At 42.9% G+C, this 144,179-nt stretch overlaps 1 protein-coding gene across 5 annotated transcripts; it reads left to right on the forward strand.

Moving 5' to 3' along the window:
- Nucleotides 1–30,892: 30,892 nt before the first annotated feature.
- Armc3 (armadillo repeat containing 3) lies at nt 30,893–115,312 on the forward strand. 5 transcript variants are annotated; one of them, XM_059263656.1, is made up of 19 exons: nt 30,893–30,976; nt 33,575–33,623; nt 40,546–40,663; nt 42,911–43,036; nt 48,276–48,344; nt 48,848–49,023; nt 51,981–52,175; nt 56,371–56,554; nt 71,352–71,504; nt 71,598–71,703; nt 89,944–90,193; nt 93,640–93,776; nt 98,289–98,457; nt 100,719–100,816; nt 101,762–101,863; nt 102,239–102,346; nt 106,484–106,681; nt 108,812–108,974; nt 115,007–115,312. In XM_059263656.1, exons 2-19 carry the CDS (start codon nt 33,576–33,578, stop codon nt 115,214–115,216), a joined length of 2,610 nt encoding a protein of 869 aa, XP_059119639.1. In that variant the 5' UTR covers nt 30,893–30,976; nt 33,575; the 3' UTR covers nt 115,217–115,312. The 5 variants fall into 5 exon arrangements, with proteins under 5 accessions (XP_059119639.1, XP_059119640.1, XP_059119641.1 ...); XM_059263657.1 differs by having other exon boundaries at nt 102,251–102,346; XM_059263658.1 differs by lacking the exon at nt 42,911–43,036.
- Nucleotides 115,313–144,179: the final 28,867 nt, after the last annotated feature.

Here is a 144,179-nt window from a genome sequence, read left to right on the forward strand (position 1 = left end):
AAGAATTGTGTTGGAATTTTGACAGAGATTGTATTGAATCTGTAGATTACTTTTGTTAGGATATCCATTTTTACTATGTTAATTCTACTAATCCATCAACATTGGAGATCTTTCCATCTTCTGATATCTTCTTCAATTTCCCTCTTCAAAGACTTGAAGTTTTTTTTTTTTATCATACAGGTCTTTCACTTGTTTGGTTAGGGTTACCCCAAGATATTTTATATTATTTGTGGCTGTTGTGAAGGGAGTTGTTTCCCTGATTTCTTTCTCAGCTCATCTGTCATTTGTATATAGGAGGGCTATTGACTTTTTTTTTTAAGTTAATCTTGTATCCATCCACTATGCTGAATGTGTTTATTAGCTGTAGGAGTTCCCTGGTAGAATTTCTGGGGTCACTATCATATTATCTGCAAATAGCAATACTTTGACTTCTTCCTTTCCAATTTGTATCCCCTTGATCTCCTTTTGTTGTCTGTCTTATTGCTCTAGCTAGAACTTCCAGTACTATACTGAATAGATATGGAGAGAGTGGACAGCCTTGTTTTGTTCTTGATTTTAGTGGAATTGCTTTGAGTTTCTCTCTATTTAGTTTGATGTTGGCTGTCGGCTTGCTGTATATTGCCTTTATGTTTGGGTATGCCCCTTGTGTCCCTGATCTCTCCAAGATCTTTATCATGAAGGGGTGTTGGATTTTGTCAAAGACTTTTTCAGCATCTATGGAGATCAGGGAGTCCTGCGGATGATAGGAAGGAAGGATCAGAGGATCCAGAGGGGACAGAAACACCATGAGAACATGGCCCACAGAATCAACTGGCTGGCACTCATGGGAGCTCACAGAGATCAGGGAACATATAGGGGTCTGACCTAGATCCTCTACATATAAGTTATGGCTGAGTAGCTTGGTGTTTTTTTGGGGGGGTTCCTAACAGTGTGTGTGTGTTGGGGGGGTGTCGCTGACTCTTTTGCCTGCTTGTGGGATCCTTTTCCTCCTATTGGGTCACCTCTTCCAGCCTTGATATGATGGTATGTGCCTGGTCTTATTGTAGCATATTATGCCATGTTTGATTGGTATCCCTGGGAGGCCTGTTCTTTTCTGAGGGGAGACAGGGGGTGTGTAGATCTGGGGTAGATGGGAGGTGGGTGGGAGAATGTGGGGAGGGGAAACTGCAGTGGGGATATAATGTATGAAAGAAGAATTAAAACAAAAACAAACAAACAAAGAAACCAAAAATATACATGCTTGGGTTTGGGAATGTGTCTTAACTGGTAAAGTGCTTGTTGCACAGACATGGGAGCCTGAGTTCAAATCCCCAGTACTCATGTAAAAAGCAGGTGTGGCGGCCCATCTCTGTAACCCTAGGGCTCACTGATCAGTGGACCCAGCCAAATCAGTAAGCATCACATTTGCTGGAAGACTGTCTCACAAAAGAAGGTGAAAAGCAATTGAGGAAATCACTCAACATCAACCCCTGGTACCCATATGCATGTATACATGGACACACACACACACACACACACACACACACACACACACACACACTATGAGTTGATTGTAGCAATGCTTCATCTTCTGTATTTTCCAACAACTGTTTAATGTAAAGGCAGTTAGAGTCTGTTGCCTGAAAGGGCTGTTTAAGAGAGAAGGGATCCAAAGCTTCTGCAAACAGAAGTCTGTAAATTGCTGTGATTCCCACCTCCTTCTTGCATACTATTTTCTCAAATTTCCAGTGATCGATGTTTCCTGGTGACTGTCATGGAAGAAAATTGTAATTTTCCTAAGTCTACTTAAGCACTTCTAACCTTGACTGAGCTGAACGCTTTGGGGACACATTTTTATTTTTCCAGAAATAATTTATAACCAGTTTCTGGGTTTGCCAATAACTGGAATGTGCATCGAATAGTGCTTTTCTGTAATTATGTTTGCGTTAGTGTGCTATTATATGATTATCAAATTTTAAATTACTATAATATACGAGGGAGCATATATTTTATAATGTACTAATTATATGACCCACAGAATATTGTAATTTGCAAGGGAATGCTTGCCTGTGAGTGTTTTTCAAATGCGTTCAGTGGGAAGTCAGCACTTGCCGCTACTCAGCTGCAGAGCGCTTACCAAACCCAGGGTGAATTTGGGCAGTGCCAGCATGCCGCACACAGAGATGGTTGTGGTGCCAGATTCCGCTGAGAGGAGAGTGTTAGGCACAGCCTTACCATCCATCTTGAAAAGAGATCCAACTGAAAGCAGAAATATTAGATGAGGGGGAAGACTATAAACACAAGAAAGGATGGATTATAATTGAACCGAAACATTGCAGATCTGTCTATTTGGCCACTGTTCCTTTTGCTATTTTTAACCCGGAAACCATTTACACTATTCACTGTTATGAATTCACAGTTCACTGCAGTGTTGGCTATAGCTTGGATGTCAAATGTCCTCCAAAGGTCCATATGCTACAGGCTTGCTCCACAGACTGCGATACTATTGGCAGGTAGTGGAACATTTAGGGAGACAGGTCATTGGGCATGTACATTTTAAAGACATAATGTGACCTTCTTGTCGAATAATATTCCTCTACTGTGAACTCTAAGCCTGTGCTGCCAGAGATACAACACAACAGGGCTGAGATAGCATGAACCCAAAATTCTAAACCCATGAGCTAAACTAAGCCTTTCTTATAGAACAAATCATTCAGGCATTTTGTCAAAGTGGCAGGAAGCTAACATAATGTTCAATCACAAAAGATCAAATTATATATATATATATATATATATATATATATATATATATATATATATAATTTAAGTCAGAGTTACAAATCCAGAATATAAAATAGTTTGTGCAATCTCAATGGGAATTGTAAGTATTAATAGACGTGAACAATGAGGACAGGATCTACAGTAACTGACTTCATACCTGGCCTCTAGCCTCTAGGGCTGTTTTCTTCAAGAGTTGACAGTGAGAGCCACCCATGTGACTTCTAATGTCATAGTTACCATGCTCAATGAGGTGAAAAGAAATAGTTGAGATAATTGTTTTTTTATTTTTAAAATATTTTTATTTGATAATTAATTTAATTTTACATATCAGCCACGAATTCCCCTGTCCTCCCTCCCTCCACCCCCACCCTTTCCCCCCAATCCATTTCCATTCCCACCTCCTCCAAGGCAAGGTCTCCCCTGGGGAGTCAGCCCAGCCTGGTAGATTCAGTTGGGGCAGGTCCAGTCCCCTCCTCCCTGCACCAAGGCTGAGCAAAGTGTCCTAGCATATGCCCTAGGTTCCAAAAAGCCAGCTCATGCACCAAGGACAGGTCCCAGTCCCACTGCCTGGGGGCCTCCTAAACAGTTCAAGCTAATCAACTGTCTCACTTATCCAGAGGGCCTGGTCCAGTCCCATGGGGGCTCCTCAGCTATTGGTTCACAGTTCATGTGTTTCCACTAGTTTGGCTATTTGTCCCTGTGCTTTTTCCAATCATGGACTCAACACCTCTCACTCATACAGTCCCTACTCTCTCTTGCCAATTGGACTCATGGAGCTCCACCTGGGGCTTGGCTGTGGATCTCTGCATCTGCTTCCATCATTCACTAGATGAGAGTTCTATCATGACAGTTAGGGTGTTCGGCCATCCAATCACCAGAGTAGGTCAGCTCAGGCACTCTCTCAACCATTGCCAGTAGTCTATAGTGGAGATATCTTTTTTTTTAATGATGCATTTTACTTAACCCAATATACCTAACATTTATTATTTAAATGTGTGAACATAAAGTTATCAATAATGTGTCTTGCATTATGACTTAACTGGCTCATCCTTTCCACTGCATTGGCTTTCTTTGGGGCTAAGAGTATCCCAGCTAGTCTGTGTCTTTAAAATCCAATGTGTATATTATGCCATTAGCACAACTTAATATCTAGCCACATTTTTAGTACTCAAAACCCCATGTAGTGAGCGTACCATATTTGGGAAACTCAGCTCCAGGTGGATTTTCCAAAGACTAGACCACCTGCTTCTTAAAATTTTTGAAGACAAAGTATATTAATAGACTTCTTAAAGGCCTATTTGTATAGAGGAATAGAACACACAGAGAAAGGCACAGATCCCAGGTGCATTTTGATGACTTTTCACAGAGGACACAGTTGTGGGGTTGGAGACATGGTTCAATCATTTGCTGCTCTTGTAGAAGACCTAGGTTCAGTTCCCAGCACACACACGTAGGGTCATAGCAGCTTGTAACTCTGGTTCCCCCTCTTTTCGTCTCCGGGGACTCTTGCATGCATGTGTTGGACCTAAACTCATGCAGGCAGGCACATGTACACATAAAGTAAATAAATAAATAAATTTTAAAGAAATAAGCTCATAAAAAAGAACATAAATCACTAAGAGAAACTGAGTGTCACTCCTGCTCCCCTAGATTTTCTAATAAAATCACACACACTAAGATGTTTTCTTCCTTGCACCCACTTCCAAGCCACACCCACTTATGCAACCAGAAAGAAGATATTACCAGAACGTTGAAAACCAGTCTTTTCTGTGGTACAGTTTCATCTCTGGCTGTGAACTTTGATAATGAAGCCTTAGAAATATAAAAACTCCTCATGGTACCAAGCCAGAAAAGGAAGGCTAAGGAATGACATCACTGACTACTTAAAATTTGATATGCAGGAGACCTACGCACACACAAACACATCACCTTCTCTCTCTCTCTCTCTCTCTCTCTCTCTCTCTCTCTCTCTCACACACACACACACACACACACACACACACACACACACTCACAGAATACATAGCAAGACACACATATGTACATATGCTTGCATGCACACATATACACTGAGAGAGAACACACACACACACACACACACACACACACACACACGGTATCTATATTTTTCCTGGTTCTTATTCAGTTTTAAACACATGATAATGTGGACTCAAATCACTTCTTAATCTCCTTTCTTTCTTTACACTCACTAATCTATGGATGAGAAAGTTCTCAGTTATATCAACTTTCATGGGATGCTGTGAAGACTGTAAACGTTTTTAATCAGATGGGTTTCCTCTTGTAATATGATCAATATACTATTGATGCCCAGTAAACATTTTTCAAAGGTGGGAGGGTAAGAGACAGAACAAGCATCCAAGAATCTGTGTAAGTCTGCAATACTGACTAGGCCTAAGGTTTATGGATGCAATGTCTTTCTAGAATGTGATAGATGAGTCAGCCTGAAAGCAGGGAGGCAAACACTGCTAAGCCAGAGATCAAATTATCCATGCTCTGCTGTTTCCTCCAGGAGCCTTCTGTGGGGGTGTTAAGAACTTTCCTCCTCTGAGAGTGGTTCTCTGGAGCACACACTTGAACAGAATAGAAATCTCCCTTCCCGCTGTGAAGGGTGTGGCTCCCTCCCTATCTCTTTCTGGCTCATCCTCCTACTGGAGTGACTTTCTTCAGAGCTAAACGTGGCCCGGCTATTTTCAAGCACCTGAGGAATGAAAGGCATAATGAGGGATGGTCTGCCACATAGGTATTTAAGTGGTTAAAGATAGAATGGATGAAGCCCAATCTTTCCATGGCTTTGTGACATTTTGCCTCACCCAGTTCTGGAAAAGTGAAATGGTTTTACAATATTAGTGAAGGAAAAAATGAGGCTGTGTATTCTCTGTCCTTTTTCATAGACTATGACTTAACCCCTGCCATGTCTGCAGGCCTGCATGTGATGAAGTGCCTTATTATCAAGGAGCTGGAGTGAGCCCAGGGTATTAAATCTTTCCAATTCTACACAAAACTCTTGGGGGGAGGGTGTTGCTTGACTAATGACCTCTAGAAAATTCTGAGTTGAATAAGGACACTAGATTATCCAGGAATAAAGTGAGTCAATATAATCGTGATATGTATATGCAAAGGAGATTTTAAGACAAGAAAGAGCTGAATTTACTTTAACAACAACAAAAAAAAAGTTGATGAATAAAAGCGTATTATGCTGTTCTGCAGTAAGTGCTGTGAGAGCTCCAGGAGGGCGAACAGAAAGGAGAGTGCTAAAGTTATTTGCTTCTATCACGAGGAGACAGCCATCTCTGTGGAGGTGTCCAAGTGCAGGAGTTTGGGTCCAGGATAATCCTATGAAACCCAGCAACCTACACTGCAAACCAGAGGAGGAAGAAGAGAAGGAAGAGGTCTCGAGATGGTGACTGTATGCAAACACAAAAGAATCCAAAAGGAGGCTCTTCCTCTCTGGTAAAACCCTGGAGAGCAAGCAGAGGACACAGCTGAAACATCAGAGCTCTGCATTGTGTGCACTTTGCTCTAGCTGAGCTCATCACTGCGAATCCCGTACCTTCTACCAATCAGCCATTCCTAGAGCTACATATAAAGTCACACTCACAGGTACAGACAGCTGTGTGCTAAGCATTCACCCATATGGCTTCCAAATACACAAAAATCAGTTCCAGTTGAGCTGGCATATTTCCCTGACAACCTTGTCCTCTTCCAGCGACCTTGAATAATGCCATCTTGTATCTGGTTACCCAAGTGTGACATTTTAGTTATCCCTGCATCTCTCATATCAGTGGTCTAGTTTCTTCCATTCACTAATCTTGGTGCTTACAGATCCTGTGTCTCTACATCCAGCTACTCCTCTCTGTTCCTCTTGACTCTGCCGATATTATCTCAAACGAAGATTTCTTTTGCACCAGGCATATCGCTGCACCGAACGTAGGGCCTCCTCATGTATACTAACTGCTACATTTGAATAGGAAATGTCCCTCACAAGCTCATGTCACATGAATGCTTGGTCTCTAGCCCGTGATACTTTTGGGAGAGGTTGTGAAAACTTTTGCAGGGGGAACCTAGCTAGAGGAAGTAGATTTCTGGAGTCAGGCCCTGTCGCGTATCATTTCCCAGCTCCTTCCTTTCCTCTCTACACATCTAACCATGATGTGAACAATGTCTGTACCAGGCTGTGATTGCCACGACACTCTGTCTCACCATGGGTCTGGAATCAACGGGGCCAAGGACTATGGACTAAAGCTTTTATTACTGTGACCCCAAATAACTTCTTCCTCTTAAATTGTTCATGTCAGCCAATTTCTAACAGTGATGGGAAAGCTACTAACACACCAAGTAACTATGAAAAACACAAGCTGTTACATCTTAAAACTCTTCAAAGGCTTTTTGTTTCTCTAAAATCAACTCCAACAGCCCCAGCATCCTGCACCAGGCTGTGCATAAGTAGCAGATTCTACATGCTCCCCCACCTCCCAACCTGCGCATGTGCACTATTTACATTCTTCTGCCCATCCATTATAGCCCCTTTATCGTCTTCTCATGCCACAAGCCTTTGTGTGTACTGACCCATCCGCCTAGAAGGCTCTCCTGGGGAAAACTTCTCTTACTCTGAGATCTAGGGTGGGGGCCACCAGCATAGGTGTCACGGTTCAAATCTTCTCCCCGGGTTGGCAGGAATCAAGGGAACAAGGGCTTTCCAGATTACGGTATTCTGTGCTAAGTGTTTGAAGCTGGCAGAGCCTTAGAAGCCTTCTAGAGGGGACCCTCAGACTTTCTCCTCATCACTCCAGTCATCTGCCTCTTTCTCCCCCACACTGGGCCACAGAAGCTGTAACTCCTCTTCCTCCGAGCAGAGTACATAATCTAGAAAGGTCACTATCTCCCTTTCCCCCTGAAGACTCCTATTTCATTTCAGAGGGGTCTCGTGCGGGAGAGGAAGCGTTGCTGCACAGACAGGCCAGAGGGGATCTGAATCGGCAAGCCTTGGTTCACATCCTTTTATTGAATCATATGTTTATACATGTTGACTGAATAGGGATTAGAGGGATAGAGGTAGGCAGAGAAAGGAAAGAGAAGCTCCCGAAATGGTGTCTTCTTGTTCCCAGAAGACATTGAGAGGGGAAACAGCTGGAAGGCACAGATGAGTGTCTAGATAGAGCCAATAGGAGAAAGGGGAGGGCCCAGCTCTGTAAGATAACCCAAGCCAGGCTCTGTGGAGCTGACTGCTGGACTTAGGACCTCTCCCATCCCAAAGGCACAACACCGCTACTTTTACTCTCCTCTGGCTTGATCTAATATTTTCCTAAACTTTGTGATTCTTTGTTTATGCCAGGGAATGAGCTCAGAAATCCCCTAGATAAGAGCCATCATCTCCTTACAGAGTGTCTTTATAATAGCTGAGAAAAGGTATCATACCCTTCTAGCTCTATATAGTATATGGCTGACTATAAAATATGTATCCAGAAGGGAAAGTTTGCTGAAGAATAAATGAATGAATGTAATGTTTGAAAAGCCAGCCAGTCATCCCAAAAGAACTAGAAGGAGATTCCTAAGCAAAGATATAATGAATAACAGGACTCAGGCATCAACCCAGACTTACTAGAACTTGAGATTGGGGACACAGATCTACAAAATGCCACCTCTGCTCAAGACCTCTGACACTAAACACAGGTTTGTTTGTTTGTGGGGGGTGGGCTAGGGCCATCCTCACTTCAGAGAAGCTGGCTACAAATGTAAGGGTCTCCACAAACTCTTTTAGTGTTGGTATTTGCCAGGGGGAGAAATAGGGAGCTCACAATGGCACTATAATTATAATTCTAGTGGGACAACAGACACAGATCAGAACCAGTTAATGGAAAAAAAAAATCCCATAAAGTAAAACCTGGGGCTGGGAGGATCTTATAAACCCAGGATCCATGGCTTTAGGGAGATGTCACCTCCCCTGACCCATGTTGATGTATGGACACACACACACACACACACACACACACACACACACACACACACACACGTCACACACACATTTTATTTATTTTATATGTGTGTGTGTGTGTGTGTGTGTGTGTGTGTGTGTGTGTGTGTGTTGCTGACTTAAGACGCTCTCATATTGCATCTGGGGTGGAAGAATGCCTTTTGGTCCTATACTTCCCTAAGTACATAAAAGCCAAAAATTAATGAAAATAAATTGATTAGGCAGGCACTATCAATATGTTTGTTTATTGTTATTATTTTTTTGCTTACTGTAAACCTCATGGTATAATTCCTAGCAAGAATGTAAAAGGCAGAGAGGGGGCAAGAGTTAATATTGCTGACTATGAAAATAGAAGGCCATGCCACAATGACCAATGAAGCAGAATTTAATTCAGCCAAAGAATATAATAATCTTGCCTCACCTGTTCCTAAAGATTTATAGTACCCAAAGTGGTTTCAATGCCCTACCCCTTGGATTAAGCCATAGTACTAAAAAAGTATAAATAATTAAAAAAACTGAGTGGCAATTAACAGAGCCAAAAGATTATTCAATTGGTTTTATTTAAGAATTAAATTATCCTAGAATTCATTTTTTCCAGCACAGCAGAAGAATGATTTACATAAAAATTGATATGCTAATTAAGATTAATCTTGGAAATCTACTGTGATATACTTTGTTAATAAACTTCATGATATTTTCTGAATTTGAAAGTTCATAATTGAATATATAGTATATTTTTGCCCTGACTTTTCCACTTTCAAAAAAGTAAAAAGTATGGCATGGAAAATTACAGTGAAGAAACTTGTCTCATCAGAAGGATGCTGTTTTCTGGTGAAACATAGTATTTATCTATCACTGTGGTTTGAGTGTTGCCCTATGCCTCGTGTGTTGTGAGGTTGGTCCCTGCAGTGGTAGGAGACCCTGAAGAGAAGGGGCTTAGCTGAAAGTCCTGACATCATTGGAATTCCTGACCAGGAAAGGATTAAGGCATTTTCCCAGGCAAGCTGTATTGGTTACTTTTCTTTTGCTGTGATAAGATGCCGTGACCAAGAAAACTTACAGAAGAAAGTATTTAATTTCATTTATGCTTTCAGAGGGTTAGAGTCCATGATGGCAAAGTGTAGGCATGGGGGCAGGAACAGGTGAGAACTCAAACCCCAGGTGAATATCTCAAACCACAAGTAGGAGGTAGGAAACACAGAGGGAATAGTGTGAGTTATTTGAAATCCGAATGCCTGCTCCCAGTGACAGAACTCCTTCAATAAAGCCACACCGTCTAATCCTTCCCAAACAATTACATCAACTAAGGGCCAAGTATTCAAACATATGGGAGCTTCTTATTCAGACTACCACACAAGCCCTTGGTAATACTCATGAGAACACAGTTACAAAAGGAGCAAGCTGCACTCACTTTTCTCTGGGCTTCATAGTTTGAGATATGGTTTCTGTCTTCTTGTATTATGACTGCCTGCCACAGGGTCTTCATATGCTGTGTGCTATGCTGCTTGGATCTCAAGCTTCCAAAATCATGAACCTATTAAATCTTTTTAGTATAATAGTGGGGGCAAGTGAAGTGACTAAGATATTAAGAGTGTTTGCCATTGAGCCTGATGACCTAAGTTTAATCCCCAAAACCCACATAACGGAAGCAGAGAACTGACTCCTACAAGTTGTCTTCTGACCTTCATATATGCTGATTTTCTTACATATGTTCTATGTGGTTTATGTTTGTTCTTATATATGAATTGCCTGAGTTCTTCTGTTTCCTTTAAAATTCTTCTCTTTAAGCTTTTGGTTTAATTACAATGTATCTTGTTACATTGTTTCTTTGTTTCCAATACTCATTGATTTGTTAAAATTCTTAACTCTATAAATTTGTAGTTTTCATGAGATTTAAAATGCTTGAAGTTATTGTCTCTCCAAGTGTTGTTCTATTCTCCCTGTCCCCTGGGAAGCTCCAATTGTTGTGTAAATGCCTCAGTGAGTCCTAAGATCATCCACTAATCATGACATAGGCCATCTTGCTCTCCTTTCATATCAGAGCTCCTATTTCCTAGGCCTTAAGGTCACTGATATTTTCTTCAACAGAATCAAAATGGCTATTAATTCCACCTAACAATGTTTTAATTTCAGGTTTTGTGTTATTTTAGAATGAGGAACTTCTTATCTGCAGTTTGGTTTCTTTTCTCATTGTGCTCATGTATTCCTTGCGATTTTTCTCCTTGAGATGTTTTAACAGAAGTTTTGACGGTCCTTTTCTGCCATTATTGTTGTCATTCAGAGCCTATTTTAGATGAACTGATGTTTTTCTTCCATTATATTATGTACTTTTTTTTTGCATATCTAGTACCTATTTATTGGGTAATGGATGCTATCAACATTGTTATTGAGTCTGCAGAGATGAAGGAAACTTCTCTCCTGGCCTCTGCAAGCTTGGTAGTTAATCTGCTGCAATAAACTAACAATAGACAAGTAGGAAGAAAAGGCACACAGAGTTATTTTATGTACTAGGATATGGCAGGAAGTGAGTACCCGGTGATTCAACAATGTTTAGAATCTTCTAGATCCTTTCAAGAGAGGAGATGGAAGTTAAGATGTAATTATTTTTAAGAGGAAGAGTAAATTTTGAGGGGAGAGAGTGATGAATGGGTTTATAGAAAAGACAGTAGCCCAGGACAGAGTTCATCTGGTTTCTGGCCATGATGTTAATTTCGTTCATTTTTTCTGTGCGGTAGGGTTCCCTGTTTGAGGATGCCTTTTCTTCCTTCCTTCCTTCCTTCCTTCCTTCCTTCCTTCCTTCCTTCCTTCCTTCCTTCCTTCCTTCCTTCCTTTCTCTCTCTCTTTCTTCCTTTCTCTCTGCCTGCTTGTTTTCCTTTCTTCTTTCTTTTCTTTTCTTTTCTTTTTTTTTTTAAAATCTTGGTGTTGAAAGTAGAACCCATAGCCTCACACATGCTAAGTAAGTACTCTAGCCCAGTAGTTTACCCTCAGCCTTTGAGGTATCATTTTTTTCTGAACCCTAGCATGCAACTGAACTTCTCCTAAAACTTCTTTTAATGAGTGTGGGTTTGGTTATGACTAATGGCAAGGTCTTTGTGGACCAGCATGACCCTTCACCCTTGAGATGCTTATCTGCAAGAATTAGAAAGGGAGGTCTCTAGCTGCCTGTGGTCTGTGCTGCACTGTTACTAAGTTGGGGGATTTTAGATCTCTACTGAGCTTTGCAGGGTTTTACTATGGTCCCGCTACACTGGCTTTTAAAAACAACAACAAAACAAACAAACAAACAAAAAAATTGAACATCTCCCAGCCCTGTATGAATTTTGTTGATTGTTTTGTTCACAGCTCCTATACACAGCCACATAGTGTTTGGCTCTGCACAGTATTCAGCATACAGTAAAAAAACTTGATGAAGCTGTCATTGTTCAAATGTCCCCTCAGAATCTCATATGGGCAGTTGGTTTATATGCCAAAGACATTTGAAGTTTGGGGTTATGGAGATTTGATAAGGTCATTAGAGTGAGGCTCCCCATAACGGGACTAGCCACTTTATAATAGAAAGAAAGACCTAAGCTACCACATGCTTGCTCTATCTCTTCAAGGAGATCCTCTGCCACATCGTTTTATAGACCAAGGGGCACACCGGGTGCTGGCATCTTGCTCTGGGACTTCTTAGTCTCTGAAACTATGAGCTGAATAAACTTAATTCTTTATAAATGACTGCCTCTGGTATTTTGTAATAGCCACAAAAACCAGATTAATTCCAGACCCCTGTAAACTGTGGGGTTCTGGCATGCCAGTTCTGTGCAGTTTCTACTTCGTCAATTTTCTGACTTCCACGCCCCACTCACATTGTCATTTCCAAACTCCAGTTCCTGTTTCCCGAGCTCAGCTAGATCCCAGAGGTCACATCCCTATCTCTGGGCAGAAACAGTGGTGACCATCAGTTTCACCTCATTTATTGTATTTCACTTCTCTGTGATAACAGTCCTTACTGTTTCCCAATGCCAAAAATCTCCAGTTTCTAATATTGTCCAGTCTTCCAGTTATTTATGGCTACGTCAGTTCCAGGTATTTAATCATAGCTAAAAGAAGATATCTACGTTTCTCTTGGTTGCACTGTTTAGGCATTGAATCATCTCACGAAAAACAAATAATCTGAAGACTTGGAAGCATGAGCCATTTTAAGACAGTATGAGTTGGATTTTCCTGCTACGGTTCAACAAAACACATGCCCTAAGTAACACATCATACAAAGACAGACTCCATGGCTCAAAGTGAAAATGTGTCCTCACCATCCTTTATCTCCAAGTTGATCTCAGCAACACAAGCATTGCTTTAATTCAGGTTAATTGTTCTCTGCTCACAGTGGGTGCCTACATATGATTCAGATGTTGTGCCTGACATGAGGGTATATGAGTAAAATTCCTCCTCTCAGGGAACTAATTGTTTGCTAGGGGAAATTTTACCTACCATCAAAAAAAAAAAAAAAAAAAAAAAAAAAAAAAAAAAAAAGCCAATACAGTTGGTTGTGTGTTGAATTACGTTCCCTTCAAAGATATAATCAAGATCTCACTTCTTGGACCTGTGAAGGTGATTGTATTTGGAAATAGAGTTTTTGCAGAGGTAATAAAGTTAAGATAAAGCCATGCCAGATTAGGGTGAACACTAATTCAATAGCTGTTACCCTTATAAAAATAGGAAATTATGAACACAAACAAGCCATGTGAAGAACTCCATATGAAGGCAGAGACAGTAAGACAGGGAGGTGGCGCAGGAAGATAGAGGCGGAGATTGGAGTGATGCATCAGAAGCAGGGGGTGCCACAGACTGTTAGCAACCGCTGGAAGCTAGCAGAGAAAGGGTTTTCCTCTAGAATCTTCAAGGGGGTAGAGTACGCAATTTGAGTTTGGGCTTCTAGCCCTCAAAACTGTGAAAGGATTCTCTTGTCTCTGGGAAGCCAGCCTATTCATTTTGTTCTGGCAAACTTACAAAATGAATACACAGCAACAGAGGAAGTGCACAGTGAAAAAATAGCCCCAGGGAGCTCATGGAGCTTCTCCAGGCTGTGGAGCATCTATTGAAATAGAGTGGAGGATTCTCCTTCCAGATACTGGTCTAGGTACTTTGTGTCACTCGGGAAAAGCCAGAGAGGGAGGGACAGCAGCAAAAGATTGGAAGAAATAGAGCCAAAATTTTTCCAAAATTGAACAAAAGATTCTGCATCTCAAGAGTCTCAATTTTTTGAAAACCATAAGATGTTTTTCTCATGCACATCAAGCCCATTGCAACTATGGGTGACCTCCAGAACAGTTGTCATCTGGGTAACAGGTCAACAAGATCTGCGTCAGTTTACAAGCCAGTGTGCCTCCACCCCCATCTTCAGTACAAAACATTTCTCACATGTTGTCTTCACTCCAGAGTCCTGTCTTCACGGCAGACACAGCTCTGCTTTGATGAGTCTGCTGGCTCCCCTGTCCTTTTCATTTTATAATATTTGTTCCACAATAAAAAGTTAGTTTTAATTATTTTCTTAGCATATGTTTATTAATTTACTAAATAATGGGTTTCATTACAACCTTTCCATAAGTGTGGATCTTGTAACATTACCATTTCCATTCTCCTGTCTCCCATGCCCTCTTGCTGTCTCCTTATTTTCAAACAGCTCCCGTTGTACTATCAAACTTTATTTTGAAAAGTTAGATTCCATGTATGAGAGAAAACATTCAGCGTTCATTTTTTCTGAGTCTAACTCATTTTTCTTAGAGGGATGAGCTCTGGTTGCGCCCATTTTTCTGTACAAAACAAGTTTATTCTTCTTTGTGACAGAGTAAAGGTCCATGTGTCTATTACTGCACTTTGAAATTCACTTTGTTTTTGGTGGACACCAAAGCCAATTCCATAACTTGGCTCATGATAACAAGTTTATATTCTTAGTTCTTTTACCTCAACTGATTCCTGGAGGATCCAACTTTTGACTTTTCCTTTCTCACATCTCACACACACACACACACACACACACACACACACACACACACACACACAAATCTAAACGTCAATGTGAAACCAGTTGAGAAAGCTGTCATTTGAATTGAGAACATGTTTTAATGTCAACAAGTCTAGGTGAAGGCCAATGTTTATACACACAGTAACAAGTATAATTTTGTAAGGTATATTGCCTAAATCATAATCATAGGAGGAATTCAGTGTCTGTGACCTTCAGGAGAATAGGAATTCTTTCTCTTTCTTTCCAGAAACATCCACTATAACTTATCTCTGAGGAGACAGACATCTATTGGTCTTTGTGCTAGCCAGGTATTTTCATGGTGATGAAAACCCGAGAGAAGCAACTTAAAGAAGGAAATATTCTTTTGTCTATGGATTTCAGAGGTTTCAGTACAAGACTGGCAGGATCCACTGCCTTGAGTTGAAGTGAAACAGGCCATTTTAGCTGCAGGATCCGTGGTAGACAAGGAGGCTACTCATACCATGATTCTGTGTGGAAAACAGAAAGAGAGAGAGAGATAAGATGGGGGCTATGGACATGCTCTACCTTTCCAGGGCATTCCCCAGGGATACATTTGTTCTCATTAAGATCCCTGCTTTCCACTCCCCTTCAATAGCATCATCTTCTTGAGACCAAGTCTTCACTCATGAGCCTGTTGGGTACATTTAACATCCAAAGCCCAACAGCTTTGCTGAACTCCCCAAGAATCAGAGCCTCTTTGCATTCTCTCAGAGCCAGGCCAAAATTGGGCAGTGGAGGAACCCATCACCACACCAATGGGGTCTGGGTTGACAGATTTGGAAAGACCTGGAAGGGCAGAGGGTGTCACTCTTTCATGTTGAGGGATAAACAAGGTTTCCCTAAGTGACTCTGTGAAGAGGTGGCAACGGCAACATCCTCGTGGTGGTTTTCTGCGGTGTGGCTTCTTTAGAATGCTGACTAGAACATTCAAGTAGGAACGTCTTTGTTGTTTATTTTCATAAATGTTGTTTGACCTCTGTCCTAGTTCAGTGTAGATTCATCTGTCAGGAAAACCATGTGGCAATATCAAGAGAGGGGCCATCTCTGTTCCTTATTGACTGTCGCTGTCTGAGCTCTTCTATGACAGAAAGGACAACCCCTAAGGTTGATTTTTCTTTAGCCTTCCTCTCCCAAAAGAGTAACAAATGACATTTCTAGTGCAACGAGGGGGATTCTTTGTCATAGTAATGATCTTGAAGACACAAGGTTCTCCTTGCCCTTGCACATTGCCATACAAAGCCTCTTCCTGGGTAAGACAACTGGTGTACCTGCTTCTGCATCTTCTAGAGATAGATCTCCACAAAGAGCAGCATAATACTCCACTTGTACTCACCTTGCTCTTTTCAGTTATATCAATTATAGATTATCCAGAATCAATACATATGTGTCGTTTTTTTAAACATCAGAACATTATCTCATGTGAGTAAACTATTATTTACTGAATTAGTCCCTTTCTGATGAACACTTATTTTGATTTCATTCCCTCGACTGATGAACACTTACTTTGATTTCATTCCCTCCAAATTACAGATAATACTGAAGTAAATATTCTTGAACATGTGTCATTTTTACACGTGTAAGTAGGTACATTTGATATTTGCTAATAACTATTTTATAGAGATTTTATGTATTTAAAACCCCATCAGCTTAAGAAATACCTGCTTCCTCAGACTGTTGTTAACAAAGAGTGTTATCAAACTTTTAATTTTTGACATTCCAACAAAAAATACCATACTATGATAATATATTGCATTTTTCTTACATGCAGGACTGCTATGTAAGTGTGCATGTTGTGCATGGATTGAATTCAGAGCATCTCACATTCAGTGTGATGCAAACAATTCTCCCTTGAACTCTGTGATGCTGAATTGGCACAGCTAAGTGTGGTGACTCTGCCCTGTGTTAGGCTGGAGCTAAGTTAGCGTCAACGTCAACTTCCTAAGACTGAGTCTCATATACCTCTTCTTCTGTTAACGTTCTTGTCCTTTTTTCTCCCACAGATTTTTTTTTAGTTTGTAATGATTTTCATATATTATATAGGTAGTCTGAACTAGAATTTTCCTTTTGTCATAAGTCAATAATCACATTGCTGTTCACCCTTTCCTATATGTACACCATTTTACTCTGCTCATTTTCATTCCCAAGTACCCTTTCATCCTTCCTCCTTCTTCCAGTGCCCCCCCCCTCAGATTAGTCATTCTTTTTCTCTCATATATGAGAAAGATGGCCTGGAATCTGTAAACTGCTTTGGGTAATATGATCATTTTCCCAATGTTAATTCTGTTAACTCATGAACATGGTGGTGGTCTTTCTACCTTCCAGCGTCTTCTTCAATTTCTTTCAATTTTACAGTTTCCATTGTAGCCTTTTACCTCCTTCGTTAGATTTTCTCCTAGAGTTATTTTTAATGCTATTGTAAATGGGCTTATTTTCCTAATATTTACTGCATCTGTTCCCTATTGGTTTATAGAAAAATGTACTGGGTTTTACATGTTGATCTCGTATCTTGCAACTTTGTTAGGAGTGTATGTGTATATAATCCTAGCAACCAGTCAGATAAAGACACAGGACAATATCAGCACTACAGTAGTCTCTTGTATATCCCTTCCAATCAACACATTCCGAGGGCTCATCTTTATTGTGGCATAGAATGCCATGGTTGCTTGGCCTAGTTCTGAAACTTGAATAAATGGCCCCAGTGCCATACATCCTCCAGCAAGCCTGTACCATCTAAACCAACCCAAACAGAGCCACCGACTGGTACCTAAGTGTTCAAATAACTAAGACTATGGGGGACATTTCTCATCCAAACCACTATACCATCTGCAATTCTAATAACCAAAATCAGTCATTCTGCACCTTCTCCCCATTTGAAGAGGATCTCATTCATCTAGTCTAGGAGGAGCCCCTGCTCAGCTTGACTCTTTCATAGCCTCTGCTGTTCCCTTCATGCCCACTTTGTCCCCTTAGGTTTTTCTTTTTAAATTTTTTATTTATTTTTATTTTTATTTTTTTTACAGTGGCCCCTGAAGTTCAGTTAAACCCTAGGCCTCACTCATTAGCAACAGAGGTTGTAGTCTCCAAGATATTAGTATTCAGATTTTTAGGGGTGAAGGATAGGCAGCCTTCCTTTCAAAGGGTGAGTAAATAAACAAAACAGTCTGGACAACACCCTAATACTCTCTCTTTTTGATAAATATTTGCTTCTACAGAAAAAAAAGTGATTTTCTACTCGACAAAGCCCCACTTCCTGACCAGTGATTTTGAGGTACAGGTTTTTGCCTGAATTGGGTTCCCCAGAAGTGTAAGTATTTAACACACACACTAGCTCTTCTCTAGAGCTGCTGTTTTCTAAGCAAGCCCAAGGATTATATTGAACGTGATTTTAAAATAGAGGTAAGTAATGACTTTAATATCTGTTCTCCTTCTTCATCTACAAAAGCAATTCTGTTTTTTTTAAATGATATACTCAACTTATTAAATAAGTAAATCTAATCCTTGCCCCCACAAAAGAACTGTGACTGCAGTTGTCATTAAAACAACAATAAAAGCAGAAACAAAGATGTTCCTGTTCAAAATATAGATAACAGAAACAGAATGTAGAAATCTTCAAATGAAAGACTGAGGCTCCCAGCAAAAAAAACCAAGCAGGTTATCTGGTTTTATGGACAAAGATGCTTGTGGATAAAGAGAAAGGATTGGAGATATGATATGGTGTTTTTATTGCTTTTCTCCCTGTGGTCTTAAGTTAATTCCCTTTTACAGTTCCAGTAATATCAGTATTCTGGGATAGATGAGGAGGCCAGTAACCCATATTTCTTGAATTACATCCAATAAACTGGGGAAACTAAGAGGGACATGAAATTCCTACTCAGAAAATTTTAGTTTATGTATTCTCAGTACTATGCTTTGATCATCTGAAACTTGTGCCATTTTACAGTGAGTCATTTGTTTGTCCCCAAATTCTTTATACACCCTGGTGACACATAGCCTTTACTTTGATATGCTTAACAAGTTTATTCTTCATGTTCATTCATACCAGCAATACTAATAATATGGTGGCTAGTAGAGTCTGTTTTCACTCAGTCACTTAAACTTTTATTCAATGCTTCTTATTTGCTATCCAGAAATACTTGTACTGGCTATTTTCTTATGTACATAAAAAAATCTTCAAATACAAAAAACAAAATTTCTTTTGTTTCTCATGAGGTATAAGAATGTCTATAAAATCAAAATTGAATTTACATTTTAGATTTTCAATTGACTTTATGGCACAGCACAACAGAGTTCCACCACGTAGTTTCAGCCATCTAGCAATTTTCCAGTAGTCATGGTCTTGACTAGTTCACATTCCTGCCTAAATATTTGTAAATATTTGCCTGCAGTTCACTTCCAGATCCCTGATCACAAAAATGGATTCCAGCAGCCATGCTTTCAAAGTCAAATCAGTAAATGATGTCTGAATACTTTAGCAGATACAGAGAGTTTCCTTGACTTTAGACCCTAAGAAGAGTTTTATCTTAACTGATGATACTTCAGGGATCATCTTGGAGCAATCAAATTCTAAAGAGTTTATGTTGGCTTACGGTTCTCGGGGGATAAGAGTCCGTGATGACGGAGGGAGACATGAGAGCAATCAGCAGGCATTGCTGTGGGATGGTATGTCAAGTGTGTTGCTGATTGGTCAATAAATAAATCACTGATTGGCCAGTGGCCAGGCAGGAAGTATAGGCGGGACAAGGAGGAGAATAAAGCTGGGAAGTGGAAGGCTGAGTCAGGGAGACACTGCCAGCCGCCAGATGACAAACAGCATGTGAAGATGCCGGTAAGCCACGAGCCATGTGGCAAGGTATAGATTTATAGAAATGGATTAATTTAAGCTGTAAGAACAGTTAGCAAGAAGCCTGCCACGGCCATACAGTGTGTAACCAATGTAAGTCTCTGTGTTTACTTGGTCGGGTCTGAGCCGCTGTGGGACTGGCAGGTGAGAGAGATTTGTCCTGACTGTGGGCCAGGAAGGAAAACTCTAGCTACAAGGCATGGCTGCTAGAGCCAAGTGTTGAGGGCTCACATCTTGATCTGCAAACATAAGCAGAGGGAGCAAGCTGGGAGTAGGGCCAGGGCTTAAGTTCCCAAGCCTGAGCTAAGCAACATCATTTCTCCAGTAAGGGCACACCTCCTAAGCCTACCCAAGCCCCCTAAAACAAGCACCACCAGCTGGGAGCCAAGGGTCTAAATACATGAGCCTAGGGGGGACATTTTCATGCAAACCATTGCTGTGGGATAATGCCTTTGTACACTGGTTTAATAAAATGCTGATTGGCCAATAGCCAGGCAGGAAGTATAGGCGGAGCAAGCAGACAAGGAGAATCCTGGGAAGAGGAAGGGCTGGGTCAGGAGTAGTCAGCCAGACACAGAGGAAGCAAGATGACAAGGCAGAACTGAGAAAAGGTACCAAGCCAGGTGGCTAAACATAAATAAGAATTGTAGGTTAATTTAATTGTGAGAGCTAGTCACTAATAAGCCTGAGCTAATGGCCAAGCAGTTATAATTAATATAAGGTTCTGAGTGATTATTTTAGAAGCAGGCCACAGGACTGCGAGGGTGAGGGGGTGGGGAGGTGGGGGCCTGGTGGGACTGGAGGAACCTTCCGACTACAAACCATCTCAAATGATGATCATATTTGCCAGTTTGCTCCAGATGATGTCTGCTCCAGTTTGGGTAAGAAAGCCCAAGAGATTCAGCATCCCAGCTTCATTCAGTCCATGTGCTTTTGGACTTTTTCATTGTATAGCATAACAGGCTAAGAGAGGGGCTTGCAGGACCCTTCACTTACTGCCAACCCTCTGTCTGTCTTGGTGCAGCCCCACAATCACATCCTCATCACAAGTCCTTCAGGTGATTCTGATCTGGACTGCCTCAGTGCAAAGGTTCCTTCCTTAAAAGACACAGTGTTCATCTTCTGTTGAAAGACGGGTTCAATGTGCAGAGACAAACTAGAGAAATTGTTTCCCATCCAGGGGCTCTTCCTGTTGTTGATCCAGCAGCATGGGTTTCATATCCCCATGCAGAGAGAAAGTGGACAGAGAAATGATTCTCTGTCATCTGCACATAATGCGATGTCACCTCCAAGACATGTGTTGGTTCAGACACGTGTTATCACTCTTTTTGTCTGAGTGGGATGACCTCCTGTTTCCTTTTAAACTTCAACGGCTCCAGTAAGCAAGCTGATAGGCCCATGGTGCAATTACAGAAGCCAAATTCAAAGCCGAAAGAATGTAAAGTCCAGCCTAAGCACCAAATGATTGGTCCTTGTGGACTTGGTCTACTAAGTTAAGCTGATTGTAAAGGCTTGGAGTCAAGCACACAATGAGCATTGTTTACTTTGAAGTTCTACCATTCAGGCCTTTCAAATAATCTTTTTTCTGGGGTGGCTGCCTCTTCTGTGATGAGATTGTATTTTACCCCATGGATGCTTACTTAGTAGCATGACCCTTTTGAATAGCCAACAGGGCTTCCCACTGTTTCATGACCTGCACACAGTGTTAGTCTCTAGAGCCTTTAATTTTTTTTTTCCTTCCCTGGTACAAGAAGACAAATGAACTGAAATTGTGCCAAGGTTTCACTTAGACCATAGCATGAGATAAAGAGGATTTACGAGCAAAGAACTCTCTTGAACGGCTGCCAAAAAAGCAGATAACTTTTAAACAACACAGTGTGCTAGCAGAAAATGCCTGCGGCAAAACTACTGTCACGGGATGGAGGAGCTTCGCACAGAGCATGTTGGCAAACTGTGGGCCTAAGCTCGGAAAGAGCAAAAGGCTGCTCTGGAGTTGCTGGCTTTCTTCACACTAAACTGAGTGGTATAGAAGACAGGAGTCTTTGATCTTTATTATGATCTTTGACCAATATCAGTTGATGGACAGCAATCAACTAAGTGACTAGTTTAGTTTGAATGGACTTTAATTCAATACATTAAAATGGAACGTGTCCTGACTAAATTAACTAAAATACAAATGTAGTCTCTTACTTGAATCAGATGTTGGTATACCAATTGAATAGAGTAGATCATTTCTTTCTTTTCTGAAGATTGTCTTAATCCAAGTAAATAGCACAGACTGGATGTACTAGACATTTACTTTTCACAGTCTTAGAGTATGATGTTCAAGGTCAGGTTTTTTTTTTTCTTTTGGACAGATTTGGGGTCTTGTAGTCACATTCAGTGACCTGAAAGGGATTTGCTGAACATGTATCTTGGTGTAAAACAATAATTGAATATTTTTAAATTACATATTCCTAATAAGGAAAATAAAAATTAGCATCTCCTGCATGAGAATCTGTTTTTTTACAGCAGAAACCCTACAGGCCAAAAGGGAGTAGCATAATATATTCACAATCCTGAAGGAAAAAATCTTAGTAAGAATATTATATTCAACAACTCTATTTCTCGAAAATAAAGAGAAACAAAATAAAGACTTCCTCAGACATTTAGGATTGGAGAGAGTTTATCAGTATTAAACTAACCTTACCAAAAACATGACAAAGATGATCTCCAAGCTGAAGGAAGAGGATGCTAATTAGCAGTATCGAAGCATAAGAAATTACAGAACTCACTGGTGAAATTAAGTCCATTCACAAACCCCACATATGTAAAAAACTTCACATGGGCAGGGAAATGGACTCAGTCTCTAGTATCTGGTATTAAAAGAACCTAAAACTACAATGATATGATCATGGGAGTGAATTATGAAAATCTGTAAGTTACTCCAGCAAGAGTACAAGGGGAAGGTGATGAGAAGTGTAGAATCTGTGAGACAATCAAAATTGTTGTTAACTTCAAAGAGCTGGTACCAGGTATTTTCTGTGAGGTTTGGAAAAACCACAAGGAACAAATCTGTGACACCATTGCAGAAGTCACAAATCAGAAAGGGAAAAAGCTAGATAGGAAGAAAGGAAGAACAGGTCCACAAGACAAGTGGAGACAATTAGTAACGCAGCCTTAGACAGTCCTTACGTAGCAACAATTACATGGAACTGTTTACAGACAGACTTCCTAAGTCCAAAGGCATTACCTCATGGAACCAGAAACACAACAAACTAAGTCCCAGGTGAACCAAAAGAAGAAAATAAAGACCAGAACAGAAACAGATAAAATGGATTTGGATTCAGCAGAAAAGATGCATGAAACTGAAAGATGGTGTTAAAAATTATTTTCTTATTCTCTGTGTGAGAGTGTTTTGCTTGCGTGTATGTCTGTGCATCACATGCATGCAGTGTCCATGAAGGCCAAAAGATAGTGTCGATTCCCCTGGGTATGGAGTTACAGACAGTTGTGAGCTGCCCCATAGATGCTGGGGATTGAACCTGGGTCTTCTGGAAGAACAGCTAGTGTTCTTAACCACTGAGCCGTTGCCCCAGTCCCCAAAAATGACTTTTGAAAAGGAAAAAAAGTCAAACTCATTGCTAGACTGAGAAAAGAGAAGAGGAAATATTACAACTAATAACAGCAGGATATACATCGTAAGAAGGTCACATAACTTTACGTGCATGTGGACTGCACAAAGAGAACTCATGGACATAAAGGGGAGAATAAGTGGTTGCCGTAGGGGAGGAGTGTGGATGTGGAGAAAGGAAGTGGGTGTAAATAAATTCAGGTGATTACTGCAAACAGGGTGACTGATATTTTAGAATAAGCAGATGGTTCATTGTAAATGCTCTCCCAGCAAAGAAATGATAAGTATTTGCAATGATCAGTATGCTACTTAGCCTGACTTGATTATTCCACAATGCACACATAAATCCAAACATCACATTGTACCCCATAAATAAACATGGCTATTATTTATCACTTAAAAATAGAAAACGTAGCAAAAATTAAACACAGAGGGACTGGGAAGATGGTTCAGTAGGCCATGAACGTGCCATACAAAGGTAATGGTGGAGTTCAGCTCTCCAGCACATTAATATCAGGTGGGTGTGGGAGCCTCCCTGTAACTGGCCTAAGAGGACAACAAAGGGGTTCCTCAGAGCCAGCGGGCCAGCCGGACTACCTGTATAGGTGAGTTACGGGTTTATTGAGAGACCCTGCCTCAGCGAAAAAGATGGAGTGTGGTACAGGAAACCTGACAATAACCCTGGGCCTCTACACGTATGTGCACACACACACACACACACACACACACACACACACACACGCGCGCGCGCGCGCGCACATACCACACACATGTACAAAAAGGAAAACCTGAAAGACCTGTCTCAAAGAAAGGTAAAGAACTCCTGAGGAATGACATCTGAAGTTCACCTTTGGCCTCTACACATATGCATGTGGACCTCAGGTGTCCAGAGGACATAGTACTCAACTTCAAGGGACTCCCACTGGTCAAACAGGACCGCTAAAAGTCAAAAAGAATAGTGACTACAATAGACTTAGCTCTGTGTAGTATGTTGAGAGCCCATGTGTTTATACTGACATTTAAAAAGGAAACAGCCAGAAAGCATTCATTTGGAGGTGCAAGGACAATGACTCATTCTGGAAAACTTTCCTTTTTGAGGTGTACTCTATACTACTTCCTGTCTGAAGCATACGCCACAGTATTTCTTGTCTGAGGTATATTCCATACCTCCTCTCAGAGGTGTATTTCATAGCATTTCCTGTCTGAGGTGTGTTTCACAGATGCACTTCTTAGGACTGGGAGCTAACAAATTCAGAAAGAGAAAAGGAAAAGAAAAGATCAAAGGATATAAATAGATAAATAAATCTATATTGGATCAGGGGAAGCAAGACTATTTGTAGATAAAACATCCTAATAAATCCACCCACAACTTACCAGAACTATGGAGTGAGTTTAACAGGGTCACATCTTATAAGATCAATATATGAAACTCAGATTTATTTTTCTACTAGAAAATTTTGACATTGCAAAGAGTGTTCCTTGTAATGGCATAAAAAATCGACAGAATACTTAGATGGGAGCTTTAAATACAAGCATGAGACCTGTAGATGCAGAGAGAAGTCTTAAAAGGCTCAAATGGAGAGAGACATTGTGTTTGTGAATTGGAGAACTCAGTATTATTAAGTTACCAGGTCTTTCTGAATTTATCTATGGACTTCATGCAATCTTAATCAATATCCCAGCAGGTTTCTTATAGAAATTGACAAGCTATTTTTAAAATGTGTAGGAAATGTAAAAAGACGTAGGGTGGCCAAAACCACTTGAAAGAGCTTCTCAGACTTAACTGGAAAGCTAAAATAATGAAGACACTGTAGTTATTAGTAAGTGGATAGAAATATTGATCAAAAGCAGAATAAAGCTCAGAAACAGACCTGCTTACAAAGGATGGATTTATTTTGGAGAAAGGTGCCAAAGTAACTAAATACATAAAGCATGAAATTTCCTTGAAGTAATCCTGGTAATCTTTGGACATTCATACACTGATTGTGCTGCTTAAACTATTCCCAATCTTAAACATCTACAATAGTTAACAGGACATGAATCTAAACATAAGATCAAAATGGTGAGCCTTCTAAACAAAGGCAAATGAAACGGAAACCAAAGCAACAACAAACCAAATCACACCGGGGGGCGGGGGGGCGGGGGGTGTTTGGAGAGACGGCCCTGTGTTTAAGAGCACTTGCTCATCTTGAAGAAGACTTGGGTTCAGTTTCCAGCATCCACATGATGACTCAAATCTCAAATATCTGTAACTCCAGTTCTAGGGAATCCAATAACTTAAAAAAAAGAAATATATATATTTTTACCTCAGGGTAGGCAAGAACTTCTTAGATAAAAAACAGAACAAACAAGCAAACGCATCAGCAATGGAAGTAACCTATAGTGAATGAATAGGTCGCCATCTAACTTGAAAGCTTCTGGCCTTTGAAAGACACATTTAGGAAATGAAAGATAGGGGGCTGGAGAGATGGTTCAGTGGTTAAAAGCATCAACTGCTCTTCCAGAGAGTCCAGGTTCAATTCCCAGCACTTACATGGCCGTTTTTTTAGCTGGCTGTTAACTCCAGGATCTGACGCCCTCTTCTGGCCTCTTCAGGCACTGCACAACATGACGCACAGGCATACAAGCAGGCAAAATGCCTATACACATAAAAAATTAAAAATTAAAAAGGAAATGAAAAAGATAGATCATATATTGGTGAGAAATATTTCTAAATTACATTTCTGACAGATGACTGAAATACAAAAGAATTCTTACATATCCAAACAGACACTTCACTGAAGAAGATAAACACTGTGTGAGAGAAATATGCATTAAAAACCAGAAGAAGAAGGCCAGCAAAAGGGCTTAGCAGGTAAAAGAGCTTGCTGAACAAGCCTGGAGACCTGAGTTCAATCCCTAGAGCCCACACTGTAGAGGAGAGAACTGACTCCCACATGTTGCCCTTTGACCTCCACAGGAACACCATGGCACACATTTCCTCTCCTTACAAAATAAAGAAATAAAATTAAACAAAAACCCAGAAAAGACATCACTTTCCACCCACTGGAATGACTGACAATATCAAGGCCTGTAGGCACACCGCCCAACTGGAGTTCTCACCTATTTGCAGATACCGTGTAGGTGTTGGGGAAGCAATTTACCAGGTTCTCAGGACACTAAACACAGGCTTGCCTTTAGACCTAGAAATAAAATTCCACTCCTGATATTTTCCCAAGGGGGAGGAAGCGTGTTCTCCCCAAACCCTCATATAATAGCTCAGAGAAGGTGGATTACCACCAGCCCCAGATTAGAACATGCCTGGGTCAACGTTCCACAGCCATCCATGCTGTGCAACAGCACTAGTCAACAGTGAAGAGGCACCAGGGACGATGGTCTGCAGCATGGTGATCCATTAAAGGGGCCGAGACAGAAAAGGAGGCCGTGTGCTGTATGGCTTCATTTACAAGACATTCCAGAGAGAGCAAAATTATAGGGAGAGAAAGAAGGCAGTGCCTCCAGGGCGGTAGGGTGGAGAGAGAGAGAGGAGAGAGAGAGAGGAGAGAGAGAGAGAGAGAGAGAGAGACAGAGAGAGAGAGAGAGACAGAGAGACAGAGAGAGAGAGAGAGACAGAGAGAGAGAGAGAGAGAGAGAGAGAGAGAGAGAGAGAGAGAGAGAGAGAGAGAGAGAGAGAGAGGGTTGACTTTGAAGAAGCGGGAAGGACTCATGGGATGACAGAAATGTTTTGTGTTCACGGTGGCAGTAGCTCTCACAACTATAAACCCTTGCCAAAGTTCACCAACTGCATGTTTTTAAATAAACATGACCAGAAAATGAAAAAAAAAAAGGCAAACTGAGCCAAGAGGAAGTCTTGAAAAGATCAAAACAATAGTTTAAATAATTTCATAAAAATCTCTTTACGACTTGTTGTAATACCGTATTTTGAAGACCTATGTGTATGATGTGTTAGTTCAGGACCTGGCAACAGAAGTCAAGCGAACTTCAAATCTGTCTTTGCTGTTTATTAGAAAAATGACCTTACACCTATTATTTTACTCATACCTCATAAGATTAGAGTGAGACTTAATGACTCACATAACCCGGTTACTCATAACTCTCTGGCTCAGGATAAATATTCACCAAATGTCCATTTTGAAGATCATTTAGAAATGGAGTTCCCTCTCTCTCTCTCTCTCTCTCTGCTTAAAATGTCCTGTGAAAATAATGGAACTAGCACACGCATAACGTAGAGCAATGGTGTAAGATAAGAAATGTTTTCTGGTGCCTGGAGGAGCTGATGAAGACTTTCTGGAGGAAGTTATGATGATAGATATGAAAAATTAGTAAATGATGTTCAGGCCAATTAAGGGAGCGAAGGGCAGAAAATCTCACTGTGTATTTGAGAATTTTGATTGCCAATCATGTTGCATGCCATCCTGTGGTGGAGGGAGAGGGAGACACCAAAGAGAAAGAAAAATTAATTAGACTTGCATCTTCCAGGGGTGACTTTGAGCATCCTGGAAAAGAACACTGAAGCCAGGATGAGGCTCCAGGACTAGAGACATATCGAAAGGTTTGTAGATGAGCCTCGGAAAAGATGATTGTACATCCCCAGCATGGACTGTGAGAGTGAAAAGGTAAATCTGAGAAACTTAGAATCTGGTATCTGAGCACAAAGGAGAATGAGTGTCAGGCTTTATGTATGAGCAGCTAGGAGGACACTAGTGCCCCTGGACCAGTGGTTCTCAACCTTCCTAATGCTGCGACCCTTTAATACAGTTCCTTATGTTTAGTGACTCCCAACCATAAAGTTATATTCATTGCTACTTCATAACTGTAATTCCACTACTGTTAGGAATGACAATGTAAGCATCTGATATGCAGGATATCTGACCACTGGTGAAAGGGTCGTTCAACCCCCAAAGGAGTTGGGACTCTAGGTCATTGCCTTAGACAAATGGAAGAACACATTTTGTACCAGGGAAACTATGAATTTAGGTGAATCGTGTTGTTTAAGATGCCTGTAAAGGACATTTGAGCCTAGAGTTCATTATCAAAGCTGGTTGGGGAGCTGTGGAAAGGGACAGCAATTGAAGTCACAAGTAGAATTGAGATCACCCCATTGAAAGCATACACTGTGGGAGAGAGTCAGGAACATGTTACTGAAAAATAGCAACATGTATAGGGGTATAGAAAAGACCTTAAATAATGCTTTAAAACTAGAAGGATCAAGGGACAGCACCCAAAGTCTTGAGTTTCCTGAAGGGGCTGCTAAGAGTGTCATGTGCACAGCAATATCAGAAAACACAAAGATAATTAGCATCCTATGAATCTAGGCAGTATTAGTGCTGGGGAAAAGACAGACTTGAATGGAAAATTAAAAATGTGGAGTTATATAGTGCAGGCTATTTTCCTGGAGAGCCATGAACATGAGCAGAGAGATAATTGAGTGGCAAGAGACACAGGTTGCTACGGTTTTTATAAGTGTTCCCCAAAGGCCTATGGGTTAAAAACTTGGTCCCCAGGATGGCACATTATTGGAGGGTCCCATGGACCTTTTAGAGGTGGGTGCTGGTGGGACCCTATTGTTTTTAACTAAGTCTCTGTCGTTTGATTTTATCAATAAATACTCAGGAGCCAGATGCTGGGGTGAAAACCTGCTAGCTCAGAGAGGCAGAGAAAGCACCCAGCTTCTTCCTCCTCTGCCCAGCGCCCTGGAAAGAGAGCTTTCTCCTACATCTCAAACAAAAACTTCTCCAACTGGATGTCCCTCCCTTCTGCTTCCTGTGCATCTCTCTACCCTCCTGAGTTCCTCTTACGCTCTATGGTTTTTTTCCTGTCAACTGGTTGCTTGCTCTACCTCTTAACCTACGATCGATTTTATTTAATCCTGTTTACAATATTCAAGCAGAAAGCTCTTGGATTAAAGGTGTGTGCTAGGGCTGAGCCACCCCATAACTAGAAGCAGGTTTTTTTCAGTAAATAACACAATCTCAGGGTTCACAGTGTGATCAAATATCTGCAACCCTCTTCTGCCCGACTTTTGGTTCCTAGCTTGTGAGGCGAGCATCTCTATGATGTACTGCCCTAGCCAAAGGACGGCACCTCCAGAACCATGAGTCAAAACAAGTCTACCTTTTTATGTTTATTGTTTCAGGTATTTTGCTACAGTAATAATGGGAAGCTGGGTGATGAAGATGAATGAAGTTTCTAAATTTTTATTACTTATTCTCTCTCTTTCCTTCCTTCTCTCCCTCTGTGTGTGTGTTGGGGGGGAATGTCAATGCATGTATCACAGCACGTATATGGAGGTCAGATGAAAACTTTATGGGGTTGGTTCTCTCCTACATTTATGTGCATTCCAGGGATCAAACTCAGGTCTCCATGCTGGCACAGCAAGCGCCTTTACCTGTTGAGTCATTTTGCTAGACCCTGGAGGAAATCTTGATTTTGTTTTTATTTTCTTGTGAGGCACAGGAGAAATTATTATATTTATTTAATATGGGGGGCTGGAAGAAAGGAAGTTAATGAATTATATTGGGTAAGATATTAGTCAAGGTCCAACGAACATATAGAAATCACATGAGTTATTAGACCATAAATACTTTGATAGAAATAGTTGTTAAAAACGTAACAATCTGGCCGGGCAGTGGTGGCGCACGCCTTTAATCCCAGCACTCGGGAGGCAGAGCCAGGCGGATCTCTGTGAGTTCGAGGCCAGCCTGGGCTACCAAGTGAGTCCCAGGAAAGGCGCAAAGCTACACAGAGAAACCCTGTCTCGAAAAACCAAAAAAAAAAAAACAAAAAAAAAAAAAAAAAAAAAAAAACGTAACAATCTGGTTGTTAAGTGACTGAAATGGTAGGAAGAGAGTACAGAAATAAATTAGCAACTGTAAGAAGCATCCAGCATTGTTAGGGCTGAGGTAACAAGGAGGACGGTGGGAGATGGAGTCTACAAAGTGTAAGGGGTGGAGAGATCGTCTCCTAAGAGCTCTCTGGGGGTTGCCCGGGGCCAGGCTGAGTTAGGCAGAAACGAAAGAATCTCTGAGAGTTGCATCCAATCTAGCAGATGAAAGGGGCTTAGGAAAGCATTGCTGGGAAAGGAAATGAGATAGAGTGTAAAGAAGCTAGAGGAGGAAGTTTGGAGAAGCTGGGGGAAAGGAGCAGAGAGGTTGGAAACAAGGCAGCGGGAATGGCATAGAACGGGCAGCCAGGCTTCGGGTTTTTCTTGTGTTTTCGAAGAAAGCTGCAGATTATTCCAACAGTGGAGGGAAGTCCGGAACGATGATTTCTGGAGGGCCGGTACATCTGAGTGGAAGAGAAAAAGCTGAGAGGGAAAACCAGAGTCATTATCTGCAGGGCCAAACGCGATGGCCTGGTCTGTGGTGGCTGTAAACATCGGAAGGAACCAGTAAGGAAGGGAAGGCTCCAATTAATCGATGGCTTCTTTGCTGAATGTGGCTGGGGGGCAGAGGGCAAGAGAGCGGACAGGATCTTCTTTATTTGGGCCATTAGAAAGGATATCTGAAGATGAGGAAGGGAGGGAGAGGAGGAGATTTTGAGCTTTGTTAGTCTTTCCCGGCACGATTATGGTTCCTGCAGGATTGATCGCCGGGGTGCTGGACAATGGGTGCCTTGGAGCTAAGAGCCAATTCCAGGCAGAGCACGCAGGCGCAGCCTGGTGTCGCCTAGCAACCAGGAACAACACTGACCCACAGAGGCCAGTGCAGTATGTAGGGAGTCGCTGCTCCTAGGGACTCCATGCAGGTAAAGGCAGACCCGGTTGTTCACTTGCCCTAAAGGGTGGAGAGACCCAGGACTCAGCCAATTGAGGCATTCAGTGCACAGGTGGGAACCGCTGGGACAAAGGGAGGGGACACCTGAAGAGCTGTCCCAGTCAGCACCCGCAGGTACCAGCGGTACTCTGCCCTTAACGGGGCGAACCTGAGGCTCCAAGAGGGAAGTGAGGGTCTGAGATCCTGTCACTTGACTGTAAGTGTCTCTTGAAGCAGGATCCTACCTGCTCCAGCCTTCCTCTGCTCCTTTAAGTCTGCTCAAAGCTAGTTTCTGCCTATGGGAATATCTGAAGCTCAAAGACTGAGGGGGCGGCAAGGGGGGATGCAAATGACAAATGGGGTGATAATGCGGCTATGAAAGGCACGATTTTAAGCCAAATCCATTGTCATAATCAGTTTAATAAACTTAGTACCTATTCATTCCGTTATCTTCCAGCTGTATTTATATTCCTAAAGAAACTGAGAGGTGGGTGAATTTTTTTTATGTCCAAAGACATTCATTGCAGCCTTGTCCGTAATTCCAGAAAATTGGAAATGGGAGGCTAGATGAGTAACGGATTTGAAAGCATTATTTAAATGATATGCTGATCCACTGAAGATGCCAGGAAGATAAATGGAGATGGAAATGTTTTGAACTTGCCCTTTAAGGATTTCTTAAGAAAATGGTCCCAGGAAAGGAAATTGACAATAGGCAGTAGAATTCAGAAAAGATGGTAAAAATCACTATAGAAAACACACACACAGACAAAGGAACTATATCAAAATAACACAAATCCACCTGAGCTTGTCTTTGGGTGAATTTTCTTTTGTTCATTGTGCTATTCTTTGTCTCCCAAATTCTCTACAGTGAAATACCTAGTCTTTATGAGAAAAAAAATAGTGTGTGTGGCTAATAGCTCCCACCCATACCAGTGGTTTACTCCTGCCCCCCCCCCAAAGAGCTATCCCAATATAGTGATAAAAATCAGTCACCTCTGACCTCATGGTGTTGCCCAGGACCCTTTCCATGATTGCAATGCTCTGTGTCTTTATCCTTCTCACTGTTCATTATTGTATTGTTCAAAACACCACCCTGGAATAGGAGACATTAGTATGAGGTCAACTGAGATAACTTCAAACAACTTTGTGTGTGTGTATAACTTAATTGTTTCCTGAATGATTGTCAGAAGGAATTATTATAATTCTATACATAGCAGGTCCTGCTATGTCTTAGAATTGCTTATGAACTTATCTTGACCTATGAACTTACCCTATGATAGCTTCTTTGTGTTTCAGAATGCTTTCTATGTTCTGGATGAAACAGGCCCAAAGTCAAGGGCCTATGCACTTTTCAAGCATACATGAATATCTGTGATTTGAGAAAAATGCTAGCTCTATATATGGAAAGAAAATTGAAAACTGATATTTTAGTGTTTTATTTATCTTCTATCTCCATACATTTGAAGACAGATTTCCCACTTTGTAAGAATTTTCAAATATCCACACTAGTTGCTGAGTAGTTCAAAAAGCAAATCCTGATGGAAATTTGGAGGCTGGAGAGATGGCTCAGTGGTTAAGAGCATTTGTTGTTCTTCTAGAGGACCATGCTTGGGTCTCATCACCCACATTGTGGCTTACAAGTCTGTAACTCCAGTTTCAGGGGATGCAACACCCTCTTCTGGTTTCCTGGGGAGCTGGCATGCACATAGTGCACATACATGAAAGCAAAAATACCCCCCATAAAATAAATCAATCTAAAATATATTTATATAAAATTGTATTTAATGGAGAATGTGGGTATTATTTTTTTAACATTTTAGTATACTTGATAAGGCATAAGGTACCCCAGGATAGGATAAGCCTGCCAAGTTCTTCATAGGCTTTACAATTCATGTTATTCACATGGAATGGGTGTCTTTCAAAGCCTCTGAGTTACTGTGATTTTGCAGCCTTTTAATACATTCAATGCATTCTGCCCAGTGTCTCTAAGAGCAGGAGCAGCTTTTGACTCCTGACAAGCAATTTGAACTAACCCTGATACTGAAGGCCCTCTCCAGGGATTTTCTACATCCGGAGACTTCTCTCGAGACTTTGGTAACTTGCTCTTCCTTTCACCAAAGCATTACTCACAGGAAAAATAGAACTAATGACTTTCATACTACTGAATTCATATCACGTGCTAGATACCTGCAGATACAGAACATTGTTGCATACAAAAAAGGACACGCGTGCCTGTTTTGTGGGATGTCATGTGGGTCTCAAAGACTTCATCTCAAGCCCAACATAGGTGGCCTGTAAATGTGCTGTGCTCATTTAGTCAGAAGTTAGGTCACCAATGCACTCACCTTTCTAAACTGAACAAAACGCCAGTACCAATCTTATCAATAAGTTCTTTGAAAATCAGTGCTTCCAACAGGGACACATGAAACAGTTTGTGCCCTTGCAGGAATTCCTTCATGAATTGCATGCTTTAATTGGTAAACATGTGACGAAGAAACGACCCTTCTCCCAAGGGCATGGATGACTGAGAGATGGAGGATGGACAAATTTATTAGTGCAGATCACATTTTTTTGCATCTTTCTTTTCTAGGATGGGTAAAAAGATAAAGAAGGAAGTCGAACCTCCCCCTAAGGATGTGGTAAGTTTCTGGTGCAAATACCAGCAAGAGTTTAACCACCAGTTTTAAAAATAAATTGTTCTGACAGTTTGGCATGTCCCACGGTGTACATGAATGCATGGTGGCAGAAGTCCAAAGTCTGACTAATGATAATATTAGTCAGAGAAACCTAACAGAATATAAACAAACATTTACAACATTGTCATTATATAATTAGCACAATTAAACAGCGATTACTAGCTTTTCTAGTATGTAGATAGCATGTTTGCAGTCTAGTTAACGGATAAATAGTTTTATTGTGTTCTTTTAAGCACTTTAACTTTATGTTCACTAGCCTCTCATTAACATGAATTATCCAAGGGAATTTTTAAAAATAAGGAGAAGTTATGCTACAGTGCTTACATACTTCTGTATGGCATCTGCTGATGGTCTTGGATATGAGATGTCCCATTTTTTCCAGTTAGAAAGTAGTCTGGGATCATTGGCTCCTTCTCTTCTACATGTTAAGCATCAACATGGCCCCTTATAGAAAGCCCTTTTCACTCCCAAATGCATGGTTTATCTGCTTACTTTAATCAGTTACTGAAAGACGATGTTGCAGTGGAAACCACCTTTGATGACACTGACTTTGGAGTCTTTTTTCAAAACGTGTGTTTGATGTGTGTGTCACCAGACAGTACAAATAGCAATGAGGAATTCCCAAGCTTGCAAAAACTGGAAAGTACCGCAAGAAAGCTGCCCTCCAAGTTAGAGCATTTCAGTCTCGGCTGGCTCCTTATAAACTGTATTAATCACTTTGACCAAGTTGCCAAATTTGGCCAAACTATTTCAGTTTTCTTCATCTTTGAAATGGGAATTGTGTTCTCCAACTCATTTGGATTGCTATATGATTAATCCAAAGTAAATTATATGACGTTCTCAGTGTTTGGCATGTAGTGCAGCAAATAATATTTGTTATCGTAGGAATCTTCAGGACTCTGCTCTGTCTCCGTCTCTCTCTGTCTCTGTCTCTCTGTCTCTGTCTCTCTCTGTCTCTCTGTCTCTCTGTCTCTCTGTCTCTCTCTCTCTCTCACACACACACACACACACACACACACACACACACACACACACACTGATGACCACCAAGGTATATGATACTTTATAATAGAGTTATGATGAAAGCTAATCTACCACCCTCTTACACCCAGTTGTGCATTGGGTACATTTTCAGACCTTATATGGTACAGGGAGGATGTGATGATACCCACCTCAGAGGCATACCCACTCCCAATAATGAGCATTAGACAGCATCAAGTGCTTAGAGTAGTGTCGAGCACTAGCCTCCACTCGAAGTGCCCCGGAACCACATGGGAGCCAGGTGTAGTGGGTGTGTGCTTGCCACATCAGGACTCCAGAGGCTGAGGAAGGAGGATCAGTGCTTTAAGGCCAACCTGGACTAGACAGTGAGACCCTGTCTCAAAAAGAAAGGACGAAAGCACTGCAAACAGGTGTGGCCTGTGAACACCATATCGGAAGGGCGAAATGAGGAACATCTCTATCTCAGAAGTTCTGTTGGACAGCGGTTTCTCATGGCTGCATTTCCTTAACTGAGCTGGGGGACTATGGTTTCTCATGGGTGCACTTCCTTAAAGGTGCTGTGAGTCCGTCTCTGTACTCCTCCGGCCTCTCAGCAGACTGACCTTAAAAAGCAGAGCTCAGCCAGGTGCTTCTTCCTCCTTTCATTCTTTCTGCAGTAATTTTGGCTCACCGTTCATTTTATACAGAGTGTGACATTGTAATTTCACAACAAGCTTGCTGGTGACTGACTACCTCGTGGGGAAGCAGATGGCCTATGTGATTACAGCTCAGAATTATTTATTTAGTCGAGTGGCATTCTGCTACAGCCGTCATTTCATTCTCAGCACCTTTTTAAATAAAAAATTACTATAATGCTGTGGGCCCTGCAGGAGAAACAAATACCACGCCAAGTGCCTCCGCTCTCTGCCAAGCACTGGCATTGCTACCGTAGAACTGCTCTTTAGCATGCAGCTCTTATGGCCTCCATCTTCCTTTATGCTTCCCATAATCTATATTGCCTTGTTCCTAATGATGGCTGGAAGGCACAGTAACACATCACAGTGTTGACGAAATCTCTCTAGGAGAGATTAAACGGTGCTTATTTATCACTCATGCTTCAATGGATTATTATGTACTCTACCTCTTTGAAGATTGTAGTTATCATAGCATGCTCACCGGCAATCATTGAAAAGTTAGTCATGTGCTCATAAAACAAGCTTTAAAATATTCAACTATTAATTGAAATTTAGTGCTCTATGGTATGACTGTAGTCTTGGCTACTCTGGAGGCTGAGGCAGACAGGTTGCTTGAGTTTGGGAGTTCAAGGACAATCTGGGCAACAAAGTAGAAGCTAATGTAAAAAAAAACAAAAGAAAAAGAAGAAAAGAAAAGGAAGGAAGGAAGAAAGAAAGAAAGAAAGAAAGAAAGAAAGAAAGAAAAAGAAAAAGAAAAAAAGAAAGCGAGCAAGCGAGCTTGAGAGACGTCTCAGTTGGTGATGGCACACAAACATGAGTACCTGAATTCAGATCCTCAGAACCTGTAAAGGAGTTAGACATGGTGACCCTCGTCTATAACTCCAGTACTGGGTCGGGGACACGAGAGGAGGGGGACAGGTAGATCCTGAAGCTCAGTGACTAGTCAGTCTAGTACAAGGTAAGAGACCCTGTTTCCCAAAAAAGGAACAAAAAGGTGAAGACTGATTGATAAAAGACACATATGTCACACCCTGGTCTCCAGATGCACTCACAGTAACATGTACACACCACACATCTCCAGACTCACACTAACAAGGACACACCACACATCTCCAGATACACTCACACTAACAAGGACACACCACTCATACAGAGAGAGGAGAGAGAGAAGAAAAGAAGACGAGTTATATTAGAAAATTAAAGATCTGAAATGGGGGTTAAGTCTGTCCCAAGTGTGGGCTGGTGGGAAGAACAGGCAGCTGGAATGTTGGGAAACTGTTTGACGTCTAGGATGTCTAGAGCTGTGACAGACAGTCAGGGAGCCTTGGGAAGGTGGGACAGAAACTCTGGACACTTCTGCCTGTGATTTCAGTAACAGAATGTACCCTTTGAAGCCAGCTGATGGCTTAGGTCTCCTGATATCAAAAGACAGTACCCTGATAAGCCAACTTAACTCCACAAACTGAACTCAGGAGGCCCAACAGGACACGGAGGCCCATAGCTTCAACTGTTATTAAGGAAAGAAATGAAATGATCTAGAAATGGTCAGTGGCAGGTGACGTGGTGGTCACTGGTGGGAGCCTCAGAAGTGGTCTCTTTGGAGTCTGATGAAAGTTAAGTTCAGCTTGGATATGTGCAGCCAGTAGAAAATGGAGAAAAGTCACATTTCATTATGTTTTTGACCATGGAAGGGAAGGAAGGGCACAGGGTGAGTAGTATCTAAAGAAAAATTGGTTTTTGTTTCAAAATAAGAGAGATTTGTTTAGAAAGTTTTGCCTGGAGTCTATAGCTCAGAGAACCAACCAGGAAGGGCCAACAGCAGAGAAGTCTGGTTAATGGTCCCTGGAGATGTGAAGGTCTAAGCTGTCTAGGTGGAACTAGACATGAGAAATAACATGCATGAGCTACTAAAAAGCAATGAACCGAATGGTTTTTAGAGCTCGCATGAATCTGGGGATCAGAGTTTTGATAAGAGAGTCTTACCGAATTTCTAGAGCATTGTTAGGTAGAGTCTCCAGAAGTGCCAGACCTTTACTGTATGGCTAGCCTTGCCGTACGGTAAAGGCTTTGCTGGATTTGCACAGCAAGGTTTACAAATGAGCTTGAAGTAGACAGCGTTGATCCAGGTGTAGGATAAGTGCTCGCCATAGCAACATCCAATATCCTTTGAGTTCCTTTCATCCCCATTACAAGGAAAAAGATCTATACACTCAACTACACAGTTTTCACAATATTGGGTAGCCAATAAAAATAATTAAGGATGGAAAAAAAGGAAAATGTGAATCATACCAGAAAAACAATCAATAAACCATTAGAGGAAATAAAATAGGAAGCTAAAAATATATTCAGTTACCAAAAAAAGAAGACAGGAAAAAGAACAGATTAGAGAAAGTGGAGACAGATAACAAGATAGTTAATAAAACTCAACCATATCAATAATAATTCTCTTTCTCCCTCTCTCTCATATATATGTATATATATACATATATATATATATAAGTATTTTTAAGATGAGAGAATGTCAAATTTGATGAAAAGACAACACTCAAGTAACCTTTAAGGCGAGCTCAGCAGAAGAGAGAAAAAAAGAAACCTTTAAGGATACATGGATACATGGATATATGGATACATGGATACATGGATACATGGATACATGGATACATGGATACATGGATACATGGGTTAAGAGTGAAAACAAAGACATGCATACCATGCAAACACTAATCACAAGAAAGTGCCTGCATATCGAACAAAATATAATTGCAGAACAAACACTTTTATCAAATAAAAAGGTGGACATTTCATAGTGATAATTTTTTTTAAGAAGAATATGTTCTTAACACAAATTTTAAGGAAATTTAAGAAAAGGGGCTATTCTATCGCACAAAGATGAAATATGTAAATAGAATGCTTTTACCAAAAGTCAATATCCATAACCTAGAAAGCATTGCAGAGACAAAGAAGGCCCAATAAAGCAGACACACTGTACTGGATACAGGGACATTGATGGTGGGATTGCAAAATGGTAGAACTACTTGGGGGAAACATGGCGTTTTCTTGTGACATTAACTATACATTTGCTATCAAGCCAGAAGTGTGTGTGTGTGTGTGTGTGTGTGTGTGTGTGTGTGTGTGTGTGTTCAGATGCATTTGCATGTTTGTTCATGTATTTGGAGGCTAGAGGACAACATCAGATATTTTATCCATTTTCCACCCTTGGTTTTTTGAGATAGGTCTGTCAATGAACCCAGAGCGCATTGATTTGGCCAAAAAGTCCTCCTGTGTGCCTCCCCAGCACTGGGATCACAGACTGTTACTACTGCACTCATCTTTTTTACTTTTTTGTTTTTTGTTTTTTGTTTTTTGTTTTTGTTTTTTTTTTTTTTTGGTTTTTCGAGACAGGGTTTCACTGTGTAGCTTTGCGCCTTTCCTGGAACTCACTTGGTAGTCCAGGCTGGCCTCGAACTCAGCCTTTCCTGGAACTCACTTGGTAGTCCAGGCTGGCCTCGAACTCACAGAGATCCGCCTGGCTCTGCCTCCCGAGTGCTGGGATTAAAGGCGTGCGCCACCACCGCCCGGCTCATCTTTTTTACATGGGTGTTCAGACACAGAAACCCTTTAGCAATGTTGAGACACTACTGTCCTACAATATGGCAGAAGGCATTTGCAGATAAAGGTGTATGCCACCAAGCCTGATGACCTGAGTTCAATCCCCAGGATCCACATGATAGAAGGAGAGAGCCTGCCCTCTGAGTTGTTCTTTGACCTTCCATGTATTTTCGTACACACACACACACACACACACACACACACACACACACACACAGAGAGAGAGAGAGAGAGAGAGAGAGAGAGAGAGAGAGAGAGAGAGAGGGAGGGAGGGAGGGAGAGAGAGAGAGAGAGAGAGAGAGAGAGAGAGAGAGAGAGAGAGAGAGAAACTAAGAATGTAATATTTTTTCAAAAATCCAACAGGGTTTTCTTCTCTGTATGATTTTTTTTTCCCATTCCAGATACATCCTTTTAAGTTGCCTCCATCATCCATCTCCCTTTCCTTTTTAGTTTCCCAGTTTCACACAATGACGTCACCTCATATTCCCAAACATACTGCAATGTTCAGATAGGAAGAATCATCCCAAAGAACCAAGTAACACTTGGAAATCTATCTGCCTGCATCATACACAGAACTCGTCCCTCCATTTGTCTCTGGAGATGGAAGAAAACAGTGTCATAATTCATTGCTCCCTGTCCACAGAAAGCACCGGTGCAATAAGTTTGGTCTTGCTTGGTTTTGCTACACAAGAATTGCCCAGACTCAGCATGATACAAATCTCAGAGTCCTACAGATTTCCTCTGTGCTATGCTCCCATTACCCTTCTCCGGAACTTACTCAAGGTTGTATCCTATTATATATATTTGCCCCATTTTTCATCCTTGTTCTTGTTTCACATATGTTATTCCTGCTTTTCTATTAAGAGTCTGGTAGGTGGAATGGACACATTGACTGTTGAGACAGGGCACCAGATGTACTAAAGGATTCTTGTGTGAGGGCTTAGAATAATAGTAATACATATTTATTTTAGTGAGCATATTGTGATGTGCCGGACAATGGGCTAAGTGCTTCATCATAACCTCCCTAGCCCTCCCTTGATTACTCCAGATATGTGCATTTATCCCTAGAACACAGAAGGAAGCAGCATTCTAGAAGCTTCAGCAACTTGTCTGAGTCAAGCTGAGAATCCGCATCTGTGACTCTTTCTCCCCTTCCCGCGGCTCTCTGGGAATCAGAGGGCTGCTGGTGGTCTTTAAGACTTTTTCTTTCATTTTATTCTGTGTATAGGTGTTTCACTTGCACGTGTGTCTGTACACCACATACATGCGGTGCCCACAGAGGCCAGAAGAAAATATCAGACCCCCTGGAAACTGGAATTACAGAGGTTGTGAGCCACCATGTGGGTGCTGGGAACTGAACCTGGGTCCTCTGGAAGAGCAGCCAGTACTCTTAACCACTGAGCTATCTCTTTAGCTCCAGGGATTTCTTTCTGAAATAGGAACTTTCCAGTTCACCTACTGGGCCATGACCACATCCTTTTGCAGGATTGTGGCCTCTTTCAATTTTAAGCCTCTGTTCCTTTTTATGTGACATTTAGGAATTACGAATGAACCCAATTACTCTTCGTTTTGCTTTGCAGTTCGACCCACTCACAATTGAAAGCAAAAAAGCAGCCACCGTGGTGCTAATGCTCAACTCTCCAGAGGAGGAGATTTTAGCCAAAGCTTGCGAAGCCATTTATAAATTTGCTTTGAAAGGTTTGGATCTTTTCAGTTTATCTTCCTATCTCATTCCTGTTTACTACATACCAGGCATTTCTTCACTAGTCTGTAGCTTACTTCCCGTGTGAATGACATCAGTGCCCACTTGAAGGCAGTGTGCCTCCCTGGTGCTTCACTCGGGTTCCAAGGGTCGGTCACAGCACAGAACAGTCATCTAGACCAGGAGTCGGGCACGGTGGCACATGCTTGTCATCTCGGGATTTGGGAGGTGGAGGCAGGAGGGTTGTAGATGAAAAGCAAGCCTGGGTACATAGTAAATACCCTTGTCTTTCCCGTCTCTCATTCACTCGCTTGGTCACTCACTCATTTATTTAATCAACCAACAAGAATAAATGCCACAGGAGCAAAAAGAGCCACCGTTTGAGCAGTAAGATAAACTTGCATTGGATCATAACCTGAAGTATAAAATAAATATCCCTGTGTACAAACAGCAGTGATAAGAAGAGTTAATGTCAAGGCCGCCACCACCCCCATCTCCATGCTCCCTTCCATACAGTAGCCTTTCACCCCCAGTATTCTCCATTTCCACTCTGTTCTGTTGTCTCCCATCCCCCTCCCTTCCACCTCCACTTGTGCAGTCTCAATGGCCCTTTTCTGGTTTCCTTGTTTTTACTCACAGTTCCTCCCCCTTGGATGTGCATTTTTAACAGTTAGAAGCTACAATCCATGGAGGAGAGAGAGAGAGCATCTGAGCCTGGCTTACCTCACTTAAGGTTTCCTGGTTCTGTCCATTTTCATGTTAATTTTATAGTTTCATCTTCCTTTACAGCTGAATAAAATTCCGTTAAAATAAAATTTAACAACAGGGAGAGACTGTTTTATTGAATTAAAAATCAAAAGCAAATTACATGCTGCCTTCAAGAAAGACACTTAGAATGTAAAGGCTCAAATAAAAGATGAAAAGAGATATCTCATGAAAAGACTAATCAAAATAAACCTGGAGTGGTTGTAATAATAATATAAGAAAAGTAAACGGTAAAAGGAGCCAGAGGTCATTTCATTATGATAAAGAGGTCAAATAATCAAAGGCCTAAAGAAAATCTTCCCTAGCTGTGGGCCTAAAATAGGACCTTCCAAATCCCTGTGAGGAGGGATAAGCACTCACAGACGCTCCCCAGAGAGAGGATTCAAGACCCTTTTCTCAATAAATGAAAGAATAAATAGACCGCAAGTCTAAGAATATGGAAGATTTGACCATCAATACTGATGAATTTAACCCAGTATTGACAGAGCTAAAGAACTGTGGAGTGAACATTATTTCTCAAGAGTATCTTACAGAATACTTACCTCAGTACACTGCATTGTGGGGCATAAAACTGGACGAAGCAAGCTTTAAGGGACTCTAAGCTATTCAAAAATGTATCTCCATACCACAGAGGAATCACGTCAGAAATCAATAATACCAGATATTCCGGGTTATCATTCAATACTCAGAAAGTGAGCAGCACACTCCTGTGTAACTCATGAGTGAAAGAAAATGGGTGATAAAAGTGAGAATTGAAGTAATCCATAAAAATGTAGAGAGTGCTGTTAAATGGGTGTTTAGATAAAAATGTATTGTACCACGTTAGGGTCAGAGAGGGGGCTTGGTGAGCAAAAGTGCTGCCCTGAGTTTGGGCATCGTGTAGAAGCCATCCCTCAGGTAGAGGCCATCCCTCAGGTAGAGGCCAGCTGTTCTTTGACTTCTATCCATGTGCATGCCCTCACATGCAAAATACACACTCACATGCCCAAAGGTCAATTTTTAGAAGTTTCAAAGAAATGGTTGCATTTCTTCTTTAAGAAAGAGCAATGGTAAAGGAAAAATTAAACTCAAAGTCAGTAATAAATATAATGGGTATCTGAAAAGAAATTGATGGAACAGAAAACAATAGTAAAAAGTGAACAGAAACTGTGAGCTGGCCAAAAAAAAAAAAAAAAAAAAAAAAAAAAAAAAAAAAAGAGGCAATCTTCAGCTCAGTATGTCTCTTGAACATGGATGAGGAATTTGTAAAGAAAACACTAGCCAATTAGGTCCAACAACTGAGTTTCATGTGAAGAGCCCAAGATTTGTTTAACTTGAAAGGATTAGTCAAGGTATTCTATCCTATGTGAAGGGCAGAGAGAGAAGTGAATGTCCGGGGCACTGGAACCCCAGGTTTGTTCTGGGCTAACACTAGGCGGAGCTCCAAGGAGACAGAAGGCATTCATGCATGGTCTTGTTTTACCTGTGGTGTCTGTCAGGTGAGGAGAATAAAGCAACTCTCCTTGAACTTGGAGCTGTGGAGCCCTTGACCAAACTGCTTACCCATGAAGACAAAATTGTAAGAAGAAATGCTACGATGATCTTTGGCATCCTGGCTTCCAACAGTGAGTAACAATGTTTTGCAATGAACAAATTCTCCTTCTTTCAAAGTTAACTTTAAGAGATTAGCCTAAATTTTATTTAAGCCAACTTTAACATCAGAAGAAAAAAAAAAGCAGTACAGTGTAACAAATGATTTCATAGTTTTAAAAGATGTGTTTAATGTGTATGTATCTGCACGTGAGTACAAATGCCCATAGAGGGCAGAAGAGGGCATTGGATCTCTTAGAACTGGAATTACAGGTAGTTGTGACCTGTCCAGTGTGGGTGCTGGGAACCAAACTTAGGTTCTCTGGAAGAGCAGCAAGGGCTCTTGAGCAGTGAACCATTTATGCAGCCCAGATTTCCTACTTTAATAGATTTTTAACAGATGTGGACATAAGTATAAAAACCTCACCTCAAAGTTAGTGATGCTATTCTAGTCTAACAGGTTAGGAAAGAAATTATCTCTTAAGATGGTTCTCTCCCACAACTCGAGTTAGTATAGTGTAATTTTCCTGCACACATGTCAGTTATATTTCATATAAATTCCCTAGTATATGAAGCCCACAGCGGATTTGGATAAATTCACTTTTTAAAACTGCTAACTATTGCTTGTATAAAAACTTTAGTTGTATATATTAAATTCAAATTGATTAGGCTGAATACTCCTGAATCAGATCTATGATTTGGTTAAAATATTTTCGTTTATTTAGGAGTGTGGTACTATAGTATTAGCTAAAACATGCTCTTCTGGCTTTCAAAACAGAAGTTTGGCAGATCTGCGCCAACAATAGTAGCCTCTACTTGTGCGCAAGATGTCTTTGCCCAGGCATAAGTCACTTCTCTGTGTTTCAGGGTAGCTTTTGAGTCACAAATTTTGTAACTTACAAAGTTTCAAAAAGTATTTTGAGCCAATATCTTTGTAACTATAAAAAGATTCAATGATACTCTTAATAGAGAATGAATTCAACCATGGAACAAGGGTAGCAGAAATAAACCCAAGTCTCTCAGTTACAGTATGTGGCTAAGGTCATCATTCTGTTCCTTACCATGGCCTCTACAGGGTACATCATGGTTCTTATCTTTCTGTCTCCAGTTGGCAGTTTTTCTAGACAGCATGTGATATGCACAGATATTTACGTTTTCAATGACTTTTTTTCTGTTTGTTTTTGTTCTTAATTTCTATTAATTCTCTTACTTCTTCATTCATTCATCTATCATCTAATACATAAGGTATTTATTTCTTGAGAAACTGCAAATTGTCAGTGAAAACTCTCAGCTCAGGATATGTATAAATTGCATTTTATGGGTTTCTAGGGGATTTTGTGACCTTAATTACTAAGAATTAGCGACTGGAGAGATGGTTCAACAGTAAAGAGTGCATCCTGCTCTTGCAGAGGACTGGAGTTTGGTTCCCAGCACCCATACTAGATGGTTCATGATTGCCTGTAACTTCAGATTAAGGGGGAATCCATGTCCTCTGGCGCCCTCTTGCGTCTGCACCCACATACACATACCCGCACACATATCCACTCACAGACACACACGATTAAATTTTTTAAAAATTTAAAGAAATATTTTTACATATGGGTGTTAAGTGAGGGGTTCTCTGGGAGCTCCCAGGCCCCAAACTCACCCTGTCAGCTGGTTTTGGTCAGTACTAGGAGGACACACCACACCTGCTCATCCAGTGGGGACAGCGCTGCTGCCCTCAGGGTCCCAGTAAGTACCTGGCTCTCTTGTCTGAAGAATGATAACAGGTCGTGAACACATATCTGGTGTGGTGAACAATTATGGTATAATGAAAGGCTTTCTTTTGATTCCATTCGATGAAAAAATTATTTGAATTGATTGATTTGTATTTGATGATGTGGCTAACACGTGGCATTCCCAGCTGCTTGGTAAGGTCTCCTTTTCTTGGAAGAATCAACATGTTCACAGCTATAGATCCATTTGTTACGCATGTCCTAGAAAACCTGGATAAAAGTTGAGCAAGTAGCCATTGGATCCTAAGGAGAGTCATGCCTCCAGGCTGATCTGTGAATGAATGCACCTCCACACTGCTCAGTTACAGCATTGTTGACGTGTCTAACAACAACAACAACAACAACAACAACAACAACGGATGCCTCTTAGAAACATGTGCCTTCCTGTGGCTTCATACTCAGTGAACAACTGTGCTCATGGCAGATAAACTGATGTGTCAACAGGGTGCTGGCACTAAAACTTCATGTGACAGACAGCTCTCCTTTCGCAATCTCTTCCTCTACTTCCTCCTTTTCTGTTTTTCTTCCCCCTCCCCTCCCCCTTTCCCTTCCTCTCCTCTTACTCCTTTTCCACTTTCTCTTCCTCCTCCTTCCCTTCTGCTTACTCCTGTCCCTTCTCTTTCATATCCTCCTCTCCCCATTTTCTTCCTCCCCTTCCTCTCCTTCTTCCCTCTTCCTCCTCTTCTGGAAGTTACTGAGCTATGTGTCTGTGCCAAGCTGGAGTGATTAAAAAAGACACTGAAATTACCTTACTGGACCTTCTATTTTGGCCAAAACCCAAGTGCCACTGTTTTCTTTCTTTTGTCAGTTTGTGTTTAATTCATCCAGAGCACACAACAGATGCAGTGGTGGTAGTCAGCCACAGATGCAGTGGTGGTAGTCAGCCACAGATGCAGTGGTGGTAGTCAGCCACAGATGCAGTGGTGGTAGTCAGCCACAGATAAAGAGGTTGCAGTCAGCTACAGAAGCAGTGATGGTAGTCAGCCACAGATGCAGTGGTGGTAGTCAGCCACAGAAGCAGTAGTTGTAGTCACCTACAGATGCAGTGATTGCAGTCAGCTACAGATGCAGTGGATGTAGTCAGCTACAGAGATTTCACCAGAATCCCAAAGCCACCAGAGAAAGATGGTTCTATAAACTGGTAGAAAGTCAAGAATGAATTAGATGGTAAAATCAAGATATGGTGTTAGGGACAGTAATCAAGCCTGATATAGTGGTACCCACCTGTAATGTCAGTATGGGGAGGCTGAGGCAGAGAAATTGCAGTGAGTTTGGCCTGGCCACCATAATGAATTTTAGCTCTGCTGGGACTACATAGTAAGGTTCTGTCTAAAAAGTAAATGCAATCGAAACAGATCTGATGAAGTTAGAGAAGGCATTAAAGTCACTGGCAGATCTGCCTTGACCAGAAATTATGGGTGGCACCCTGCTCAGCCAGATGCTGTTCACCTGGCCCCAGCACAGGTCAGAATTTCCATCCAGTTGCCCTAGCTGAGGGACTTCACTGTTGAAAAAGAAGGAGCCGAGACTAATATTGTGTTTACAGTGCTTGAAAGAGCAGCTTGCCTGGTATTTTTTGCTGATTTAACATCAAGAAAAAGGATTAGATTCTTTGAACCATCTAGTGTCAAAAGCAGAATAAGTCCGTCAGCTGGGTCACCGGTTCCCAGAGCTGCAGTGAACTAGAATTACCCATCAAGCAGGGAGGATGGGTAATTACCCATCAGCAGACGGCGTGGACCGCCGGGGTGGTTCTTGTGCATCTCTGGTCATTTGATCTAAATTTCACTGCATGGGACTCTCTGATGGACACTTTTAGCTTGTTTTGGCAAAGCAAGGTGAGATGTCCACCTGAGGCCACAAGGGACGCACAGCTATGGGATTTCCATGTGAATGCCAATCACATAGAAAGGAAGTAATTGAGAGCCCCAGGCACCAACATGGTCTTCCTTAAGGTCAGGGACACATCAAGAAATTTTGAAGTGTGGGGATGTCTTATACATATGGGGAAAGTGCTTAGAGATCTAAAATTCCAGAAATAGTAGGGTTTGTTTTTTTTTTTCAAGCATCTAAAAATAAGGGATTTTGCTACCGTTGTCACAAAAATCATTCTCAAGCATGCTGACTGGCATCAGGAGAACAGCACTTGCTGAGACAGGGTCCGTGGAGTTTGGTTCCCAGAACCTTGCAAGGATCTAAGTATTATGCCAAGGCTGTTACCTGTCAATTAGTGGAGAAAATGTTTTTTAAAACCTGGTGTTGGACCATAAATGTCATCCCCTACTGTGTCCAGCACAGCTTGGGCTGGACACCTGACTGAGTTGATACAGGAAGGAAGAAATGACAGACAGACATACGGAAAGACTGGGCTCAGGGGCGTTGTACTCACTATAATGGAAGGCAGCAAGTTCTACCGAAGAACCCAGAACCTCAGTGAGTTTATTATGTACAGCACAGAGAAGAGGGCTCAGCCACTTTCAGAAGAAGGGCTTTGTAGGGAACAGTCTCTAGGAAACTGTAGCCCACATTTTCTGTAAACTCTGTCAACATTCACACATGGACCGGAGGAAGGCTTTGCCGTTTCCCTGAGCCTGACCTAGAAAAGGCTTTGTCAGTCCCCTGAGCCTGACCCAGGAGTGGCTTTGTCAGTTCCCCTGGGGTCCTGAGACATTGGGGTCCTTCTCAACAACACACATTCATTCAGAGCTACCTCTGCTTCCCATGACACAGCATCATGGGACATTACAGGTCCTGGAACCTACGAAAGCTACTGTCTATTTGCTCCACCTTCAGCCACTTGCAAAAGAAACAGAGAAATCAGAAGCTTTGACACATTGAAGAAAAGCCACAGCTCTGAATTCCTCAGGAAAGGGTGTTCAGTGAATGCCAAAGCTATTCAGCAATTAAGAAGGACAAATTCATCCTAGACAGTTCTCTTCAGTGACCTTTTCTCCAGTTCTAGTGGGGTTAATCTTTCCTTACAGGTAAAGGAAATGAACCAGAAGTTCCAAAACTAAAGAAATAGGTATCTTTTTTCCTCAAAAAAAAAAAAAAAAAAAAAAAAAAACCACAACAAAAAACTGGAGTTCAGTCAGCAAGAAGTAGGGGCGCACTTGGCTAGCCTTAGCTTAACAGAACGCACAGACAAGTGAACTTCAAAACCCAGTGCATTTCTCTCTAAGCACTTTTGGTCAACACTAAAAAGGATAAGAGCTGCAGTGCCAGACCCAGACCACATCAGAAAAGCTGACTTACAGTGGCCTGTACATGTTTATTATATTAAATTTTTGTTTTGAAATTCTTATACATGAGGCTAGATGGTGTCCGAGCAGAGTCAACTGACCTGGGCATGCATCCTGCTACTTCCTTGTTGCTGCTTAGATCTCAATATCCTTACCCACAAAATCATACAAGCACCTAACTCCAGAGCAAATGCTTAGCAGACATCACCATTTTTATTTTAACAAACATCCATATTTTGTTTCTTCCTTTGTAGGTGATGTTAAAAAGTTGTTGAGGGAGTTAGAGGTCATGAATTCTGTCATTGCTCAGCTTGCTCCAGAAGGTAACTTTGCATCCTACATTTATTTCCTAAATGGGACTGAGTTCTTTTTACATTTTATTAAACTGCATATTGTAAAGAACTTATGAGCCACCCACTGTGAGTTGCCATTATAATCTTGCAAGCCACGGCTCAATTCTAACTTTTCAGGAAGTGTGGTGTGAGCAAGATTTGTGGAGCTTCAGATTCCAAAGTCTCTGTGTGCTTGTGGTGTGTGTGTGTGTGTGTGTGTGTGTGTGTGTGTGTGTGTGTGTGTATGTGTGTGTGTGTGTGTGTGTGTGTGTGTGTGTGTGGTACTAAAATTGAGTCCAGGGTTTTGCATATCTTCAGAGAGTATACCACCATGTCTATATATTCCACAACCCTGAAACTCCAGACCCTTCTGCCCCAGACTGCCAAGTAGCTAGGATCACAAGTGTGTGTCATTATCACACCCCTCCTCAGAGCCTATTGTAAAGTAGAGCTTCAGTAAATAGCTCACACATTGTCTTGTTTGTGATCTACAGAAGAAGTGATAATCCATGAATTTGCAAGTCTTTGCCTCGCAAACATGTCCATCGAGTACTCGGGGAAAGTACAGATATTTGAGCATGGTGGACTGGAGCCACTCATCAGACTGCTGAGTAGCCCAGACCCAGATGTGAAGAAGAATTCGATTGAATGCATCTACAACTTGGTACAGGTAAGGTTTGCTTCTAAACAGTGTTTTGGTGGCTGGGGATACAACTCAGAGCTAAAGTGCTTGCCTAACATGCAGGAAGCTCTGAGTTTTAGCCTCAACATCATTAAAAATAATCTTTGGACAAAAGCCAATTGTGGGGGTTGGGCTGAAGAGATGGCTCAGAGGTTAAGAACACTTGCTGCTCTTCCAGTGGACCCAGGATCAGTTCCCAGCACCCACATAGTTGCTTATAACCATTTCTAACTTCAGTTCAGGGGGATCCAATGCCTTCTTTTGGTCTCTGTGGGTACTATGTGCATATGCTACACAGACATGTAGGCTAAAACTAGCACAAGACAAGGTAATTAGGCTCTGGACCAGCAATGTTCCAACCTGTGCATATCATTACTGAGATAGCATCAGCCTTTGCAGACAGCTTCTTTCCAGAAATTCTCATTCATAAACACAAGCCACTGGGACAGTCCTGATGGGCTCGGAGGACCAGCTGGTCAATGACCAAAGCTTTGAACTGTTGATTAGTAAAAAAAAAACCTGTCATCTGAGTCTGCTCAATGCAATTCATTATTCACGCCAGCAAAATGCTATCTCATCAGGCTGTATAATATATATATATATATATATATATATATCATATATATGTATAATATATTTATATTATAATAGAAAATAACTGCCACTCCCCTCCTCACTGTGATGCTCCCTGTGCCCCGCTCTCACCCACAACAGTTCAGTTTGGAAAGACTTACCAGCTGTCTCTGCTGCTTTTCCTGCTCAGGTTTCTTAACAACCACCAAACGTGCATGATAAGCTTTAGGTCAGCTGAAATCCTAAGACAGGCAAGAGGGGTAGGGTAGAGGGCTAATCGAGAGACAGTATCTAGGCACTGGGATGGAGAGAGACTCAGAAAACCTTCTTGGCCTCAGGTGCAACGTGACCACCTCATGCTCCTGAAACAGACATCCTCTGGAGGAAGTCCAGCCTCTTTCCGCTGTCCCTGATCCAATGGGCTTTCCCCCACCATCTCAGTTTATTTTCCTGTTGCTGGGATTAAACACCCTCACAAAAAGCAGCTTAAAGGAGAAAGAGTTGGTTCTGGTTCATAATTCAAGAGTGTGTAGTCCATCCTGGCAGGGAAGTTAAGATGACAGGAGCTTGCAGCAGCTGGTCATGTGACATCCACAGTCCAGAAGCACAAAGCAGTGGATTCCCATGCTCAGTTAACATCCTCCACTTCATATAGTCCAGGATCTGCTGCCCAGGGAATGGTCCCACAGACAAGATGGGTCTTTCCATATCAGCAAATAGAATCAAGATAATCTCAAAAGCTAGAGAATCTCTTAATCTAGAAAACCTCTCACAGGCTTGTCTCAGGATGATTTTGTATTATTCGTAGTTGTCACTCTCCATCCAACTCACTCGGAGACTTAAAACTTTCCATACATGGGTTTGTGGTTTTAATCTCAGGACTCCTCATGGGTGCATTTTTCTACTTTTTCTTTCAAGTGAAAATAAGATGCATAACCTTTACAGTTCTTCATAACAGAAGCATTGGAGACTAAGAAGATATTAGGGCTGCTGTAGCTAAATACCACAAGCTGGGTGGTTAAGAGTTACCGTGTTAATATGACATCCTCCAGAGACTGGGCAGGACCATTCCTTGACTGCCCAGCTTTTGCTAGCAGACAACACTCTAGTCTCTGCCTTTGTCATCTCCATCCTCATGAGGATATCAATTTTACCTTAGAAGGACACCATTAAGGACTATACTCCAGGTTGACCCTGTCTTGTCTAATTACATCAGCAGTGACTCTCTTCCAAAGGTGGTCACATTCTGAGTCCCTGGGGACATGATTTTAAAGGCCATCTGTAACTTTTATGCCTGAAAAAAGCTGAACAATTAGAGGTTAAGTAAAAGATGAAGGAAGGAAGGCTAAGCTGAATGTGGGAGTTTTCCCAGTGTGTGTGTGTGTGTGTGTGTGTGTGTGTGTGTGTGTGTGTGTGTTGTACATACACATTTATGTTGGTGTGTGCACATCTGTGCATGTGAGTGTGTAGGCTAGAGATTAATGTCTAGTTTTCTTCAATTACCCTCTACCTTATTTTTTTGAGGCAAGGTCTCTCACTAACTGGAGCTCAATGATTAAGGTAGGCTGGCTGGCCACTGAGTTCCAGGAATCCACCTGCTTTGTCTCCCTAGAGTTGGAATACGGGCACACTGCCACTCTGGTTTATTTATGGGTTCTGGTGGCCCAGATTCATCTCCCCAGGCCAAGTGGCAAACACTCAATTGACTGAGTTACTTCCCCAGCCCCCCTTTTCGCCTTCAGTGCTATTTTAATCACATTTGAGTTTGTTTTTTTTTTAATCATGATTTAGTAATAAAGTTCGAGAGTTTTCTCCGCTATTCAATACAACACTCCTTGCCCTGCTACTACTACCAGAACTGGTTCATCATATGCAGGAATGTAACTACACCCGCTCCATGAGATCTTAAGGATTTCACTTAAAGGTCATATATTTGAAAAAACCCTGCTATGAATTTGCACACACAGGGTTATCTACAGCAGTGGATGCATGCAGTTATTTCACAAACAACCCCTCAAAGATAAAGAATCCGTGCCATTATTTCACAAAGTACTATTTGAAACAGTATATTCATGTGAAAAGAATTCTATTATGTATACATTTTAATGTAATAATGTTTATAGAAGTTTGCAGCAACATAAATCCTGCAAGTGATAGATAGCATCAATAAACATTTTTTTACTGTCCTTTAAGAGGTTGTTGTTTGTTTGTTTGTTTTTTGTTTTTGTCTATAAGTTATTTTGGAATCTGGAGTTAAAAATGGAGAAATTATACCATAATAATGTTCTCTGCCAGAACTTAGACACTCTCCATCCTTGAGATTGCATTTTGTTGTAGAAATTATTAATGCGCTCATTCGCATTTCACGGCAGGATTTTCAGTGTCGGACTACACTTCACGAACTAAACCCAATCCCTCCGATGTTAGAGCTCCTGAAGTCGGAGTACCCAATTATCCAGCAGCTGGCTCTCAAAACCTTGGGTGTTATCACGTGCGATAAGGAGTCTCGGACAATGCTGAGAGACAACCAAGGACTGGATCAGCTCTCCAAGATCCTAGAAACCAAGGTATCGGCAGTATTCCCATCCATGCAGCTCTTTGAGATGTTGTCCTAAAGTCTGAATGTTTTTAATTGTAGTAGGCAGAGTTTACAGGAGTGATTCATTAATGGTTGTGAAAACTTTATTAGGCTGCTTGGAGCAGATTAGTTGTAGAGGCCATCAAGAACTAATAGAAAATCAGCCTTCTGGCTTTGAAAGTTTAAGATTTTTCTGAAACACCTAGAATTAACCTTTTAATCTCTCTGTCCATCATGATTGTTTGTGGGATGAAGCAAGAAGAACAATTTACTTTTAATACAATGAGAAACATTGGAGGTGAAGTTACACAGTTCCCACAAGGTTCACAAGGAAGCTGTCTCCCACTTGAAGAGTCGATGTGTGCGTCGCATCTTCCCGTCACCAACGCCGATCCAGCACTTTGCTGAAGATTGTTTAGCTGTATAGACACGGCTCAGATTCATGCTGAAAGAATCGCCAGCATTAATTCCAGAGCCAAGTGCCTATAAGTATATTTCAGATTCATGGCCTCCATTTCAATGCATTATCAAATAAATTCTACTTAGTGCCTCTTCGAAAATAAGGACAGAGGGACAATCTAGGAGGTTAAAGTCTCGTTGAGTAATAATTTATTAAGTTTCAGACTAACCATTATTCACTTTTTCTCCTAAAAAAATATGGACCTTAGAGCTTGATACATAACTGAGAAAATAAAGTACAATGTTAAAAGCTGTCCTGGTACAACAAGCCTATTCACCCACCACATCCATCTACCTCTGATTCCATGACACCCTGTGCACTAGTTCTGTGTCAGGATTTTACATTTGTGGTGTAGAACCCTAACAGGACTATAGGCTGTATATTACTGTTAGAACTACATAACTCTAACAGTACCGTAGGCTGTATAGTACTGTTAGAACCATGTAGAACTCTAACAGTACTATTATTTTGTCCTGTCATTTCATCCTATTATTTCAAATGTACGGAATATGTAAATCAGAGAGGTTACTTTTCCCAGTGAACCACAGGTAGGAATAGATTAATAACAGGATGAGTGTAGCTTTGTTTGATAGTGTCACAGTTCTGTCTCCTGTCTTCTTGGAATAAAAAAATAATGGCATGGAAAGATCTATTCTGTCATAGGTGTGGTACAGGAATTTTGCATATGTGATTTTATTACCTTCTTATTTCTTTCAAAGTATGATAATCTATAAAACAACAATTACTATACCATTATATATGATACTATATATAATACATAATGTATCTATATATTACATATAAATATCTGTATATGTGTATACACTCTGTATAACATAGTTATCATACATAGCTATATAATTGTATATATCAACTATTACATATCATAAATAATTATTGCATCTTCCATCTCATTTTATAGATGAGAAAAATGAGGCTGACAGGTTAAATAACTTGTCTGTAGTCACAGAAAGTGCAAATATATGGGAAGTATTTTTCAGAGTTAATATGTATATTTTATTTGGAAGTTTTTAAATTATACTAAAGTATATAGAATAAAATATAATAGTCCCTCTCCCATCCCCACCTAGGCTGGGGCACAAAGCCCAGAGGATCATTCATTTATGTTCCCATGCACCCAAACTCCTTACCAGGGTAATGAGGCCGAGACAGAAGAAAGCTACAAAAAACTAACAGACTCGAAAGACAGAAAACCCAAAGAGAACAGGAAAGTCTACTTGTTAAGTAGATTTCTTAAGTTAGATGAAGAATAACTGTTAAGTAGATTTCTCAAGGTCACAGGGTAAAAGTCAATTCAGTAAAACTCTGTTTCTCTGTGCTAGGAATGAGCCTTGGAGAAACAAAATATATATAATTCAAGTTACAATATTTTCTATGTGTATGCATGCTTACCTGTTTTGTGTGTCTTTGTATGTATGTATGTATGTGATGTGGAGGTCAAAGGTCAACATCAGCTCTCTTCTTCAGCTGCTCTCCACCTTATTTTCTGAGATAGCATGTCTCACTGACCCTGGAGCTGGCCAATTCAGCTAGACTGGCAGGCCAGCAAGCCCCAGGGACCCTCCTGTCTCAGCACCCCCAGTCCTGGGATCACCAGCATTCGGTGATTGGGTCCACAGGCTTGCCTGGCAAGCACTTTACTGACTGAGCAATTTCCTTAGGCCCCTACCATATGTTCTTAATGCATGAATGGCAAAGAATTCAATTCTCAAAATTTGTGCAAAATTTCTTCATGGAAAAAAATGCACAGCAGTGTTAAGGAAGACTTATGTAGAGCAGTCTACCAATTTGTCTGAGGTGCTCTTTCAACTTGGTCCCCACCCCTTGTTCCTCACTTCTGTCTTCTGGGTTTTTTAAGAAAAGTCTCACTTATAATCCTGACTAGTCTGGAACTCCCTATGTAGACCAGGCTGGCCTCTAACTCAGAAATCCACATGTATCTGTCTCCTTAGAGACTATGCTGGTGTTAAAAGAATGTGCTTTTGCACTGGGATCTGTCTTCGTAATTTTTAAAGTTAAAATTAAATTGTACTCTTCAAAAAAAAAAAAAGACAAAGTCATACATCCATCTAATACAAAACAACCATCCTGTGTCCATCAGAAAATTCACCATACTTACCCTAGAATGAGCACAAAGTCCATGAGTGACATTTATTCTTCTTAACTTTCAGAAACTTAAATCTTATATTGTAAAGGTAATGAAAACCAAGTCCTTAATTACAATTGACCGTTTCAAATTGTATGATAAGAAGACATGAGAGTGAAGAACGAAGTCATATATTTAGAATACACAAATGCGAACAGACACGTGGTCAATCAAGCATTGCTACCAAAATGAAGAAGAAACATTGGGGCAATTACAGCTTTCATAGCTCTAACTAGTGCCATGGTCATGACTGACACCCATCACTACCTCCTTCACTGGTCTAGGTTTCTTTTGCCCTCAACAAAAGCCTTAATTGATCAGAGCTCTTAACTTGTAAAATGACTCATCTTAATTACTGAACACTAGAATGGATCAGGTCATTGTAGGTTTGTTTGCCTGCCTGTTTGGCTTTGGTGTGTGTGTGTGTGTGTGTGTGTGTGTGTGTGTGTGTGTGTGTGGTCATTATAAGTTTGTTTACCTGTCTGTTTGGTTTTGGTGTGTGTGTGTGTGTGTGTGTGTGTGTGTGTGTGTGTGTGTGTATGTAGACAACATCTCATTGTGTATCCCCAGCTGGCCTGGAACTAGCATTGGTCATCTTGCTTCTACCTTCTAATTGCTGTGACTACGTTGTGCACTACCACATCTGGTTATTCATTATAAGTTTTGAACAGACTACCACATTGCTTTTTCCAGTGGCTTTAATCACAGTGTGGTAATACCAAGAGATACACTAAAAGATCTCATATTTTCTAGACATACCTTTCCTTTGATTGGCAACCCAACTCGCCCTTACATAGAAAATCTCTTCTTTGCTTATTGATTTGGAGGTTATAACTCAATGTTAGAGAGTGTGCCTAGCATGGACAAAGCTGGTTCCATACCCAGTACTGCCAAAAAATCTATACTTTTTTCCTTTGAGGATTTTAGATTTGTGTTTGGTGGAAGATAATATGAGCAATTTCAGTTCAGTGTAATTACTGGACACTTCCTTTATTATTTTATCCATAAACCATTTTGAAGTAAGAGAAATGGGAAAAGATGAGGCAAGTGGTGGGAGGTGAGTTGTTGATAAGGACTTCTGGTTCCTTAGGCTTCTGTCGACACAGAATTAATCACACTATGTTCTGATGAGTCCCACTTCTTCTCTTAGTAAAATCTGAAGAGTAATTTTCTTTAACACAGTTGTGGTGGTTTGACTGTGAAATGTCCCCTATAGGCTCATGTGTTTAAACACTTGGTCCCTAGATGGTCATGCTGTTTGGGAAGGTCACAGAACATTTAGGAGTGGAACCTTGCAAGAGGAAGTACATCACTGAGGGCAGGCTTTGAGGGTTTGTAGCCTTGTTCCACTTCCTGTTCTCCCTCTTATTCCTGACTGCCCATGCAATGTAAGTGGCCAGCCTTATGTTCCTGGCGGTGATGGATTGTATCCCCATGGAACCATAAGCTGGAATAAAGCCTTTCTCCCCTAAGTTGCCTTGGTCAAGTATTTTGTTGTAGCAACTTGTGAAGCAATCAAGAGGACAACTTTCAAGTTGTGTTTGTTTTTATTGTTAGGAATTGAATGACCTTCATGTAGAAGCACTTGCAGTGATAGCCAATTGCCTGGAGGATATGGACTCAATGGCGCTGCTGCAGCAGACAGGGGGCCTCAAAAAACTACTTTCATTCGCAGAGAACTCAACCATTCCTGACATCCAGAAGAACGCAGCCAAAGCCATTACTAAAGCGGCTTATGATCGTACGTGTCCTCTTAACATAATCTCAACACACAGTTTCCTCTTGCATTCTTAATTCTGATGAATATTTATAAACGCTAGAGCATCAGCCTGCCTTGAATACCCCTCCGAGAAGAGTAGACTATATAATAGTTAGAACCCAAACATCTCACAAGTCAACAAGTTAAATTACAGATTGCTTTGTCCGGGGGTTTATAAACTTAATACCACTTAATCATCATCTATTTTTAAAAAGCAGTCCGTTATGAGTTCATTTAAGCTTTAAGCCTTTATTTCTCCTGAAATTGGAATAACACAGAATACACATGGTGTTTGTATTTCGGAAAGTGTTGTTTTGAGAGATCCACTCTCCAAGTGACATGCAAGGACTGTCAAGTTTCAGCTGGAAGCCAGCAGTGCAGTGTCACACAGCCCCAGAAAACAATATGCTGGTGCTATGTACATAATACAGTTTTCATTTCTGCGACAAGCTGTGTTCTCATAAGTCTGTACAATAGGAGTGATTAATCACATCCCAAGCACTGAAGATGCTATGACAGCCTTAATTTACGTATATACAGGGAATTTCGTAAATAAAGGATGAGAACTTATTTTAGCCCTTCTGCATCACTGCTCTTAGAAATGATGGCAGCTTTGACTGTTTCTGTGATTTACATTCTAAACATTCGTACTCACATCTGTATATATGTCTGTGGATACATAGCAGAGAACATTTTTCAGCCCATACTGGATTTCCTAAAGTCTCAACTTTAATGCAGCAAACACAAGCTCACTGTGTGGTATACAGTCAGCATAGTGGGGCTTCATGAGTTACAGTGTCAGCACAAAATCTAAAGATAGGCTGTAAAATTAAGATTTATTTTTTTTAAATATTGGAAACATATGTGAGGGGATTCAGTAAAGAAACTTCTGAAATGACCTCTCCATTGTGGGAAGGTTTTTATTGGGAGTCAGAGAGAACATCAGAGGTGTCTGGAAGAGTGCGGAATAGAAGGAAAAGAAAGCGAACTGGACATGGCCAGAGTTATCTGCAAGAGAGAATAGTGGAAAGTGTACGATAGCAAGAGAGAATAGAAAGAAGAGTGAGCTTAGCTGTGGGTGGGCCAGGGTGTAAGTGAGAAGGGTCAGGATGCTATCCTGGAGGCCTTGAAGTGTATAACAAGTACTTGTGAGTAGAGACTGTAGGAGCCTGGAGAGACCAGCACGGGCTTTGATTTGTGACCACAGGTACATTAGTGGAGCCATATGTCCCTTCTGCTAGAGGTAGGGGAAATGACTCCTTTTGGGGAAGGAAAACCTGTTTCACAAGTTCCTGGGGGATGCTGGCCTTTATCTAACTGTCAGGAATCCTGTGTAGTCTAGCTTGAGCTCATTTCTAGATATATGGACTGCCCAAGACCTAACAGGTAAATGTTGGTTTATCCCAGTTCTATCCAGGGGAGCTTAGATGTTGTCACACTGGGCCAGTTTTGTTTTCGTTCTATTCCAGGATTCTTGGTGAAGTGAGGCCCAAAGAGTGGTGTAATGGTAACACAAACACTGTCACACCCAACATGCTTTGCACGTCTTCTGTGAGGTCTGGTGTGACTGGGTCTTTATAGATGTGTTGCGGCCCCGACTTGTGTGATGAGTTTCATGGAGGTCATATAAAGTGAGGGCATGACTGCTTGAAGGTATGGTTGAGGGGAAGGTTCTTATTGTAGATATGAGGGAGAGTACAGCCAGAGGCATCTGGAAGCAGTGAAAGAAAGTAGCACACTGAACATAGCCAGCAGAGTGGACTTGGCCGGGAGAGGAGAGAGAGATGGGGAGTGTAAGAGAGGAAGACAAAAGAGAGAGTGCATGGCCAAAACAGCAAGGTTGTATAGCAACGAAAAGCTGGGGGAAGGGAAGCCCATGTGTTGGAGAAGCTTAGGATAGATAGGGGGCAGGGTGAGAAGAGCTGGGAAGAGCCAGGGTGCCAGCATGGACTCTGTGACAGGTATTTCTGATGTTGAGAGAGCCTGAAGGCCAGCGTGTGATTTGGTTTGTTAATAGACACCGGGAATAGATATTTGTCCTGAGTTTCTTTTGGACCTGACAGTGATCAGTCATGTGACAGAGCACGGGAGGGGCAACAGGCAGTATGCCCGGAGTACTAGGTTCAGTATTCAACCTGATACTACCACTGTGGCGACCTGCTTGCGTAGCCGCGAGGGCAGAGCAGCACTTAAAACCTGTCCATTCATCTATTCATTCGTGATTTTCTTTACACAAACTGAGACAGGCAAGCAAGCGGGCACTTACAAAGGTGTGCCAACCACGCTTGTGCAAACACGGGATCACTGTGGAAGACAGCTGCGTGAAAACTCAGGGTAGAGAAGTCTTAGGCTCCAACAAGAGCTTTACAAGTTCAGACGTGGAATTGATAGTGAAAGCTTCCTGGGCAAAGAAGATCTGGGTGGGATGTTCACTGAAAGGAAAAGTGTGTGCCGGCTAGAAGAGTGTAGAAAGTTCCAGAGCTGAAATTTTTGCAGAATGCCTAATGAATGGAACGCAGCAGAACATTGAGAATGTTGGTCAAGGCTAGAGAAGCAATGAGAAATCGTTGTAAATCAAGATACCTCACATGAAGGAAGAGCCACTGAAAAGACAGAGTGAGAAGAGAACATTGCACTTGAGTACTCTCGCTGTAAGGTTGAGAAGAGATTGGAAGGATGTATCACCCAACACAGAGGACCAGGAGGAGGTTACTATGGTGATCTAGGTGAGGTAAGATGATTACCTGGGAGGACTTAGAGGTCTAGCTGAGAGCTAAGATGCTGGCTTAGCATGCATGAGGCCCAGCAAAACACACACACACACACACACACACACACACACACACACACACACACACGTGCATCCAGAAAGTACCCTGACAGAAGTATAAACAACATGCTTTCTCACATGTTGAAGCTGCAAAATTGATTCCACAGTAGAAGAGACTAGAACAGTGTTACCAGAGTCTGCAATAAGTCTGGGAGAAGGGGGTGGAGAGGGAAGGGTTAATGGAGACAGTTCTTCTGATGTCCTGCAGCACACTGGGTTAAACTACATGACAATAGTCATTTCAAAACTGTCTATAGAGAACATTTTTAGTGTTCCTTGCTCAAGAAATGATAGATATCTGAGATGGTGGATTCCAGATACCCTGACTAGTTTATTACACATTGTATACATGTACTGAAACACCTCATGGGACTCTGTATAATTACTATATAATTATTATATGCCAATTAAAAATAAAATATATATTAAAAAGCATATACCATCCTCCTGACAAATGTATATGTATGAAAACAAATCATCAAAAGTCTTAGGACCTTGGAGGGATCAGTGGATTAACATGGTTGTTGTGCAAGCTTGAGGACCTGAGTTTGGATCCCAGTACCCACATAGATTACACCTGCAATCCCAACACTGGAAGGCAGGGGCAGTAGGATCCTGGAACTTGCCAGCCAGCCAGTCTAGCCAAATTGGTGAGCTCCAAGTTCAATGAGAGGCCCAGTCTCAAAAATAACTTGGAGAACAATAGATGAAGATATCCACTGTTGACCTCTGGCTTCTAAACATATAGGTATAGGCATGTGCATTTCCTGTATGTGCACACACATTCATGTACCACAAATATACTCACACAAATCTTGTGTATGATTTTAACATGATTTGAAGTGATTACAGAGAAGGTAGAATGACAGACAGACAGATACATACATACATATATACATACAGATACATGGTGCCATGACATAGATGTGGTAAGCACAGACTCAAGGCAATATGCAAGTAGAACCACCAGCCCCATTCTTGCCCCACAGAGAGGCTCTGTATGCATTTACAGAATGATTACATGGCTGAGGTGGTCAGGAGGTGATACCTAGAGTGAGACCAGGTATCTGACTTGGACAACTGAGAATAATATGATGCAACTCCTGAAATGGGAAGTCAGAAGAGGTGCAGGGTTGAAGAAAAAAAAAAATGAGTGCCTGCTGTGAGATGTCCTGTATGCTGTGAATATATGTTGCTGTGATTGATTGATAAATAAAACACTTATTGGCCAGTAGCCAGGCAGGAAGTATAGGCGGGACAAAGAGAGAAGAGAATTCTGGGAAGTGGAAGGCTGAGACAGAGAGACACTGCTAGCTGCCACAAGGAGAAGCATGATGTAAGATACCAGTAAGCCACAAGCCACATGGCAACTTATAGATTAATAGAAATGGATTAATTTAAGATGTAAGAACAGATAGCAAGAAGCCTGCCATGGCCATACAGTTTATAAATAATACAAGGCTGTCTGTGTTTACTTGGGGGATACAAGTAGGAGAGATTTGTCCCAACCGTGGGCCAGGAAGGACCAGGAAAACTTCAGCTACAAGTGCCTGCTTTAAAATTCTGGTCATGTAAAATTCACCTCTGTATTCACTGTTAGGTGCACAGTTCAGTGGCATTAAAAACATTCATCTTCCTGGGCCCTTTCCACATGCAGAACATCACCCGGAATGACTCACATGGCTGTCTACTCACTTCCCTCTGCCAACCACCCTTTGACTCCGTCCTTACAGATCCAACTGCTGTAGTCAGTCACTTCATGCTCTTAGGATGGTACAGAATTTGTCCCTCTGTGGCTGTGTGGCACTTGGCATGCTGTCCTCATAATGCCCATTCCTATAATAGCATGTGTCAAGATTTCCTTGATTTTAAGGCTGAATAATACTTCTTTGTTTATGCCACATTTTGATTTCCCATTCAAGCACGGATGGACAGTTGAGCTGCTTTTTCCTTGTGAGCCATTGTGAACGCAGCTGCTATGAACATGTATAAACAAATATTCCTTTGACTCTTTGCTTTCACTTTTTGTGGTATGTACCAGGAAGGCTTGCTAACACACATGCTAATTCTATTTTCTAATCTTTTGAAGGGCTTCTATGTTGTTTTCTCTAACAGCTGCACTTTTTTTTTTTTCATTCCCATGGACAATGCCCAGGGTTCCAGTTTCTCCATGTGCTGGCCCAAACTTGATAGGTTTTTTTTTTTTTTTTATAGTAACTGTCCTACTAGGCACACAAAGGCATCTCATAGTTGTTTTTATTTATATTTCCTTAATAATTAGCAATGTTAACTAACTTCTTCACCCTCTTATTAATCACATGTGTATAATTTTCAGAGAAACGTCGTAGTCGTTTGTGTGTGTGTACAGCTATGAATGCATGTATGTGAAGGCCAGGAAACAGCCTTGCGTGTTCCCTCAGGCACTGTCCACCTTTTTCTTTTGCTGCTGTTGTTGTTGCTAGGCAAGGTCTCTCACTGGCCTGGAACCTACCATGTAGCCTAGGCTGACCGACTGGCCTGCTCAGGGGATCCACATGCCTCCATTTTCCCAGGGCTGGGATTATAAGCATGAGTCAACGCTGCCTAGTTTATTTTTAACCTGGGTTCTGGGGGATCAAACTCAGGTCCTTGTGACTGAACTGTCTTCTGAGACCCATTTCTTACTTTTTATTTTGAGACAAGGGTCTCACTAAGTGCCCAGACTGAACTTGCACTCACCCTGTAGACCAATCAGGCCTTACACTTGTGGTCCTTTTCCTCTGACTCCCAGGACTCTGGGTTCTCAGGGCCACCTTTGCTTTGCTGTAGGGATTCTTCATGTGTCATGGGTACCAACCCCTTACCTATGATTAGCCAACACTCTTTCCCATTGTGTGGTTGCCTTTTTACTCTGATGATTGTGGTTTTTGATGCATGTATGTTTTTTATTTTGATATAGCTCAGTTCATCTATTTGCAGCATCACGTCCAAGTGCGTTTTATCAAACCCATTGTCATGAAGGCCCTCTCCACTCTAAGGGTTTCATGTCTTCAGCTCTTATCATTTGGTTCCTGGCCTACTTTGAGCTATTTTTTGCATGTAATTTAAGGAAGTACCCAACTTCTCACTTCTATAGGCATATAGCCAATTTTCCTAGCATCATTTGTTGGAATCCATTTTTTTCCCTTGTAACACAAATTCAGGCATCTAGTCTCGGAGCTCTTTGTGGCACTTAATGTCTTCTGATTCTACTTATGTTAGTTCTAAAATAACTACGCTTCAGCTTCAAGTCGTGTCTCCTCAGTCTTAATTTTAGGATCTAATGACTAAATCTGTATTGACTTCGCCTCTGCCTCTGTCACTGTATCTTCCCTTTAACCAGGACTTTCTTGCTCAGGAGTCCTCCTTTCAGACTCTTCCGCCTGCATCCTGTCCCCAGGCCATCCTGTAACCATTCTTACATCTGCAGGACTTTCTTGTGATTGTAAGATGTCCCCCCTTCGAAGTGTGTACGTGAATATCATGAAGTTCATTTTTAAAAAGAGGCGCTGACACTTTCTATAATATAAAGATAGGTCTGGCTTAGGGTGATTTTAAATTTCAGTCTTAGGAAGCAAGTGTTTCAGTCAGTCTTAACCACATGGGCTCATGGGTCAGATCTGGAGAGACTGACCTTCAGTGATCCCGGAGCCCCTTTCTGAGTCAGCACAAGAGTTCAAAAATCTTTCATTTTAAATTGTAATATTTGTTTTTATTTGTAGGGTTTTTTTAAAGTTTTGATTTGCAGTTTTTAAAGTTCAAGTTTTGTTTTGAGATTAGGGTGGCATTTTCTAGAATGTAGCCAATGTATATAGCCAACCCTAGGTTCTGCTTGTGAGTGAACAAGCACTTGCTGGATGCCTGCTGCATGCAAGGCACCGGTCCAGAAGACAAGTATGGGCACTGGGTTGGGGAGTGGATGAGTATCCTTGAGTATACAGCAGGTGCACTTCTTGGAAGATGTCAGATCGGGTGTTTGTATTGTCACCGTCTGGATAATCTAGATGGCCCATCACAGAGGAAGGGTATGTTAGAAGCTTCTTGCTGTATTGTATCTGTTGCCTTTCTAGTGTAATGTTAAGTAACTTTGATTTACATGCACTTCTAATCACAATCATTAAAAAGTTCTTAATTATGCACTTCCGCTTTAAGTTCTAAGTTGGCATCAATATCATTATCTATATTATCAAAAGTGGTTTGTGGAAACAACAAAACAAAACACTCCTTAAACATGAGACAGTTTAGATAAGGTGCAGGTGGGTAAAGGGAACGCACAGGAACCTTGAGCAGCCCACAGCGGGGCGGTGCTGGGAAGTTACTGCCGTTGACAGCCACCAAGAGCGATGTGAAGATGCAGAGTTAGAGTTATTTATGAACTTCTGTATTCGGACTCATTTCTGACTTCTTTGTTTTCCATACTTTATTTTTCTATGCTTTTAAAAAATAGGTCTTTAAATTTTTAGAGTTATAGTAATATAACTACAGGCAAGTCTCTCTGTCTGTCTGTCTGTCTCTCTCTGTTTCTCTCTGTCTCTCTGTTTCTCTCTCTCTCTCTCTCTCTCTCTCTCTCTCTCTCTCTCTCTCTCTCTCTCTCTGTGTGTGTGTGTGTGTGTGTGTGTGTGTGTAAAGGAATGGTTATGTATGAGTCCCTTCACCAAATAGCTGTGAGACTCTCTTTTTAGAGACTCTCTTTACTGTGACATTACATTGTATCTATGTTTCTAGTCTAGATTTCCGGGCAAACAGAGTCTGCCTCAGTATACACAATCAGTTTGCCGTGCTAATTCTGGCTTCTTTTTGTATTTTGTTTTTTATTTGTTTCTCAAATTAATCAGGGTATATTTTTCAGTTAAAAAAATTTATTTTGCAGATAACCAAGAGTGCTATTTTTTAAAAATTTATTGCAGTATGTTTATTGGGGAGTGTGTGGATGTGTATGAGTTCGAAGGACAACTTGTTAGAGTCAGTTCTCTCCCACCGTGTGGGACCTGGGGATTGACCCATCCAAGCGGTCTCTGCAGCCTAGTTGTGTGGTTTTGAGTCCTTACCTGTGAATGTGCGTGCTGTCTTTGAATGTGTTTGAAAGTTCACCTGGGTCCAGAAATATTGGGTAACATTTCTCCTTAACTCACCTTGAGTCTTGTTTTTTGTAGAGTCGCAGTCTGAGCCTTGCCTAATTTTTCTTATTTTATGTATTTGTTTCATCTTAATTTGGGTAAAATCCTCTTTTCATTAAATTTAAAAGGTCTTGGGCTAGAGAGGTGGCTCAGCAGTTAAGAGCACTTGCTGCTCTTGTGGGGGACCCAGGATCAATTCCCAGAACACACATCAGTGGCTCACAACAGTCTGTAACTCCAGTCCCAGAGATCCGGTGCCTTCTGGCCTCCAAAGGCACCAGGAATGCACATATGAATAGATATATGTGCAGTCAGAACACTTATCCACTTAAAATGCAAATATTTCTTTAATTAGGAAAAAGTAATAAATTTGAAGTTACTCAAAATGCGTCTTTGTCTCTCTCCTCACACTCTCCGAGTTGGTGTTTCCCCTAATGCAGTCAATATTCTATTGAATTTTGTGTTCTTGTCTTTGCTTTGCATAACCTTTATTCCCCGAGAAGTAATTACTGCCTTTAAAGCACCTCTGTCCTTTTCCTTCCATTCCCGTTACGTCATGGTAGAGCTGCAATGTTCCTGTGGACTACAGACTGCCCTGCCTTGGCCTGGGTGTAGCTAGCAGATGAGGCTCTCACAGAGCCTTTGGCTGTGTTCCCCATCAGCTGAGAAGTCAGGGGGAGCCTTTGGTCCAGGTTTGGATGGTGGCAGGGGTGCTCTTGTATGGCAGTACCACACCATCCCTGTTCTGTATTCTCCCGGTGCCTGTGCTAGTCAGGTGGAGGTGCATAATTTTGACCGGGAACTATTTATAGAAGTTTTTCTGCTCTCGCCCCGTGGTCATCTTCTCTCTTTTTTCTTAGTCAACCTCTCTGACAGACAAGCTAATTTTAAAATAACTCCACCTCCTCAGCTTCTCGCCATTGCTAAACCCACTGATTGCAAAGCAGCCTTGTAGAATTTGACATGAACCTGGCATAAAATACTAACTGTATCCTTTAAACAAATATCTTCCTTGTTTTTAAGCTCTAACTCTGTGGGACACCCACTGTTGATGGTCACCTCCTCCTTACACTTGTCTTCCTTGCCATTTCTAGAACACGTCTCTCACTTAGCTCTCCTCCCAGTTGTCAACCAAAACCCTTAGCATTTCATTCATTTCAATACTCAGCTTGTCTTCCGGTCTCCTGTCTCGTTCCTTCTAAAATCTCCCAGAGAACTCTCACTTATGACTAATGTCTGCACCGTTTCCTTCTCTGCTTGCAAGTCTTAAATCCGTCTCTAATTCCGACATGCCTGCTGAATCTCTGCCTGCTGCTTCTTATGGCTTCCATGCATGGCTTCCAAGCCTTATGGCTTCCAGGCACATGCAAGTACTACGCCCAAACTCAGGCTTTAGGGGAGTCTTGAATTTCTTTGAGAATCTGATCAGAGTAAGCTTGCCAACATTTAAATATGGACATTATTCTGCACGTAATCTCAAAGATATCATGGACTGTCTGAAGCTGTCTCTGTCTCCCAGATTATAGCCTCCAAATAGGGAAAGCGAGGACAAGCATGATCAAGCTGGCACACCCTCACTCAGTGTTAGTGTTCATCTGATGGAGTCACACACCCTTTGGTTGGATTTGAACTTGACCTGTCTCTCTGCTGTGTTGTATTCTGCGGGTCACGATTCATGCTAGGCTATGATTTTGTATTCATTTACTCTGGTTTTGGTCCTTAGTCTTTGGATTTGGGGAAATCTCATTTCCACCCATTGCAGTCCATGTTCTCCAAATGGTTAGATTCAGAAGGAAAATCAAAATGTCTATTTCTATTCTTTTTCAAGGTGTCAATGAAATAACTGGTTTCTTTTTCTAGACCTTTAAGATTAAGTGTGTGTGTGTGTGTGTGTGTGTGTGTGTGTGTGTGCCTGTGTGGGTGCATATGTGCCTATGCATGTATATGTGTGCATGTGTATGTATCTGTGTGTGTGTGTGTGTGTGCGCACACATATGTGTGAGAGCACATGTGTATCACAAGAGCATTGTGCAGGGAAATGCACAGCCTCAGGTGTTTGCTGCTGTGTGCACCAGGCTAGGTGGCCTGAGAGCGTCTAAAGATTCTCCTGCCTTCTCTTCCCATCTCCTCAAGGGGGGGGGGGGTGGCGGGCATGCTGGGACTACAGAGACCTGTGTTACTGCATCCAGACTTTCTGTGTGCTCTGGGGATCTGAACTCGGGTCCTTAGGCTTGTGTGGCAACCACTTTATCCTAAAGAACCGTTATCCTAACTCTGAGACTTTTGATAAATGTGCTTTTGGGTGATTTAAGTGGGTAGAGCCCATTCTGCTTTAAACATATTTCCAGTTTCCTGCACAGGACTTCTATAAATCTCTATTATGATAAATTTTAAAATGTATGCATAAACTCAAATAATCTGATTTTGCTATAATGGGATACTAGGCAAGCATTGGAATGAGAATCAACCTCCACTGCCCAGTAGAATGTTTATTTCTGAATGGGTGAGATTTCCATCTACTCTAACATCATTCAGTGGAGTACTCTTGTACATTACAACTCCGTCAGTATCTGCCTTTCCGGTCTCAACTCTTAAGACTGTTGGTCTTGAAAAAAAATGAGCTCTCTCTCTCTCTCTCTCTCTCAGTTCTGGAGATCAAACCAGTCTCTTCAACATGCTAGGCCAGTGCTCTATAGCTGAGCTATATGCCAGCTCTAAAGTTATATATTTGCAGTTCTACTTATTTGATTTGGCTGGTAACTTTCCATTGTCCTTTCTGGCATGTTCTCCCTGAGTCAACTCTGCCTTTAATGACAACAGGGACACTAGAAACCTTTCTCAAGTGGTTCTTCAAATCTAGTAGGCGCCTAGGTGGTTTGATTTTCTCAGACTAGGAGATATCTGACCTGAAAACTTCACTCTTGGTTCTCAAAGCCTAGAGAAAGAGATGATTTTATAAACATTCACACTTTCTGTCTTAATAAATCCACAAGCATGAACCCACTTCTGATGCAAAGCACTGGCTGTTACAATCTCTGCTTCAAACTTGGCCCTTTAGCCACATTTGTTACAGAACTGTTCAATCTAAGCAGTGGTGGGCCAGGGTCAACATTCCTGGGCCTCTGCTGGAGGATTAGGTGGTGCCTTCCTCTCTTGCTGGGTTATTTCCTTCTTGTTGGGGTATTCTGCCTACTTGTCCACAACCCCAAGTCACCTCTCCCTGTGTACCTAACAATAGACCACTCTTCTTCTACACCCTACCTATATTTCTTGTCTGTTTTTCATAATAATTTGTGGATAGTCCTGACTTCCATCTGTCAGATTCATTAGACATGCATTATTATTTTGGTTACACTGGTGAACCCTCAAACATAACAAAGATTAACAAAGTTATTTCCTGGTATTTCTGTGTTGAAAGTAAATAATTTGGTAGAAGTTTACATTTTTCCCTAGCTAGAAAGTGCCATTAGTAAGTTTGGACAGATATTTGTCCTTATTCTGTTAGTAAGAACAAAGCTACTATCAGTATTAATTTAAAATGTGGCTGTACTTTATCTTCTTTCATTTTTTTAGATAAGTGTGTGTGTTTTCATTGTTTGTCAAAAACAGTTGAGACATGTAAACAAGTGACACTCATTTTTAAAGGTTTGACTCGCGTTTCACACTGTGGGAAGCAGGGTCAGCATGCCTTTGACCTGACTGCAGTCGGAGGGTGGGAAGGTGTTAATTGCCAACGGTTTTATGGGCTGGTGCTAATATCTCAGCAGCAAGCAAAGGTAGGGAATGGCCACTCCCGAGACTGGGCAAGGACAAGCATTACAAGAGAGTTTGGTTTTGGCTCCTGCCTCACCCTGCTTTATGTCAGCACACTGAGTATTATTTTCAAAGGGCATTACTCTATTAGTAATGTAACTGTCTAGAGTCTTTATTATCTGCATAATTAAAGCACAAATACTTTTTGGCATAGAGATTAGGTGAAAGTACTTGGTTAATATGTTAATTCATCTTTTAAATCTATTATGGCCCCACTGCAGTCAGCACTTTTGAGGTTTGGTGAACACAGCTGGATTTTGAGAATATTCCCAGCAGGGTTGAGAAACTAATTGCCCACAGTGTTTATTTAAATTATTTTGTAAAAATCTAATTGCCCAAAGTATTTACTTAAATTATTTTTTTAATCTTTCCAGTTTTTACATATATCCTGAATTTATGAGTGCAACAATTATGTGCTCAAAAGTTGATCTTTTCACATTAATTATTACTGTATCTTGTCAGATTTTCCTGATAGACTCCATGCTGAGTGTTCTGTTTAGGATTTGATTCAGAGCCATCAGGGAAAGCTTAATGATACAACTAAGCCATTTTTTTTTTAAATGTGGTCAGTCTCTGGAAAAATCCTCTGTATTTTTTTAAACTAATAATGACTTCATGCATTTAAAAATATCATAGAAGCCACATACTTTCAATGTTATTAACTGAAGCTTTTTAATGAGATACCAGCCTGAAGCCTGTCCGTGGAAGAAAGACATGATTGATAGGCTCCCAGGATGCGGCTCCTGATTGGTTACCTGCCTAAGGCCCCCTGCTTGGGATCGCCTAGGGATGGCCGAGCCAAGGCCAGAAAGTCTTTGCGGACATGACCGGATACTGCTGCAATGGGGAGAGAGCGTGGGAGATCATGGTTAGAGAGCAGGAGAAAGCCGATCTGAACTTTCTAGCGGAGACCCCGTTAGTGTTGGTTTCTGAAAATATTTCTGGGGGGAAAAAAATTAAAACACGTCTAAGTAATTAATTATTTCCATGTCGTGCAGATTGTAATCTAAAGTATTATCAGTGTCTGGGGTAGCAGATCCTTCCTGTACTCAAACCTTAGAGCCATACAGTCTTGTCCACTGGCCATGAGAACCGACTTTGTCAAGAGTACGTTCCTCAGGCTTTACAACGATGATGGAGAATCAGACCTACAGCCAAGTATTTTAAAGAAACCAAATGTAGCTTTGCAAGGAATTATTTCTTAGCTGTTTCTTCCCTCGGCAGTCTCTGGAGCCATTGACCCCAGGTTTTAACACGTTTTTCAGACTCTTAAATGGTAGTAAAATTTAGAATGAAATAGAACATGAAATTTTGTAAATTTTAGAATGAGCAGAACACAGAAATAACCTTAGTATTCTAAATTTAATCTTCTGGTTTGATGTTCTAATTTAGATTGGCAAGATTCTTCCTTCAGTATGCTATGAGATTGGCATTTATTAAAAAAAAAAAACCTAGGACAAGAGAAAAAAATGTCAAGACAAACAAAAATCACTTTGGATTTCAGGCTGGGTAAGGCTCCATGGCAGACCACTTGCTTAGTGAGTCCAGGGTCCTAAGGTTCTGCCCCCGGCATCACACACAAATGTAACATGGATCTTAAAAGGTCTTATTAATAAAAAACAAACCTGGAGGCAGATCTTGCGGTAAATTCTGAAAGATCAGAGAAGCAGAACAAGCCACAGCTACCTCACCTTGATAACTTCTCAGCTGATCCTGTTTCCTCAAACTGGAAGCCTCTGAGTCCTCATCTGAATGGATCTCAGCTGAACTGTTGAAAAGCTTAAAAGTTTAAAAGTCTCTAGTTCCTGGTCCTCACGCCTTATATACCTTTCTGCTTCATGCCATCATTTCCTGGGATTAAAGGCATGTGTCTTTCCCAAGCAAGACATGAGATCTCAAGTGCTGGGATTAAAGGCATATGCCATCATACCTGGCTCTGTTCCAGTGTGGCCTTGAACTCACAGAGATCCGGATGGATCTCTGCCTACAGAATGCTAGGATTAAAGGCGTGTGCTACCACTGCCTAACCCTATGTTTAATATAGTGACTGTTCTGTTCTCTGACCCCCAGATAAGTTTATTGAGGTGCACAATATCACACACACACACACACACACACACACACACAATTGGTTTGAATTTTTTTTTTTTTTCTTTTTCAAGACAGGGTTTCTCTGTATAGTTTTGGTGCCTGTCTTGGATCTCACTGTGTAGACTAGGCTGGCCTCGAACTCACAGAGATCCACCTGGCTCTGCCTCACGAGTGTTGGGATTAAAGGTGTGCACCACCACCGCCCTGCTGAAATTTAATATTCTATAAGGGGGTGGTCATGAAGTGGACATAGAATCATAAGTGTTTTCAAAACCAAAATTATTCTGACATTGTTTTGTATTATGTCTATGTGATTTCTGTAGCCTTTGCTATTTGAGCATGTACAATTATTTTGGGGGGGAAATACGTGAAGATTTTGATAGACAGAGAAGAGAGGCAGTACCATACATTACTACTCATTTCTCCTTCCTTCTCCCCTCTACTCTTCTCTTGGAGTCTTGAGTATCCAGTTCTCTGATCTGTACACTGTAGGCAGTCTTAATAATGTATTGTATATTTAAAATAATATCAGGTATTTGGGCTTCTGTGATTAGTGTGTGTGTGTGTCGGGGGGTGCCCGGCGGAGGGAGCCTGTGTGAACACTGAAAGCTGAGTCAGCTCATGACGCGTGTTAAGTGCTTACGGTTTCTGAATGTGAACATCTTACCACACAATGCTCCCTGCCACAGTACTGATACACAGCAGATGGGTGCATACGGAATGAATGTGGCACCCATCATTCCCTTTGTGTCCTGGCTGTGTTCTGAAGGTTAACTAGGTACACATTCTGTTTAGTTCAGGCTTGAGCATTAAAGTTCGCAAATGGCCTATATTTCTATCAAGTGGTAAATAGCAATACAATTTTTTACCAGGAAAGTTCTGACTTGCTTTTCCTTTTGGTTTACGAAAGCTGAAAATAGAAAAGTTTTCCACGAACAAGAAGTTGAAAAATGCCTGGTGACCCTCCTGGGATCCGACAATGATGGAACCAAGATTGCTGCTTCCCAAGCTATTTCAGCCATGAGCGAGAACTCCAGCAGCAAAGATTTTTTCAACACCCAAGGTGAGTAAACCGGAGACTGCCATTTTTGAAGTCACTGCGCTCAGGGCTGTGGGGGAGGGTTTGAACTCACGGTTTGCACTCGCTTCTCTGTAGGGATTCCACAGATAGTTCAGCTGCTCAAAAGTGACAACGAGGAGGTGAGGGAGGCAGCCGCCCTGGCCCTGGCAAACCTGACAACCAACAGCACCGCCAACGCCAAGTAAGTGCAGAGATGTCACTGGGCAGCACATCCCGACGGTGACATTTGGCCTTTAAGTTGATTCTTATTTTTTAGGTAATCTGACTTTTGTTATTCTCCAGGGTCTCTTATGAAAGTAGTTATCTCATTGGCCTATTTCCCAAAATACTGGGTTTTGTTGAGAAACTCTGAACCATTATATACCCAGTTGGCCAGTTAAGTCTTTGTGTGTGTACTGCTCCTCTGTGGTGTGTGTATGTGTGTGTGTGTGTGTGTGTGTGTGTGTGTGTGTGTGTGTGTGTGTGTGTTTACATGCCCATATGTACAGATGCATATAGAGTCCAGGTATTATTCTCTATCACTTTCCACTTGGTTTTATTCAATTTTTACTATTTTATGTGTATCAGTATTTTGTCTGCTTGTATATCTGTGGACCATGTGCGTACCCAGTGCCCACAGAGGCCAGAAGAGGGAATTGAATCCCCTAGAACTGGAGTTACAGACACTTGTGAGCAGCCATATAGGTGCTGGAAATCAAGCCTGGATCCTTTGGAAGAACAGCCACTGCTCTTAACCACTGACCATCTCTCAAGCCCCAATTCCCTGTATTTTTTTTTTTTTTGAGACAGTCTCCCACTGAATCTGAAGCTTACCAATCTAGCAAGATAAGAAAGCCAGTGAACTCCAGGGATCATCCTTGGTTTTTCCCCCAGCCTGGCACTTTTCATAGATGCTGGGATCCACACTCAGGACCCCATGTTCATGGCTTTACCAAGGGAACCATCTCCCCAGCCCCTCCTGGAAACTCTTACACCTTTCAGTTCTTATGCAAATGAAAGTAAGCAATGCTAGAAATATTCTTGACAACATTATTAAAAGCAATAGCTAAACTTGAAAGAGTTTAAAGACATTAGAGAAAATGAGAGCGGTTTAAAAGTAAACTAAAGGCAATGGACACGAAGGGGTGGGGGTGGGGTGGGGGTGTGTGGAGATTCCTCCCAACTAGAAAAACTGTTTTGTAATTTTTTTAAATTAGTTATCTGCATAGTCCATCTCCAATGAGACCAAGACTCTGAAATCTTAGCTGACTTTCCAGGGTTCGTCTATGTGTAAATAGCTGAGCTGGAGACTTGAACCTATGTCTGTCAGATTCCAAAGGCCATGCTCCTTTCGCCATAGAAGGTAACACAGCCTTGCAAGATAGGAATCTCCTGGACTCAGCTTTCATAAATAAGATAATCCTTTCCCCTCCATGCATCTTACTTAGTATGCAACTAACAGCTATTTCTTATCCTTTTATGTATGTGATCTTCTGACTCAAATTGCCCTGTCTAACTGAGGAATATCCTCTTCTTCCCCTCACATAGTCTCTTTCTTACCATCTTCTTTCTTTACTCCTGTGCAAGCATTTCCTTAGCTGTTAGTGGAGTGACTAAAATCTATGTCCTGAAAGCCTGGCAGCAGAGGCATCCAAACAAGGGTGCTCCTCTGTCAGAGGCAGTGGGACTCGCTTCCCAAGCCAGGGCCGTCTCTCTCCACCCAAGCACTGGCCTTCAGGATGCCTCTGACACAGGAAGCAATGATCTGAGGACAGCAGCCCAACCATTTCAGGAAGTTTTATCAGCACCATTAAAATCTCTCCGTCGTCCACTTGGATTTAAGTATTATCTAAAATACTTTTAACAGGCCTCCAGAGTGTAAGCATGCCTTGGTATGAGTCTGGCTTCTATGGTTTCACAGGTTGGTATAAATCCAAAGGAGTTAGGAGGCAGTTAGTCCTCTCAGGGACTTGTCTGCTACAACCCACTTCATCTGTGTAATTTAATCTGAGGCCAGAGTTTCCTCACCTATCAGGAGTGCCCTCCATTCCTTCGACCTTTTCTCGATTGTATTTGGTAAGGGGTTTACTAGTGTTCTCTGAGAGAGATCTGTATAGTTTTTTTTTTTTTTGAGCTAAAAATATTTTTGAAAGCAAATTTTTTTTAGTTGATGTGTTTATCATTATAGATGTATGAGTGTTTTGCCTGCATATATGTGTGCATAGCCACATTCATAACCGGTACCCTCAAAGGTCAAAAGAGGGCCTTGGACCCCCTGAGACTGGAGTTGTTACTGGTTGTGAGCCAAGGCATGGGTGCTGGGAATCACACCACCGTCCTCTGCAAGAGTAACAAGTGCTCTTAACTGCTGAGCCAACTCTCCAACCCTGAAGTAAATATTTTTTAGAATGAGTCAGTCTTGGTATATTTGTAGCAGATGCTGAAAACTGGAGTCAGAAAAGATCTTACAGTCAACCAAAAACAGGGAAGCCAGCCAGGCCAACTTGGAGATCCTTCTAGAATGCTAATAACTCAATGATTTTAAAGGCAAATCCAACAGAAGTAAATGCGATTGGTTATTTTTAATAGAAAATGTTTTCTCCTCTGACTGTATTTAAACATCAGTTAGCATAAACCTGGCTTTCCTGGGGTCCACAGAATCCCCTTTTTGGAAGCAAATTTCACCAAGCTATTTCACCAAGACTCTCCCAGCATGAGCCATTCTGCTGCTGGGGCGGCTGAGTTAGTGTTTTTCTAATCGCTTTCTGTGGCTCACAGTGAAGGAGGGAGGCAAGGCCAGCACTCAATCCAGGTGCATTGAGAGCGGCTGGAACACCTACCCATTTCTAACCTAATTTGTAACGATGCATTGGAGGGGCCCTAAACACTGTGGGTGTGCCTTGAGATGTCTGGTCTCCTACAGTCACATCTTAATGTGCCTAAAACGAATTTCTAATTCAAATTTTTATGATCTAAAAATGGAATTTTATAACCTATCTATAAATTAATTTCTCATCTAGTATATCTGATCTCAGGCTACCATGTGTCTTGTTTCTCACATGAAAACACATTCGCCTGTAACAATGATGTATAGATGGGAGACTTTCTCGGCAGCATCAGCCAATACCAAGCCCATCCAGGCCCCTTTGTGGAAGGCTTTCAGGGTTAAGGTGTTTTAGTCAGCACAGGGGTGCTGTCTGTTAGGTGGTCTCTGTGAATGTGGCTTCATGGACACTCAGGCTTTCTGGGCCTTTCAAACTTTATTTCTTCACAGAATAACACTTCCAATGGTTTGTAATGAGTTTGAATGAAACGGCTTGAGTTCGGTTCTAGACTGTTCTCGTTCTCCCCTTCTGAGGGTTCACCCTGCTACTGAGGCCATGGTGGGGGGAGGGGGAGGGGGCGGGGAGTGGGGAAGGTGAGAGCCAGGTTGAATCTGTGACTGTGAAGTTCTCAGCGGGTGCTGTTTTCAAGGACCCTTAGGGGGCATGGGGCCACTCAGCCCTCACTGAGTACAGATTCTGGGGGAATGGCCTCCTGGGGATTCCAAGGATTCCCTGGGCCCTTTGTTGGAAGATTGCATTTGTTCGTCTCCAATCTCTGCATGGACCTGTCCAACTGACTCCCTAACGTCCTCCCTGCCAAAATTCCCTTGAAATCTCTGCCATCCTGTGAATCAGAAGCCTGGGTGCCAGGTGACTAGCCTTATCCAATTTTATATGAAAGCCATAAAGGATTTTCTCAAGGGTGTGTTTCTCAAGTACATGCTCCAATTTCTCAGAGGCCCTTTCTAGCCCACCTGCCAAGTTCTCGTAAATGAGACTGCAGCTTACTGCATTAACACACTTACAAATTATCATTGTTGAAGAAAACAACTCTCTTACAAAGAGTAAAATAGGCCGTGAAATATGTTCTAGAAGTTCTTTCCAGTTCCAGAAGTATTTTGCCTGGAGCATTTTGAACTGACACTCCTCTTGCCTAGAATGTTTTTCTAGAAAGCCAAGTCAGTCACTGTTCCGATCACCTTGGGAAAGCAGTCTACCATTGCTAGTGCTGAAACACTGCTACACACTGCCTGCCCTCGTTCCCTTGCTTGCTGCCTCCCATCTTGTGTGGCTCACCTGTGGCCTTGATTGCTATTTATAGTCCGTGGAGGGAGCAGCCTTGCTCTCTTTATTCATTGACACATTCCAAGCATCTAGAACATCACTGTCCCACAGATAGATAGAGGTGGGGGTGGGAGAGGAGGCAAGAGATTTAAAAAAAAAAAAAAAAAAAGAAAATGAACTCAAAGTGAAAAATGGGAAGTTTGGTGTGATGGGGAAATGGCAGCTGGGAAAACTGGAGAGGAGAAGCCTGGGAGCCTCAGTAAACTGGAGATGCTGGAGCACCTGAAGAAGAGAAAACCCACGGAAAAGTATTTCTTTTGCCAAGGGAGGGGGGGGTTCCAGTGGGGGTCGAGGAGCAGTCTGCCTAGCTCCAGAAAATCCTACCAAGATCTCCGAGTTTGTATTTGCCATGGCAGTTCTGAAGAAGACATCTGCTGTCTCCGTCAGACCTGGATCAAGGAAGCCTAAAGAAATGTCCAACCTTGGAGCAGCAGTGGCTCTTAATGAGGACGAAGACAGTGAGCCGGGAGAAATGGCCCCAGAGGATTATGGGAGACCACTGGAAGAGGTGGCCAGCAGCAGCCAGCCCCCAGTTCTTTAACAGAAGAGCCTGGGGTTTCTATAACCAGAAGCCGTGGAAACAAAATACAAGATGTTATCTTGGAAATGTACACCACCAAGACGAGTCAGGCACCGGCTTTGATATTGGGATGTGGGTGTATAGTTAAAAAGCACTTAAAAAAGAAAAAATAAAGAATAGTTTAAGACTATATTTGAACTTCTTTTTGGTCTTCCTTTTTGTAAAAGATTAAGTGGAACACTACCATTAAATGGGAGTTTGAAACTAGAAGTAATCTTTGTTTTATATACCAATTTCAAGACATTTGCTTGTTTTATAGTATTTCATGTGGTTTGTTTTCAAAGGTAACATAACAAAGAAATCATAACTGTTTTTTTAAATCATGTTTTTTAGACACAACTATTAGCACATTAAAAGGGAAAAGTTACAGTCCCTTTAAAACTCAGAATAGTTACTCTCCTGACTTCATTCCCCAGTCTTTAGCTGATCTGGCTCCCAGGAATAGCCTTCTAGAGAAAGTGGGTATTGTACTGAAAGGAAAATACTACTAGACTGTTGACCAATAGTAAATTTAAATCAAATTAAGCTACCCCCCGCTTTTCCTTCTGGGTGTCCTATACCTGGTATTGCATTGCCAAAAGAGAGTATGGATTTAGATCTTACACACACACACACACACACACACACACACACACACAGAGAGAGAGAGAGAGAGAGAGAGAGAGAGAGAGAGAGAGAGAGAGAGAGAGACACGGGGGAGGATGAGAATATAGCATTATATGAAGACACAAACTGAGAAGAGGTATTTCCTAAGGCTTTACTGGAGCAGTTGTTACTAACTTGTTAGAGCCAACTTGAGCTGGACTCATGGCCAGATTTCTTACTAGCACAATTACACAGTTTATTTTAAACTTGCAAACAGTGATAGCAGCATCAGAAGTATACTTTAATTACTGAACTAGAAGGAAAGCAAGCACATGTTTTTCTAGTCTCTCGCTGTATACTATAGATTTGTGTGTTGTGAAGCTTGTTTAATAAGTTTCTGTTGTATATGGGTGATTTTTGAAAGTGTGACAGTTAAGCAAATGTTTAAAAACATAGTCATAGATAAAAATGATATGATAGGCATTGGAAGACGTGTTTGCCTCGCCCCTTTTTTTAAAAAAAAATTTCAATTTGACAAAATTCATTAGTATTTTAGTAAAGACATTTATCTCTTCCTATATTGAGTTCTGGTTTAATAACTCTTTTGGATCAAGTAAAGAGACGTAATGGTTATTTTAATAAACAGTAAAATGGTCATAGTTTGCCTACATAAATGTAAGTTGTTTGTGTATTTGAGGTAATAAAATCATGTAGAAACTAATTATGCTACCTACATTTTTGTTGTTTTACTTAAGTGTTATTCCCAACTATTCACTCATTTGTGAATGTTAGCTTTGCTGTGGATATGCGTGCTTAATTTAAAGTTGTTACCTGCTTAAAAGAGCTCTTTACCACCCAGAAAACTGAAGCCGCCTGCACACTTAACAGTGTCATGTTCAGGGAAAGCATGTTTGGATCACAGATGCCACCCTGAAGTCAATCGTGGCTTTCCTCTAAAAGCCTTCTGTTCTCACTTTGGGCCCCGTATTTTCTGCAGAATAAAGGTTAATGAGTAAGAAGCAAGGAACAGGAACCGAAGTACTTATCTGAAGGGCAGTGAAAGGCAAGCTGCCAGAGTCCCCTGTTAGAAGTGAAAGGAGAAAGACATTGTCTTAAGTGCGGAAATAGAATGAGAGAGGTGGAAACTAGCCCGGGGGGAAGAGTGGGTGAAAGCGGAGAAGCAGCAGCCAGTGGCGAAGGCGTGGGAATAGCAGCCCCTGGGTAACTCAGCACAGCTGTCCTTTCTTGGTATGCTGCTACTCTACTCGACAGTCCTCTGCATGTAATAATTTTTGGAAATGAGAAGCTATTAATTTTTGGATGTAGGAAATATCTTCAGTTGAGTTTCATGTTTTATTTACTCTGTACTTTTCTACCCAATTAATCATTTCAAATTTTTAAATAATTTATGCAAGTGCAGAGAGAATGATTTGCGGTTGACAGCCTTCTGAGTAGCTGGTCCTATGTGTAATGAGACTAGTTTAAACAATTTATAACGTCACTGCCATCTGTTGGATCTGATCAGAAGTAGAGTTTTCAAAGCTGCCCCCAGAATGGAAAGGATTCGGCCACCTTCATTTCCCTTCGCACTGGTAACTAAGTTTACCCATTTGATAAACCACGGCAAGATTTGAAAGGAAGTATACATGTTGGTTGGGCATTTTAAAATGATACCATTTTTTTTTTAAAAAAGACATAATTTTAGCAAATAGCAAGCAATAACTACAACAATTTTAATACCTAAAAGAAAATGAAATCTGATACTAAGGCTCGATCTTCACAGATAACGGTGTGTCCAACCATACTGACCTAGATGCTGCATAGCCATCCACCTTTTCTCCTTGAAGATAGTTTTAAGGGCCCCTTCCTTCCCACTCCCCTGTAAAATTTTCAGCCTTTTGTATAGCTTCTCCATCGTCCACAAGAGCAGCAACCCAAGACAGTTCCTAATTATAGCATATAGACTGGTCACTTAAAGAAAATAATTAATTGTTGGGCCACCTCAAGCCTTCCCAACAGCAGAGACAAGCTCATCTCTAGGGACTGCTCCACTTTTGTGTGACCTCTGGCCAAGACCACAAGAGCTGATGAGTAAGAGGCTGACCCAAGGGGCTAATGCGGGGATAGAGGGCCCCACATTACTCGTGTGCCTAAGTGCTTTGTTAACTTTCGAATAGCTTCGACTGTATATCCATGCCAATATGAATGGTTGATCATTTTGTATTATTGGTATTAAAATTTCTCTTGACTAATATAGAAACAAAGAAAAAAATTCTTGCTCATTAAATAAAGCTGGAGGAAGGCAGGTAATGCCTCTTTAATGTCCATGAAAATTATGTGTTGAGTAATCATGTCTATGAAAACCATATCATATGTGGAGAAAAAAATTAAATGCATCCCCAGAATAGAATTTTATATACTATAGCAAAAGCCAGTACCTCATATGGCACGTCTCAGGACAAGCCAGGACTCAGTGACCATGCTAGGATAGTCCTGTCACCTAGGCAGAGATGGTCTGTGCTGAAGTGGGAATCATCTCTGGCCCGTGCAAAAAGTGTGTGTGTGTGTGTGTGTGTGTGTGTGTGTGTGTGTGTGGTTAAAAAAATCACCACCTAATTAAATAAAGCTGGGGGTGGGGCTGGTAATACAACATGCTGTGTTTATCTTACCATTCCTTTGTATGTCTTTTAGCTTGTAGATGTGGGACTGATTATCCTTAGAGTCGCCAATATTTTATTGTAGAATGATGGCTGTAACAGAGTGAGTGATGACCGGTTATTTTGAAGACGAGGATACAAGAAAACACATCTGTTAAAAGTGGCCACACGCCACGCCTTCCCTTCTCCCTGGGCGGCATCTCTTGCAGGGAGGGAGGCTGCACACCCTTCCGAGATGGCTGGAGTTGTGTGCATTCGTCCTTGGAGGATTAGCGCTATTCCCGCTTCTCGGCACCACTCAAATTCACTTAGGATAAGTGGTCTCGGGACTCAGAGCACTTGAAGAAACACTGGCCATCGAAACGACCCGTGAAAGACGCAAACTCAGCGCCTAGGTTTGATGTGCGGGTCGGACCTAAAGCCCAAGCCGCGCAGTTATTGTCTTTGTCGCGTAGGGGTTTTCTTAAGAAACAGGTTTTCTGAGCGATTTCCCTTCACCCACAGCGGCAGGAACCGCGTCTTCCCACTGCCCCCTAGTGGCGGCTCCGGAGGGGGGGTTGGGGGAGGGGCTCGCTCTGTGTTTTAATGAAACACACACTAATTTAATTTGAAACACTCTGGTGAGCCTAAAATAATATTTTTGGAACATTATTAAAAGATTGTGATCTGGAAAGCATTTCACTGCGATAGTATTATACTGCTAAATACACGGCTAGCAGATGTGTGTGTCTGTCTTTGTCCCCTTCCGAGGTGCTGGCATTGCACAATGTTTTGACACCCCCTTTTTTTTTCTTCCCTAGCGGTGGCTGAATATCTGCCGCGCTGTGTTATCACGGGGACAGCCACAGCACGTTTGAGCAGTAGACGCTAATGAATCCCATTGCAACAGAAAAGATTATTTAAAAATTCTTGTGTAAATCTGTTGTGAAATTCTAGAACCTTGGCGGTCTCCCGATATAAGTGACGGGCGACATAGATTGAACTGGTTTAGGAGGGCTGAAGAATGATCCTTTAAAAAAAAAAAAACAAAAAAAAACCCACAAAAAACCAAAAAACTAGCGATGATATTTTAAAGAGCTTGGTACTTTAGAAGTCCTCTAGAGCCCCTGAGATTGACAGTAGGTAAAGGCACTTGTCACTAAGCCCGATGTCCTGAGTTCGATGCCCAGGTCCTACCTAGAAGGAGAGACATGACTCCCAAGGGTTGCCCTCTGACCTGCACACCCATGCCATGGTACACACACACACACACACACACACACACACACACACTTGCAACAAATAAATAAAGTAATAAAAGTCCTTTGTATTTAAGTGGTAAAACAGAAAGAATCTTCATGATACACGTATGAATTATTCCTGTATTCCTTTTGTTTAATTTCCTGAGTGGCTGTTTCTCCTGTCCACCCTTAGCTTCTCTATTCCTGTCCACATGGTCGAATCTTGCTATTACTTTGCTTATATTGGCTGGGGAAAAACCATATTGGGGTTAAAAAGCCCCCAGAACGAGAAACTGAGCTTTCAATAAGAGCGCTTGATTCCCTGTGCCTACTCCGTCGGCGGATACTTGCCAGACCTTGATAAACAGTTTGAATTTGATTAGCTACCAGTTTTGTGAGGCTCAGTGAATCTCATAAAATGTTCAATTAGAAAATTATCCGTGCTGCTTTTATTACCTACAGAGCAGGGCTGATATTTGCATAACATTTTAAAGTTGCTGGTACTCTCTGGTTTCTGGCATTACCGATTTCCACAGGAAATTATCAAACAGATTGGATAGCCTTAGATTATTTCTCTTTTAATTTGAAGCCTATTTAAACCTATACGTTAGTTTGTATTCACCCTTGACTTTTCATATTAATCATTCGCCGCGGTTTTTCTTCACTTGAGAGTAAGCCCTTACTGCTGATTAATTGTACCTCCGTGGAGAGGCCTCAGATCCGATGGTGGAAAAGCCTCAATTCTAGTCCTGCAGGTTTATTTTGGCTGTCTGGCTGGAAAGTTGTCTGAAAATGGAAGGTTTCATCCTCACATGCAAACGGTGAAATATGGTCTTCTTTTCCCGTGAGCCACAAAAATCCTCCTGCTAGTGGCTAACAGTTACTATATTCTGCTGCTGCTGGCGGCTGGCAGATGTGGGCAGGTGTTTAGCTAAGTACCCCAGTGGAGCGTATGTCTTATGTGAGAAGGGCTGTCCTTGTCCTCGTCACGTGCATTTGTTCCTGAGCAAGTAGAGGCATGGTACTTCCCCAGGTTACCGGAGGCAGGCAGGACACTCACACTGAGGTGCAGCCTGTCCCTCCTCCCTGTGGAGCCCGGCTCTTCTCCCCACCCTTGCAGCTTGGCTCCCACCGTGTCTGCGGCTCAGCAAGTGTGGGAGGCTCTTGTTCTCTATGCAGACCTTAGTCTGTATCTCTAGGCCTTTCCCTTTGCTTCCCCCTCCATTTTCTCCTCAGACTCCTCTCTCTGATCTCTGCTCTCCTCCCTCCCGTCTTCTCTGCCTTCCATCATTCCTTGAACAACGACAAAGTGAAGCAAGCAGACTCTACGTTTGCTCTTCTTGGGGAGGGAAGGCAGTCACAGAAAATATTGTCTCCTGAAAATACTGTAATGCTGGAAACAGTGATAATCTGGACATGATGTAATCCCAACGCCGAGGAGGTGGAGACAGGGGTATCGGGAGTGTGAGGTCATCTTTGACTGTGTAGTGAGGTGGCAGCTTATCTGGGCTATAGGAAACCAGGCTTTAAGCAAGCAAACAGATAAAACAGACCCCTTCATAATAAATGTGAAGAGAGAATGGATTAAAAGTCACACGGTCAGGATTGTAGTTCTGTGCGTGTTGTTAACCCCTTTGTGAACACTTTCTGAATTGTCTCTTTCTCAGCTAGGAAATAATAGCTGGACTGTAGACTGCCCACTGGTTCGGACCTCTGAGCCGCTCAGTTTGGCAGTGATCCTGGCTCTTCTCTCCAGAAATGACTTCCATTAGGGGCCTGACGGGCTTCCCTCTCTGGGACATCCTGTCATTTATGTAAAAATGCATCTTTGAGCTTAAGATCCTTTTCTAATCACATCAGGGCCTTCTCCCAGTGCTTTCTGGGTAGGATGCTGCTCCCGCTGCCGAGATGCAGCGAGGCTAGAGAAAAGGCCTTGGGGACCTGTGTTCCTTGAGCTTGAGTCCGGGAGACGTCAACACACAACTGTTATCTTTCAGTTCTGAGACAGTTTAGTAGCCCAGGCTATCCCAATCCTCCCATGTTAGTCTCCTAAGCACCAGGATGACAAGGGAGCATCAGCACAGCAGTCGTCTTAAAAGATTAACTTCAAAAGTGACAGAAGTGTAAGTGAAACAAAGTATCACAGCGTCACAAGGAGAAGTGCGGTCCTGGGGTCTTAAGAGGGGCCCCAGGGACCTGTATGGAACTAATAGAGGAAGAGGGACCTAGCTCAGTGCTGGGGATTTACTTTTTTTTTATTTTTCAGTCACACCAGAGCGTTCAGTGTCCTTATGAAGAAAATAAAATGATATCTTTAATTACTGTAGGATGCTCATTTACAGATGTTATAGACTGATTTCCAGGAGAAACAGCAACCTCTGGTAACTGTATTCTGAGCAGCCGAACACCTTGGCCATCATTCCTGTTTTATTAGGAGACCAGGCAACCATGTAAATGAAGAGAGTTGTTCTCTTCCCGTGGCAGGTAGTTAATTACGGGCAGAGCAGTCTGGCTTTTGAAACAGAGGGTGGTGGACATGAGGGAAGTGAAGAATTGTGATCGAATAGGTAGGTCAATAAAGACCCCTCGTCACTCTGTGTAAGAAAATTACATTTGATTCCCTTGGACTTTGATTGACTGCCTCCAAATCCGTAACAAAAACAATTTGGGCTGTCTGTGGAAGTGCTGGGCTAGCACGCTTGAGCCTATGACTGCATAGTTCTTCCCAGAACCGTGTGAAGAACATGTGAACATAGTTCTTCATAGATTGCATAGAAACCATAATGCCAGAGAAGTTATATGAAAAGAACATTCTGGAAGCCTCGGAGCAACACCTAAGGCAGATCATTATGATACAAACAGTTGGCTTCCACACACATCTCTGAGTACTTTATTGCATCGTTATTTTTCTGAGTCTTTGGCTAATGTTTACTTTCTAATAATCATCTTCTACTTTAAAACCTTTCATTTTAATCATATGCCTGCAGTTGTGATTCCCCCCTTTACAGCCAAAGATTCTTTAAACACTATTTAAAAGAAGAACTCCTCTTGGCTGGTCTTGTCAGCCCTGGTGTACAGTTGCAGTTTGGGGTGTTTGTGTGCCAGTGTTCTGAAGCCGAGGGCTGTGGCCAGGTGATCCCTGTTTTCAACTCTGGAATGGACAGCGAACCACACACTTTTCGTCTTTTTGGTTTCGAGTCTTGCCTTTACCAGCTGAGCCTTCTCTGCAGCCCAAAACCTCACTTTCTGGATCACTAAAAACTGGCAGGTACAGGAAGAGCGAGTCAGGACTCCTGCTCTCTGCATTCTAGCTCCGGCTGTGGTAACCAGGAGCTGTCCCACTGCCTGCTTCTCAGTGGGTGCAGCACTTCCCCTGTGCAGGTCCGCTGTCAGCTGGCGTGGCTGCAGGTGCCATCCTTCGCCATGCCGAGTGTGCCTCTCTCCACCACTGAAACCTGGCTGTGCCAATATGTCTTCCTTGGTGCGACAAAACTCAGAGACATATGAAAAGTCATGCTGATGGGAATGGTTGTAATCACTGTTAACAAACAAGATTCTTATTGCCAACATTACCATCTGTTCCGCCGGGTTCCACATATTACCCTGTATGTGGGCTCTGTTAAACAGATTTCCGGAATGCCCAAGGTCACCCTTGATTCATGTAACCAGCCATCACAGATCTGTTGAACAGGACTCTCAAACCAGCAGAAAGATCCAATTCCAGGACCAAATGGTGTAGCTTTGTGACACACTCAGAATCATTGTTTGCAAAGACAGCGATTCCCCAGTATAAGAAACGAGCAGGTTCCTAAGATATCTTTTGTTTAAAGGGTAAAATTCCATGACTTAACCTCATCTAAAAGCTGTCTCAATGCATTGTGGTGAGGACTGGACGGACTGAACTCAATCTAGGTCAGCCTACACATCCCATCGCGTTGGCTCTCCCTCATCGTCCCTTCTCAACCCACCCAAAACTTTTCTTCACTACCCTGAGTTAATCCAAAGCATTAAAAATATTTTGGTCCCCCCAAAACTGGAGATACAAATCAAATAAGGGGTAAACATTGGCTCCAAGAAGCCTGTAGTGGGCAGCAGCCATCGCAGAGGAGGGGGTGATTGACAAGGGGGTCGTACCAAGACAGTACAGAGCACAGAGCAGCTGAACAGCTATTGAAAGAGATGTAGTTCTTCAGGAGGAAATACAGGAGGGATGGATGGGAAGGGTATTCAGGGCAAAGGGAACATCAGTGTAAACACATACATGTGAAATAGCATTGTAAGTCATCAGTTGATGCTATGAGTGTATCTGAATTTTTTGCTTAGTGAAATTTGGTATCCATTTTTTTGGGGAAGGGATTTGCTGTTTTTTATTTTGTTTTGTTTTTATTTTTGTTTGTTGGTTTGTTTATTTGATTGTAGGTTTGGAGAGCTCCAGTGGAAAACTGCTGATTTCCATGACAAATGTGAAATAAATATATTTTTTTAGGTTTGATTGTGTTTGTGCCAAAACCTTGTTTTCTGAACAAAAGGAAATGGGTGTGTTTAAGAAAGGTTCAAGTTCAGGTTTTAAAAAAGAACTGAGTTTGGGGATCTTGAAACCCTTTCTTGAGGAAAAGCCATTTGTACCAAACTACAAAGGGATTACCCAGAAGAGAAGGAGCCGGAAGTAGGAAGAGCTTGTGTAGCAAGACACAGTGAGAGCTACAGGAGAGGAGAGAGAGTGGGGCATGGGGGGGGGGTGCGGGAGGGGGAGGCAGAGCGAGGCATGCAGGACTTTGGAAGCTGTGTGGGTGATCTGGGCTTTATCCAGACAGTGGGAAACTGTGAAAGTTTGGAGGAAGCAATATGATTAGAATGTAAAAATACTGCATTAGCAGTAAGATAGAGAAAGGGCTGAAAGAGCACGAGACATATTAGGACCTACTGATTGATGATCCTTACTTCACGATGGGCTTATACTCCCACAAATCTATTGAAAACTGAAATTAAGTCCAAATGCAGTTAATGCACCTAACCTACGTGACATCATAGCCTCATGATACAACACACTGTTGGGTACCAGGGCGAGGGCAGGTGGAAGCAGGAAGGAAAGAGGGCAGAGAATGAGAAGGAATGGATTATGGCACGTATTGATATATTGCCAACCTGGTAAAAATGTCCACATTGAAAACCCGTAGTATGTTTTCTATTGAATGCCGGTTACTTTTGAAAAATCCCAACTCACACTGTAAGTCAAGGGCCATTTGTGTGTGTGGACCTTCTGTACTGGTGCTAACCCACACGAGGGTCAGGTTGGATTTAGTTGGAGGAGGAAGGAAAAAGAGATCGAGATGAGAAATAGTGGTATAGGCAGGACCTGGTGAGGCTGGCTACACCGTCGTGTTAGACCACACCTCTGTTCACACACACACACAGATGTTTTTAGTCATCTCCATATTTGTTGTTAGCTTGTGTTTTTTAAATTTATACTTAAACTCATTTGAGTAAACTCCAACTGGATGGCGATGAATGATCGTAAATATCAGAAAATATTTTCTAACTATTGTGGTGACATATGGCCCTATAATTCTGGATTTCATAATACAGCAGTTTGACTTCTGTCTCACTTGCTTGGATAATGCTGTGCTGTTAAGAAAACTGAAATATGTTTTTAAACTATGACAGCCTTTGGTTTCTGGATGTCCACATTAAAAACAGCAAAAAGCAAAACAATATCATGGGTTTCAAAGAAGCATGATGAATGCAAATTTCTCATCTACAAATTTCGCATTATATTTCTATCACTGTAATTAGCTTATTTTTAGGCAAAAAGGGTTTGGTTTCCTGCTGCAAGTTCATTTTAGTAACTGTGTCTCAGAGTTACACAGAACATGAACTGGAGGCAGAGGATGGAGGTCCGATGTGTGCCTTTCTTTCTCGGGCTGAAAGCTTGGTTTATCTCTGGGAGGCTGGTCTGCTCAGCGCAGTAAAAGTTATCTTCCCCTGTGCGCCAGAAACTTGGGCTTTTTAAGCAGCTAGGTTTTTATGTACTTCTTTTATTGTCTTCTAAAGAGCAATGAAAGGAGCAGAAGGCAGCCTTCCACAGACCAAGGCGAGGCACGTCTTTGCCTTAGAATGCCAACACTGAGCACAAGGCCCGGGAGCATTCCTTATGCTCAGGCATTCCTTATGGAAATCCCTAGTCTCGACCCACTACTTTTTAATTTCCTCCTCCTCCTCCTCCTCCTCCTCCTCCTCCTCCTCCTCCTCCTCCTTTTTCTTTTTTAAATATAAGCTGAGTCTTTTTATTATTTTTATTTCATTTTATTTTTGTGTATGATGTTTTGCCTGAATGTATATCTGTGTACCACTTGAATGCCTGGTTCTTGGAGACTAGAGGGGGACAGTCAGTCTCCTGGACCTGGAGTTACAGGTGGTCTGAGCCGTTGAATCATGTCCTTTCAAGAGTAGAGAGTGTTCCTGACTAAGTGCTGAGCTCTCTCTCCAGCTCCATTTCCTAGTTTCTTGTTTTCATGAGAAACTGAAAAAATAAAGTGAGGTGTGCTCTTTTAGTTTTCCAAGCATGAAAATCCCTACCACTTAACAAAGGAATCGTGTATCTTGGGCATGGCATGCTTCGAGTGGTTACAGATTTGAAGCATTTGACATGAGGAGCTGGGTTATGTTGAGTGTCAAGAAAACTTACTCAAAAGAAGAGTTTTGAAAAGATTCCAGTGTGTGTCAACTAGAAAAATACATTGAACTTGAACTTCCAGGAGTTGGCAGATATTTACACATGTGGGAAAGCATGTGTAAAGCCCTGGGTTCTATTTCTGGCATGTGTACATGAACACACACACACACACACACACACACACACACACACACACACACACACGCAAATATAGATGCAACAGAAAGTTTTTTAAAATTCAGTATTTGAGCTGTAAAACTACATAAGTAAAAATACGAGAAGTTCCTGATAAAACTGTAAGCTCTAAATCATTCTTATTTGTTGTTTTTCAGTTTTTCGACTAAGGTCAAGTGTAAAATCTTCCTTATTTATAAAACCAAATGACCACGTAAGAGTATTTTATCCCAAGGAAAGGAACTAAACACTGACCCCTGTAGTAGAATATTGTTTTAAGGTGTGTTACTTTTGTTTATGTTGCATTTGTTTAACTCTGTGAAGCTGTGTTACTGTGCCTGTCTAAAATACCTGGTGGTCTAATAAAGAACTGAATAGCGAGGCAGGAGGGAGAAATAGGTGGGGCTGGCAGGCAGAGAGGATAAATAGAAGGAGAAATCTGGGAAGAGAGGAAGAGAAGACAGAGCAAGAGGAGGAAGATTCCAGGGGCCAGCCACCCAGCCACCCAGCTACACAGCCACCCAGCCACCCAGCTACACAGCAAGCCACGGAGTAAGAGTGAGATTTAACAGAAGTTAGAGAATGGGAAAAAACCCAGAAGCAAAAGGTAGATGATATAATTTAAGAAATATTGGCTAGAAACTAAGCCAAGCTAAGGCTGGACATTCATAATTAAGAATAAGCATCCATGTGTGATTTATGTGGGAGCTGGGTGGTGGGACACCCAAAGAGCCCCCCCCCCCCAAATCCCAACAACAGACCCCTAGCTACTATACTCAGATGGAGGGCCTTCCAACATGTTTATACAAGTCAATTTTGGTTATATCTTCCTAAAGAAAGGAAGATGTCATAGGAAAGATTAAGTGTATCCTAAGAGCAGGAAAAAGCATGGAAGTGAAACTGGGTATCACCTTCACCTGGAAGGCAGCAAATATGTCAGAAGGACTGGCCTAATAAGCCAAGGATACAGGCAGGTGGGCCTGTGGGTCAAACCTGCCAGCCCATCACTAACCCCGGGCTTTGTTCTCTTCCTTCTGAGCTCCTTTGTATGGTCATGATAGCCTACTCTCCCTGAGGACCACTGGTCTCCTTACCTACAGGACAATTGTTATGACTTTGAGGACACAGGTCATCCCTCATAGTAAGCAGATTTAGATGATGTTACCAAATTAAATGCACTGGGACACTGATGGCTAAACCAGACAGATTTACCTTTTCTTTTTCCATCTGTTTTTATGATACTAGCCTAAATGAAAAAGAATATATCCAATATAAGTTCAAGATGTTCAAATTTGAGATGTTTGTGTTATTGGAGCCTTAATAATTTTTGTTGTCCTGATGACTTCTATTAACATGACTTAGGTAAATAGCGGTTGTTATTATTATTAACGTGTTTTTGTGTTACTGGGGATTGAACCTAGAGCCATATAAGTGCTGGGTAAGTGCTCTACTACAAAGCTATATTTCCTGACCCCTTTGTCTGTTTTGCTTTCGTTCCTTTTGAGACTGTCTCACCAAGTAGCCAAGGCTAAATTTGAACTCACTTCATAGTCTAGACAGGCCTTGAACTCCTTGCTGTCCCCATAGCTGAGATGACAGCCCTGGCAGGTCTGGCCTTTGTGGGTCCTTTAGGGCCAGTGTGTGCTTGTTATCTTATTACATAGGGTTATTTTTCAGGCGCTTAACACAGCTCAGCCCCTCCCATCAAATGTTTTAAATCTTTAACCATCACAAGCATGCCTTAGCCAAAACACATGACTCCTCCGTCAAGTATTAGGGGTTGTAGTTCATCAACCGTGGAAAAGCCAAGGCAGCAAGAACCTAAAGCAGCCAGACATACCATACCTACAGTCAAGGGCAGACAGCTATGCATTTAGACATGAGTGTTAGTGCCCAGGTGGCTTTCCCCACTCATCTAGTGTAGAATTCCATGCCCAGGGAATGGTGCCACCCATAGTGATCAATTTTTTCCTCCTCAATTACCAGAATCAAGATAACTCCCCAAAGACATGCTCCAAAGACATGCAACCAAATCAGGTTGAGACTGAGACTCTCACTGAGACCCTTCCCAGGTGACTCCTGGTTGTGTCAAGTTGGCAATTAACACTCGACCTCACTGAGGAAATCAACCAAACAACACCCAGGACTTAAGAGCTCAAGAGGTTTTGATCATGTATTTTCTGTAACCCAAGGATTACTTGATTTTACTTGTTTCCCTCAGATTGCACTTAGATCACTGGCATCCCATTCTGGGTTCATTACGTGACAACTCATTCTGTTTCTAAAATCCTTGTCTGTGCTTATTTGAGTGAACTCGGTTTCAGACTCTTCTGATACTGCCTTAAACTGAGAGAACAGCATTTCTTTCTCCCTGCTGTGCACAGTGCTGCCGCAGAAGCCGATGCCATCGACCCGCTGATCAACATCCTGTCGAGCAAGCGGGACGGAGCCATCGCCAATGCCGCCACAGTGCTGACCAATATGGCCATACAGGAGCCTCTGCGCACCGTCATCCAGAACCACGAAGTGATGAACGCGCTGCTGAGTCCGCTGCACTCCACCAACACTGTGGTGCAGAGCACCGCGGCGCTTACCGTGGCTGCCACTGCCTGCGACGTGGAGGCCCGCAACCAGGTGAGGTTGAACTGGTACGTGGTTTGGAGTCATTCCATCTGCTCAGAGAGCTACCCAATCTTCTCTACCTGTCCTCATTCCTGTTGGCATGGTTCCTTCCTACCCATCTACTAGGGCGTCCAGCTAGCCACTGGGTATTTATTTGCCTACTACTCTGTGCCAGGCACTGAGCTGAATGTTGGTAGCATGATACGAAGTGACAGCCCGGTGGCCATGCTATCCTGTGCTCGCAGAGGGGTCTAGCCTGGAACACTGCAGTAGATTCTTTCATGTCTTCCCTCTCCATACTGACCCTCCTTATACCATTGCAAGGTCCCAGTGGGTAAGAGGGAAGCTGGTAGGTTTTATATACAAAAGCCCTACATGACCTGCACCTGCTGCCCAACAGTCCAAGCAACCGCATTTCCTAGAACGCCACAATACAGAAATACCGGCTCTCCCTAAGTCCATGTGAATGTACACTCTTCTTTTACCTCCTCCGTTTCTCTGCATGGAAAGGTGGTTTCCCCTTTTATCCACCTGGTAAATTTCTCTTCTCTTTCAAAGCCAGCTTTACCACCTCCTCCACCTGCCTTTCTTCAAGCCGGCCAGCTTGGCTGTCCCGTTCCCCCCTCCCCAATATCTTTCCTTGTTTTCCTACTCTGCATTTTATGGTTCTTGAAGGAAAAATTATAAACTCCTTCAAGCTTTGGGGAAAGGAATGGAATTTCCTGCCCAATGTCCATGTTACACTACAACGTCCATGATACATAATGTTCATTTATGTATTATTTAATCTACAGGTTTTCACTGTATATCCAGGGTTAGCCTCTGGCCTGGGGCTCACCATCGTTCTCCCTCTATTTTCCAAGAGCTGGGATTACAGATGTGGGCCTCCACGCCTGACTTTTTGTAATGCCTATTTAATGAATAGCTGTTAAATAAATGAGAAAATGAGTGGATGGAGGAATTAATAAGTTAGCTCTCTGCCAAAAGAACACATGGCATTAGATTTCTATCTTGTTTTATACCCAGAAATAAATATGGTCAGAAAATTGGCTTCCTAAGTATGTCATGCTTCAAATGCACCAGTGAGTCCTGTATGATGAGGCATGGATGTGCTACAGCCCCTGTTTTGGACTTGAGAATGCTTGAAATTGGATCATTGCTCACATGGGCTCTTGACTTTAAATACTGCCTTTGACATTATTTTCTGAAATGTTATTTCCATTTTCTAGACTTAGAAAGTGTAGTATTACATCTCAGACACAAGACAAGTGCTGTTAGTTTTTTGTTTGTTTGTGTTGTTGTTCTTACCCTTTACTCTTTGGTGGCCTGCCACCCAGTTCCCAAATAAATACATGGAGTCTTATTCTTACTTTTGAATGTCTGGCCTTAGCTTGGCTTGTTTCTAGCCAGCTTTTCTTAAATTATCCTGCCTACCTTTTGCCTTTGGGCTTTTATCTTTCTCTATTCTATATGCCTTTCTTTACTTCTTACTCTGTGGCTTGCTGTGTGGCTGGGTGGCTAGTCCCTGATGTCTTCTCTCCTTCTCCTTCTTTTGCTTTCTGATCTTTTTCTCCCAGATTTCTCATCCTATTTATTCTCTCTGTCTGCCAGCCCTGCCTATCCTTCTCCTGCCTATCTATTGGCCATTCAGCTCTTTATTAGACCAATCAGGTGTTTGAGACAGGCAAAGCAACAACACCTTCACAGAGTAAAACAACTGCAACATAAAAGAATGCAACACATCTTTGCATCATTAAACAAATATTCCAGAACATAAACAAATGTAACACACCTTAAAATAATATTCCACAACAAAGCACACTTTCAGATCTTTCTTTTCCCAGTTGGAATTTCATACCTAGAAATTATTTAATGGCATAAGTAACATAGCTCCATCCAGCTCCTTTCTTATTCTCTTTTCCTTCTCTATTCCCCAAAGAAGCAAATTTTATATGATAAAAATAACAAAACACAAAATTCCTTTTCTACAGAACTGTTCCAGCACAGCTTTGGCTATGCTTCTGACCTAGGCTGTGGTGTGCTGTGGGTAGTATTTGCCTGCTTAGAGAAACAGTGAGCTCTGGCCACAGTGTGTATATGTGTGTGTGTGTGTGTGTGTGTGTGTGTGTGTGTGTGTGTGTACCTGTGTTAATGCCTGTGTGTGTGTATGCCTGAGTGTTCATGTGTGTGCATGTGTATGTGTGTGTGTGTGTGTGCATTTGTGTGTGCATGTGTGTGTGTGTTACTTTCCTAGTGCTGCCAGACTGAATTACCAGTGTTTTACAGCTTAAAACAAGAAAAATCTATGACTTTACAGAAACAGAGACCAGATCCCCCAAAATGTGTCTTAGGAGCTAACACCAAGAAGTCTCCAGTGATGTGCTCTCTCTGAAGGTGTTTTTGTTTTTGTTTTGTTTTGTTTTTTGGAGGGGGAGGGGTTACTCAGTTACATTGCCATTCCAGCTTCTAGAGCAGTGGTTCTCAACCCGTGGCTTATGACCGTTTTGGGGGTTGAATGACTCTTTTGCAGGGGTCACATATCAGATAAACCGCATATCAGATACTTACATTATGGTTCATAACAGTAGCAGAATTACAGTTCTGAAGGAGCAACAAAAATAATTTTATGGTTGGGGGTCTGCACAACATGAGGAAGTGTATTAAAGGGTCCCAGCATCAGGAAGGTTGAGAACCAGTGTCCTAGAGACACCTGCATTCTTTGGCTTATGGTCCCTCTTTCCACCTTCAGAGATGTTCTCAGCAGCAGTGTATCCCACTGTATCCTCCCTGCTTCCGGCACTCCTGTCTTCCTCCTGTTGGAATCTTTGCAAGGACACTGAGACTGTTTGAGAGTGCAGTGTCATCTCCAGTCCCAGCATCTTTATCACATGTACAAAGGCATTTGCAGGGGTAAGGGGACACATTTGTGTCTGTCAGAACCAAATGAACCTTCAGTGTTCAGATGCAGGGTGGATAAGCACAGAGTAACCCTCATACAGCAGAGAGAGGATGGGCTCCCCGCACCGTCCCAGGGAAATTCTGAAGAACTCTGCAATGACTTACTTAGAATGAAAAAGTGGATTCTTGTAAAGACTGGCAGACATCCCCCTGGATGTAAGAACTCTAAATTGACACATTCTAAAATTGTCTTTGCACAGTTGAAACCTTTTCGTAGTCAAATCATGAGATTTTTCTAAAGTATGAATGTTGACTTTTCTATTCCCCATGCCCTGCCGAGGATGGAACCCATGGTTCTAGTCATGGCAGGCAGCGCTCTGCTCATGAGCCATATTGACAGGACAGCCCTGGGATTTGCGGATAGGGTCTTGCTCTGTGATACAGGCTGGCCTTGAACTCAGGAGCCTCCTGCCCCAGCCTCTGAGTGCTGAGATTACAGGTGTGGACTGCCAAGCCCATTTCTATATTCTTAATGTGTACATTTTGGTTTCTGATTGTAGTTGAGGATGTGTGGTGGTCTGGAGCCCCTGGTTGAGCTCCTGAACTCCAAGAATGATGAGGTACGAAGGCATGCCAGCTGGGCGGTGATGGTCTGTGCCAGCGATGAGCTGACGGCTGTCGAGTTATGCAGGCTTGGGTGAGTAGACGTTCCTTTCATCTAGCTCAGGCGCAGAACGCTAAAGACAGAACGTGAAAGGCCCTTCAGACCCAAGAAGCATTGAGTCGAGGATGCACTGTCATTTAGGCTAGCACTCAGGATATCCACTCGGGACAGGACATCCTTCAATGTGCTGTCCTCCTGACGATGCCCCACTTGAGTGTTCCACATTCATTTCCAATGTTTTCCACTTCATCCTCATAAATGGTTCTCTTTCACCTTTGCCAAACACAATCCTGTTTATCGACTGGACTCGAGGCTGAAGTAAAGTGGCTGGACCACTACTACTTAATCCCTCCTCCCTGCAACACCAAACCCTTTCGCCTGATAGTCTGTATTTAATTAGCATCCTTCTGCCATTTCTTCCCACAAGCTGCAGGTGAGCTTAGTTCTCTTTAACATAATAGCAAAAGAGATTTGAAGGTTTCCACACATTCCCAAGCATTTGTTCTTGTTACATAATTTTGTTGACAAAATCTAGGGAGGGTCTCATACTCTTTCTGCATGAAATGAACAAGGAAAGGAAAAGGCAGGGCCAGACTGACTCACCGCTGTATTCTATATGGAGTCTTTAGAGAACAACTAACACCAATGCTCCTCAAACTGTTCTGTGAGACAGAAAGGAACACTACCAAATTCACTCTATGAAGCCAGCATTACCCTAATTCAAAACTGGATAAGGACGCAACCATAAAAGAAAACAATAGGCTGGGCGGTGGTGGCGCACGCCTTTAATCCCAGTACTCGGGAGGCAGAGGCAGGTGGATCTTGGTGAGTTCGAGGCCAGCCTGGTCTACAGAGCGAGATCCAGGAAAAAGCACAAAGCTACAAAGAGAAACCCTGTCTCAAAAAACCAAAAAAAAGAAAACAATAGACCAATTGCCTTGGTAAACAAAGGCACAAAAATTCTTCTAGCCTGATTTCAAGAGCATACAAAGAAGATTAAACACTGGGTAGGGTTAAAGTGTAACTGAATGTGGTAGTTTGAATGAAAATGGCCCCATAGGCTCACAGGGAGTGGCACTATTAGAAGGTGTGGCCTTGATGGGGTAGGCTTTGTTAGAAGAAGTATGTCACTGGGATGGGCTTTGAGGTCTCAGATGCTCAAGTCAGGCCCAGTGTGGCATTCACTTCCTGCTACCTACAAGTACAGATATAGAACTCTCATGCTGCTACCTCTCCAGCACCATGTCTGCCTGCCTACTGCCATGCTTCCTGCCATGATGATAATGGATTAAGCCTCTGAACTGTGAGCCAGCCCCAATTAAATATTTTCCTTTATAAGAGTTGTTGTGGTCATGGTGTCTCTTCATGACACTAGAAACCCTAAGACAAAGAGCAAATAAGTGGACTAAAGAGCAGAAGTCACCTGACCATTTCAATCTCTGGAGAAAACGCATCTGGGAAGGTTCAACATCCCTTCATGGTAAAAGCCCTGAAGAGATTAGAAAATAAAAAAGGATTATAACTTGTACCAGGCTTTTTCTTTTTGGCCACCAACCAGTTCCTGAATCATGCCTAGCTACTGGCCTAGCTACTAGCCGTTCAGTTTTTTATTAAACCAATCCGGTGCCTTTGGCAGGCAAGGTGAACACATGCAACACATCTCTGTGTAATTAAACACATATCATTACATCGTTAAACAAATTCAGCATCAAGAAAAGTAACACACCTTTCCACAGTTACAATAACGTTCTGTAGCATAAACAAATGAAACACATCCTTGTCTAGTTACAATAATATTCTAAAACAATACCTCAACAGAATTAAGGGAATGTACAACAAGCCTATAGCCAACATCGCTAAGTAGAGAAAAAACTAAAATCATTATCTCTGAAACCAGGAATAAGACGCAGGCAGCTACAGTGACTGTTGAGATTCACAGGGCACAGAGTCTTAGCTAGTACAAAAAGAGAAAGAAAGGAACAAGATCCAAACAGGAAAAGCCAAATTGTCCCTGTTTGCAGACAACTTAATCTTTTATTTAAAAGTTGTTAAATGCTTCACAGAAAAACTCTTAGAACTGACAAATGCTTCCAGCAGCTAGCAGGATCTAAAATCAACATCCAGAAATCAGTAGCTTTTCTATGTGCCAACATTAAACTTGCTAAGAAAGAAAGAGGAGTGAAACGAATCCCATTTACAAGTATATAAAAACTATATCTAGGAATGAACGTAGCCAATGGAGTAAAAGTCCTCTAAAATGGAAACTTTCAGACATTGAAGAATGAAGTTGAAGAAGACACTAGAAGATGGGAAGACAACCTCTTAGATTGGCATAATCAATAATGTGAAACCATCTGTACTTCAAAAACAATCTGCATATTGAGCACAGCATCCATCAAAACGCCAATGTCATTCTTCACAGAACTAGAAAAAACAATCCTGAAATTCATGTGAAAGCATAAAAAACTCAGAAGAGCCAAAGCAGCACTAATCACAAAGAGCATTGCTGGAGGTATCGCAATAGTTGATCTTAAATTATACTGCAGAGCCATAGTAACAAAACCTATATGGAACCAAAACAGACATGTAGACCAATGGAATGCAACAGAGGTTCCAGATATGAACCTCCATAGTCACAGCCCTATGGTTTTTGACAAAGATGCCCAAAATACACATTGGAAAAAATGCAGCAAGTTTGACAAATGACACAAGGGAAAATGGCTCTCCACATGTAGAAGGATAAATAGATTCACATCTCTTGTACTGTAGAAAGAACAATTTGAAGTAGGTAGAAGACCTTAATGTAAGACCTGAAACCTTGAAACTGAGACGAAAACAAAACTAAAATACTTCTGAGCATAGGCTCAGGCAAGGACTTTCTGAAAGGGATTCCAAGGGCACAGGAAATAATCCCAAGAATTCACAAACGAAATGGAGTTTCTCATTTGTGTACAGCAGAATGTGGTCCCCAGCATAAGCAGACAGCCTTCATAAGAGAACAATATCTTTAATAACTACAAAAACATCATAAGGGATTAATAACTAGACCATATAAAAAGCTGCAAAGATTATACATCAGAAGAATCATCCAGTCAATAGATGGGCTAATGAATGGAATAGATAATCCTCCAAAGAAGAAATACAAATTGACTAACAGATATCTGAAAAACTGTTCAACATCCTTAGCCATCAGGGAAATGCAAATTAAAATTATTTTGATATTCAGTTTTAGCCAGTCAGAAAAGGTGACATCAAGAAAACAAAGGACAGGAAATGCTGCGAGGACATAAGGAATGATGAGCCCTTATACATAGCTAGAAGTCATGTAAACTCCATCTAAAGGACTGTAAGTAAACACATCACAGAGAGCACCCAAATGCTCCTCCAAAATGGTTGAGAAATAGACCGGCCTAAACGTCCATTAACAAACAGATAAAGAAAATGTGATGATACCTACAGTGAGATTTTATCCAACCATTCAGAAATCTGCAGTCATGACATCTGAAGAAAAGTGGATAGAACTGGAGATTACTGCGTGGCATTCAGATCTAGACTTAGAACGACATGCATGTTTTTCTCCTCTGTAGAACCTATATTTAAGTTATATGTATGTGTGTACTTACATGTGTGTGTTTAAAGGAGACCCTGAGACGGGAGGAAGAAACCTTAAAGGAGTGATGGAGGTGGAAAGAGAGGGTAATAGAATACTTGTGACATATAACGTGTTCTATTACAGACAGTAGGGACTCTCTAGAGGGTGGAAGAGAGCCAGCAATAGAGGGGCAAGGAGGATGAGGAAGGCTGGTGAGTGTGCAAATTAAAGTGCAATGGCACATATGTATGAAAAAGTCATAATAGAACTCATTACTTTGTATGACATCCTAAAAAATTAAAGAAATGACAAAAAAAAAAGAATTTTTCCTTAAGAAATACCCATCCACCTGTTTTCTGTTGCTGTGACAACACCCGAGAAGGGAACTTACGAAGAGGAAAGATTTATTTTGACTTAGAGTTCCAGATGTTTTTGCTCACGGTTCCTTGGTCTCCTTGCACAGGTCTGCACCTGTGGTAAGGCAGCATATCTCAGTAGGAGCTCACAGTGGGGGCATGGAGGCAAGCAGGGCTACTCACCTCAGAGAGCTAGGAAGTAAAGACCGGAAGGGGGGGCTCCCAAGAACCTTTTCAAGGACACACACCAATGACCTAACTCCCTCCCGCTAGACCCCGCCTCAATGCTCTTCTTCCCTCCCAACAGTGCCACAGGCAGACAATCAAGCTTTTAACGTAGACATTTATCCAGGCCATGTCCTACCAACTGTTTAAATATGAGTTATTGTGTGGCATTTGTGTTCGCAGAAAGCACTGATTTGTCTTCATAATTCTGTCAGTTTTACTTCGTTTAAAAAGGCAGGGGAGGCACTAACCTTTCCGTCTCAATTCTTCACTCAGGAGTGTAAAGATAGAAATGGGAACTCAATGACAGTTGGCTTGGAGAAAACAAACAGGTTGTTTTTGTTGTTGTTGTTGTTTTAATTTTGTTGACAGGGCTCTAGATATCCTTGAAGAAATTAATCTATCAGTAAGTCGGAAAAATAAATTCAGCGAGGCAGCCTATAACAAATTGCTCAACAACAATCTTTCCCTGAAATATAGCCAGACTGGCTACTTGTCATCAAGCAACATAATTAGTGATGGATTCTATGATTACGGCCGGGTAAGTGATAGCATTTATTTGTGCTTTACTATGATTTCCCCTTTAATCATGATACCCTTACATTGCTATTTTATAAGCTCCAAACCTATTTTATATTTTTATAGATAGAAAAGCGAAAATCATCACTTTAGCCTAGACTTCTTCTGGCTGTAAGATTCTGTGTTCTCATAGTTTTAACTAGGTTCTGTTTTACTAGTAGTTTAAGTCAGCTTGTTAGTTCAAGTCCAGTAACACCCACGACACACACAGACCACTGAGAAACTGCTCCACAAAAGCTCATTTTATTCAACAGTGAGTAATTTTGAAAGAACTACTATAACATCAGTACAAAGATGCTTCAGGAGAACTGAACACAGGAGCAGGAAACAGAACATGGACACATGGGGCAGTGCTGACAGAGAGGGGCCGGAGTCTCTGAAACATTCAATGAAACTATTCTATATAAAGAACATTCTGATTTGTTCACTCTGAAAGTACTACGCTTCTGATGTTGCAGGCTTTGACTGTGTCAACAGAACAAAAGAGATAAAAGATCTCCGCTCCCATGGGATCAAAGGGAGGACCCAGACAACAGCAAATGAGCTAGAGGTGGGTGGTAGGTGAGGGAGAGTAGAACAGAGTCAGGGTGAGGGCATCTACAAAACTATGAGGTAATAAAGCAGAGAGTTGCCATTTTCAAAATGGTGGTGAGGCAGCCCTGAGTGTGGTATTTGAATAAAACTTGGAGAGAGTAGGAAAGTTAGCTTGGTGGCTATCTGGGAGAGAACTTTCTGGGCAGTAGAGGAATAGGGACACATGTGCCTAGCATGTCTAAGGAATAGCAGGGTGGGGACAGTATAGAAACAGAGCTGATAAAATGGAACAATAGAGACTACCCCAGATGGATAGAGGAACCCAGATCATACGATTCTTGAAGACCTCTATGAGATCAAGACTTCAGTCTGAAATGGGAAATGGGGCAGGATCCCCTGTAGAGTGATAGGATCTCTTTCAGTTTTAGAAGAATAAAACAGATTTTTTTTGTATTGTTTTGAAAAGATTATGAAAACTCTCTTAGATTGGAATGGAATCTATAACTTGATCAAAAAGATTTAGAAGTTTATCTAGTCTGCCCTCTTCTCTCAGGCTGAGAAAGTTACCCCTGAATCCCTTCTATGCCCTCCCACTCTCAAGCTGATAGCCTCTTTTTCTTTGATTATTATTGTTACATACATATATATGGATGTGTATGCGTGGATGGATGGATGGATGGATGGACAGACGGGTGGGGGAGGGAGGGAGAGAGAGAGAGAGGGAGAGAGAGAGAGAGAGAGAGAGGAGAGAGAATCTGCTGAGTCCATTTTTGTTGTTTGTGGGTATATGGTTTCAGGGCTGATCACTCTGCACTGGATAACCAATAAGGCGGCTCATCCCTAGGAGAGGTTAGCTCCCCTCTCTCCTAGCAGTCATTGGTTGCCTGTGGTTCTTTGTCTAGAGGTATGACCCCATGAAATTTTCCCCCATTTCTTCTGTGTTAACATGTCTGTGAGTGTTTTGCCTGCACATGTATATGTGTACCATGTGTGTTGTGTGCCTGGTGCCTGAGAAGGGCAGAAGAGAGTATTAGATCTCCTGAGACTGGAGTTACAGACAGTTGTAAAATGCCATGCAGGTCCTAGGAAGCAAACCTGAGTCCTCTTCATGAGAAACAAGTGCTCTTAGCTCCCGGGCCATCTTTCCAGCTCCAGCTTCTCTTTAAATAGGCCCACAATTTTTGAGGAATCAGTTTCAGTTTATGGGTACTTTTACAGGTAAAGTCCTCCCTGAAGTGTGCAGATAAATTTTGGACACAAATACTTCCAGGGACTGTGATAACAGCGATAGTATGGAATAGCTGAGGGTAAGACAGCAAAGAATGTGGGTGAAAGGAGAGAGTGTCTGAAAGCTTCTGGCTCCCGGCTCTAATTGTGTATAGAGATTATCATCTGTCTATCATCTATCCGCCTCTATCTATCTATCTATCTATCTATCTATCTATCTATCTATCTATCTATCTATCTATCTATCTATGTATCTACCTATCTATCTATCTATCTATCTATCTATCTATCTATCTATCTATCTATCTATCATCTTGTCCGTCTTTCAGTTATCTCTCTGCAGTATGTGTGTACATGAATGAATCAGACTCTTCAAACTGTCAAGAACCTTTTCTATCAGCACTCATGTTTAAATCATAGTGCACGCAGAGAACCCACTTTTGTGCTCACATTATCTTACAGATAAATCCTGGCACCAAACTTTTACCGTTAAAGGAACTCTGCTTACAGGAGCTGAATGATCAACGTGCTATTTTATTAGTCAACAGTAAATCTGACATGTGAGTCTTTGCGGGTAGGGGTGCTTTTAGGCAAGGAAGCATGCAGTTTCTGTTTGTAAATATGCAAGTATGTAAAAGTTAGCAGTATGGTGTCTTCCCAGCTGTATCTAAAACTGAAAATAAGGGCTGGTCCATAAACTCAGCCCGACATGGAACAACCCATATTTTCCATTGCTTCCATGTTTAACCATTTCCAGTGGATTGGGAAAAATAACCAAAGAATGTAAAATGTAGACAATATTGACAAGTTTCCAGAAATGTGTAGTGGCATGTAATCACCACGCATCATTTTTCTTTAAAATAAATAGATGGTAGAGCTAAAAATTAAAGCCTCATAAAAAAGAAATTACAGGATCTCACTATGTAGTCCAGGCTGCCTTGAAGTCACAGATATCCACCTGCCTCCGCCTCTAAAATACTGGGATGAAAGGTGTGCATCACCACACCTGGCTTACAAATTTTTGGCTTTTTAAACTGGATTGCTTATGGCACAAGTTGGCTTCAAACTCCTCTTGTAGCTGAGGATGGCCTTGAACTTCTGCCTCCATCCCTGAGTGGATTATAGGCATGTACCAAGTGGGGTGATTTACATGGTGAAGAGGATCAACCCCAAGACTTTGTGCATGCTGGGTAAGCTCTCTGCCAGCTAAACTACAGCCCCAGCCCCAGTTCAATATTAAAAAAAATCCTGTGAATCTGTATATCTGTATATCTATATACTACCAACACGATATATATATATTTCGTACAAGTATTTCCTGTTCTGGCTTGTGAAAAGTTTTGACTTTATTTTTGTCTTAACCTCTCTTTTATGTTTTTAAAACTAGTATGGTGCCATTGAGGATCTTCTGCAAATATGACTTTCCCAAGGAATCTGTTTTATAGGACAAAGTTAGTTCTGACAAATTTTAGTTTGTATCTAACTCCAAATGTATAACCTTTTAGTTCTCCACCTCCATCTATGGAGGATAAATCATCAGATGTTGGCTATGGACGAAGCGTTTCTTCTTCATCTTCCTTAAGAAGGGCAAGCAAAGAGAAATCCACGTAAGGCCATATTTTATCAACATTCAACTAACCCTGCTAGAGATGAAAGATTGAGGATTTTGTTGTGTAGAGTTTTAGATTTTTGGCAACTCAGTTCTTTTTCTTATGGTGATATAGCTGCATAATTGTTTTGTAAATTGCTGTGGTAAAGATCTCTGGGGAAAAATTAGGTGTGGAGGACCTGTAATTGAGGTTGAATTTCCCTGAACTGTGGAGGGAATAGGCCCTGACAGTTATAATGGTGATTGAACCCAATAATAATGGGAGAGAAAGGACCTGCTAATAATAAAATTATCTTGTAAATGTAACCTGTTGCCACTGTTAGCATGACTAGAGTAAGATGTATTCCTTTTAAATGACAAAAAAGAAAAATAGTCTTCGTTTTAGTGCTGGATTTGGGTCTCCCACAGAAGAAAAATCAGAGCCGACGTCAGGACGAAACACGGTCCTTAGCAGAGGTACCACCAAAGAGAAAGGTTCAAGGTAAGAAATGCACTGTTTTCTTCTTCCAGTTACAATCATGGCAACTTGTAATTATGCAACAAGGGTCAGAAAGGGAGATAGAGCTTTTGTTTATCCTGTGCTGGGCATGGAACCCCGGAGTCTCCATGGTAGGCAAGGGTGAGCCACAATCTGGCACCTAAAAGTTCTATTTAATAGCCATCTCTCAGGTCTTAAGTAGCTTGGTGACAGAGAGTTTGCCTAGCAAGCGTCCTAACCCGGGTTCGGTCCCTGGCACTACAAAAGAAGTTTGACTTTTGAGACCTATGCATTGAATGAGGTAAAACTCCTGGGAAGTAACTTGTCTGTTTTTGTTCTGTGCTGTCTTTGAAATGTTTACCCAGAATGTCTTCTACTTTTGGAGAAGTCGGGCTATCTTGGTAATCACTATCAAGTACTACAGTGGCTTCCATTTAAAAAGGACAGTGGAGGCAGCTACTGATGCCCCCCATTCTGCTCCATCGGGATGGGAGGGGCTATCTTCTTCCAGCAGGCCATGTACCTGTGTCCTTTCCTGATCACACTCTCTCTATCTTTTCCTGGCTGTGTCCCTTACCCTTCAGGACAGAAGCAAAAAGAAAGAGACAGCCCTTCTGGGTGGAACGATCACAGTGCTCTTTGCGCTTCTTTGGGTTATGTATTCAAAACTCCTATTTGGGTCTGGGGAGATGGCTCTATGGGTGAGACGCTTGACTAGTACAAACGAATACCTAGGTTTAAGACCCAGTAGGACATAAATACAGCATGGTGGTTCACCCCTACAATCTCAGCACTCAGGAGCTGGAAACAGGGGGGGGATCAGAAGTTCGAACTTATCCTCGGCTTCATAGAGAGTTGGAGGCCAGCCTGGGCTACCTGTCTAAGGAAAAGTGGGGGTGGGGGAGAAAATGGTTTGAACTGAAGGAGTCTTTGATTTTTTTTTTCAAAATATTCAGAAGGAAAATTCATGTGACGTTCAGTTGATTGTTCCTTTTATGTTGTGTGATAAGTAACAGGTAGAGATAAATAACTCCCACCCCTAGTTGGAAATGTAAGCCCAGCACTTGAGAATTATTTAACTTGGATACCACTCCTGCCTCAGGTTAGCCCCATATTCCCAGCTTGTTTGAATCTGGAACAAACTAAGTTCCTTGTCAATTAGGTAATGAATGTTTCAGTAAGACCTGCAGCTTAATCTTAATATTGTGAGAGTCCAGCCTCCTGAACACAAGATAAAAGATCTGTACCCGTGCATATGAGGATGTGGCATGTTTAGCTAAAGCAACAGTTTCTTTACCTTAAAAGTCGTATGCCTGTTTACATATCACTAATGACCAAGTGACAAAATTCTGCTAGAAAAATTGAAGAGTAGAACTAAGGTCAAGCAGAAGGAGGGAGTTAGCAAGAGAAGCACTCAGAAACCCCCACCCCTTTTAAGCTATAGCTGGTTTTGAGACTTGTCACTACAGGGTCCACAGCTGGGCAGTGGTTGAACTGAGGGATACTAGGCATCCCCCACTGCCCCCACTCTGACCTTCCTGGACCCTTGGGACTTGGTCTTTCCATTCTTTCTGAGAAACCCCACCCACCCTCATCCAAGCATGTTTGGACAGACCTCTTGATCTGCCCCCACACGAGTATGGGTTCTTCAAAGACTTGTCTGCCTTAAGAGTCAGGAGTAGACAGGTGGATCTCTATGAGTTCAAGGCCAGCCTGGTCTACAGAGTGAGTTCCAGCACAGCCAGGACTGTTACACAGAGAACCCCTGTCTCGGAAAAACAAAAACAAAAACAAAAACAAACAAAAAAAACCAACCAAACAAACAAAAAAGAATGTCCTTTACTGAACTTGCCCTTTGGCACTTATTAAGGGGGAAATTACTAAAGCTAAAAAATACGAAGAGAAACTATTGGAGTCTGGATCATCTTCAAAGTGGGAAGCCTGAGCCTTACTTGAGACTCTTGTAAACTTAAGTTTTTGTGAATTCCTTGCAAAGGGGCTGTGGTGACCATGTAGGGAGATCTTCCCTTTCCTCTTAGAGGATGCACTAGTTGGTTTTCTGTTGGCTCGAATCACCTGGGAAGAGGGAACCAACCTTAGCTGAGAAAATGCTCCAAGCAGATGGACCTGTAATCAAGTTTGTGTTCTTATCAGTGGGTGATGCTGAAGGACCCAGCCCACTGTAGGCCGTGCAATCCCTGGGCTGGTGGTTCTGGGTTCTATAAGAAAGCAGGCTGAGAAAGCCATGAGGAACAAGCCAGGAAGCAGTATTCCTCCATAGTTTATGCTTCAGTTCCTGCCTCAAGTTCCTGTCCTGACTTCTTCCCTCTGTGATGGAGTATGACCTGAGAGATGTAACCTGAAATAAACCCTTTTCTCCCCGACCAAAGGGTGTTTTTGGTCATGATTTCTATCATAGAAACAAAAATCACTAACTAGGACAGAGAGTCGCTCGTGCCTGTCAGTTCCTCTCAGTCCCTCTCAGCTAGTGTCATCCCCTGGGGTACAAATGACAGAAAAGACACTATCTAGTAGCTGGAGATACTGACAAAGCAATGATCACCTATGGGGTGGGGCCAAAGGATTAGGACCAGCTGTTTGGAGGAAGGGTGCTGAACTGGAAATGGATTCAAGAGATACACTAGGCAGTGCTGTTGTTCAAATCTTAGATGGTCTTTTAACAAAAACCCAGAGCCAGATATCAGGGTGAAAGCTGAAAGATCAGAGAAGCAGAACAGCCAGCCACTAGTTCTTACCTCTACGAAATCCTCAGTCTAAAGAGAGTGGGTTCCTGTTTCCTCACACCTTATGTACCTTTCTCTGCCCTGCCGTATTACTTCCTGGGATTAAAGGTGTGTGTGCTTCCCAGGAAAGGCATGAGATCTCAAGTGCTGGGGTTAAAGGTATGTGCCACCATGCCTGGCTCTGTTTCTCTCCTATACTGGATCAGTCTCATGTAGTCCAGTGTGGCTTTGAACTCACAGAGATCCAGACAGATCTCTACCTCTGGAGTGATAGGATTAAAGGTGTGTGCCACCATTGCCTGGCTCTATTTCTCTACTATACTGGATCAGTCTCATGTAGCCCAGTGTGGCCTTGAACTCACAGAGATCCAGATGGATCTCTACCTCCAGAGCGATAGGATTAAAGGTGTGTGCCACCACTGCCTGACCTCTATGTCTAATCTAGTGGCTGGCTCTGTCCTCTGATCCTCAGGCAAGTTTATTAGGGTACATAAAATATCACCACACAGTTAGCCACTGAAAGTGCATGAAGAGCAAGCTTTTCCATCTACCATGCTAGGAATAATTGGTGTAAAAGCGAATAATAACTCTCATGCAGATGTAAGCGGAGTACTGTCCCCAGCAAAATTAAAGCTTTTAATTAACATGCAACAAAATTGCCTTTTGCTTAAAGGCAAAAAACCCTATGGAATTTGAGAGAGGGAACTTTTGTAACTGTTACCACAGTCAGACTAAAAGATAGTTCAGACATCCAGAATCTTAACCCTGGCCTTCTCCATTGAGTCCCTGATACTGCAGTTCAGTCTTTGTGGTTGATTAGACTTGGTGGTGGTGTTTTTCTGTGGTCTTTGTCTTTTCAAGGTCTCACTATGTAGCTCTGGTTGGCCTGGAACTCACTTATGTAGACCAGTCTGGCCTTTAACCCACAGCGATCTACCTCTCTCTGCCTCCTAAGTTCTGGCAATAAAGGCGTATACTGCCAGGACCAGTCAAGGATGACTTTCATGGGATCATTGGGATGTTACATCTGATACTGATGCTTTCCACCCAGCATAATGCTTTTGAGATGGTTCTGAATTATTTTGTACATTGGTAGTTTATTCCCTTTCATTCTTGATCAGTATTTCATTGCAAAGGTTTACAACTATATACCCATCTCTTATTGAAGGGCATTTGAGTTGTCCCCAGTTTTTTTAATTTTTAATTAACTTTTAATATAGCATACAAAATAATGAGCTTTGCCATGGCATTTTCTTAGATATGTGTCGTTGCATTTTGTTCTAATTCATTTCCCTCTCCCTACTCCTCTGTGCTTTTCAGATTAATTCAGAGCATAGTTAGTATTTGGTCATTTGGTTGACTGGATGTGGGATTTTATTATTGTTTACTCCCAAAGGAAAGGGAAGGGAAAGAAAGAAGAAGAAAAAGTGAAAGAGGAAGAAGAGGTCATGGCAATGCCCAAAATGACAGAAAGCAGCCCCGACAAAGAATGGTACCCACCTCTTGACCCTGAGTTCTGCGTGTATGTGTTCGAGGTGACCAAGTCCATATTGCCCATCGTCAACATTAAGGACCAGATTGAGGCCCTGGCCAAGTGAGTCTCTCCCTCCCCATCTCCCCTCCCTTCTTCTCTCTCTGTGTATACTTATTTCTGAGTCAGTTTTAAAAAGCTTCAGTGGTTTGCTTTTTTAAAAGTTAATTTAGAATAAAACCAACAAAATAAACCGCAGTGATCGACAGCGCCTGAGCTCTGACTCCACAGCAGAAGCGCAATGAATTAAAGGTGCTCTTCATTTCTGTGAAGCTGCATTTCTGTGAGGAATGAGAGCTGAAGTTGCTTAGAGACAAATGGCCTGTGTTTTCTTCTAGCTAAGCTGTTAAAAAGCATCTTTGATATGATCATAGAGAAGTTGTGAGTGAATTTGTGTTAAAAGTTAAATCATTCCTTAGGTGTAGGGGGTAGTCATCCTTTAAAGGCATCCTATTGTGAATTCTCTATAAACTCACTCATTGCTCTTTTTAAAGCACAAATAAGCATCTGCTTTTCTGATGGGTGTCTGCTAGTTTGCTTGAGAGCTTGCTGCAGGGCAGACTAGAGAACTCTGTGTAAGCCTCGGGAAGTTGTCCTCCTCCTTCGTGCAAAAGAGGCTGAGGCTGGGGACAGGACTGTGAGGGAGCTGGAAAGACTAGAAATGGGGGATGGGCTCCACAACTGATACAAGCCAGCAGGGGGGCTTCTGGCTCCAGCAACAGCTGCAGTCTCTGTGGGAGCTCTATCCACTCCAGGTGGGAGTCAAGTAGCAGTCCTCAAACTTGGAAATGACAACTGTAAACCTCACAGCTGCCAGATCACCGACTTCTGTCAGCCAGGACTAGGGGAGAATGAGGGCGTGTGGCCATCGAAGGATTTCCGTGTCCTTGAGACGCGATGACTCTCGCAGAGCTCTGATTGGAGTCCTGTGAACATTTGTCCGATGCCTCCCAGCACCGTGTTCCTGGCTGAGGCTCTCCTCCTCGTTTCTGAATCACCTTATTTTCAAACATGAATGGGTGATGACAAGTCCTGGCAGAGGGCTGTTCCACCACGTGACAGGCTGTCACGTGACGAGTGGATTGACAGCTCCGTGCCACATCCCTGCCTTAGGTTTTGTTTAGCTTTGGGGTTTTCCTTTGTTTTGGTTTTGTTGCTCTGATTTGTTTTGCTGTGTTTTGAGTTTTGTTAGACAATATTCCTCATAGTACAGCCAAAGGCCAATCTTTCCTTTAAATTTTCAATTTTTCCCTTTCTCCTCCTGAATGTGTTCTTAGTTACAGAGAATTTTTGGAGATGTGTTTATTGATATTATCCTACGAGATCCTACTATTTGGGGGGGGGACCTCAAAAACAAAGTACCCCAATTTCCTGATCTCCCACCCATCTGCCACCCTCCACACATTTCCTCATCTCCCACCCATCTGCTACCCTCCATACATTTCCTCATCTCCCACCCTCTCCTACCCCTCCATACATTTCCTCACCTCCCACCCATCTGCTACCCTCCCATATGTTTTTCTTCTTTCTCATCTTCCTCTCTCCTTTGATACCAGTATTATATAATATCATATCTTTCATCATTAAAAAGATAAATTTTAAATAAAAAAATTATGAAATTTACACTGCTTATAAGCCCAGTCTTCAGGAGGCAGAAGCAGGAGAAGCCTCAGAAGGGCAAGGCCAGCCTGGGCCACATGCTGAGATCTTATCTCAAGAGAATAGGTATCCCCCCACCCCACCCCCACTTGAAAATGTCCGCGAGTCTAGTGAACAGCTTGACTAGGTTCCTCTTGCTTTTGAGTTGAAATGCCTTGGAAGAAGAAAGCCCACCAGGTATTAAATTCTTCACATCCAGACTAAAACACTTAGCGCTGTTCAAGAATAAGATAAAGCTTTAAAGTTACATTATAATTAGTGTGGTAATCATTTGGCTTGTGTTGTACCCATTGGGATCTTAGCCTTTATTTTCTTCTTTGCATTGGATTAAATCAGCACGATTTTAGTTTATAAATGTATTTGCGATTGTCTCAGATGATGATTGTTCCCTGAAAGTACATTTTTTTTAAAAGTAAAGCAAACAAAAAACAGAGGATATGTAGTTTTTACATGTGTAATTGTATACATAATCATACATAAACCATCCAAAGTAAGTGATTAAAACTGTTTTTCATCTCAATGTAATGGACACAGGTATGTGGCAGATAAAATGGGCGGTAGGATTCCAAAAGAGAAGCTATCTGATTTCAGCTGGGAACTTCATATAAGTGAGCTGAAATTTCAACTGAAATCCAATGTTGTTCCAATTGGATATATCAAGAAAGGAATCTTTTATCATCGAGCTTTGCTTTTCAAGGTATTTAAAGTGTTTTTGTCTCATTTTCCATTAGATTAAAAAGTTTTGTCTTTATCTCATCAGACTGAGTCAGTTGCTAACATTTAACTGTACAATATTAATCTTTGGATTTATACTTATTTAGTTTTAAATATTTGTGATTATATATACATATATGTACACACGCATGGATAAATAATATCAAATTTTTATTAGGTTAAAAAAAACAACTTTCTAAATGATATGAACATCTACACATAGAATAACACTGCCATGCAAATCAGTGGTCCTTTTAGGGAATGCAGAGGATATCATCTAGATAGCAAGAGGAAGGGAGAAAGAGAGTGGGTATAAAGTTGAAGGCCTGATGCAAAGCATCAGATAAGTCTGCCCTTCACCCTAAAATGTGAGTAACCACTAAAAATTGTCAGGGAGGAAAAATGTGATTTTTGAAAGACCATTCAGGCTGTAGAGGGGGGGATGAATTAGAACAGACACAAACTAGAGACAAGATGACCTGTTAAAAGATGTCTGGACAGTGAGTACAAGTGACTCACACTATGGACACATTACTCCGTATGGAAGGAGAATGAAGCTGAGAAGACTTTGGATGTAGCAACCAAAAGGACTTGGTAGTTGCCTGAACGTGGTAGGAGAGATGCCTGGGAAGAGCAGACTGACCCCATGTCCAGGGAAGGGCAAGCAAAGAAGACAGCCCCCTTCACCGAGACTGAGCACTAGGGAAGTGTGAGGCTAAGAGAGTGTGGTCTTGATCCGCTGGGTAGGAACTGAGAAAACGCTCCCAGAACATAGAGACCGAATGATTAAGTTCCATCCATCTCCCAAATATTTATAAATTTCTCTATTAGTTACTTTTCTCCTTTCTGTGGCCAACTACCTGGCAGGAAGCAATTTAAGGGAAGAAGGATTTGAGAGTACAGTCCACCGGGGCATGGGAGGTATGGCAGCAGCAGCTGGTAACACTGCTCCCAGGGTCACGGAGAGAGAAAAATGCTGATGTGAAGCTCTGTTTGTTCTTTTTCTCACCTTTATGCTGTCTGGGACCCCAAGCCCATGGGATGGTGCTGCCCACATTCAGAGTGGGTCTTTCTTTGTCCTTCTTCAGTTAAAACTCTTCAAAATTTCATTACAAAATACCCTGAGGCATGTCTACTAGGTGATTCTAAAGCCAATTAAGTTGACAATGAGCTACTACCAGTCTACCACTTACCAGCTGGACAACCAAACTCATCATTTTAAGTGAAAATATTCCATATCTCATTCTGAAAGACTCATGGGCATCTCATGATGCAAACTGTACTTAGTTATGTGTAAGAAATCTTAACAGTCCTATTATTGTTCAAAAGTCCAAAGTCTCTCCTAAGGGTCAAAGCAACCTCTTAACTACGATACCTGTAAAAACATCTTTTCAAACTACATAATTCTACCATATAATGTCACAGAATAACCATTGCTATTCCAAGAGGGAGGAACAGGAACACAGTAAGAAAAGACTGGGTCAAAGTATGACCAAAACTCAACAGAGAGGTGGGTATTATGGCTCTTAGCACTTGGGAGGCAGAGGCAGGCAAATCTCTGAATTCAAGGCCAGTCTGGTCTACAGACTAACAGGTAGGACTACACAGAGAAAACTTGTCTTGAAAAACTGAAACAAAAACCTCAACAGGGAACATGGCAATTCCTACACCATCATGTTCAGCATCCAGGGCTTGTAATAGAACCAACTGGGCTTCTGAAGCCCCGCCCCTCCAGCTCTGTCTCCTGCAGCACATGACTGACCACTCTCTTGGACAAGCTGTGTTCTGTAGCTGCAGCTTTCCTTGGCCGATGGCCCATGGTCTTAGCATTTCCAACATCTTGGAGCCTCTACTTGTGTTGGTTTGAATGAAAATGTCCTCCATAGGCCCAAGGGGAGTGGCTCTATTAGGAGGTGTAGTCTTGTTGGAGTAGGTGTGGCTTTGTTAGAGGAAGTGTGCCACTGGGGGTAGGCTTTGAGGTCTCAGATGCTCAAGCCAGGCCCCATGTCTCAATCTCTTCCTGCTGCCTGAGGATCTGGATATAGAAGTCTTAGCTACCTCTCCAGCACCATGTCTGCCTGCATGCCACCATACTTCCTGCCATGCCTGAGGATCCAAATGTAGAACTCTTAGCTACCTCTCCAGCACCATGTCTGCCTGAATGCCACAATACTTCCTGCCATAATAATAATGAACTCAACCTCTGAGCTGTAAGCCAGGTCCAGTTAGTTGTGTTCTTAGAAGAGTTGCTGTGGTCATGATGTCTCTTCACAGCAATAAAACCCAACCGAGACACCTCTGTAGCTTGGGGTTTATCTTCACAGGTTCCCACGTGGTATCTCACAATAAGTCTTCCCTCCTCAATTAACCTGTCTGGAAATGCCCTCAGAGATGTACCCAAGGTGTGTCACAAGTAGACAAATACTGTTAGCCATTGTCTTAGTTAGGGTTACTATTGCTATGATGAAACACTATGACCAAAAGAAGATTGGGGAGGAAAGGGCTTATTTGACTTACACTTGATTGTGGTCCATGACTGAAGGAAGTCAGGACAGGAACTCAAACAGGGCAGGAACCTGAGGCAGGTCATGGAGAAGTGCTGCTTACTGGCTTGTTCCTCATGGCCTGCTCAACTTGCTTTCTTATAGAACCCAGGACCACCAGCCCAGAGGTGGTTCCATCCACAGTGGGCTGGATCCTCCCCCATCAATCACTATTTAAGAAAATGCTTTCCAGACTTGCCTACAGCCTAGTCTTATGGAAGTATTTTCTCAATGGAGGCTCCCTCTTCTCAGATGACAGTAGAATGAAACTGTCCACAATATCATCCAAGTCTCTTCTGTCTTGTCTTCAAAAACTTCCCAGGATAGGATCTTCACTTGCCCCCAAATAGTGCCTAAATGCCTAATAGTCACAGATTCCTGCATCCATACCTCAGATCTCTCAATTCCAGATCTTTCTGTCAGATCACTTTCCAGTTAGCTCCGTGTGAGAACCTTATGGGCACTGTGTTAGCTTAGTTGCTATAACAAAACACCACAAGGCAGGAGATCGCATCTCTTCCTGTTTGCCTGTTTGTTTGAGACAGAGTCTCTCTTCATAGCCCTGTCTGTCTTAGAACTCATTCTGTAGACCAGGCTGGCTTCGAACTCACAGAGATCTGCCTGCCTCTGCCTCCTGAGTGCTGGGATTGAAAGTGTTCGCCATCACACCCGTCAGTTCCTGCTTTTGTAAGGGCAGTAATTCCTGGGGAGGAGGGAGGTCTGACCCTATGAGCCTCTAAGCCTAGTCACCTCCCCGAAGATTCACCTCCAAAAACATTAGAACTTAGAGCTTCAGCATACGGATTTGGGAGGCCACTCAAATATTCAGTCCCTAACTCCTTAGGCCAACCTGAATTCATTGCCTTCATATGTTACCTGCGTCATGCAATTAACTCCTCAACATTCCACCCTGACATCCTGAGCATGGCATTCATGAATCTTTTGCCCTTTACCCTCTCCACACGTGTTCTTCATCCTGTTTTCTTCCAGGCTGATGGCCCTTGTTGGGTGTTACTCGCCCTGCCCTTAGGCGTTCTGGATACACTGACCACTGACTCGCTCATTTCCCTCCTCTCTGTCTGTCTCCCACTGCTGCCATGCTGGCCAGCCTGGACCAGTTGTCAGTCCTGTCTACTCTGACGCACAGGCTGCAGAACATGACATGGGTGTCTCCATTTAGGAGTAGGTGTGTGTCCGTCCTGTTCCAGCTCATCACAGACATTCTCCTGATCTCTCCAGCAGCTAAGGCCCACTGCTCCCCTTCCTTCTGAGAGCTGGAGACCTTTGTGTATTTCTCACTCACCGGTCACAAGGATGTGTGCCCTCACTCACCAGCTCACAAGGATGTATGCACTCACTCACCAGCTCACAAGGATGTGTGCCCTCACTCACCGGTCACAAGGATGTGTGCACTTATTCACCAGCTCACAAGGTTGTGTTCACTTAATTCACAGCTCACAAGGATGTGTGCACTCATTCACCAGCTCCCAAGGTTGTGTTCACTCAATTCACCAGCTCCCAAGGTTGTGTTCACTCAATTCACCAGCTCACAAGGATGTGTTCACTCACTCACCTTTTCACAAGGTTGTGTTTACTCACCTTTTCACAAGGTTGTGTTTACTCAATTCACCAGCTCACAAGGCTGGGTTCACACTCTCATCAGCTCACAAGGTCACTGCACATAGGAGGCAGATATTTGATTCTTCCTTTAGGTCACTATCTGCGGTGACCTTGAGAAAGTACCAGACTGTGATAATACTTTTTCACCCTGATCGACAGCCCACAAATAGTGACACGGAGACGTATTATTAATTATGAAAGTTTGTCTTATGCTTAGCTTGTCCCACTATCTCTTATAACTTAAATTAACCTGCTTCTATTAATCTACATTTTGCCCCATGGCATTCTTTCATTCTGTATGTCCAGCTCCCTCTGTGTCTCGTTGGCATTTCTTGGCGTAATCCATGTGCCTAGATTCCTCCTCCTCTTCATCTCTCTCTCCAGAAATCCCACCTGTCTCTCCTACCTACCTATTTTGGCCATTCAGCTCTTTATTAAACCAATCACAGTGATTGTTTACATCAGTGCAAACAAATATTCCAAAACACTTGACGTCAGTTTCACTCTGTAAAATGGGGGATAGTAATATATTGTAGTGATTTTAAGTGCTTTGACAGGAAGTAAGAGACATACCACTAAATGTTACCTTGGAAAACATCACACACACACACACACACACACACACACACACACACACACACACACACGGTCTTTGCATCCCACTGGGTGATACAAGGAATTTGTAGTACAGCTGAAAAGTTTTTAAATTATTTAAAAGGAAAAAAAGAAACCTCCAAATCAGGGGAATCAGGGTACCCCAGAGAGATTCCTGCAGTGAGGTGGTTACAGAAAGCCAGAGAGCTGGTTGTAGTCGGGGGTCTCCTTGGGACTACAAGGGTGATAGATATTGATGCTGTTTGTTCTGTGGTCACTGTTTTCTAGGCCATCTCCAGCTACAGGACAAGCAATATCAACAATAAGAGTCCTGGAAATGACCACCAAGGTTCATCATTTGGGCCTATTCCGAACTATGCAGTCTGGTGCAGTCATTGCATATTTAATTAAAATATTAATTAATAATATTAATATACCCGCTATGAAAACACAATTCTGTTCCCCTGGTGCTATCTAGCTTTTGTTGAGTACTTACTCTTGGGACTCGGTGCCCATTAATTCATCACTCAACCATGAAGCTACCATAGTTCTCCCCAGCTCACAAAGGAATAAATGGAAGCCTGGGCTTGCAAATCACTTCGCTTATAGTCACTAGTTGGTAAGAATCTGGGTTAAACTGAAATGCAAACCAAGGCAGCCTAGCCAAGCTCTTCTTTTCTTTATAGTACAGCGGAAAAGTTTTGAAATTATTTTAGAGATACATAAAAGGGGGGCAAACCCTCCAAATCAGTGGGAACTAGGGTACTCCAGAGAGATTCCTGCAGTGAGATAGTTGCAGAAAGCCAGAGAGCTAGTTGTAGTTGAGGGATCTCCTGGCCCATGGTGCCTTCCACATCGCACGGCAGACTGGCTGGAAATGGGACTTCCTTCAGTCTCTCCGCCTATTAGAGCCAAAGAGCAGCCTAGGATGTGGACAGACTGGTGGGTCCACAGGCTGGATCCCTAGGATAGCTTCCCTCCAACCACCCTATCTATCCATCTACTCCATTAACTGCCTGAAGAGTGTCCTTTCCCAGGACACTGACACACACTGATGTGTCATGCCGTCAGTGACATGCCATCAGGGACAGCCAATGCTCAGCTCCTACTGCACTGGTCTCCATTTTCCACCTTCCAGTCCAACATTTTCTTTGCATGCCTGTGTTTAACTCTCTCCAAAGGTCCGTCTCCCACTAAGGGTCTCTTGCCACCTGCTTGCCTACGGCCCTGAGCCTCAGGTGTCTTGTTCCTCCCTCAGGCACTGGCTGATAAAATCGGTGTGGGCTGCTGCCTAGTGCGCGGTGAGTACAGCCGAGCATGGAACGAAGTGAAGCTGCTGAACGAGGGTCGGAAGGGCGTCACTGGGAGCCTGCCCCCACCCGAAGAGTTCATCGTGGACCTCATGTTTCACCCGGGGGCCCTGCTGAAGCTCCGCAGCAAAGAGGCAGACCTCTACCGCTTTCTCTAGTCACCAAAGGAGCGCAGAAGCGCTCAAACCGGAAACCGTCTCCACGTGCTTTCTAAGAAGGGCACCTACTGATTCGATAACTTCAAATAAAGGAATTGGAAACGGTTTGTGTGTCGAAATAAGCTGTGGGTGCGACTGTGCGCTGGTGCTCTGGATTCCAGGCTGTGGAGTTCAGGATCGGTCAGGGCCTCCCTCACATGCTCCCCAATCCTCACATAAGGTTATTGTGGGTGAAACCGTTCAGCCCTCAGAGCTTTTCCTGTGACAGAGTGGGCTTGTCACCGTCCCTCTTGGTATCCAGATGAGTCAGATGATACTTGGTTTAAATAAACTCAGTCAATTTGTACTGTCTCAGTCACCGTGTCTGTCTTTAAGATTTGAGACTCTAGTATTTCAAAGTGCTTTCCAAGAGGTTTTCAGTAACTAGACAATAGGTTTCTCCTAAAACTGTAAGCCAGATCAAGCCGAATTGGAACAGCAAAAGAACAGGTATATTTGAGCAAAGCAACTCCCAGGTGAGCCCTTCAGCCCCACAGATGGGGCTGAAGAAGTCATGTGGCAGAGCTAAAGCAGGAAGCATATATACCCTGTAGGCTAGGGGGTGATGATGTGATCTCCACAAGCTGGGTTTGTGCCCAAGTACGATAAAAAACTAACTGCTTTAGGCGGGGTCTTGGGCTGCAGGCAACTTCAGGGGAGGAGCTGCCACAGCCTCCAAGAATGCAGAACTGAGCTTTTGGCGCCTTTTCTTTGTTGGAGATTTTCTGAGAGGGTGGGGGTTGGGGGGGGGAGAGAGAGGGGGGGGAGGGGGAGAGAGGAGAGAGAGGAGGAGAGAGAGGAGGAGAGAGAGGAGGAAAGAAGAGGAGGAGAGAAGAGAGAGAGAGATTCTCATTCCATGCAGGAGTGAGCTGGAGGTTCCAGCCACGAACACTTCTAACTTCATTGTTCATGTTTATTTGGTTTTTTTTGTTTGTTTATTATTTGACTTCTATTGATTCTTTGTAGATTTCACATCATGCGTTCCAATCCCACCCCTCTCCCGGTCCCCTCGAATTTGTCTTCTGCCCCTGAAATCTCCCCTCCAAAACAAAAGCAAACAAAAGAAAAATCAAAGACCAAGCAAAAGAAAAACAAAACAAAACAAAACGCACACACACACACACACACACACACACACACACACACACACATCTTGTCTTGAAAGCTGTAGTGTGGCTGTTGAGCAACACAGTTTAGCCTTTAGTCCATTCATCTTTACTTGTATTGTACCCATTTCACAAAACCCCCAGAGACCACCAAAGAGCCTGTTTCTGATGCAAGCACATAAGGGTCCTTTTATTGTCAGGTTCAACCTGGGCCACCGCACGACAGATGGAAGGAAATGTTGCAGGTGGCCACGAGCCCTGGTGTAGAGAGATTTTTATAGGGAAAAACCACAAGCCAAGAATTACATGCTTGGAATTGGGTAGAAGGGATATGGGGCAAGGTGATTTTTTTGCAACTATTGGTCTAGACTTTCAGCGCAAAGCCATATCTGAAACTATTGGATTGTACTTTGGGCGGGAAACCACAACCCGTTGAACAGGATTATCTGGACTGCTCAGCAGGATTATCTAGATAGCTTCAAGGGCTATAAACCACAGACAGAATGTCTACAGAAACATACTGCCCTGTATCTGTTCGAGTTGTCACAGCACATTCCTGAGGTCCTTCCTGGAACTGAGTACAGCAGGTGGTCTAAGATGGTGGCCCTACCCTAAGATGGAGTCTGCATTGCCTCCACACTTGCAAGTGTTCATTGCCATGAGTCATCGGTGTGGCTGGAGGCCTCTGGCTTCTGCCTTGCCACCAATCATAAGCTCTCACTGGGGCTCCTCCTGGACATCTGTTGTTGTCCTGGGTCATAGAGATGCTGCTGTTCTGGACCTGCAGGTTCATTCCTTCATGTGCTCCAACAATTCACAGATGAGGTGGATGTTGGGGTGGACCAATGCACAGCCCTGGTTCTGGGCCTGGATGGTAGCTGAGCAGGTCAGACCACCAGCCCTCCCTCATCCCCACCACCCAGGCAAGCTCTCCAGCACTGCCTTGGCTAGCTCACCCAGTGCAGTCTGCAACAAGGAATGGGACCAGTTTTCCTGTTCCAGGAACCTCAGATCTGGGTCACCCACACTCACACCGCCAGGGCCAGCTCCACTGCTTTGTCCAGGCAAGGTGCAGGGCCCTCTCTCTCTCTCTCTCTCTCTTGCTGTAGGGGGCATTATGGGGAGGGGAGACAGGGTCAGCTGTCCTGCTCTCAGGCCCTCAGGGCCGACTCACCAGTGTCCCCAACAACAGGGTCAGTTCTAGAGTGTTGACCAGGGGGGGGTGCAGGGCCTGCTCTCCTGTGTGCTGCAGCTGGAGAGGGGCAGGGCTAGTTCTCTCACTCTCATGACCTGGGGGCCAGCTCTCTCTCTTGCCTGTTGGTGGTAGCAAGGGGTGGGAAGGGGGAGGGCATCTTTCTCTCACCCATGCCACCACATGGCAGACAGGGGGTGGGGGGGGGTGGGTCAGCTGTCCTGCTGTCACATCCTCAGGGTCTGCTCAACTGCATCCCTGATCACAGGGTCAGCTCTAGTGTGATACCCAGGTAAGGTGCATGCCTGTGGTGAAGGGTGGGGCCATCTTTCCCCAGTGTGTGTGTGTGTGTGGGGGGGTCCAGCTCTCCCCTGAGGGGAAGGGCCAGCTCTTCTGCTGCAGTCTCCAGTCAGGGCAGGGCCACCTATCCCAAGGCCAGTGAAGGGCAAGGCTGGTTCAGCATATCATGGTTCCAGTGACTCCTGTGATAACACTGGCCCGGGGACATACCATTACAGACTCCATCTGCAGGATCACGAACTCAGACATGGCCCTCAGTAGCATTTTGAGTGTGGATGTCACCATGGCCCTGGTGGCAGCACAGGCCACCCAGATGAGTATGGCCCCAGTGGCAGCATGGCCCATGGGCACCAACATGGAATCAGGTGGCTGACCGGGAACCTGGTCATCCACACTGCCCTCAGTGGTAACAGGAACCACAGACATCACCTCTGTATGGCCATGGACCCAGACATGACCCTTAGCAGCAGCCCTGGCTCAGATGACTCCATGGCCCCAGGTGACAGTGCAGTCCACTCAGACAAGCATGGCCCTGGCAGTGGCATGGCCCTTGGACACTCTCATGGCCACAGGTTGCTGTCTAGACCCCAGGCATCTGTGTGGTCTTTGGTGGCAACGTGGGCCAGGAACCTCAACATACACTCCAGTTGTGGTAGGACCGTGGACCCAAACATAGTCCTCTGCAGCAGCTGGGGCCAGGATGTCACCATAGCCCTAGGTGGCAGCACAGGCCACTCAGATTGGCATGGCCTCACTGCAGCATGGCCCTTGGATAACATGTTCCCAGGTAGCAGCCCAGACTACAGGGTTCCACAAGGCCCTCAGTGGCAACAGGAGCCACAGATATCAACACAGGCCCCTTTGGCTGCTTCGGGGCCTTGGACCAAGACCTGGCCCTTGGCAATAGCCCAGGCCTAGATCACCGTGGGCTCAGGTGGTGGCAAGCAGCCGTTCACATCAGCCTGTCCCTCACTACCCTCATCTCTTCAGATCCACCTCTCTCCCCAGCTCGTGAACCATTCTGCCTCTCTCTTTCTTCTATTTCCCGACTTGTACCTCGTTTGGTGCCCAACCGCCCTGCACCAGGGCTCTTGGTTGGGACACAGGTGGTGCTTGGTTGAGTCCTGCCCGCTTTTCTTCTCTTGCATGCCCAGGCCTAGAAACCTCAGGTGGCGCTTGGTATGATGATGCCAGGAGCCATCTGTGTCCTCTGCCGGCTCAGGCTTGGGAAGAGTCATGTGGCTACTGGTTGATCGTGCCCCCAACAGACCAAGAAGACAGGGTATTTGTTTATTTTTAACTTATCATTGGAACACTGGGACTAGGGCAATGACTGTGATGGTTTGAATAAGGATACTCCCTTGCTCTCCCCACCCCCACCCCCAGCTCATATGGTTGAATACTTGGTCATTACAGAGTGGTGCTACTTGACAGTGATTAGGAGGTGTGGCCTTGTTGGGGGAAGTGTGTCACTAAGGGTGGGCTTTGGGGTTTCAGAAACCCAAGCCAGGCCCACTGTCTGTCTCTCCCTGCCGCCTATGGATCCAGATGTAGAACTCTCAGCTCCAGCATCACGTCTGCCTGCACGCCGCCATTCTCCTGCCACACTGATAATGGACTGAACCTCTGAAACTGTAAGCCAGGCCCAATTGAATGTTTTCTTTTACAAGAGTTGCTGCGGTCGTGGCGTCTCTCACAGCAACAGAACATTGACTAAGATAGAGGCTCAGTGGGGAAGCTGCTTGTCACTCAAATATGAAGACTTGAGTTCAAACCCCTGGCAAGCACCTAAAAAAGCCACCACACTACTGTAACACAAATTGCTAAATGGTCTTATTAATAAAAAAAAAAAAAACAAAAAAACCAGAGACAAATATTGGGTTGAAAGCTGAGAGATCAGAGGAATAGAACAATCCAGCCACAGGTTCTTACCACTAGGAAATCCTCAGCCCAAGAGAGCTACTTCCTGTATACTCACACCTTATATACCTTTCTGTGCCATGCCCTCTTACTTCCTCTCTCTGCCCAGCTCTATCACTTCCTCTTTTCACCCAGCTCTATTACTTCCTGTCTACAGACCTCTAGATCTCTATGATTAACTAGTGCTAAGATTAAAGGCATGTGCTACTACTGCCTGACCTCTATGTTTAGTATAGTGGCTGGCTTTGTCCTCAGATCTCCAGGCAAGCTTTATTTGTTAGAGCACAAATAAAACACCACCACACACTACTACTGAGCACGATGCATAAGATTAAAGTCTGGCCTCCACATTTATGCATGCATATACACCCACACATACCAACACACAAGCAAACTAGCACATTTTATTTAATACTGGGTCACCCAACATTGTTTTGCATTAATATAACTTAAAAATTACAGGATCTGAAGGGAAAATACTTATATAGAGCAAATAGAGTAAATCTTAGATGATAAATTGCATGTTTAGAAATGAGCACGAAAGGGGACATAAATACCCATTTCAAATGGTAATACAGATGAGAATTACTAACACAATGACTCTCATGAAGATTATATTTTCTGATAAATCTTTTAAGTCTGAAGTTTATCTGTGTAATCATTTTCCTTATGTATTTTAAAAGGGGATTGATTTTAGAAACTATGATTAAGAATGTTTTTCAAAAACCAGTTCGTGGGGACGAGGACATGGTTAAGTAAGTGCCCTTGCTTTGCAAGCATGCGGAGCTGAGTTTGAATCTGTAGCACTCAGGCAAGAAGCAGGGAGGCTGGAGACATGCTTAGAACGCACTGGCCGGGCAGCCTACCCAACACAGCCAGCCTCGGGTTCAGTGAGAGACCCTGTCTCAAAGCACTTAGGCTGCGAGTGACAAAGGACGACACCAGGTGTCCTGCTCTGGCCTCTGAATGGACACACATGGGCATATATGCACCTACACACTTGTGCACACACGTCACATTGTGCACCCGAGTACACACACTCACACAGAGACACAAATCTGTAATTTTAAAGCATGTAATTCTTTATCCCAGAATAAGCTTCTTTATTTTTTCCCGTGGCATGGTAAATTATATTTATCATACACTTTAATGAATTAGAGTATGGATTATAGGGCATGAACCCATCTCAGCATTTTTTAAGCCTGTTTTGATCCAGCAAACACTTGAGATGGATTACGAAGATTTATAAAGTGTAACAAGATGAAAATGAATGAAGAACAGAAACACAGGAGAGAGAGCGCGAGGCCAGGAATGAGCTCAGCGTGCAAATGCGTCTATGAAGATGATGAGGGTGAATGTGACTCCACTCCAGGCAGCCACTGAAGAGGCAACACTGTCTGTTAAGTGACTAGACCAGGGTCCACCAGCTACCAGCACGGAGGACCTTCTCAGAAGGAACAGAGATGGGAATTTCTCCTCCTAAAGCTTCCCTGAGATAAGCAAACATAACAGGAAGAAACCAGTGCCTTACATCCTAGAAATAATTTCATAGGCCAGTGGCCAGACGTCTACTGGCCATTGTAGCTATGTGAGTGAGCTCACAGTTTCAAGCAGAGCCATTATGACAGGCCCAGCTAGATGTGTGCTCTTAATGCGGTGCTGATCAGAACACTCTTTGTTGGTTTGTTTCTTGCATCTTTGAGACAATTCCATTTAATATCCTCTTAGTTCTAGGTAATTATCGAACAGACATAGTTTAAATTCTGTTCTCAGGCAGGTCTTTGAAGTTCAATAACCAGGCAACTACATGAAAAAATTTGCAACGGCAACGAAGGTTATGGAGTGCCCATAAATGAACTTCAGAGGCAACCTGGGAGAGAAATAAAATTTCCACGACTACATGGCAGGACAGAATGCATTTTTTGCTGGGAAACTCGGCAATAGGTCATCAGCACTTCCCACATCATCACATGAGCAGTGTTATCTCCATTAGAATCCCAGTGTACCCTTTCTGAACTCAGCAGCAAACTCCATCTAGAAGAACGCAAGAATGTCTACACTACTTTAAAATGGAGTAATACAGTGGGACTGGCTTCCCACTTCCCATCACATATTAGAACATGTATTGAAAAGCGATCAGAAGCCAACTAGTATGGCACAAACATAAAAACAAACAAACAAACAAACAAAAAAACAGAAGAATTAAGACTCCAGATGAAAACATCTAGGTAGCAGCTCGGATATATTATTGCAAAAGTAATTTGTTTGTCCAGCAGGCATGTGGCAGCCTATTCAATAAATGGTATTGTAGTCTTAGCATGGAAGACCTCTGCTGTGTGTGACACACGGAGCCCCCAAAGAACATATATAAGTTCTATGTGCTACACACAACTTGTAAAGAAAATACACTGTGAATAAAATTGAAGACTGGGAAACAATGTGGCATGTGTAACAGACAAAAATGTTAATATCCTTAATAAGCAAAAGTCTTCTATAAATCACTAAGGAAAAAAGTCAATTTGGAAAACAGACAAAAACAAGTGCATGTTTCTACCATAGCAACAAGTAATCCCCTAATTTCAATGACCTAAGTTAAAACTCTTTAATGAGAGTGCATGTCAAAGATGAATCAGTAGACAGAGGTTTCCTGCACAACCGTGCAAGGCCCCAGGCTGACAGATGCCTAATGGATATGGCTTGACTCCTAGCTGTTCATGTGCTGGAGGCCTGCCCTCTGGTTCTCTGGTACTAAGAAGAAGTGGGCTCTTTGAGGTACGGGGTCTAGAGGGAACTGATTGGGTTGTGAAAAGGGATTGATACTAACCCAGTGGGTTGGGGCTCCCAGGAAGCTCAGCTTCATTGAGACTGGGTTGCTGTAAAAGAGCACTGTGTCCCCCACCTCCCCTCACACTCATCACACCCCTGCCGTGTGATGCTATCCACTGTGCTGTGGCACATCTGGTGACCCTCTCTTAGACTTTCCAGCCACCAAAACCACAAGCAGCAAGAATCTTCCATCATCCCACACAAACATTACCTGGCATCAGGTATTTCTGATGAGTGGACTGATCTTACACAGGAAACTTGCCAGGGTTCAAGGCCAGCTGGCACCACGGAGGGCGACCTTGCCTCAAAACGCGTAGAAAATGGGGTGGGGGTGGGGCTGGAGAGATGACTTGGTGGTCAAGAGCCCTTTCTGCTCTTGCAGAGGATCTAAGTTCAATTCCCAGTACCTATATGGCAGCTCACAACCCTTTGTAACTTCAGTTGTAGGGAATCTGACAGTTTTCTGGTCTCTGAGGGCACTGCATGCATGTACACCATATATAAACCATATATACATACAGGCAAAATACTCACACACATAAAATAAAAATACATACCTCTTAAAAGAAATGAAGAAAGAGTGGGAGAAGGAGGGGCAAAGAAGGAAGGAAGGAAGTTAGTTAGTTTGTTCCAGGACAGCCAGGACTGTCACACAGAGAAACCGTGTCTCAAAAATCCACAAACAAAAAAACAGTATCTCTTGAGTGTTGTGTAGATCACCTGCAAAATCTTTTCTTAAGCTTTTACTTTTCAAAGCAGGCTATAAGGGGTTTGTCATCTTGTGAATTTTACTTTTGAGATCAACCACCCAAGTGTCAGGTGTGACTCCCTTAATAAAGTAGATTCCACTGAAGCTCTCACAGGGCTCATATAGTACAGAGAGACACTGAAAGACACAGTACACAGAGATACCGTGAATCACTCTTTTAACAGTAAAAGCACCACCGGAGGAAGCAAGCATGTTCGGTTCTACTGACTGTTCATTAATCGAGTGAGCCTTTCCTGTTGAGAGGTAACGTGTAGCACGGCTGGCAGGCGACGGCCCTGGAGCCACAACTGACGGTTCATTCTGTTCCTCCCTTCCCCGAGCTGGGTGAGATTGGAACAATTATTTAGTCCGTGCTTTGGCTTCTGAAAAATAACAAATACAGTCATTATGACACAATTGCAAATAACTAGCAAAACTCGAATATTGTGCACTAACATGCCAGAGGCTATTATCCTATGCAGGTTAAACACCCAGCTCAAGATAAAACTGACACAGAGATGTTAAGTAACTGACCCAGGATTGCTCTGTTAGTAACAGGCAAAGCTTTGGACTTGGACCTCCTTTGCCTCTAGAGGTAATGTTCTGAATCTGTACACTGTCATCATGCAACTGGGGGACAAGACACAACACAACGGAGCATAGAAATGACATCAAGTGGAGCCTGGATGTGCAAAACACCCACATGAGTGTAATTGTGTGGTGTGTGTGTGTGTGCGCGCGAGTGTGTGTGTGTGCTTAACCTGTTTATGGGGACTTTTCATTCTCTGTGTGTTTCTTTTCCTTTCGACTCCTGGATGGGGCCAGATAGTAAGTTAGGATTTCAGGCTTTGCCAGGCAAAATTAACCACAGTGAAACCCAGCTGATGGAATATACATGGACCAGTGTAGCTTGAGCAAACATTTGAGCCTCTGGGTGTGGAACAGGCTTTCTTAACCCAGTCCTTGGGCACTGTAGCTAAGCATCAGGGACATCCTCCCTGCCACCTTTTTACTCTTAGCATCTCTGGGCTGTAAGATGGACCCACTCAGTGGAGGTGCCTGGAAACCCCTTACCTGTCACAAAGAGTGAGGACATTTGGGACTTCTGTGTCTGCTGGCCCTGCCAGGGGCTGAGGGGCATGCTTGTAGAACTTGCAAGTGAGCTGCCACAGTCCACAGCTGCTGGCCACAGACCCAGCATACCTGAGTCTGAGACAGAGGACTCCACAAAGGCAAAACGGAACCACTGAGGTAGGCTTCGGTGAGAAATGTCGCACAGGCCCAAGTCCTGGAGCCTGTGTCCCCAGCCACTGCCACTGTTTGGAGGGGTTGTGGAAACTTTAGGATGTGGGCCTCATGGGAGGAAGTAGGCTGCTGAGGAAGGGTCTCTGAGCTTTCTTGTTCTTGGTCCCCTTCTCTCTCCCTTTCCCTGCTGTCCACCAGGGGTTGACAGCCTCCTCTCCCATGATGTCCCACCCAAACACAGGGCCAAACAATCCTGGATGGCATCTGCAGAAATGAGCCCAAAGACAGCCTCCTCTTCAAAAGCCTCCTCTCGCTTCTCCCTCTGGTGTTCGGGTCAGGGTGACTAAAAATTAAGTCCCCCACCTTGTCCCAATTCTCTTTGCTCCCTTATTGCTGTGGGGCCAACATGGAGCCCAGGTGGAGGTCTAGAAGGCAGCAGCTTGTGCTAAAAGTCAAAAGGGGTCCTAACCGACAGCAAAGGTGGCCCTGTCGTCATCTTCCAAGACTAATGACTAATGACATTAGAAATTAAAGTATGCAGCTAAGAGCACTGGGCAGGATGTGCAGAAACGATGGGTCACCCCAGAGAGCTGTCTGCAGCAGTCAGTTCTGACGATGGACACACTTCGGGGAATTTCTCATCTACACAGCAGAACTGGGTGATGCATGGCTACATGAAGGTGTGCTAGCCAGCATCCGTTAAATGTGTATGCTTTTATGCATGGATGCTTTGGTTTCTTCATCTTCAAAGTAGTGATGTCTTATTTTTCTCATCAGTGTAGCCGTATACCCACCAAGAAGTAACTTAAGAGAAGCAAGGTTTCTTTGGGGTCCTGGCTTGAGAGGATACAGTCTGAGATGGTGTGGAAGATGTGTGTGGCAGAATCTTTGGAGGCAGGAGCGGGGTGGAGAAAAAGGAAACATGGCTGGGCTGTAATCTCTAAGATTCACTGGAGGTCAAGTGTTCAGCGACTGAGGCGGTAAGGACATTTCCCCATCAAACTCTAACAGTGGGGATGTAATAATAGGAGTCACTCTGCAGGACATTCTTGGGAATAAATGAGACAGTGCATGTTTATGGCCAAATACAGAACCCCAAATAAAACCAGATCGACTTAGAATTTTAAAAAGAGCTTATTGGGAGCTAGAGAGATGGATCAGTGATTCAGAGCACTTGCTATTCTTGCAAAGATCCAGGTTTGGCTCCCAGCACCCAGATGAAACAACTCACAAACACCTGTAACTCAAGTTCCTGATTTACGATGCCGCCTTCTGGCCTCGCTGAGCACCTACATGTATGTGGTGCACATAGATATACTCAAGCGTTCACACACACACACACACACACACACACACACACACACACACACACATTAAATAATAAACAGACTCCAGCCAGGGAAGCAGATCAATGCCTTGCTCAGCCATCATCAGAGAAGCTTCCTCTTGTAGCAGATGGGAACAAATACAGAGAGCCACAGCCAGACATGCAAAGAGTGAGAGATCTTGGAACACTCAGCCCTAAACAGGAGGCGTCCATCAAATCTCTCCCCTCAGGGCTCAGGGCACCCAGATAAAGAGGAAGTAGGAAGAGCCAGAGGGGTTGGAGGACACCAGGAAAACATGGTCCTGTAAATCAACAAGATCAACACATCATACTCAGGGAGACTGAGGCAGCACACACAGGGCCTGCATGAGTCCATACCAGGTGGGGTCCTAGAGCTGAAAGGAAAAGTGGGCACGTGCCCCATCCCTCACCTAGAAGCTATCTCCAAGTGATAAATTTAGTTTCCTCCAAGCGTATCTCACCGGGGAAACAAACCACTCTCCCGGTAGGCTGCACGTCTGGCAGTAAATGACCAACAGAGAATGAACTTAATGGTGTCTTTAACGAGTTTTTGTCTTCTAATATCATGTCACGGCTTCTCCTCTTTTTAAACCTTACCCTATTCTTTATTTTTAATATATATATATATATATATACATATATATTTCTTCTCCTCTTCCTCCTCCTCCTCCTCCTCCTCCTCCTCCTCCTCCTCCTCCTCCTCCTCCTCCTCCTTCTTCCTTCTTCTAACCTACAGGTCCTGTGTGTATACATTATGGCTTCTTGTTTGGTGTTTTTGGAATTCCTGAGTACGTGACTAAGTGGGTCTCTGTTTCTTGTGCCTTTTCCTGAACTCTTTCCCTTCTGTCTGTTTTGTCCAATTCCAATGTGTTAGTTTTTGTTATATCTCACTCTATTTTATTTTATGATTATTCCTTAGAAGCCTGTTTGTTTTCTAATGACAGACAGAAAGGGAACGGATCTGGATGGGAGGGGAGGTGTGGGGGGAATTGTGAGGAGTAGAGAGAGGGGAAACCATAATCAGGATATAGTATGTGAGAAAAAAAATCTATTTTCAATAAAAAAGAGAAAAGTATTTAAAAAATAAATAATAGGGGCTGGAGAGATGGCTCAGTGGTTAAGAGCACTGACTGCTCTTCCAGACGACCCCGGTTCAATACCTGGCACCCACATGGCAGCTCAAACTGTTCATAATTCCAGGTCCGGGAGACTTGACACCCATGGCAAAACACCAGTGCATTTGAAACAAAATGAAACAAAAATAAACACATGATTGAAGACTGTCATTCCTAAAAAAGAACAGCTCAAGGGTTAGGGGAACAGCTCAGGGGCAGGCTGTGACTTAGCCCGCGCAAGCCTGAGTTCCAGATGGAGAGGCCACCGTCTCACCTTCACAGCTGGCACACTGTGGCTTTATAGAAGAGGAAGTATTTTTATCTTTCTCATGATTGGCTGTCTTCCCTTCTTCTTATTACAAAGCAAACAGCTGTCACAAGCTGATTTACCTGGTCGCTGATTAGTTCAACTTCTTTAAGTTGTGCCAGCCACGAGTGTCTGCTTGGCCCAAGTTTAGTCAGCCTTTTGAGCCCTTCTTCCAGGGTCTTCTGCGTTCTGCCTTGTAAAAATCCCATTTTAGCGAAGGATCCTGTAGTATTACATACTTGTTTTCATTGCTTTGACAAAATGCTTGATGGTAGCTCAAGGAAGAAGAGTTTGATTCAGAGTTTTAAAAGGGTACACTCCATCATGGCGGGGAAGGTATGGTGTCAGGGCTGTGAGCTGAGGAAGGAGGTATGGTGTCAGGGGTGTGAGCTGAGGAAGGAGGTATGGTGTCAGGGGTGTGAGCTGAGGAAGGAGGTATGGTGTCAGGGGTGTGAGCTGAGGAAGGAGGTATGGTGTCAGGGCTGTGAGCTGAGGAAGTGGGTATGGTGTCAGGGGTGTGAGCTGAGGAAGGAGGTATGGTGTCAGGGGTGTGAACTGAGGAAGGGGGTATGGTGTCAGGGCTGTGAGCTGAGGAAGAGGGTATGGTGTCAGGGGTGTGAGCTGAGGAAGGAGGTATGGTGTCAGGGGTGTGAACTGAGGAAGAGGGTATGGTGTCAGGGCTGTGAGCTGAGGAAGGGGGTATGGTGTCAGGGCTGTGAGCTGAGGAAGGAGGTATGGTGTCAGGACTGTGAACTGAGGAAGGGGGTATGGTGTCGGGTGTGAGCTGAGGAAGGGGGTATGGTGTCAGGGGTGTGAACTGAGGAAGGGGGTATGGTGTCAGGGGTGTGAACTGAGGAAGGGGGTATGGTGTCAGGGCTGTGAGCTGAGGAAGGGGGTATGGTGGCTGGGGTGTAAGGCTGCTGGTCATATTTCAACCATAGTCAGGAAACAGAAAACAGTCAGGAAGCAGGGCCAAGCTGTGAATCTTCAAGGCTCACCCCACAGTCACCCGCTCACTGAAGTCCCAAACACTCCATGGCCTTCTAAAACCCATCACCAGCTGGGGACCAAGTATTCAAACATGAGACTCCAGGGGACATTTCACATTCAAACCAAGCACCTGCTAAGTCGCTTTGACAAGAACCCCACCATCCTCAGTAGCCGACCATCCCCAACAAGTGATCAGGATCCCTATCCTCCAGCATCGTTGCAGTAATGTCTGATCATCTTGGCCTGCTGTCAGCAAGAGTTCTGTCCAGTCCACAGGCCAAAACTCCCTATCTCATGGGCTTCCTCCTACCAACTTCCCATCAGCTGCCCTCAATCTTCTGTTTAGCTACAACCTGCCTGCTGCCTCTGTATCTGGTGCTGCCGGTCTCGTTCCCTGCTGCATCCCCTTCCTAGCAGCAACAACTCATCCCAAAGCTCCTGAGTTAAGTCTTTCTGGCTGTGCTTCAAGTGAATAACCCACTGTATCAATCAATTCTCTCTAACAGGGGTATTGAGAACATTGGTGCTTGTGCTGTGTTTATGGTTAGGGTTTATGATTTCAGGATGTTGGCATGTCTTCAGGCTTTGGTAACTGGCTATGGATGGGCAGTTGGCCTCGGTGTGATTTACACTGTGGCCCCCATTTTGATTTTCTTGGTTAACAGCAGTAAGCATTTGGTGACTGTTGGGTATTATGCTTTGGTCTCCACCAATGAGATGGGAAGTGTTTCCAGTGTGTATATATCTTTGTAGCGGGACTCTGTCCTCTGTGTATGACACTGCATTGCCCTGGTGAAATCACAGTAGTGATTAACCAAGGTGAGAGCACCACAGGATTAGGCCTATTAGCATTCCCTCCAGGAGGGCAAGAAGCGTTGACCAGGCAGTATGCAAGCAGATCCCAAGGTGGCACAGGTAACAGCTCAGAAGCAGTCGCACAAGATGGTTCACAGGGCCTCACCCCTCCCTGAGGATAAGTAGCTAAGGGCTGATGGAGGGGACTCTTCTGTGGTGTAGTTGCCTCACCCACAAACTCATCAGTTCACCAAGCTAGACTTGAGTGGAATGACTTCTTTGGTGTGTCCTTGATGTTCTCTCTGGGGTTATCTACATCCCCCCCCCCCCCCCCCGGCCAGGAAAATTCACACAGTAGCCTGCTTGTCAATCACCAGCGCAGGGAAACATGGACAATCTCTGTTGACTGTATGCCTTCCACCGCTGGACCTCAAGAATTATAGGGGGATTTTTAATTAGTTTCATTTTCCTTGGATGCCTTTGGAAGTACTTGGGTGGTAAAGAAAAGCAGTTCCATCTCCACTGGGCGCTGTTTCTTTGGGCTGCTCAGTATGGAAGGCATGCTGAGGGCAGAGCCACTTTCAGACTTGTGTTAGGGAGTGTCAGTGTGAAAATGCAGAGTCCTGGTGTTTTGGGAACTGTGTGTATTATTCTCCACTCTGCACGTGCTCATTCCTACACTGTTGTGCTCATTCCTACACCGTCAACATCATGCTTTCCCAAATGTGACCTGTGGCTACTTTAAGATTTTGGAAGCTAGGTATGGGTGTGCACACTTACACTCCCAGTGTTAGAAGGCTGAGGCTAGAGGACTACAAGTTCAAGGCCAGCCTGGGCCACACAGTAGGCCTTGTCAAAAAAGAAAGAAGAAAGAGAGGGGAATAGAGGAGGGAGACAGGGAAAGAAAGATTGAGGTTAGGTGTGTAGCATGGTGGTATAGTGTATGTTTAGCATGTTCAAGGCCTTGAGTTCAAGGAACAAGTTTCCTGATCCCCAGTAAGCTGCACTAAGGTAGATGTACAACAGGGGCCAGTGTCTGGGTCTCACCTCAGAGCCATGTGCCCAGTCTCATCCACTGCTTTTCTAGCATGTGTTATTCAACCCTCTGTTGCTATGACAAAAACACCCAAGATTAGCTCTCAAGGAGGAAGTGCATTTGTGTTTACCATTTAGAATTCTTTTAATATTAAAAATACTGGATTTTCGAGCCGGGAGGTGGTGGCTCACACCTTTAATCCCAGTACTCAGGAGGCAGAGCCAGGCGGATCTCCGTGAGTTCGAGGCCAGTCTGGTCCACAGAGCGAGATCCAGGACAGATACCAAAACTACACAGAGAAACCCTGTCTCAAAAAACAAATGCAAACAAACAAACAACAACAACAACAACAACAAAAAAAAAAACCCCTGGATTTTCTTTACTTTAATAAATGCTCAGAGGCTCAAGTGCCAATACATGGATGATGATGATGATGATGATGATGATGATGATGTGTTTTTAGCTCAAAGTATAATAAATGTTCAATTAACTGCAGCATTGGAAATCTTGATCTGTAGTTAGTTGGTTCTATTGATGTTGGCCTGTGATGCAACAGGAAGCCTGTGACCGTGCAAAACTGACCAGCTCATGGTGTCCCAGAAGCAGAGAGAAAGAATGTGCTCCAATTCCCAGTATCCACTTCAAAGGAACCCCATACGCAACCCCAGTGACTGGCCTTCCACTAGCCTTGAGGCCCAAGGTTCCACCAGCGGACCACAGGCTGGAGACCAAGCCTCCCAGACCGGTCTTTGGGGCAACTTGAGATCCACAGTATGACACAGTCCAGAAGTAGAGCCCCCCACCCCCACCCATGCCCTGCAGACAGCCAGACTATGATTATCTTGAGAAAGCCTCCGTTTGTTTTTCACAAGAACAGCTGGTGCCCGAATGGAATCAAGCACCAAGAATCACACTAATCACGCGGCGAGCAGCTGAAGGGAGCAGGGCTCTCTCTCTCTCCACGCTGGTATACCCTGCACCCAGATCGAGCGACAGACCAATTAGTTTATTTATATACCCTCTCTCTGAAGACTCAGAGCCGATGTCTATCTTTCCTTTCGATTCCAGTCTTTACTGGCAAAAGAACTCCAAAGAGCCCAGGCAAATGCGTTTATATCGGCATTATCCAGCCACTCACCTGCTGGCTCACTGATACCCATCGTCTGTGTACGTGATCTCCTAGCCGTGGGACCTCATTCATTTAGCTATCCAGAAAATGATTTTTTTTTTTTTTTTTTTTTGCTAAGCCTCATTTTATTAATATAGATGAGAGAAAGAGAGAAACGGAGAGATAAGGAGCCTAGTCCCTTAGACTGGTGGGGAACGGAGAGCTGGGTGTGGATGCCTGGTCTGCTCCCATCAGGAAGCAGGATGGCAGGGAAAAGTTAACCATTTAAAGAATGAGGCGGTTTGCTTCCTGTAGCCATTATTTTGCCTAGTCAAATAAAGTAACAATAAGAAAAAAAATCAAGAGGGGATTAAAAGAGCTGTGAGTTCAGTTTAGCATAAACTGAGTAAGTTTATGTACAGGGCTCTAGGCTTGATCCCAGCTACCCCTTCCTCATCCACCTCCCCCCCAAAAAAAGAAAAGACAAAAAATGCTAGAAACAGACCTGAGAGTCTCACTCAGAAGGGGCCTTCTGTGATCTGTGATGATTAGCTTTTTTTTTTTCAATTACTTTTGTGTGTTTGTTTGTTTATGCGTGTCTCTGTCACTGTGTGTCTCTTTTTTCTGTGTTTTTTTTATTTTGTTTTGTTTTTCGAGATAAGATTTCAGCATACAACCTAACTTGCCCTTGAACTCATGACAATCCTCCTGCTTCAACTTCTCAGGAGCTGGGATTATGGGTATATGGATGTGTTCCATCATATCCAGCAGTATTTTTCTTTCTTTCTTTCTCTCTCTCTCTTTCTTTCTTCCTTCCTTCCTTCCTTTCTTTCTTCCTCTCTCTTTCCTTCTTTCTCTCTCTTTCCTTCTTCCTCCCTCCCTTCCTTCCTCCCTCCCTCCCTTCCTTCCTTTCTTTCTTTTTTTGATGTATTTCTTTCCAGTTTTTTTCATTTGGTCATTAAAAAAAAAATTAACGGCCTACTTAATATGCACATTTCCCCCCAGAGTTTAGGGCACAGGCACCTGATTAGGAAGGGTCTGTTGACAGAAGGACTGAGGACACATGGCTCCTCGTGTCCTGGAGTCAGGGTGCGCAGCTAACTTTCCCTGGCACATTTTCACCATCGTCCTTTCTTTAAAGAAAGCTGAAGAGTGAGAAGCAAGTGGCAAGAAAAGCCCCTAGAGCGGTCTGCTTTGGAGCACTCTCCTCCTGGGCTGAAGGCAGCCGGTCCTTTCTCTAATGTCGTGGCTTTGTGGGATGGCAGCCATAACCGAGGACAAACCGGTGATTCATAGTATATTAATGAGCAATTGCCCAGCACCAAATGGTTTCATAAATCACTGCCAGGGGCAAGTACACAGTCCAGAGAAGTTCCGAGGAGATGCGGACTGTGAGGAGCAGAGAAGGCTTTTTGCACACCCTGTAGAGAATGAGTTTCCTTCCTGGGGAGCAGACACCCCATTTCCATGCTGTGAAAGCCAATGTAGCCCCTGGATCCCCTGGTAGAGTTGGGGGGGCCAACAGGGAGTTACTGTCCAAATAAGGATGCTCACTGGCTGGCGGACAGTATCCCTGTCTCCAGACCTCCTGTAGGATGACAAGCTTCAAGTCAATGGACACTTTAAAATCCTGAAAGTGACTCTGCCTCATGGTAGAGAGACTGTAGACAAAGATGAAGAAGCAACCCATAATGATCACCAAGAGCCCAGGCCAGAGGTGACTAGGGGCTGTCAGCACCAGGTTCCCTTATAGGCTTTGGGGGAAGAATCCAGGGAAACAGGGTCTGAAAGATGATGCATCCTTTGGTACCCCAAGCAACTCCCATCCTGGGAGATAAGAACCAGCCATCCTTTCAAATGTCACTGTCACAAGCACAATATGATGGGGGAACCACAGAGGTAGAGGGCAGAGTGAGGCTTATGTTCAGTATTCCCAGAGTCTTGTCATGAGCAAGGAAAGAATTCAGAGATGAGGGTCAAGAAGGAACTGGAAGGAGGTTTTATTACACAGGGTAAACAGACACATACTTAAGAGTGAGTACAAGGGTCTCAAGAGAGGGACATGGAAAGGACGTTGAACAACTAGTCTCAACAGACACCTCAGTGACGCTGGGTGGGAGCTAGAGGCCCAGCCTGAAGGGTTCTTCTCTGGGACCTCTTCTCTGGAGAAGCTGGAACTCCTGGCTGTGCCAGAGAAAGGAATTTCAAGATGACAGTCAGTGTTAAGCAGAATTGGTTTTTTGTTTGTTTGGTTTGGTTTTTCAAGACAGGATTTCTCTGTGTAGTTTTGGTGCCTGTCCTGGATCTCACTCTGTAAATCAGGCTGGCCTCAAACTCACAGAGATCCTCCTGGCTCTGCCTCCCGAGTGCTGGGACTAAAGGCGTGTGCCACTGCCGCCCAGCAGAATTGGGGTTTATTAAGTGTTTTGAATGTGAGTATCCAGATGGGGTTAACAGGAAAAAAAGTGCGTAGGGAAAGGGGAGTACAGCTTCTCGAGAGAGTACCGCCTAAGTGCCTTAGCAATAACCACAAACAAGAAGTTGGTGGCTCCTGAAGTCACATGTCAAAGGGTTGTTTGGGAATTTTTCTGTAGGTAAATGAGAAGACCATGGGGTGGGTCCTAACGGAGGCTGTATGAGATTACAACTGAGAAGGTTAAACCACAGGTCAAAAGAGGGTGCTAGGGAGCTAAGAGACCCATGCTGTTAATGATTTGTGTTATTTACAAGATTCCAGAAGATTTCAGGTTTACCTATGGGAAAGGAAGAAGGTTTTATATGCTTAGGTTTATGCATAGCTCATTGCTATTTTAACATTCTTGCGTGAACTATCTCTGTAGAAAGGGAATGTTGTCTTTATGTAGATAACCTTCTCAGCAAATGTTGTTGATTAGGCTAAATTCTTGACTCTCAGCTAGCAAGAAATTTTACCCAGAGACCAGGGTGGGCTCTTTTGCCTTTGCGTATTCCCTTAATTTTCTCTGTCTTTCTGTCTTGCCTTAGTCTCCCTCTCTGAGACTGATTCCTTAATCTTAAAGGTTGGTGATGGCTGAAAACTCATTTTCTATTACTGGTGAACCCTATTGGAGGGTAGGATTATGGATGAGTTAGGGTAGGGACTCCAGGAGTGGGTACGGGTTTTCCTGGGATAGGTTTGTGTGTGTCTATATATGTTTCCTGGAGCCATGTACATACTAAGAACTGCTAATTCTGTGTGTCTAATGACATGCAGATGCCACTGCTATGAAACAAGAATAGTCAGTGATTATTTGGGTCAGCCATGCTTGTCCCAACCCATCAGGGAAGGGTTGAGGTGTCCCCTGATACCCTTCTGTAATACAATTGTGTGGTGGCATCAGCCTCCAGCCACCATGCACTCTGCTTCTTGCTTTCCTATAATACCTAGCCTCTGGCATCACCCAAGTAAGTCATTACTTCAGCAAAAGAGAGTCAAAGGCCCTGTCTTTACGTTATTAAGAATTTGTAGCCGGGCGGTGGTGGCCCATGCCTTTAATCCCAGCACTCGGGAGGCAGAGCCAGGTGGATCTCTGTGAGTTCGAGGCCAGCCTGGACTACCAAGTGAGTTCCAGGAAAGGCACAAAGCTACACAGAGAAACCCTGTCTCGAAAAACCAAAAAAAAAAAAAAAAAAAAAAAAAAAAAAAAAGAATTTGTGCTTAGAAATACACACACACACACACACACACACACACACACACACACACACACACAAATATGCTTTCACCTCCAGAGGAATAAACAATAGTGTATTCTGGAGCCAAATGTAAATGACCACCACAACTGTCAAACAGACTTAGGTTTTTTCAAATTCCATGTTTCAATGAGGCAACAATTTCATGAAGTTCTTATAGTACAGAACAAAGAAAGTTATAGTCAGGACCCTCTCTGGATACACTGGTGGGAACACCGGGCAGGCAGGTTAGAACTCAGCAGGGAGACCTCTGCCCATCTCTGACGACATCTTTAGCTTTACAGTTTGGTAGACGCTAACGATCTAATCATACATTCGAAAGGATTCACCTAACAGTCACTTGGATGTTTCGTCACTTGCAAGAGGTGGGCCATAAATGCCTGTTCAAGGGGCCATGATAGACGACCTGGCTCCATCTGCAAGCATTCTAACCTCTCCATAATCAGCCTTTGTAGGCTGTGGACACAGTTTCCTTCTGCTCACACAAGTGAAGTTGTGGTTGTGTGACCTGCTGTATCCTCCCAGTACTCCTCAAATACAGCTGAGGGTTTGGGTCCCGGAAGCTACTCTTAGTTCTTTAAAACAATGTTTTAGGTACAGGCAAAGCAGAATTTTCAATCTAAGTCAATATTCCTGGAGGCACCCCCGCCTTTCAGCCAGCCTCCGCAGACCCGCCAAGGGCCCAGACATTTTCACTCGCTGCCAGATCTGTCTCACCTCACACACCTTCCTGACCAGCTGCTGTGAGAGAGAATTTACTCCCCGTGTTCACAGTCGTACAGGCGTGCCTAAATGAGAAAAGCATACCTTCTCACAGAATCAGTTCCTCAGCAGGAGAGTTGAAAGCTCCTGTATGATCTTGCATTGAGATGCACATTTGCATGCTAATTACCCAGAAAACTCCAGTGCACTGAGGTGTTAGGGATGTGAGGCCAGAGCTCCTAGAGCTCTGCTGCCTGAGAAAGGGAATGGGACACGCAGATGGTGTTGGTACAAGCAACTGGGGTATAATCTATTTTTAAAGTCATTTTTCAAATCCACTTGTGCTAAATTAGTCATGTTAGATTAACCAGATAACTTGCTGTGGGGTTTGTTGTGACTGGATTTCTTTATCAAAAGCTATGTTTCTTGGAGATTTTTTTTTTTTTGTGTGTGTGTGTGTGTGTGTGTGTGTGTGTGTGTGTGTGTGTGTGTGTGTTTCTGTGTCATTTACAGCTTAGGAAGGCCGATTCACTCAGGTCCCAGAATTCTGTGAATACAGAAATACCTTTCCTTCCCATTGCTAAGTTCCTGTGTGATGCCCTTATAATAAAGGACAAATTATCAAGAAAAAGGCACATGCATTTATTAAGACTAAATTTTGTATGACATTGGACCCTACATAAAGAAAAAGAGGGAAGTCCATGTCTTTATGATAGATGTGATAAAAACATGGATACCTGTGGAAAAGAAGAATTAAAGGTGACAGGAATGGCTTCGTGACAGTGAGCTGGGGGTAACTCCATAAGGCCTGGCCACATTCTTCCTTATGCCCCTTTAGCCAGATCCATGCCATTTTATAAAGCTCTTCAATGTTGGATGAACTCTGACCATTTCTGAAACTACAGTAATCTGATATGAACTAAAGTCGTTTGTATTTCTATATTCTTGCCCTTCCCACCCCCAGATGACTGAGAGACAGCCTGACTGCAAGCATGTACTATAGATGTGGCATAGATCCTCCGACATTTCTCGGAACCTACAAGTGACCCCCAGTCTGCAATATGGAAAAGTCTCCTCAGAGACCCTGCCATTCTGCTGTTGGAGGCTTTGATAATTCTTCTGATAAATGTCTTACTTGAAACCAATATATATATATATCTGAGAATACCCCTTGAACCTCAAACCTGAAATCTTTCATGTCCCTATGTCATCTGAGAGAACAGGAAGGGGTGTGGTGTGGCACTCTCTCACGCAAGCATCTTATCTGAACAAAGTATGGACTCTTCCTCTTGGCCCACTAAATGCAGGGTGAAGGGCTGGTGGCCTTCTTTTGTTTTGTGTCTGTCTCCTTTCTTCTTTGGATCAGACTCCTGCTTGACTCTTGAAAAGCATTGTCCTACTTTCTCTTCCCTTGTGGTGATCACATACTCTGACAAAGTGTTTCAAGGGAGAAGGGGGTGTTACTCCGATCCATTGTTTAAGAGCACTGCTTATCATGACATGTACAACAGAATGGGAAGAGTTTGAAGCACCTGGTCACGTTGAATCCATCGTCAGAAAGCAGAGAACGATGAATACGTGTTACAACTCACTTTCTCCATTTATACAGCTAGGGACCCTCTGTCCAAGGAATCACTTGCCCACAGTTAAGATGGGTCTTCCCACATCAATTAGCCCAATCAAGAAAGTCCTCCACAGGCATGCCCACCCTTTCCCTGGTGAGTCTGGATTCTGTCAAACAATCACAGGCACGGTGGTCACTCACAGAGTACTTATCTAACTTACCTCATCCCCCAACAAGGCTGAAACCAAAGAGATAATTCAGCAGATACTTGCAACCTGCTTTTGATGAAAGCTTTGGTGCTGGATCCAAAGCAACAATCCTTTCTTTAAAATGTTGTTCCACTCTCAGTGACGTTTGCAAAAAAGGAATTGACTTAGCAGAGCAGATTTTGTTTTATTAAGATAATTGTTTGTATTTTCTGCTGGTTTTGTTAGGCGTTGGAGTACTGGGGAAACTGAGTCTAACCAAGTCTGGGCTCACTGAAGTACCTGCTTATGTTACCACCTCTTAGATAAGCACTTTATGTGTACTATTATTTTAAATTTTGACATTCAAACCTTTCTGATCTGTGACTAAGCATGCACAGAACCGTGTGTCTAAACTTCATTTAAACATTGTGGAAGCATTTGCGGAGTTAAAGGCACATATGTTTAATACATACAACGTGACCAACAAATATTCTCTTTCACACAATATGTATTGATTCTGGACTTGTAACACAAAATGGCTAATAAAGTTCTTTTAACATTTCTACTATTATTTATATAACTGACACAGTTTATATAAACTTGCCATTTAAAGAAACCTGTTCTACATTTATTAACCTCTTCCAAATAAGCATTTTGTTGTCATATATATGACATACACATGACCAACAGAAAACGAGTCTATTTATAGGCATTGTTCCCAAATTTTGTAGAAGTCTAAATTTTTATACTTGCCAACACAATGAACACATTACTTTACCTAGATAAGGGTTCTACATTTTGCTTCAAAAGTAGAAGCCTCAGCCGGGGAGCTCACTCAGTGTAAGAGTATCTGCTGCACAAGCTTGCGGACCTGAGCTCGAATCTTTCTCTGGCCTCTGCTCCTGCCTGTGCACCATGATCTTTGCCTGGTGGGCTTTTATGGGTCTGGATGGAGCCTGATGTTTTGAGCAGCTCATGGGCGGAGCTGGCAAGAAGTCCACATGTTCTTCCCTGGCCCATCTGGAGAGCTACTCGTCCATTCATGGGGAGGGATCACACGGCTGTGTGATGAATTCATGACTTCCCACGTGCCTTGCTCTCACTGCCTACGGGGAGCCATCTCCTGTCCTAGAAATAGAAGCTGAACTAGTATCCACGTGAAGGACTTCTAAGTAGCTGTGTGCTCGCTGCTGGGGTGTCTTTGTGTGCTGAGTGTATCTATGTTCCTCAAGTGCATAAGCCTTCTAGACTACAAAGCTTAGGAGAACATTTTGCCAACTTGGTGTCCTCTAAGCTGAGATGGTCAGCGGTACTTTCCCTTCCCAGGCTTGTGATCCCGTGTTCCTATTTTTGTAATGACAACCACCTTTAAGAAAAAACATTCACACATGCCCTGGACCTCACTCCAAGTGGTGGCTCTTTGATGAACAGAAGGTCTAACTTTTCAAACTATTTTTCTCTTATTTGCTTTCTTCATATGTATATGGACCAGTTTATAACACGAAGCACCTTACAGGACCAGAGCTGAGATAATATTGGATCAGTGTTAGGCAAGACCACACCTTGACTAGGACTGCTTAGATAGGCATACCTCTGTGTGGTGGTTAGAATGAGAATGACCTCCATTGGCTTAGACATTTGAATGCTTGTTTGACAGTTGGTGGAACTGTTTGGGAAGTATTAGGAGGTGTGACCTCGGGGCTGGAGGAAGTGTGTCACTGGGGCTGGGCTTTAAGGTTTTAAAAGCCCACACTACATTCAGTTACCAGGCTCCTACCCCCAACCCTCCACCTTGTACTTGTGGATCAGATGTAAGCTCTCAGTTACTGCTCCACTGCCATGCCTGCTTGCCTGCTGCTCCATGACCCCAACATGATGGTCATGGGCTCTAACCCTGTAGAACTCTGAACCCCGAATTAAATGTTTTCTTTCATAAGTTGCCTTGGTTATGGTGTTCTGTCCTGGCAATAGGGAAGTAACCAAGACAGAAAGAACTCTGTCTCTTTATTTAAACCTAAACTTCATGTGAGTTCCCTGAAGATGGGGTAGATGTCACTGAGCCTTCATATCTGTCCCTTTTTCCAATGTGGAATAAATGTCCTCTCTCTGCTTTTCATCATTACTTGTCTCTTTAATTGGCATACTGGGCACAGGTGGCTGAGTCTACCTAGCCCGTGGTAGCTGAGACTTTTGCTGTAAAACTCTGGTGACAGTGCTATAACTTGAGCTAGTGTGATTTGCACCCCATCAACAAAAACATCAAAATTCCTAGGCTGCACCAGAGAACCACTTCATCACAGCTCCATGGGTTCATTTAATGGCTAAAAATATGTTGCTTTCAAATAGAGTTCTAACCAAAATAAATTCTTCCCTTCCTGAATCAAATGTTGCTACATCTGCTCAGCAAGGTCAGTCTGTGAATACAGTTTGAAAATAGGAAAGCCTGTGTTCACTCATACATACTAATTACTAAAGCCCTTTCATTTTCCAAATTTTCTTTTTCTGTACTGTGAGTGTGTGGACATTTTCTACACCCCTCCTACTTTAAGGATGCCATGTTTCCTATGTTTTTGTCCTTTTTCTGTTTTGAATCTGAAAGAGTTTAAAATACTAAGAGAGATAGTTCATAGTGAAAATGTTCCTTCCTGCTCCATTGGCTAGCTGGTAGTGTTTTGGAGTCTGAATTTGAACCCACCTCTCTTCTATTCTGAACGTTCAGTGCACTTCAGGACAGTGATGTCCAAACCTGTCCCACCCAGGCCTCAGGGGTAGAGGGAGCATGTGTAGAATGAAGGGGTGGCAGGCTTGAGCATGCCAACATTGGGTGACGCTGGGGGAAAGGCACACACAGACCCTGTTCCAGCATGACCCTGAACGGTCCATGGAAATCTCAGGAGCTCATCTAAGAAATGGCTGTGTCATGGGCACTCTGACTTCATCAGTGGACGATCCATTCACAACTGGAGGGTATTACTAGAAAGCAATAGAGATTGGTTTGGCTGAAGAAAGTAAGTGTGATGGTGTGAACAGGAATATACCCCATGGCTCATATATTTGAATGCTTGGTCATTAGGGAGTGGTGCTACTTGGCAGGGATTAGGAGGTGCAGCCTTGTTGGAGGAAGTGTGTCACTGGGGGTGGAATTTGGGGTTTTAGAAACCCAAGCTAGACCCAGTGTCTCTTTCTTTCTTCCTGCAGCCTGCAGATCCAGATGTAGAACTCTCACCTACCTCTCCTGTTCTACATCTGCCTGTGTGCCGCCATGTTTCTCATCATGACCATAAGGGACTATAAACCTCTGAAATGTAAGCCAGTTCCAATGAAATGTTTTCCTTTACAAGAGTTGCTGTGGCCATGGCGTCTCTTCACAGCAACAGAGACTCTAACTAAGACAGTAAGTCAATGGGAAATGTGTCTTTGACCTCCTTGCCCCATCCTGTCTCTCTTCTTCCTGCCACACACTCCCACCATCAGACCCAAAGCAATACAGCCATCCAGCAACATACTGAAATAGTAAACTAAAATAAATATGTTCTTCCTTGTATTGATTTCCTCAGACATTTAGTGTCAGCAATGAAAATCCTAAGCAATGTAGTACCCCAAACTCAGTGAAATTCAATCATGCATACATCTTTCTTCACAAATAAGAGAGGAATAAAGAATGTAGGCTGTTTTTGAAGGTAGTAAGTGGTCACTAGAGGAAGAAATGGACCAAGACAAAAGCCGCTAGTTTGCCATGGGAGCAATCATCCTTCAGGGCATGCTATATTAGAAAGGACTGTACCCTGTTTTTTGGGTTTTTTTTTTTTGAGGTATTGGGGATCAAATCCAGTGCCTCATGCTGGGCAAGTTGCTTCACCCTTGAACTGCATCCCAGCTTCACTAGTTTGAAATGGTTCTCTTTAGAAAGGTGGATGGCTTGGAGAGAAACAATACTGGTGCGGAGTCTGTGAACTACGGTGACATTCCTTCATCTTCCTTCTTGTGACATAAGTTTAGTACTGTTGTTCGGCTGGATGTTGACCTCAGAGCTTCTTTGCGCTATCCAAGTGTGTGACCTAGCTACACTCTAGCTTCTGCTACGAGTTTAGTTAGTGAAACTCAGAGAGGGAACCAAAGGCAATTCCTTTGGTCAGTGTGTCTTTGGGCAGATGAGTGTGGTGGTTAGCATTGATTGTCCACTTGACAGACTCTAGAGTCACATGTGAGATTGGTCAGTGTGTCTTTGGGCAGATGAGTGTGATGGTTAGTGTTAGTGGTCAGCTTGACAGAACTAGAGTCGCATGTGAGATGGGTCTCTGGGAATGCCCGTGAAGTATTATCTTGATCGTGTTAATGAGAAGACCCACCCACTGTGGGTGGTACTATTTCCTTGGGCTTGGATGCTGAACTATAGCAATGGAGAAAAGGAACTGAGCAGCAGTGACACATTCATCCCTCCTCCTTTCCTGATTGGGGCTGTGATGTGATCAGCTCCTTCAAGCTCCTGCTGCCGTGACTTCCCACCATGATGGATGGTACCCTTGAACTGCGAGCCAGAGTAAACCCTTTCTCCTTTAACTTGCTTTTATAAGAGTGTTTTATCACAGCAGCAGGAAAAGAAACTGGAGTGATGAAGGACGATCTGAGCAAAGCATCTTCTGGAGTCCTTTGGTCACTAAGGGTCTTTCTTTGAAAATCATCAGATTACTGGGGTGCCATACTGTGGGGTGAATTTCCAGGGTTCCTTTGTAGGTGATAACAAATACCTGATTTTTATAGTTTCAAATCTTGACTTCAGAAGAGTTGAATAGGGCCTAGGGAGACTTGTTCTTTGGTCTTCTCTGGAGATAATATCATTGAGCATCAGAACGGAGGCTCCCAAGCATGCGTGAAGCTGAACTAGCAATGGTGAGGCTGATATGTGGAGATCTGTGATGCAGACAGCGATGAGGACATTCCTGAGTGTGTGTGGGACATAAGCAAAATCAGGGTCTTAATTTTTTCTTACAAAAAAATAACAGATCTTTCAGCAACAGAAGGAATGTTGCTTCTTCTTGCTTCTTAACTCTTAGGAAATGGCTGCTGTTTTGTACCCAGTTGGGCCTAGTTAAGGTGGTTGGCTCAGATGTGATTTCACCCTGCATTATGTAACCCCAGCTTTCTGAATAAGCTTCCCTGTAAATTTCCAGGGCTCTTCAAACTGGTGCTCTGAGAATCCTGTCTCATTAACCAAAGGGGAACTTGCCTCTCCTTGACAGATACCTCCTCTCCTTATCCATTCTTTATTTTCAAAACAACTATTAATAAACTCACTGTTTGATAAATCACACTAAAAATTCTCCTAAAAAGGATTATGGTGTCCTAGAAAACAGATTATTCTTCCTCCTGCAGATAATCTACTTAAGGCTTATTTCAAGGCCTGTATGAATTGTCCATTGATTTTTTTTTTCCTCAAAACCTTTTCAGGATGTATTTCTTTTCTTATTGCATATAAAGCAGTTAACTATACAGAGCCCTCAAACAAATGTCCCAAATATATAAATAGCAAAGTCTATCACCTCAATTACATTCAGTAAATACTTGTGTGGTGCTGGGAATGGACCCTAGAACCTTGTACCAGCTCAGTCCCACAAGCTGTGCTCCAGCCCAGGAATAGCTTTGTAGAGTTTGAAGGATTCCTACAGCCCACCCTGCTCACTCATCTTATTTTCCAGGAGAAAACCTGAGGCCCAAAGAAGCAAATTACTTGCTAAAAGTTTCTGATGAGTTGCTACAGTGTGCATTCAGAACACAGTTCCAGCATTCCTGGGGGGAGCCGTCTTTCTATCCATGAAAGCATGAATTGAGATGGCTTCGCTTCTCAATAACAGAGCAGCTGCCTTCTTGTTTTGTTGTCTCTAATCAATGAGCCTATGACGGCTCCCCCACGTCACTTTTCCAGGAACCAGCATAAAATAAATTTAATAATTATTGCAGATTGAATGTAATTGGCCCCCATAAACTCATAGGGAGTGGCACTATTAAGAGGTGTGATTTTGTTGCAGCAGATGTGGAGGAAGTTTGTCAATATGGGGTAGGCTTTGAAGTCTCATATATGCTCAAGCCACAACCATTGTCTCAGACCACTTCCTGTTGCCTTTGGGATCAAGATGTAGCTCCTTCTACATTCTCAGCTTTCTCCAGCACCATGTCTGCCTGCATGCTGCCATGTCCTACCATGATGATAATGGACTAAACCTCTGAAACTGTGAGCCACCTGTGTTAAGGTTTCTATTACTGTGAAGAGACACCACTGCCACGGCAACTCTTATAAAGGAAAACATTTAATTGAGGTGGTGGCAGCTTACAGTTCAGAGGTTTAGTCCACTATCACCATGACAGGGAGCATGGCGGTGTGCAGGCAGACATGGCACTGGGGAAGTAGCTGAGAGTCCTACATCTTGCAGGCAACAGGAAATGGACTGAGGCACTGAGCAGTATTCTGAGCATAGGAAAGCCCACCTCCTCAGTGATACACTTCCTCCAACAAGGCCATACCCACTCCAACAAAGCCATACCTCCTAATAGTGCCACTCCCTGTGAGCTTATGGGGGCCAATTACATTCAAACTACCACCACCCAATTAAATGTTTTCCTTAAGAGTTGCCATGGTCATGGTGTCTCTTCACAGCAATAGAAACCCTAACTAAGACAACAATAAATTTCACTTAAAACTTTTATTATATCCATTTTATTTGAGTG

Source organism: Peromyscus eremicus, chromosome 5 (genome assembly GCF_949786415.1).
Source record: "Peromyscus eremicus chromosome 5, PerEre_H2_v1, whole genome shotgun sequence".
Classification (NCBI taxonomy): Eukaryota; Metazoa; Chordata; class Mammalia; order Rodentia; family Cricetidae; genus Peromyscus; species Peromyscus eremicus.

Bases quoted from the DNA above. Each gene is read 5' to 3' on its own strand.
- Armc3 (XM_059263656.1), top strand. From the start codon at position 33,576: ATGGGTAAAAAGATAAAGAAGGAAGTCGAACCTCCCCCTAAGGATGTG. The intron at 43,037-48,275 runs GTGAGTAACAAT...CTTCCTTTGTAG, and splicing joins TGGCATCCTGGCTTCCAACA to GTGATGTTAAAAAGTTGTTG. The intron at 98,458-100,718 runs GTAAGTGATAGC...ATTATCTTACAG, and splicing joins GATTCTATGATTACGGCCGG to ATAAATCCTGGCACCAAACT.